The sequence below is a fragment of the Lampris incognitus genome, chromosome 20, assembly GCF_029633865.1.
Source record: "Lampris incognitus isolate fLamInc1 chromosome 20, fLamInc1.hap2, whole genome shotgun sequence".
In the NCBI taxonomy this organism is placed as follows: Eukaryota; Metazoa; Chordata; class Actinopteri; order Lampriformes; family Lampridae; genus Lampris; species Lampris incognitus.
Window position 1 is genome coordinate 32,328,033 of NC_079230.1, and position 144,179 is coordinate 32,472,211.

Sequence of the window (144,179 nt, forward strand, 5' to 3'; positions counted from 1 at the left end):
GGTGGCAGTAGCGCCTAGCACTACAGACTGTACGTGTTGATATGTGCATGTCCCTGAAGAAGAGTTCCGAGAAAAAGAAGTTGAAACTACACCTTGCGTTGTCCGTCTGCTCTTCTCATGCTAACGGTACTACTCAACATATTGGCGACGAGGATGGGATAATTATGGCCCTACTAGGTATTTCGCCACCTCCGGCATTTTTACACAGCCCGGGTGTGCCCACTGTCCACTTTGATACGTGGATTCGTATGTTTGATAACTATGTGATGGCTCTTGCTGACAAGATGGAAGACAAGAGGAAGCGCGCCCTGCTAATTCATACAATCGGTGCGGAGGCACAACGCATTTTTTATACACTGCCAGTCGATAGTGACTTTTATGCAGATGCTTTGAAAGCATTGAAAACTTATTTTGTCCTGAAGTTGAATGTCGTGGCAGAGAGAAATAAGTTTCGACAGAGATCTCAGAGGACTGGTGAGTCTACTGCAGAGTTTGCTGCTGCCCTGCGTGAACTAGTTGCCACATGTGAGCTTGGCGGGCTTGCTGACGATATGATGAGAGATCAGATTGTTGAAAAGATGAACAATGCTAGGATTAGAGAACGTCTGCTGCTTGAGGGAAATCTGACTCTGGAGAAAGCCATTACAATTTCATGCCAGATAGAACATGCAGTAGCTGGGGCTAAAGCGATGACCACTACACACCATGGAGCGTCAGCAGAAGTCGGCATGGTGCGTGGGGGGTCTACGTTCCGAGGCGGGAAACACAGACGTCCACAGAAGCCTTCACCCTCCGCTTCCCGCCCTCCTTCCAACGCGGCTGCTGCTGGTAAGAGTTGCTACCGGTGTGGCTCCACAAACCACCTAGCAAATGACCCCAAGTGCCCAGCTAAATCAGCCATTTGTAGACAATGTAACAAGAATGGACATTATGCCAAAGTCTGTAAAAGCAAGTCTGCGTCACAAAATGTGGGGGAAGTGTCCACTGCTTCCACTGAGTGTTGACACTGTGACAGTGCTACACACTGATGAGAATGACGTGACACGGTGCAATAAGCTGATGTGCTGTGTCTCCCTGGAGGCTTCCAGCGGCCCCACAATTACTACTGATTTGATAGTAGATACTGGGTCTGGCGTTTCCATCCTTCCTGAGCACATATACAGAAATCACTTCAGTCATGTGACCCTCTCAAAGCCCGAAAAAAGACTTACCACTTACACAAAGAAACCCATATAGGTGTTTGGTTGCATGGAGCTGAAAGTGACTTACGAGACAAACAGTGCGTCTACACACATTCATGTGGTGCCAGCGGGAACGCCCATATTGGGCATGGACCTTTTCAATACGCTACGGCTACAAATTTCAGATGGTAAAGTGACTGTTAGTAAAACCCTACCTGTTACAAATCCTACTGTTCCCGTACACTACACTACTGTCAACATGGAGCCAACTGTCAATGCAGAGAGTACAGGGACAGTTAGAGGCTTCGTCCACAAAGTGAACTTGAGATCTGACGTGCAGCCTATGCAGATGAAGCTACGCCGTCCGCCCTTCGCCGTGCGTGACCAAGTTTCAGAAGCGCTGCAGAGATTGGAGAAGGATGGAGTGATTGAGCGCAGCGACTCCTCACCGTGGGTTTCACCCATTGTGGTGGTGAAACGGAAGTCAGGCCGGCTCAGGATATGTGCAGATCTCCGTGAGCCTAACAAGGCGGTGGTCATCGATAGCCACCCCTTACCACACATTGAGGAGGTGTTCCATGAGCTGCGAGGAGCACACATGTTTTCATCCATCAATCTACAAAATGCGTATTATCAGGTTCCACTCCACCCTGAGAGCAGAGACCTTACCAGCTTTATTACACATGATGGACTTTTCCGCTTCACAAAGGTTCCATTCGGTCTCGCCTCAGCTCCAAGTGCGTTTCAGCGCATGATATCACAGATCCTGTCAGGCCGGGATGGCGTACAGTGTTACTTAGATGACATTGTGGTGTATGCCGACACCCCAGAGCTACATGAGAGAAGGCTAAAGGCCGTGCTGCACCGCCTGAACAGCAGTGGCCTGAAGCTAAATATGGAGAAGTGCCTTTTCAGACAAACCAAACTGTTCTACTTGGGGCACGTCGTTTCTGCATCGGGTATCCGCCCCAACCCAGAGCACGTTGTTGCTATCAAGAAGGCCCCTGCTCCTGAGGATGCTACTGCCCTCCAATCCTTCCTGGGCCTCACAGGGTGGTATTCTAAGTTCATCCCCGGTTACACTTCTGTGGTGGAGCCCCTCCGTGCTCTCCTGAGAGGGGACGCACAGTTTCAGTGGACTGATGCTGCACAACGAGCTTTCACCCGACTCAAGGAACTGATTGCTACAAGCCCAGCGCTCACATTATTCGACCCCACTCTCCCAACGATAGTCGCTACAGATGCCTGTGACTACGGCATAGGCGCTGTGCTCACCCAAATGCACGGGGACACTGAATTGACTGTTGCCTTTGCGTCCAGAGCTCTTTCTTCCAGTGAACGAAACTACTCCATCATCGAGAAAGAGGCTCTCGCCTGTGTGTGGGCGGCTGAGCGGTGGCACACATACCTGTGGGGGAGACACTTTACCCTGCGCACGGATCACAGCCCGCTTACAACTCTCCTATCTACAAAAGGTTTCGGGAGAGAAGGGATGAGGATAGCGAGGTGGTCTGCCCGCCTCATGTGGTTCAACTACAGTGTGGAATACAAACCTGGCCGTGACAATGTTGTAGCGGACTGCCTGTCGCGCCTGCCCCTGCCTGTCCTTGACCAAGTGGAGTTGGAGGAGGACACTATAGCACTAGTGACTGCTGATCTTAAGCCTGGGATCACAAAAAAGGACACTTCATGTTCACACAGCCCTTCCAGGTGGTGGCTCAGAGAGGCCCTGCAACCTATGAATTGTCTGACGGTAGAGTGTGGAATGCCATGCACCTGTCACCTGCCTCTGTCCCAGCCTCTGCTGCACACTCACAGCCCACTGTCCAGCCAGAGGATGTTTACATGCCCCCTCCTGCTGCCCCGCCTCCTCGAGCATCTCCTGTTCCCCAGCGAGGCCGCAGGCAAGTTCGCCCTCCTGCTTGGTTGGAGGACTATGTACCCTAAGCTTTTCAGAGGGGCAGGTTGGGTGTGTAATGGACTGTGTTATGGACTGTTACACTTAATACGTTTTCACCTTAAAAAAGGACTGTTGCACTTTCATATGTTTGTAATATCAGCAACAAAAGAAGAAAAAGTAATTGGTATTGAAAAGGGAAAGTAAGCAAATATTACTGTTTTGTATAAGGTGAATTTGAAAAAAAAAGAAGAAAGGACACCTGTCTTGTCTGTTTCTTGGTTGGTAAGTACACTGTTCATGTGTTATCACGAAGTAATCTATGGCAAATGCACTGACATTCTGATAAGATGTTTTAGTTACAGTGATGACTGCACTTTCAGTTTAAAATTGGTATGCAATATTTTTGACATATATTTAATATGCTATATAAGCTACTTTCAGTTAAAAATGGTTGACAAGTCAGAGTCGTTTACTTAAAGTGTTCATTCAAAACATGGTTTATTGCAGGAACATTATTCTTAAAAGAGAGGGATATGTGGTATTGTCTTACATGCCTTATCATTCCAGTAGGTGGAAGTAGCGCCGAGCACTACAGACTGTACGTATTGACATGTGCATGTCCCTGAAGAAGAGTTCCGAGTAAAAGAAGTTGAAACTACACCTTGCGGTGTCCGTCTGCTCTTTTCATGCTAACGGTACTACTCAACAACAGGTTCAACAAACTGATCCACAAGGCCGGTGACGTTGTGGGGGTGGAACTGGATTCTCTAGTGGCGGTTTCTGAGAGTTGGACGCTGTCAGGGGTTAAAGTGGGATTTGGTAAGTGGGGGATCTCTTTGGCTAACCATTAGCCAAAGTGAGCCAATGTTGGCTAACGTTAGCTAGCTAGCTATCGCGATTAGTTGTTTGAATGCTAGCTAACGTTAGGCTAGCTAACCACTGGTCCAGTAGTCCCGACGTTAGCATTTTTAGCTAATAATAGCTACCGGTAGCTAACGTTTGCTAGCTAGTTAGTTATTTGAATTAAAATATTGCATGGCCAGAGCTAAGGTTGGACAAACATAACTAGCTAACTACCGGTAACGTTACCGGACGCTACCGATAGTTAGCTTGCCTAGCAGCGTTCAAACAACTAGCCAGCAACGTCAGCAACTAGCTAGCAACGTTACCGGGTGGAAGATAGTTAGTTAGCTAGCTAGCTAACGTTACGTTCGCTAACGTTAGTTGCTTGAATGAAAACCACAGCAGAGCTAGACAAAACTATTGGAAATACTATTGGAAATACACTGAAAATACTCACTCTTTATGCCCCCCAATCCAGGATAATAGTGCAGGTAGCAGGTTGACGCTCTCTCGAGTCTTGTCTGCCTGGTGCGGTGAACTGACCCTGACCCGTGAGTGTGAAGCCAGTCTCTTCTGACGTCATGTCTGGTAAAGCCACACAGCAGGCAGGTGCGGGTCACGTGAGGACACGACGTCATTCAAACTTTTAGAAAAAGTAAAGCAGTATAAAAATAGAAGAACGACTTTATTGGCCATTTATTTTGTAATGCTTGTGAATTGGCTGCATCATGTTTTTTTGTTTTAAATTTTACTGTGACAAAAAGGTTGAAATTACTCCTGTCTACAGAGTGCCGGATCTCAGCTCCGGTTGACTTGGGGGAGGAGGGGAAGTGCCGGTGTCGGGATCCGGGGAGCTCCGGCCCACTTTAATCACTGGACGCTGTTGAAGTTATGTGCCATCATGGACAATGTCTCCCACCCACTCCATGACGTGCTGGTTGGGCACAGGAGTACTTTTAGTAAGAGACTCATTCTGGCGAAATACACTACAGAGCGCCACAGGAGGTCATTCCTCCCTTTGGCCATCAGACTTTACACCTCCTCCCTCAGACTCAGACCGTCAGACACTCTGAGTTCATGGTCATTGGACTGGCCCTTCCAGGTTTTGTTTGTGCTGCTTGTTGTGTGCTGCGCTAGTGCAGTATAGGTAGGGTGTTATGCATAGGCATTTCTAGCCCAATTTTGGGGGTGCTGCAGCACCCCTAAATTGAACCCCAGCACCCCTAAAATTTGAGATTTTTTATTTTTTACTGTATTTCCATGTTTAATAAGCTGAAGAAATGTCAAAACCATATCCAGTATATGGTTTAAACGTAATATTTTAACAACAAAAATACAGCACCCCCATGCTTCGAAAATGGTTTGATCCACCCCACCCCTCCCACCTTTCCTTTTTTGCCAGCTCCGTCTGAGCGCTTCATCTGCAGAGAGCGATGTGCATGCGAGTATGAGGTGTAACATACAGTAGAGAAATCTGCAGCAGATTCCCAGACGCAGCACACAAACCATTCAGACTAATTAAGCCAAAACAGCTCCGTGCTGTCATACATCCAATTTAAGAAACATCAAACGTGTGCCTTTATTTAGCACGTCAAACTGGCTCGCCTTAGCTATGTATTTCTGGATATTAACTGCAAAATATGAATAGATTAACGTAATGTTAGCGAGGTAACATTAAACAAAGTGGCTAGAAAGGTAGCTAACGCTAGTTGCCAGTGGGGATGGCTAGAAAGGTAGCTAACGCTAGGTGCCAGTGGGGATGGCTAGAAAGGTAGCTAACGCTAGTTGCCAGTGGGGATGGCTAGAAAGGTAGCTAACGCTAGGTGCCAGTGGGGATGGCTAGAAAGGTAGCTAACGCTAGTGGCCAGTGGGGATGGCTAGAAAGGTAGCTAACGCTAGGTGCCAGTGGGGATGGCTAGAAAGGTAGCTAACGCTAGTTGCCAGTGGGGATGGCTAGAAAGGTAGCTAACGCTAGTTGCCAGTGGGGATGGCTAGAAAGGTAGCTAACACTAGGTGCCAGTGGGTATGGCTAGAAAGGTAGCTAACGCTAGTGGCCAGTGGGGATGGCTAGAAAGGTAGCTAACGCTAGGTGCCAGTGGGGATGGCTAGAAAGGTAGCTAACGCTAGGTGCCAGTGGGGATGGCTAGAAAGGTAGCTAACGCTAGGTGCCAGTGGGGATGGCTAGAAAGGTAGCTAACGCTAGTGGTCAGTGGGGATGGCTAGAAAGGTAGCTAACGCTAGTTGCCAGTGGGGATGGCTAGAAAGGTAGCTCACGCTAGTTGCCAGTGGGGATGGTTAGAAAGGTAGCTCACGCTAGTTGCCAGTGGGGATGGCTAGAAAGGTAGCTAACGCTAGTTGCCAGTGGGGATGGCTAGAAAGGTAGCTAACGCTAGTTGCCAGTGGGGATGGCTAGAAAGGTAGCTAACGCTAGTTGCCAGTGGGGATGGCTAGAAAGGTAGCTAACGCTAGGTGCCAGTGGGGATGGCTAGAAAGGTAGCTAACGCTAGGTGCCAGTAGGGATGGCTAGAAAGGTAGCTAACGCTAGGTGCCAGTGGGGGTGTAACTTTGAGAGTATTTCCACAGAGAATTGTAACGTAACCGCTTTGCTGACACGACGTCACAGTCCCACAACCCTTGCCTTACCTGCTTCTATGGAGCCAATCCTGAAATGTATTCCGGCGGAAAGTGTCCGTGTTTACTGAAACTCCACAAAGTATAATCCGCTGCGTGACATATTTACTAGAGTCCACATGTTGGAGGATAAAGGTGGTAAAAAATGAACAGTGGTGAGGTTATTCCTTATACATCTTATTTTAAGTGCTTGGTCTGACCCGGCCGTGTCCAACAGGCGTGTTCATACCACAGGCATAGCTTCGAGCGCCACACGACAAAGGTAGGCAGGTAGGGTGCATCTCTGAGGAATATAAGGGCTAACGTACAAAACACGATAAACTCACTTGTAATTGGCAGCCTCCATAAGTACCTGGCCTAAACCAGGATATGTGACATATTTCTTTACTTCTACCACTCAATACCGACACATTATTATCACCACCAGTCCTTATTTCTGCTGCACTGAATCGTAGATCACTGTTTATGTTGTTAGCTATGAGTTAGCTGACGTTCTCTTCTCGCTAGCAAACGTTACAGGTGGTCAATCAACCACTGTCCTCTGTTGGTATGATTAGCTAAGCTAACTGATGCCCAATTGCCCATTAACGTTATATAACTCCTAGTGTGTGTGTGTGTGTGTGTGTGTGTGTGTGTGCGCGTGCAGACAGACAGACAGCCTCATCATGGACATACGATTGTTTTTTTTAGAAAAAAAGAGCCAGGTTCAGGTAAGAGTGTATGATCACATGGTGTGACTTCATAAATATTCTATTAGAATGATGTTGTAAGTTGGATCACTTTATATCAATTATTAGATATAAAAAACATTGTTTGGTTGTTATTTTATATTTGCTTTACAGTACAAAGAGAGAGAGAGAGGAGCAGAGAGAGGACTTTATTTATTAGTATTTTTTCATATTTATGTAATTTTTCATCTAACCCAGCCACTGAGGATGCAAAGGCCAGTGCATCCTTAGTGCCGGTCCCAAGCCCGGACAAATGGGGAGGGTTGCGTCAGGAAGGGCATCCGGCGTAAAATCTTTGCCAAATAAAATATGCGGATCATAAATAAGACTTACATACCGGATCGGTCGAGGCCCAGGTTACCAACGACCGCCACCGGTACTGTTAACCAGCAGGGTGTCAGTGGAAACTATGCTACTGTTGGGCGAAGGAGAAGGAGAGGGGGAAAGCGTGTCCAGAGGCAGCTAGAGAGGAGGAAGGGTAGGCATGTGGAGGTGAGAGTTGGAACTTTGAATGTTGGCACTATGACTGGTAAAGGGAGAGAGCTGGCTGACATGATGGAAAGAAGAAAGGTAGGCATACTGTGTGTGCAAGAGACCAGGTGGAAGGGGAGTAAGGCCAGGAGTATCGGAGGTGGGTTCAAACTCTTCTACCATGGTGTGAATGGGAGGAGTAATGGGGTAGGGGTAATTCTGAAGGAAGAGTATGTCAAGAGCGTGCTGGAGGTGAAGAGAGTGTCAGACAGAGTGATGAGTATGAAGCTGGAAATTTAAGGTTTATTGCTGAATGTTATCAGCGCATATGCCCGGCAAGTTGGGTGTGAGATGGATGAAAAAGAAGAATTCTGGAGTGAGTTGGACGACATGGTGGAGAAGGTACCCAAGGAGGAGAGAGTGGTGATTGGAGCGGACTTCAATGGACATGTTGCTGAAGGGAACAGAGGTGATGAGGAGGTGATGGGAAGGTATGGAGTCAAGAAGAGAAGTGTGGAAGGACAGATGGTGGTCGATTTTGCGAAAAGGATGGAAATGGCTGTGGTGAATACATATTTCAAGAAGAGGGAGGAACACAGGGTGACGTACAAGAGTGGAGGAAAGTGCACACAGGTGGACTATATCTTATGTAGAAGGTGCCATCTAAAAGGGATTGGAGACTGCAAGGTGGTGACAGGGGAGAACGTAGCTAGGCAGCATCGGATGGTGGTCTGTAGGATGACTTTGGAGACAAAGAAGAGGAAGCGAGTGAAGACACAGCCGAAGATCAAATGGTGGAAGTTGAAGAAGGAAGACTGTTGTGTGGAGTTCAGGCAGGAGTTAAGACAGGCACTGGGTGGTAGTGAAGAGTTGCCAGATGGCTGGAAAACCACTGCAGAAATAGTGAGGGAGACAGCTAGGAAGGTACTTGGTATGTCATCAGGACAGAGGAAGGAAGACAAGGAGACTTGGTGGTGGAATGAGGAAGTACAGCAAATTATACAGAGGAAAAGGTTGGCAAAGAAGAAGTGGGATAGTAAGAGAGATGAAGAAAGTAGACAGGAGTACAAGGAGATGCCGCGTAAAGCAAAGAGAGAGGTGGCAAAGGCAAAGGAAAAGGCGTATGGTGAGTTGTATAACAGATTAGACACTAAGGAAGGAGAAAAGGACTTGGACCGATTGGCTAGACAGAGAGACCAAGCTGCAAAGGATGTGCAGCAAGTTAGGGCGATCAAGGATAGAGATGGAAATGTGCTGACAAGCGAGGAGAGTGTGCTAAGAAGGTGGAAGGAATACTTTGAGGGGCTGATGAATGAAGAAAATGAGAGAGAGAGAAGGTTGGATGATGTAGGGATAGTGAATCAGGAAGTTCAGCGGATTAGCAAGGAGGAAGTGAGGGCAGCTATGAAGAGGATGAAGATTGGAAAGGCAGTTGGTCCTGATGACATACCTGTGGAGGCATGGAGATGTTTAGGAGAGATGGCAGTGGAGTTTTTAACTAGATTGTTTAACACAATCCTGGAAAGTGAGAGGATGCCTGAGGAGTGGAGAAGAAGCGTACTGGTACCGATTTTCAAGAACAAGGGCGATGTGCAGAACTGTAACAACTACAGAGGTATAAAGTTGATCAGCCACAGCATGAAGATTTGGGAAAGAGTAATAGAAGCTAGGTTAAGGGGAGAGGTGACGATCAGCGAGCAGCAGTATGGTTTCATGCCACGAAAGAGCACCACAGATGCGATGTTTGCTTTGAGAATGTTGATGGAGAAGTATAGAGAAGGCCAGTAAGAGTTGCATTGCGTCTTTGTAGATTTAGAGAAAGCTTATGACAGAGTGCCGAGAGAGGAGGTGTGGTATTGTATGAGGAAGTCAGGAGTTGCAGAGAAGTATGTAGGAGTGGTGCAGGATACGTATGAGGGCAGTGTGACAGTGGTGAGGTGTGCGGTTGGAATGACAGATGGGTTCAAGGTGGAGGTGGGATTACATCAAGGATCGGCTCTGAGCCCTTTCTTGTTTGCAGTGGTGATGGACAGGTTGACGGACAAGATCAGGCAGGAGTCTCCATGGACAATGATGTTCGCGGATGACATTGTGATCTGTAGCAAGAGTAGGGTGCAGGTTGAGGACAGCCTGGAGAGGTGGAGGTATGCACTGGAGAGAAGAGGAATGAAAGTCAGTAGGAGCAAGACGGAATACCTATGCGTGAATGAGAGAGAGGACAGTGGAATGGTTAGGATGCAAGGAGTGGAGGTGACAAAGGCATTTGAGTTTAAATACTTGGGGTCAACTGTCCAAAGTAATGGGGAGTGCAGTAGAGAGGTGAAAAAGAGAGTGCAGGCAGGGTGGAGTGGGTGGAGAAGAGTGTCAGGAGTGATTTGCGACAGAAGGGTATCAGCAAGAATTAAAGGGAAAGTTTACAAGATGGTTGTGAGACCAGCTATGTTATATGGTTTGGAGACAGTGGCACTGACGAAAAGACAGGAGGCGGAGCTGGAGGTGGCAGAGTTGAAGATGCTAAGATTTTCACTGGGAGTAACGAAGAAGGACAGGATTAGGAACGATTATATTAGAGGGACCGCTCAGGTTGGACGGTTTGGAGACAAAGCAAGAGAGGCAAGATTGAGATGGCTTGGACATGTGGGGAGGAGAGATGCTGAGTATATTGGGAGAAGGATGCTGAATATGGAGCTGCCAGGGAAGAGGAGAAGAGGAAGGCCAAAGAGGAGGTTTGTGGATGTGGTGAGGGAAGACATGCAGGTGGCTGGTGTGACAGAGGAAGACGCAGAAGACAGGAAGAGATGGAAACGGATGATCCGCTGTGGCGACCCCTAACGGGAGCAGCCGAAAGTAGTAGTAGTATGTAATTTTTCATCTAGTTGAAGACAATATATTTGTGTATGATTGTCAGTGCAAAGAGGGAGAGACGAAAGAGGGGAAGGAGAGGAGAGAGGGCAGGATCAGGAAGAACCAGGTAAGAAAATGGACAGAGAATAATGGCAAGCAAAACAGTAACGGTTAAGCTGAGAAAGAAAAACATTCCATTCACAATTTAATTTTACATATACACCATGGAAGTTATGTGTTCACCCCACATTTAATGCTTTCCATAAGCACACGTACACTGAACATATGTCAGTGGATTTCATTCTAAACAGGACATCATCATTACATTTTCCTAATTCATTATATATGCTTTACTATTTGCTTAATTTCACTGTACAAGGAGGAGAAGAACCGGGACAGTCTCTGGGAGATGAGAGAGAGCAGACCAGAGAAGGACACGAAGAGACAGAGAGAGAGCAGACCAGAGAAAGACATGAAGAGACAGAGAGAGAGCAGACCAGAGAAAGACATGAAGAGACAGAGAGAGAGCAGACCAGAGAAAGACATGAAGAGTCAGAGAGAGAGCAGACCAGAGAAGGACATGAAGAGACAGAGAGAGAGAGCAGACCAGAGAAAGACATGAAGAGACAGAGAGAGAGAGCAGACCAGAGAAAGACATGAAGAGACAGAGAGAGAGCAGACCAGAGAAAGACATGAAGAGACAGAGAGAGAGCAGACCAGAGAAAGACATGAAGAGACAGAGAGAGAGCAGATCAGAGAAAGACATGAAGAGACAGAGAGAGAGCAGACCAGAGAAAGACATGAAGAGTCAGAGAGAGAGCAGACCAGAGAAAGACATGAAGAGACAGAGAGAGAGCAGACCAGAGAAAGACATGAAGAGTCAGAGAGAGAGCAGACCAGAGAAAGACATGAAGAGACAGAGAGAGAGAGCAGACCAGAGAAAGACATGAAGAGACAGAGAGAGAGAGCAGACCAGAGAAAGACATGAAGAAACAGAGAGAGAGCAGATCAGAGAAAGACACGAAGAGACAGAGAGAGAGCAGACCAGAGAAAGACATGAAGAGACAGAGAGAGAGAGAGCAGACCAGAGAAAGACATGAAGAGACAGAGACAGAGCAGACCAGAGAAAGACATGAAGAGTCAGAGAGAGCAGACCAGAGAAAGACATGAAGAGACAGAGAGAGAGAGCAGACCAGAGAAAGACATGAAGAGACAGAGAGAGAGCAGACCAGAGAAAGACATGAAGAGACAGAGAGAGAGCAGATCAGAGAAAGACACGAAGAGACAGAGAGAGAGCAGACCAGAGAAAGACATGAAGAGACACAGAGAGAGAGAGCAGACCAGAGAAAGACATGAAGAGACAGAGAGAGAGCAGACCAGAGAAAGACATGAAGAGACAGAGAGAGAGCAGACCAGAGAAAGACATGAAGAGACAGAGAGAGAGCAGACCAGAGAAAGACATGAAGAGACAGAGAGAGAGCAGACCAGAGAAAGACATGAAGAGACAGAGAGAGAGCAGATCAGAGAAAGACATGAAGAGACAGAGAGAGAGCAGCATATCGGCCACCAAGCCAAAGCAGCAGGATCTCAAGTTATTTCTTTTGATTTAGGGGATAAGACTTCTGGTCCTAAACAGTTAAAACTGTCTCAGTACCCACTCACTCAATTTGGCACACAAGAAAGAGCCTTTCAAGAAAACTGGTTCAAAAGTTTTAAATGGTTGGAATATTCTTTTCGAAAAAATGCTGCTTTCTGCTTCGCTTGTCGGGTATTTGGAAAAAATCTCAGATATGATGCATTAGTGAATGATGGAGTCAGTAACTGGCAAAAGGCACTGAACAAGTTTCAGAAACATGAAACCACTCAGTCACACAAGGACAGTGAAGTTTGTTGGAACAGCTACAAAGCAGGTCTGTCACAAGGTCATGTTGTAGAGCAGATAGAGGCAAGTGCCACTGAAATTAGTGAAAGAAGGGAGTACCTGGAACGTATTGTGGCAGTGACCTGCTTCTTGGGGAAGCAAGGAATAGCATTTCGAGGTAATGATGAAACAGAAGAGAGCGACAATAAAGGGAATTTCCAAGAGTGCATGACACTTTTGAGAAAGTTTGATCCATTCTTGCAGCGGTATACACCCCCATCAAACACCACATACCTCTCGTGCAGCAGTCAGAATGAGATGATTGAATTTTGTTCACAAGAGGTAACTGCAACTATTGTTAGTAAGATGGGGGAATCAAAGATGTATGGCATTATGGCTGATGAGGCCAGAGATGGAAAGAAGGAACAGTTGGCACTCTGTGTGAGGTATGTGTCTGTGGAGCATGGCGTTAAAGAGAGGTTTCTAGCCCTTACAGAAATGCCACAGTTTGATGCTGCCTCAATAACCGGTGCAATTGAGAATCAATTGCAAGAGAAGGGAATTGATCAGTTGAAATGTGTAGCACAGACCTACGATGGGGCAGCTGTCATGAGCGGGGCAGTTGGGGGTGTGCAAGCCCATTTTCAAAAGCAGCACCCTGAGGCGATATAAGTGCATTGCTACGCACATGAGTTGAATCTCGTCTTATGTCACATATGCAGAGCTGTTTCTGAAGCCACAGAGCTCTTCAACATGCTGGAAAGTCTCCATTCTTTCTTTAGTGTTTCACTTGTGAACCATCATAAGTTTGTTGACACTCAAAAGAAGTTAGGATTGGAGCGAAGTGAACTTGTGCAGTTGTCAAACACACGCTGGGCATGCCAGCTTCGCTCAGTGACAGCAGCGCTCGACAATTTCCCTGCCATCATTGAGTGTCTCTCCACTATCAACACACCGATGGCAGTGGGATTGAAGGCAAAACTCAGTAAATTCTCCTCAGTGTATTTGCTGATTGTTTTCCAGGATCTCCTGTCTGTAACAGCAGGTTTATACAGATACCTACAGAAGGAGACCATTGATATTGCCCAAGCAGTGACATACAAAGATGCAGTGATTGACACTCTGAAGCAGAAACGCAGTGATGCCACTGCTGCAGATCTTCATGCAAGAACAAAGGCTATATGTGAGGCAAACCAGATACCAGTCTTGGAGCAGTCTTCTGGACAGAGGCGTAAGACAAAGAGAATGGATGGATTTGTTCTTGAGTCACCTTGTGGGGCAGGTAGTGAAGTCTGTGGTTCTTCCGAGTCAGAAGAACTCAAAAGGAAATTGTTGTTTCCTTGTCTGGGCAGAATGATATCTGAACTTGAGAAGCGTTTTTCTGGTGTGAATCAGGACTTGCTTAATGGAATCCAGGCGTGCAGTCCAACCTCAGATCACTTTTTGTCTGAGCCTCATTTGTCAGCACTGGCACTGCATTACCATATTGAACTTAAGTCAGAGGAAGTGATGGTTGCCAAAAACTTTCTGATGCGCAAGAGTGAGGGTGGTGCCATTCAAGACATGCTGACAGTGTACAATCTTTTAGTGGTCTTTTAGTGCCTTGCGTCGGCTCCATACCTGGCTGAGGAGGACCATGGGTCAAAGCAGACTCCAGCACCTGGCTGCGATGTCAATTGAGAAAGAGATGCTTGAGAGAGTCGAACACCAAACAGTGATCGACAGATTTGCCACCCTCAAGGTGAGGCGACACAGATTAAAGTAGAAGGAATCATCTGCAGAGTATCCATACAAAGATGATTACATACATTGTGCCTTAGGCAGGGTTGCCTCTCTTTTATTATTTTATTATTTATTATTATCATTATTATTAGTATCATTATTATTTGGTAGATTTAAAGCACTTTTCTTTTTTTGAGAAGTTGATTTTTATTTATGTATTTGTATTATATAATACAGACAAGAAGGAAAAAGGCAGAGACAAACATTGAAAAAGTCAATTTCTGTTAATGTGTTTTACATGTTATGCATTGCATTTCAAATAAAAGTCCAAAAATAAGACAAAGGTCTATTTTTGGTATTTTTGGTACTCACTATAGGGGGCTGTTTTACTCCAGAAACATACATATATACTGTTTATGTGTATGTGTATATGTATATGTTGAGGAGCTGCTGTATCAAAATGAGTTGTCTTCCTCCAGAACTTAGTAAATTTGTCCACACATAGGTTCAGGGATAAAGTCTGCTTTTCTATGTTATATATTTCTTTTATGATTCCAATCCATTCCTCTTTTGCTGTAGCTCAGCATTTAGATCATTTTCTTAGATTTGTTGGTTTAGTCAGTGTTTCCTCTACCCAAAATGTGTTATGCTATTCTTTCACAAATGTGGGAATGATGGTCAAAAATTGCGTTAAAATGTACAAAACAGTGAAATTTATCTTGCCTGGCCGGCCAACACTCTGGGTGCTCAACACCCCTAAAGCTCTGATCCTAGAATTGCCCCTGGTGTTATGTGCACCATGCTTGTTGATATATTTTGTTCTTATTTCTATTTCTTATTTATCTTTTATTTCTGTTTGTTTCTGTTTTCTTATCTTGTATCTTGGTAGATTTTAGTTATTAGAGCGTGAGTGTCTGTAATAGAACCCAATTTCCCCTTGGGGATGAATAAAGTATTCTGATTCTGAAACAGGGAGAAAGAGATGGAGTCAGAGAGATGGAGAAGGAAAGAGGGCAGTTTAAAAAAGAGGTGAAGTCAGACAGATGGAAAATTACGAGTCCAGACCAGAGTTGTGGAGGGATACTTCTCCTGGATCTCCACCTTGTCATGGTGGAGAAGCTTCCATGTAGTAATGATTTCAAGAGCTATGTCATCCAGCTCTTGGTTCCTGGTCGGGTCACCCAAGGCGGCTAGGTCAAGGGGGAGGAGGTTCCAGATGAAACGTGATCCAACAAAGACCTCAACGGCATTGAAGGTGGATGAAGGCTGCAACAGACGGTGGTCCCCAATTGTCTTGGTTCTCCATGCTGTTGGACTCTGGCCATCCCCTGCCAAGCACTGTGTGGTGGCTGCAGGCATAACAGCCACTCCACGTAAAAAGCTGTCACGCGCAGGCGTCCTCCCATTATGCGGCTCCAGGATCAGCCTCTACACCCACCTCAAGACCCAGAGGGACCCAGAGGGAAGACGGTCATACTCGACCCCGAGTGACCACCAATGATGATGATGAGGATGATGTGGAGGGAAAAGAAATGAGATGGAATGAAAATGGGGAAAGATTAAAAAAAGAAGATGGAGCAGTGGGATCAAACGATCAAACACCTAAACTCACAAACATTGTTCATCTGGTTTGTTGTGGCAACTTTGTAATGTGTGATATTGGGCTATACAAATAAAACTGATTTGACTTGTGAGGCAAAGTGAAAACACTTTATCAGTTTGACATGACTTAGAATTGTTATGCAGCTATTGCCTTGGATTTATTTGGTTTGTGGTATACTGCTGTATATTGTTGCTTAAAGGCCATCCATCCATCCATCATCCAAACCACTTATCCTGCTCTCAGGGTGGCGGAGATGCCGGAGTCTATCCCAGCAGTCATTGGGCGGCAGGCGGGGAGACACCCTGGACAGGCCGCCAGTCCATCACAGGGCCGACAGACTACCTTGTGATTTTGGGCTATAAAAATAAACTTGACTATCTGTCTTGTCCGTTGTGACATTCTGGGTGTCCTGTGGGAAATAAAAAACCCCTGAGCCACAGCACCAACCAAGCAGAATCCCTCAAACGCCTGAGACCAACAGACTGAATAAAAAGACTGTGAGGAAGCCTCATGTGTTGAAACAATGGCTCCCCCAGCCTGTGAACTGGAAACAGCTGCAGTATTGATACAGGGAGAGAGAACAGCCACGCCCTCTAGTGGTTACCCCAGACCAGTTCATCTGGACTTCACTGGGAGAAACGTGCCATCACTCGTTTGTGAACGTTCACAGACGAGTGTTCGTGTCATCACTCAACTCAGTGACTTCTTCAGTTCTCAGCACAGTTGCATAACAATCGGTTTCATATGCAAATTAGCATAACCATTAATTACAATGGCCATGTATACTGCTCCCAGAGGACTGGGGAGTCGCTGCAACCACAACGGTGTCATGTACATTATGTCCACTACTGTGTCCTCCTCTCTTAGACACTGGTGTCATCATGTCCACTGCTGTGTCCTCCTGCTACCCTCACGTCACTTCACATGATGTCTGCTAACAACATGTGGCTTTGTGTATGTACGTCGTAGTGTGCGTCTCTTACCTGGATGGTGTGAGGCACTATCGCTACATGCATGGGACATGGCGTGGACTCCTGGCTGTGACCACTATGTAGCGCTGTATAAAACCAGGTGCTGATGTTCACATCTCAGTTGAGTCTTGCAGGTCGCTATGGATTAAAATGTCTGCTAAATGTAAATTTCACATCAATTAATTATGACGTCCATCCATCCATCCATTAACCAAACCGCTTCACCTGCTCTCAGGGTCGCGGGACGCTGTAGCCTATCCCTGGAGCCTATATTATTATTAATTATGACATGTTGATTCTAAAACTCGAGCTCTTTATTTTGGGCTGTTTTGTTTCCAAGGCATCAAAAATGATCAAGAATTAAATATCGACTCAGCAGTTAAAATGAAGAGTAGAACAACTTCATGTGAGATTTCAAACCACTGCAGGCTTCATCATAAGGCAATTGGAAATGTTAAACTGTTAATCTGAATAAAGATCTCATCCTTTGTAGTTGCTAACGTCTTCAATCAGGGTCAGTATCCACAACACTGCTCATCTTTTCCTCAACAGGGGTAAGGCTGTTGAGAGGATGGAGCGATGAAGAGGAGGAGTTTTCTTTTATTATGTTGCAGGGCTCTCTAATGGTCCATCCAGGGTTTCAGAGCTTGGCACGGAGGGATCCCACCACAGGTTTGTCTGCACAGAACTCCTTCCACCAGGCCGCACGCTCCATCACGTTGCTGCTCTGCATCACCGTGGACCACAGGTTCTTATACAGCTGCAGCGTGGAGGGAGACATGACAAGGAGGGCATAGGTAACACCAATGATTCCTCTGAACTTTGGAAACAAGGCATACACAAGGCATAAGGAGGCCTTATGTCTCACCCATTTAGTCTGGCTCTGGAGGTCAGGACTGCCCACTAGACTGCTTACATGTGGCACCTCTTTGTACTCATGCTCTTTCTGTTTGTCTTTCACTCTTGAACTGAGTGCCCTCTACTTCTGCCTCGCCTGCATTATTCTGACCGCTTGTCACTTTTCCTGCTTGGAGCAGCCTCACAGCTGCTCAGACTGATGATGCAAAACAGCCTCACAGCTGCTCAGACTGATGATGCAAAACAGCCTCACAGCTGCTCAGACTGATGATGCAAAACAGCCTCACAGCTGCTCAGACTGATGATGCAAAACAGCCTCAGCTGTTCAGACTGATGATGCAAAACAGCCTCACAGCTGCTCAGACTGATGATGCAAAACAGCCTCAAGGCAGCTCACACTGTTGCAAAACAGCCTCACAGTTCAGGCTGATGATGCAAAACAGCCTCACAGCTGCTAAGACTGATGATGAAAAACAGCCTCACAGCTGCTCAGACTGATGATGCAAAACAGCCTCACAGCTGTTCAGACTGATGATGCAAAACAGCCTCACAGTTCAGACTGATGATGCAAAACAGCCTCACAGTTCAGACTAATGATCCAAAACAGCCTCACAGCTGCTCAGACTGATGATGCAAAACAGCCTCACAGCAGCTCAGACTGATGATGCAAAACAGCTGCACAGTTCAGACTGATGATGCAAAACAGCCTCACTGCTGCTCAGACTGATGATGCAAAACAGCCTCACAGTTCAGACTAATGATGCAAAACAGCCTCACAGCTGCTCAGACTGATGATGCAAAACAGCCTCACAGCAGCTCAGACTGATGATGCAAAATAGCCTCACAGCAGCTCAGACTGATGATGCAAAACAGCCACACAGTTCAGACTGATGATGCAAAACAGCCTCACTGCTGCTCAGACTGATGATGCAAAACAGCCTCACAGCTGCTCAGGCTGATGATGCAAAACAGCCTCACAGTTCAGACTAATGATGCAAAACAGCCTCACAGCTGCTCAGACTGATGATGCAAAACAGCCTCACAGCAGCTTAGACTGATGATGTAAAACAGCCTCACAACAGCTCAGACTGATGATGCAAAACAGCCGCACAGTTCAGACTGATGATGGAAAACAGCCTCACAGTGCAGACTGATGATGCAAAACAGCCTCAAAGCTCTGACTGATGATGCAAAACAGCCTCACAGCTCTGACTGATGATGCAAAACAGCCTCACAGTTCAGACTCTGTTTGTCTTTCACTCTTGAACTGAGTGCCCTCTACTTCTGCATCGCCTGCATTATTCTGACCACTTGTCACTTGTCTTGCTTGGAGCAGCCTCACAGCTGCTCAGACTGATGATGCAAAACAGCCTCACAGCTGCTCAGACTGATGATGCAAAACAGCCTCACAGTTCAGATTGATGATGCAAAGGATGTGATGTGTGGGGGGAGGATGTGTTTGGGATAGGCCGGCTGATAGGAGACCTCTTTTCCCTTCAGCTCTCTCCCTCTCGGTGTGAGGTCCTTACCTCGCCATCGGCCTTGCCAATTGGAGCGTTGAGAATGAAGTCAGGAGGAGCGATGACGTCCACCAGTGCCACGGCCTCGTCTTTCAGCTGGGATGGAGAGAAAAGGGGCAGACGTGAGGGAAGTGAAGGAGGCAGACGGGAACTGTGAAGAACAAGTCAGTGTTAGCGCCAGCCTGTGGACAAAGGAGTAGAAGCTCATAACGTCATCCTGGAGCAAGAAGACGGTCACTCAGACTGAAAGAGAGAAAGAGCACCAGGAAAAGGAACAGCAGAAAGACAGCGTCCATGAGACCCTCACACCCAGGTCAACAGACCACGGCCCTGTCTCACGGTTAAAAACGACAGATGCTGGGATGGGCAACCGGTATCAAACCACGGCCTGCAGGTTTCTCTACCTTGGGGAAAAGCTCAGTCTGCCCTGGACACCACTCGAGTCACCAGCACCCATGCAGGACACCAGAGCGCCACCTCTGTAGCTTACTATGTAGGAATCATGTACACAGCGAGCCGGTCATTAATGCCACATACACCCCTTCACTGTACAACATCCCACCTACTACACGACTGCTTACTAAAGAAATGGACGGCGCGTGGCCCAGTGGGTAGCGCTGTTGCCTCAGAGCAAGAAGGTCCTGGGTTCGAACCCCAGGCCGTCCCAGGTCCTTTCTGTGTGGCGTTTGCATGTTCTCCCCGTGTCTGCGTGGGTCTCCTCCCACCATCAAAAAGACATGCATGTTAGGGTTCATACTCCTGCCTGCGTCCCTGAGCAAGGCAGTGGAAAGAAGAAGTGGAGTCGGTCCCCGGGCGCTGCAGCTGCACTGCTGCTAGCTACACAGCTAGGATGCTGGGTCCCACGCAGAGAACACATTCCATTGTATGTATGTACAAAGTGATCAATAAGGACTGTTCTATTCTATTCTATTAAATCAACGACTTCACCCAAAATATTGATTTAACCAGGATTTTACTGATTTAACAAGGATTTTACTGCTTTAACCAGGATTTTACTGATTTAACCAGGATTTTATTGCTTCCGCTAAAGAAAAAAAATAGTCCATTAGATTTGTTAGTCCATGAGAACTGGATCCATACCAACGGTCTATTTTTCACAGCGGCGCTCTGCTACTCAGAAAAAACAGACCGGAGAACGCTGTAATTAACCAGTCTGACTCGAGTATTAAACAGAGCCATGTAATAAACTACTACATATAAAACTACCCGTCCGTCCATTGTCCCAGGTGACTAGCCCAGTCGAGGTCGCAGGATACTGGAACCAGTCCCACCCAGCAGTCAGTGGGCGACTCTACTATATATAAAACTACCCGTCTGTCCATTGTCCCAGCTGACTAGCCCAGTCGAGGTCGCAGAATGCTGGAACCAGTCCCACCCAGCAGTCAGTGGGCGACTCTACTATATATAAAACTACCCGTCCGTCCATTGTCCCAGCTGACTAGCCCAGTCGGGGTCATGGGATGCTGGAACCAGTCCCACCCAGCAGTCACTGGGCAACAGCTGGGGAGACACCCTAAAACTAGAAAAATCAAACAAAAACTATGTAAAAAAAAAACCCACTATCACATGAGAACTACTGGGGGCGTCCGGGTGGTGTGACGCTCTATTCCATTGCCTACCAACACAGGCATCACCGGTTCGAATCCCTGTGTTACCTCCAGCTTGGTGGGCATCCCTACAGACACAATAAGCCGTGTCTGTGGGTGGGAAGCAACATGTGGGTATGTGTCCTGGTCACTGCACTAGCGCCTCCTCTGGTCAGGGCACCTGTTCAGGGGGAGGGGGAACTGGGGGGGAATAGCGTGATCCTCCCACGTACTATGTCCTCCTGGTGAGACTCCTCACTGTCAGGTGAAAAGAAGCGGCTGGTGACTCCACATGTATGAAGTTGGGACGCTGTGTAAGACGTAAATAAAAACAGAATACAATGATTTGCAAATCCTTTCCCACCTATATTCAGCTGAATACACTACAAAGACAAGATATTTAATGTTCAAACTGATAAACTTTATTGTTTTTTGCAAATATTCTCTCATTTTGAATTTGATGCCTGCAACACGTTCCAGAGAAGCTGGGACAGGGGCATGTTCACCACTGTGTTACACCACCTTTCCTTTTAACACCACTCAATAAGCGTTTGGGAACTGAGGACACTACTTGTTGAAGCTTTGTAGGTGGAATTCTTTCCCATTCTTGCTTGATGTACGACTTCAGTTGCTCAACAGTCCGGGGTCTCCGTTGTCGTATTTTGCGCTTCATAATGCGCCACACATTTTCAGTGGGAGACAGGTCTGGACTGCAGGCAGGCCAGTCCAGTACCCGCACTCTTTTACTACGAAGCCCCGCTGTTGGAACACGTGCAGAATGTGGCTTGGCATTGTCTTGCTGACATAAGCAGGGACGTCCCTGGAAAAGACGTCGCTTGGATGGCAGCATATGTTGCTCCAAAACCTGTATGTACCTTTCAGTATTAATGGTGCCTTCACAGATGTGCAGGTTACCCATGATGCCATGGGCACTAACACACCCCCATACCATCACAGATGCTGGCTTTTGGACTTTGCGCTGATAACAATCTGTACGGTCCTTTTCCTCTTTAGCCCGGAGGACACGACGTCCATGATTTCCAAAAACAATTTGAAATGTTGACTCGTCAGACCACAGCACACTTTTCCCCTTTGCGTCAGCCCATCTCAGATGAGCTCGGGCCAGAGAAGCCGGCGGCGTTTCTGGGTGGTGTTGATACATGGCTTTGGCTTTGCATGGTAGAGTTTTAACTTGCACTTGTAGATGTAGCGACCAACTGTGTTAACTGATGATGGTTTTCCCAAGTGCTCCTGAGCCCACGTGGTAATATCCTTTACACAATCATGTCGGTTTTTAATGCAGTGCCGCCTGAGGGGTCGAAGGTCACGGGCATTCAGTGTTGGTTTTCGGCCTTGCTGCTTACGTGCAGAGATTTCTCCGGATTCTCTGAATCTTGTGATGATATTATGGACTGGAGATGATGAAATCCCTAAATTCCTTGCAGTTGTACGTTGAGAAACGTTGTTCTTAAACTGTTGGACTATTTGCTCACGCAGTTGTTCACAAAGTGGTGACCCTCGCCCCATCCTTGCTTGTGGACTGAGCCTTTCAGGGATGCTCCTTTTATACCCAATCATGACACTCACCCGTTTCCAGTTAACCTGTTCACCTGCGGAAGGTTCCAGACAGGTGCTTTTTGAGCATTCCTCAACTTTCCCAGTCTTTTGTTGCCCCTGTCCCAGCTTCTTTGGAACGTGTTGCAGGCATCAAATTCAAAATGAGTGAATATTTGCAAAAAATAAAGTTTATCAGTTTGAACATTAAATATCTTGTCTTTGTAGTGTATTCAATTGAATATAGGTGGAAAAGGATTTGCAAATCACTGTATTCTGTTTTTATTCACGTTTTACACAACGTCCCAACTTCATTGGAATTTGGGTTTGTAGTTCCAGAACTCACCAGGTCAAAGTTAAGGAGTAATCCACAACAAAACATCAGGTTGTTTGTTGTGGTGTGCGTCAAGATAAAGTCAGTAGTGATATTATAGGTGCTGAACGTGGCAACATTTAGCGTTGTATGCTGCACACACTTCCTTTGCTAAACCATCAGGCTGCAGTCAAAGTGCAGCACAGAATGTGTGCAGTGAGGATCTGTCAGGTGTGTGTCAAGTGTGAGTCAGGTGTGTATCAGGTGTGTGTCAGGTTTGTGTCAGGTGTATGTCAGGTGTGAGTCAGGTGTGTGTCAGGTGTGAGTCAGGTGTGAGTCGGCTGTGTGTCAGGTGAGTGTCAGGTGTCTGTCAGGTGTGAGGCAGGTGTGAGTCAGGTGTGTGTCAGGTGGTCCAGCTTTACCAGAGGAATTTATAGTGAGACTTGTTCACCCAGCATCACAACTAAGAAGCCATCCTGATGGATGGTGAAACATCTCCACACTGAACACTAACATCATGTATAGATCTAAAGCTCTCCTGGAGTCTTCCTCAGATGAAGCATGTGGCTGCAGGTCCACAGAGCAGAGAGGTGGGGCACAGAGACAGCAGCTGTGATGGGCAGAAATACAGCAGTATGAAAAACAAATCCGTCTTTCTGTACCTGGGAGCAGAGGTTGACAATGGCCCCCTGGACAAACTCCGCTGGCGTTCTTCCTGAGAAATAACCACCTGTGGGAGAGCATCACAGTGTTTAATAATAATAATAATAATAATAATAATAAATTGAGTTTGTATAGCACTTCTCATCTGCAGAGACAGATCTCGAAGCGCTTCAGAGATAAAAGACCATGGTAAAACCAGAACGACTTAGAAGAGCTACTGGGTGTTGTGGTAAAGGGGAACCCTTCCCTTTGTTTAAACCCAGTAAGATCCCCTCCCCTGGATGACTGGAAATACAACCAGCCACTGGATGGGGTGACTCAAGTGCTTTCTCTGTACATCTTCAAATGCATCAGGTTGTGTGTGCCACGGTCCCCTCCATCCTGGCTAAACTCCCGGGGCTTCTTAGCTCACTGCCATCCTCTACCAACCGAGTCCTAGTGCATGTGGGGCCCAACATCGCGGCCTGTCAGCAGTCTGAATTAACTAAAAAGGATTTTATCAGGGTCTTTAAGCTTTTAAGTTCTTCTGGAAAATCTGTCTTTATTTCCGGTCCTATTCCCACAGTGGCCCGTGGAGTAGGGCGCTTCAGCAGAATCCTCAGCCTCAACACTTGGCTCCAGTCCACCTGCAGGGCTCATATCTGGGCTTCATTGACAATTTTGATTTGTTCTGGGAACGCTTTTTCTTCTTTAGAAGAGACAGTATCCACCCCAACAATCTGGGTAGCCGCATGTTAGCGGCCAATTGTCGTTACACTGTGCAGTCTGGTATTCATGGATGACTATTTACACCCACTGTCACAGTCCGGCCGAACTAGCCTGCTAAATGCCGTGCACGCCAGGCCAGGTTTTCCCTTCTGCCCTGCCTCCTGGTTGATGGACGGATAAGACAGCCCACAAACAGCTCTACCACACCTGCTGCCACTCTCCTCGTCAGCCATGGCTTTTTAAGCCATGCCAGGAGCTACACTCCTTGCTAGATTGTTGCGTCGCTCAGAGAGAGATCTTGTTCATGCCTGCTACTTTTTGACTCCTGATTTTTGACCCACGCCTGTTTCTGGATTGTATTTTCGCCTGTTGTCTTGGACACTTTGCCCTGCCTTGTCTCTTGTCGCCAATCTCTGCCTATTTAGCCACGTGAGTCTGCCTGATCCCTGCCGGTACCTTTGCTGTGTTTCCATGCTCACCCGTGTACCGAACTCTGCCTGTTGTGACCTTTTGGATATCTGCCTGATCCCTGCTTGTACCATTGCTAAGGATTTTTTACATTTTGAGTTTGTCTGTTACTACCTCATCGGTGCCTTGATTCCATGTTTTGCTCTCCTGATTTTAAAGACACCGAAACCAATTTTGTGTCCCTGAGTCTGCTTTTGGGTCCACAGTCTTTACCCGGCCGCAATGGCCCTGACAGCACAATCTAGCCAACATGGACCCAGCAGACTTGGAACATGTGAGGGCTGCTGTGGAGAAACAGGGGACATTGCTGGGCACTCAACAACAGGAGCTCTACCAGGTGAATCACAACCTTCTGAGATTTTCTGAGGGTCTTAACACCCTCTCTGCCCAGGTGCAGCAGCTCCTGGCTAACGTCCCTCAGGGCCCTGCACAACCAAGCCCGTCCCCACAAGCCCCTTCTCCTTTTAGAGAACTAAGACTCCCTGCTCCCCAGCCATATGATGGTGGTCCAGGTACCTGTCGGTCTCTTCTCTCCAAATGCTCTCTATCTCTGGAACTCCAGTCTCTAGCTTTTCCAACAGAGCGCTCCCGTGTTAAATATGTCACGGCCTGTTACCTCCTCCGTTGCCCAATGCCCCACTTCCCGAACCCATGCAGGTGGATCGAGCTCAAGTCACCCCTGAGGAACGCCGACGAGACATGAAGGTATGCTTCTATTGTGGGCAGGTGGGTCATTTTTGCCAGTCATGCCCTTTAAAAGGAGGGGGGAGCCTGGTGGGTATGGTCCAGAATCACTCCCCTATCCAGTGTCTGCCGGTTGTGCTTTGTCATGAAAACCGGTCTCATGGTCTTCATGCCCTCATTGACTCAGGTGCAGACAGGAACTTGATATGCTCCGCCACTACTAAAGACCTTGGAATTCCTCTTGTAGCCCTTGATCAACCTCTCGCTGTTCAGACCCTTGATGGCAGTTGTTTGAGCTCGATCACCCACAGAACAGCTCCCGTCTCACTACAAATTTCAGGTTACCACTCTGAAGTGGTATTGTTCCACGTCATAGAGAGGTCCCATGTTCCCATTGTTCTTGGACTCCCCTGGCTGTCCATACATAATCCCAACGTTAACTGGTCAGATAACACCATCTTAGGATGGAGCCCCTTTTGTTTGTCCTCATGCCTCAAGTGTGTCTCCACGCCTGTCTCTCCCTCCCCAGACATTGAGGAGTTCCCTGACTTATCTAATGTGCCCCAGGAGTATTTGGACCTCAAGCCTGTGTTCAGCAAATCTCGTGCTGTCCGTCTACCCCCTCATAGGCCATATGACTGCACCATAGAGCTTCTCCCTGGTACCTCTCCACCTAAGGGCAGACTCTATTCCCTCTGTCCCTCAGAGAGAGAAGTCATGAACAAGTACATTTCCGACTCCCTAGCCGTTGGAATCATCCGGCCATCATCTCCTGCAGGTGCTGGCTTCTTTTTCGTGGGGAACAAGGATGGATCTCTGCGACCCTGTATCGATTACAGGGCCTTAAATGACATCACCATCAAGAATCGGTATCCTTTACCTCTTATGTCAACTGCTTTTGAGTTGCTCCAGGGAGCCCGTTTTTTCACCAAGCTCAACCTTGGAAATGCCTACCATCTTGTGAAGATCAGGGAGGGGGATGAATGGAAAACTGCCTTCAACACCCCTACAGGCCACTATAAATACCGCGTGGTCCCATTTGGTTTGACCAATGCTCCAGCTGTCTTCCAAGCCCTGGTCAATGATGTTCTACGAGATTTTTTGAATGTTTTTGTGTATCTTGATGACATTTTAATTTTCTCTCACTCACTTGAGGCTCACAGACTCCATGTCAGGCAGGTTCTCCACCGGCTGCTGGAGAACAAACTTTTTGTCAAAGCAGAGAAATGTGACTTTCACAAGGACTCGGTATCCTTTTTGGGCTTTATTATATCTCCCTCCCAGATCGAGATGAACCCCTTGAAACTGAAGGCAGTGCTTGACTGGCCCACCCCTTCCTCAAGGCGGGCACTCCAGCAGTTCCTGGGGTTCGCGAACTTTTACAGGCAGTTTATCAGGGACTACAGTTCCGTGGCTGGCCCGCTCACCGCACTCACCTCAACTGAGACCCCTTTCCATTGGAATAAAGGAGCAGAGAGGGCCTTTGCTGATCTCAAACACAGATTCAGCTCCACCCCGATACTCGCCATCCCTGACCCTTCTCTCCAGTTTGTCATTGAAGCTGATACCTCGGAGTCAGGGGTAGGGGCCATCCTGTCACAGAGATCAGCCACTGATAATAACCTGCACCCTTGCTCTTACTTCTCCCGTTCTCTCTCCAGCAGAGACTAACTATGACATAGGTGACCGGGAGCTGCTGGCAGTCAAACTGGCTCTGGAGGAGTGGAGGCATTGGCTGGAGGGGGCTGACCCTCTTGCGTTCGATTGATGCCTTCAAGAAACAGGCGGATAGGCATCGCTCGGCGGCTCCAGTGTACAAGGTGGGCCAGAGAGTAATGCTCTCTTCACGCGATCTACCTCTCAAGTCCCCATGCCGCAAACTGAACGCCAGATTCACTGGACCATTCACCATCTCCAAGGTTATCAACCCCTGTTCGGTCCAACTTACCTTGCCTCTGACCATGCGTCGTATTAATCCTACATTCCATGTTTCTCAAGTTAAACCCCTTGTCTTGAGTCCCCCTCCCAGGATTGTTGATGGTGGCGAGGTGTTTTCGGTGAGAAGGCTCCTGAAGGCCCGGCGGCGAGGCAGGGGACTGGGAGGGCTACGGCCCAGAGGAGCGCTGTTGGGTTCCGGCTAGGTTCGTTGTGGACCGCACCCTGATCTCCGACTTTCACCGACAGCACCCTGAGATCGCGGCTGGGACGCCTGCTGGCGTCCGTAGGAGAGGGGGTACTGCCACAGTCCGGCCGAACTAGCCTGCTACATGCCGTGCACGCCAGGTTTTCCCTTCTGCCCTGCCTCCTGGTTGATGGACGGATAAGACAGCCCACAAACAGCTCTACCACACCTGCTGCCACTCTCCTCGTCAGCCATGGCTTTTTAAGCCATGCCAGGAGCTACACTCCTTGCAAGATTGTTGCGTCGCTCAGAGAGAGATCTTGTTCATGCCTGCTACTTTTTGGCTCCTGATTTTTGACCCACGCCTGTTTCTGGATTGTATTTTCGCCTGTTGTCTTGGACACTTTGCCCTGCCTTGTCTCTTGTCGCCAATCTCTGCTTATTTAGCCACGTGAGTCTGCCTGATCCCTGCCGGTACCTTTGCTGTGTTTCCATGCTCACCCGTGTACCGAACTCTGCCTGTTGTGACCTTTTGGATATCTGCCTGTACCATTGCTAAGGATTTTTTACATTTTGAGTTTGTCTGTTACTACCTCATCGGTGCCTTGATTCCATGTTTTGCTCTCCTGATTTTAAAGACACCGAAACCAATTTTGTGTCCCTGAGTCTGCTTTTGGGTCCGCAGTCTTTACCAGGCTGCACCGGTCCTGACACCCTCACAGTCCCACAGGTATATATAAAAAATACCTTTGTTACATAGAACGTGATGTCTCCAGGTCATGATCACTGCTGCCCTGTGGAATCCAGCTCTTCTAAAGGAGTCCTCTCTCATGTCACGGCTCTTACAATATTCCTGCTAGGATTAGGCCACGATTTACTACCCACTACCCTCTGCACTGTGTGTCTTCAACTGTCAGGCCATTGATAAGTCTGCTGTAGTGGTTCCAGCCCCACTAAGCCACTTGTCCAAATTGTTTTGCTCTTTTAAATGCCCAGTCCATGTCAAATAAGTTTGTTATTCTCCAGGATTTAATTACTTCCTCAACCTTGACTTTCTATTTCTTACTGAGATCTGGATTAAACCTGGGGAGTGCTCCCCCTAGTGGGGCTCTGCCCACCCAGCTATAATTTTCTGAATGCACCCAGGTTAACAGGTCCTGGTGGGGGTATATTAGCTGCCTTTAAGAACCTTTACACTTGTGTTCCTTTTACTAGTTTTGAAGTCTTTTAAAATTGTGTGCGACAACCCCATTTGTTGTATAATTATTTATCATCCCACCCAAATTCATCTACAGGTTTTCTTAATGAGTTCTCTGAGCTGTTGTCCTCTCTTGTTCTTTCATTTGATAGGGCCATAATAGTTGGTGATTTTAACACCCATATTGATAATCCTTTTAACTCATTTGTCATCGATTTTTTTAAACATTTCTAAATCTTTTAACCTTGTGCAGCATGTCACTGGCCCCACACAGAACCGTGGGCACAGCCTTGATTTCGTTTTCACCCTGAACTTGTCTCTTAATTCCCTGTATACGATCGATTTTGTCTCTGACCATACATGTATTATATTTGATGCTTCTTTACTACCTACTACACTACCCCAGAAATGTATAATTAATTCTCACATCTTTAATAAGCTGTCAGCAGCCATGTTTTCTAGATATTTTTCCATTCTGATCAGCTGCCCTCCACTCTTCGCCAACATTAATGACCAAGTTAGTTGGTTTAATGATTGGTGCACATCTGCCCTTGATTTCTCGGCTCCATATACTTCCAGGGCTGTCCCAGTTATTAACACTACTCCTTGGATCAATGAAAACATCCGTCAAAAAAGAAGGCCGAATGCAGATGGAAAAAATCTGCTCTTGAAGTTCAACTCCACATGGAGTTATCTGATTTGAATCAAACTATTAAAGATGCATGAGCTAATTACTTCTCTGACTAGAGAGTAATGAACATAACCCTATGTTTCTGTTTAGTACTATCAATTAGCTTGTGAATCCCTCTTCCTACTATTTCTGCTAATGACTTTAGATTTCTTGTCTTTCTTTGTTGACAAGATCGATGGTCTAAGGTCCAATTTTACCCCCACTGTTTCCCCCTCCCCTGCCCCTTTCAGCTGTCAGAATTTTCTCCCGTATCTCTTCAGTTCCTTGTTAATACTGTAAACTTCATGCGTCCCTCCTGTATTCATTCATTTTTTTGTGTACGGAGTGTAAAGCGCTTTGTAACTATGTTTTTAAAAGTGCTATATAAATAAAATTTTGCTTGCTTGCTTCTGTCTAAGAGGGCACGCATGTTTATGTATGAGCTCATATAAGAGAATCTTAGCATCCTTAGGGAGGATGTATGAACTCTTATTCACGACTCGGCAGCCAAACAATTCACTTTCCCCAAATGCTGGTTTCTGACTGTCAGTCAAATGATTTGTTGGCTCCGGTTACAGAAATCAACCAAAAAAACCAACATGTGCTGCTCAGCTGAAGCAAAGAACTGTTTAAAGTAGTTCGTAGTCCGGATGGTGTAGCGGTCTATTCTGTTGCCTACCAACATGGGGATTGCCGGTTTGAGTCCCCGTGTTACCTCCGACTTGGTCGGGTGTCCCTATAGACATAATTGGCTGTGTCTGCGGGTGGGAAGCCGGATGTGTGTCCTGGTCACTGCACTAGTGCCTCCTCTGGTCGGTCAGGGCGCCTGTTCGGCGGGGGGGGGGGGGGGATAGCGTGATCCCCCACGCGCTATGTCCCCCTGGTGAAACTCCTCACTGTTCGGTGAAAAGAAGCGGCTGGTAACTCCACGTGTATGGGAGGAGACATGTTGTAGTCTGCAGAGGGGGTGGAGCAGTGACTGGGACAGCTTGGAAGAGTGGGGTAACTGGCCAAGTACAATTGGGGAGAAAAGGGGGGGGATTGTTTAAAGTAGTGCTTGTTTTCACATCAGGAGAAAATGATAATGGAGGTGACTGATTAGCCATGGATCACCGTCGGTTATTTTACTGGTTGTGGACGGTGACTTGAAGAAGCATCACACAGTGAAAAGCCTGTGCAGGTGCATTCACAGCATGTGGTGTTCAAGCCTGTTATGGCAGAATTCAATTCATGTCATTGTTTCCTCTGTAATACATCTGTTTAATAAAAGTGGTGGTTGGTGTTCATGTTTGGATTTGTTTCTATTTTTTAAAAGTCCTTAGTCCTTATCTGTAATTGTAAGCGTAGAAATTACAATACATGGATAACAAACACACACCTTCAAAGTAGAAGTACACACTCTCTGGGCATGGTGTTGTGAGTCTCACATGACAAGGAGTTGTGCTCTATGACCAGTAGGTTAAAAACACAACCCCAACACAATGTTGGACTAAAACCATTGCGTTACTGTATTTACTGTACTGAAGCAGCATGTAACTGAAGTGAGCCTTTAACACCACAAGCTGGCACACTAAAAGAACCACATTATTAGTAACACAAACACCAACAGTCAGTTGGGACAACGAGGTGCCCCGTCCTCTCATTATGTAGTTAGCTCTGTCCACTGACAGCCTATGTGTGTCTTTCAGCTTGTGTGTGTCTGCAGCTGATGCTATGGAAGCAGCCTGTGCAGTGTGTACAAGGAAAGGGGTCTTTGTGCACTACCAATACTGGCAGGCTGAAAGGCTTGAACAAAGCCTGCCATAAAGGAAGAAGTTTACCTTGGAAAGCCTGATGCCTTTGTGGTGAAATGTTGATTCCTGTGTTGTCTGCTCACCGCTGTGGTACCACAGATTCACTAGAACCAATACACTCATCGTCCTGGGTGTGAAACCTGAAAGTAGCACACTTCCACTGTCTGTCTGAATTTGATCTTTCCCTAGTTGATTATCTCCAATGTTTCTCTCAGATGTCTGTGAATGTTCTCATTCATCCAGGTCATGGTTATCCAAAGGAATTGAATCGAGTGCAACTGGACTTGGTATATATCCGTGAAGACGTTTCGCCTCTCATCCAAGAGGCTTCATCAGTTCGTGCCTTTCTGACTAGACCAAGCTAGTCTGACTGGCTGGTGATGAAACTCAAGATATTTATCCTCTTTGGAGTTGTTATCAGAGCTATAGATTTGAGTGGCTCTTTTGTGTTCCGATGTTTAGCAACGCCCGTCATTATCAGAGGTATTGATATGCGTGGCTCTTTGTGATCCGATGTTTAGCAGCGACGGTCGTTGGGGGTGTTAGTTTCAACTTCGTTAGTGCTCCATTCAGTGGTCATGAGTCGTTGGAGCCGTTAGTGAGCGACTGTTGTTCTTGGAGGCTAGGCTTCTTGAGTCTCCTGGGTAGAGATAAAAGGATGGCATTGTAAGTGGGAGATAGGTGGTGTCGCAGACCTCCTCTTCTCTTGAGGGGTGGCTTTTCCAGTTTCACATAGATGGCTTCCTTCACCCCTCTATCTTCCCTGTCCAAAATGTGTACGTTGCTGTCCTCGAAAGAGTGTGTCTTCTCCTTTAGGTGTAGATAGACTGCTGAGTCTTGTCCTGAGGAGTTTGGCCTTCTGTGTTGGGCCATCCGTTTGTGTAGTGGTTGTTTGGTTTCTCCTATGTATAGGTCAGTGCAATCCTCATTGCATTGTACAGCATACACCAGATTGCTTTTTTGGGTGTGTGGTACACGGTCTTTGGGATGAACCAGTCCTTGTCAGAGTGTGTTGCTGGGTTTGAAGTATACCGGGATGCGGCGTTTGTTAAAAATTCTCCTGAGTTTCTCGGAGACCCCAGAAGCATACAGGATGACTATGTTATTCCTTCTGTTCCTTTTCTCCTTGTCGCTCACCCGGTTGGTCTTTTTGGAACGTGTTGCAGTTTTCACAAAGGTCCAACTGGACAGACTGGTCAGCTGGACAGGAAGTTCCGCATTCTCCTCCTGGTGGGTTAATCACTGCTTGTTGGCACAATAAATGTCCACTGCCACCTTGTGTTAATTAGCTGTCTTCGTTGAAAAGAGAAAGTTCTGCCTGTCCTGTCTGCTGGACGCAACCACACAGCAGTAAAACCTGTCTGTTCCTGTCACGCTTCATGCACACAGCTTCAAGTTTAGTTTGCAGAAAGTGTCCACTAACACCGTTATTTTAAAGGTAGTCACTTCCGGAGGTTAAGGCTTTCATGAACTGAGTAAGACCTAAATCATTATTGTGTTCTCGGTGCATGCTCAATAATCCAGTAAACGTTCAACTTCTTTGACTAAATCATAATTGCTTTTCCACAGCTGGTGACAGACAGTAACGAGACAGACATTTGTTTATATGCTTCCGGTGTGGGAAGAAGTATCAGTTATGCAGTGTCTTTGTCCATGTCCACGTCTAAGTTTGTGTCATCATGTGAAGTTTTTATTTTGATAGTCGATTTCACTTGGCTGGGAGAGCTGGTGCTGGATCAGCTGAGAGAGCCTGGTCTGCAGTGTCCTGTGGGCCTGAGGAGGAAACACCGAAGGCGGTCTGACGGTACATGGATGCGGGGCAGGCTAAGCTAACTGCTAGCCCATGGTCCTGCCCAAGAGAAAACACAGAGGTGGTTTGGCGGCAGCCTCGCCTCGCCTGTGCAGTGTTATTGTCTGCGTCTGCATTTGTGTTGTCGTGTGGAGTGTGGGGAGGTGTGTCGAAGGTGTCTGGCTGGAGTTGGCTTGGCTGGGGGATCCTGGTCTGCTGCAGCCGATGGGCCCGGGGACCATGGTCCTGCCTGGAGCTGCGCCTGAGGAGGAAACACTGAGGGCAGTCTGATGGGACGCAGAAGTGGGGCAGGCTAGGCTCACTGCTAGCCCATGTAGACCGGCAGTTCCCACAGTCATCCTGGCTGGCGCTCGTTGTCTGGACGGTGCAGTTTTTGGACTGTGTTGCACTGGGTGGACTGTGTAGTTGGCTGGGTTTTTTTTGTTTTGTTTTTTGCTTTGTTCTCTCTGTTTTTGTATGTTTTTGGTGGTTTTTGGATGTGTTTTTGTCTTTTGTGTTGCACTGCTGTGGGTTTGGGAAACAGAATTTTTTTTCTTTTGTGTTCGTAGCACATGATATTAAATGACAAATACATTGTTCCTGATTCCTGATTCCTAAAAAAGTTCAAGATGATAACATCGTCACTATACTAATGCTTAGTTGTGTTATGTTACACAGAGTAAGAAGTGACTGACCCTGGTACAGTGTGGCCATGTGGTTGCTGAGGGTCCAGAGGCCGTAGAGGGAACAGAGCTTCTTTAGGACTGGTCTGAGGTCATCGGGTGTGTTCTGGTCACAGGTGAAGTCGTGGAACCTCTGCAGAACAGTGTGCTCTATGTAGGCAACAGACAGGGAACGGCAGTAGTACACCTGGGACAAACACACAGGTTCTCATTTAGGGACCCTCTGACTGAACAAAGTCACTTTCACCCCATCACACTGGCTCATTAAGATATGAACTCTAACGACAAGCTCCAGCTACATGGTTCTGCCAACACCAGCCCTCTTTTGGCGTTAACACTACACTGCTGAGATTTATCGCAAGTACAAGTTTGTTTGTTTTTTTTTGCATTGTTCCTGAATATTCATTAAACAACTGAAAGAACATATGTGCACATGTTCCTTTGGCACCTGTCACACTAAAATGAACAACATTTAGCACCTGTCACACTCTGATGAACAACATGTTCGTTTAGCACCTGTTACACTCAGATGAACAATATTTAGCACCTGTTACACTCAGATGAACAACATTTAGCACCTGTCACACTTAGATGAACATGCTCATTTAGCACCTGTCACACTCTGATGAACAACATGTTCATTTAGCACCTGTTACACTTAGATGAACAACATTTAGCACCTGTTACACTCAGACGAACAACATTTTGCAGCTGTTACACGCAGATGAACAACATATAGCACCTGTCACACTCAGATGAACAGCATTTAGCACTTGTTACACTCAGATGAACAACATTTAGCACCTGTTACACTGAGATGAACAACATTTAGCACCTGTCACAGTCAGATGAACAACATTTAGCACTTGTTACATTCAGATGAACAACGTTTAGCATCTGTCACACTCAGATGAACAACGTTTAGCACCTGTTACACTCAGATGAACAACATTTAGCAGCTGTTACACTCAGATGAACAACATTTAGCACCTGTCACACTCAGATGAACAACATGTTCATTTAGCACCTGTTACACTCAGACGAACAACATTTTGCAGCTGTTACACGCAGATGAACAACATATAGCACCTGTCACACTCAGATGAACAGCATTTAGCACTTGTTACACTCAGATGAACAACATTTAGCACCTGTTACACTGAGATGAACAACATTTAGCACCTGTCACAGTCAGATGAACAACATTTAGCACTTGTTACATTCAGATGAACAACGTTTAGCATCTGTCACACTCAGATGAACAACGTTTAGCACCTGTTACACTCAGATGAACAACATTTAGCAGCTGTTACACTCAGATGAACAACATTTAGCACCTGTCACACTCAGATGAACAACATGTTCATTTAGCAGCTGTTACACTAAGATGAACAACATTTAGCACCTGTCACACTCAGATGAACAACATGTTCATTTAGCAGCTGTTACACTAAGATGAACAACATTTAGCACCTGTCACACTCAAATGAACAACATGTTCATTTAGCACCCGTTACACTCAGATGAACAACATTTAGCACTTGTTACACTCAGATGAACAACATTTAGCACTTGTTACACTCAGATGAACAACATTTAGCGCCCGTTACACTCAGATGAACAACATTTAACACCTGTTACACTCAGATGAACAACATTTAGCACCTGTCACCCTCAGATGAACAACATTTAGCACCTGTCACACTCAGATGAACAACATTTAGCACCTGTTACACTCAGATGAACAACATTTAGCACCTGTTACACTCAGATGAACAACATTTAGCACCTGTCACCCTCAGATGAACAACATTTAGGACCTGTCACCCTCAGATGAACAACATTTAGCACTTGTCACACTCAGATGAACAACATTTAGCACCTGTCACACTCAGATAAACAACATGTTCATTTAGCACCTGTTACACTCAGATGAACAAGACAGCACCTGTGTGGTTATCCTGCCCAGTTCTAGTAGCGACCCTGGTGAAATGGGCTTCCCCATCGGCACGAATTGTCAGCAAGCTTGTTATGGCCCTGACACAACTGCCTCTAACACACTGAAATACAAAAATATGGTCAAAAACAGAATACATGAGGGGGCGCTGGTGAGCAGTAACATGTGAGGACGTCTTTAGACTGAGCTCCTGATCAGGGCGAACTTTTCATTAATATTTTAACTTTTCAGATCAAACACAGATAAATTAGGTTTACCACACACGATACTTAACCGCTAGCACACCGGACTCACAACCCTGTACTTGCATATCGATCATCTAGAAGACGCGATGGGCAAAAACAAACCCAGCAGTGACCAGGCCGCTAAAGCCTCGGGCTCTGTGAAAGCGCCGGGCGAGGAGTCTACAGACCTATCTGGGGTGATGGCTGCCATCGCGAGCAGTGAGAGCAAGATCTTGGCACGGATAGATTCATTCACAGAGGATCTGAATGCAAAAATAGACGCTATAAAGGCCGGCATGGCGAAACAAGAGACCCGTCTGAAAGACGTGGAGGATGGCCTGAACACATACTCAGACAAGACCACGAAAATGGAGGAGGACATCGGCCAGCTAACACCTGAAGCCGCTATGCTACACCAGAAGGTAGACGGTATGGAGGGGCGACAAAGCCGGTGTAATGCACGCATTGTCGGGATAAGGGAGGGATTCAAGACCAGCGGAGGCCAGCAGCCTACTATTACCATCGCTACACTACTGCAGGAGTTACTAGGTCTCAGCTTCACCCCGACCCCAGACTGGGCTCACCACGGCCTGCGGCACTCCACCAACGAAGGAGACCCCTCAGGATCATCGTGGTGAAGTTTCACTATTTCTCAGAGAGGGAGGAGGTTTTCCACAAAGCGGCCCGTTCAGCTCCGTTGAGCCTGCACGGCAAGAGAGGGAGCATCTTCCCGGATTACACCGTGGCGGTGGCGAAAAAGAGAGCAGCCTTCTCCGAAGGTAAGCGGCTCCTCCGGAGATGCCAGGGCGTCAAGTTCGGGATCCAGTTCCCGGCGGTGCTTCGTATCACTTCATCGTCCAGCCAAGAAAAGCAGTTCAAAGACCCATCTAAGGCGAGGGGTTATATCAGGGAGAATCTAAAGCCTCAGGACAATGTACAGTAAGATGTTGATAAACTCCAGTATATTTGTGGCTAACTGGTGTTGGCGGCTAATTGATATTAGCTGCTCAGTGCCAACAACTAGCCGAAGTAACTAGCTAAGACACCAAGACAACAGGTTAACGTTACAGTTTAACTTTATCTATTTACTTTAACTTTTGTAATTTGAGACTCACAGATAATGTTACATTTTTCATTTAATACGAATGTTTCATACCTGCTGCCCATTTAAAAAGCTATTTTTCTGTTTTATTATTATCGTGTGTGTGCATGTATATGTGTGTACAGATGCTAATTATTATGAGACCCGTAACAGTGCTTTGGTGACTTGCCAGAGCCTGCTTGAGTGACACAGAGCCTGCTAGGGCCACACAGAGACTGCTAGGGTGACACAGAGCCTGCTAGGGCCACACAGAGACTGCTAGGGTGACACAGAGCCTGCTAGGGTGACACAGAGCCTGCTAGGGTGACACAGAGCCTGCTAGGGCGACGCCCAGGTCAATGTATCTTACCTACAAAGGAACTGTATTATAAATGCTGTTATATGGGTGTTGATATATTTTCCTTCCTTTTTTTTAAAATTTTAATATGGGTGTTGATATACATAGTTCTTAAGTATATAAATACTTTTGATTTAATATAATCTTAACAAGACCACTGTTCACCCTGGCTGGGGCTTGTTATAGGGGTTTCTATATGATTATTTGCCATGTTATACTGGAAATGGGTGATGCGATCTCTAGGGACTTAGTAGATCAGCATGGGTTCTCAAGGCTCTGTTTTTGTTTTGTAGTTGGTAGGCAGGGACTTTTTGTTTTCTTTTCTCTTTTCATTTTTAGAAAAAATGTTTGACGCTTAAAGTACAGGTTATCTTCGTTTTTTGAGCTGGAATATAAAGGGAATTCACAATCCAGTAAAGCGTAGTAGGGTTTTTGTACATTTAAAACTTTGAGAGCTGATGTCATGTTCTTACAGGAAACTCACCTTCGGTCAAGTGAACACACAAAACTAAAGAAAGCTTGGATAGGACAAATTTTCTGTTCCAGAAATGAGAATAGAACGCGGAGCACGGCCATCTTGATCAGGAAGGGTATCCCATTCGCTCCACTGCTGAGTATTTCTGACCCCCACGGGAAGGTATGTGATAGTGACGGGTAACCTGTATGGTACACGTGTGGCACTAGCAAATGTATATGGACCAAACTGGGATGACCCACTTTTTTCTCTAGTTTCATAGCAGCCCTCCCAGACTTAAATAATTACCAATTAATATTGGGGGGAGATTTTAATTGTGTATTACATCCATATTTGGACAGATCAAACCCAAGACATAATCGTAAAATTTCGAAGGCAGGTGCTGTTATCCATTCATTTATGGAATCCTACTCTCTTTTTGATCCCTGGAGAAGAAACAACCCAACTACTAAACAATATTCCTTTTTTTCCCCAGTGCACCCTTCTTACTCAAGGATTGATTTTTTTCGCCTGGATAGTAGGGTCCTTCCTATGGTTAGGGGGAGCCAATATAATAGTATTGTTATTTCGGATCATAGTCCTGTACATCTAGATATAGGTTTCATAGACTGCCCTAAACCCCAACGCACCTGGCGATTTGATCCTCTATTACTGTCCAGGGACTCCTTTAAAAATGTTCTCTCCCAGCAGATAGATATCTTTATGGAATTCAACCATACTCCGGATATGCCACTAACTATTGTTTGGGAGGCTCTCAAAGCCTACCTTAGAGGCCAAATAATCTCATACACAGCACATGAGAGAAAGAAACATAAACAATGTCTAACAGAACTGTCCCATAGTATAGCGGAAGTGGACCGTTCATATGCTGATTCCCCAACACCTGAACTTTATAAGAAAAAATTATTATTAAAAACATAATTCGACAATCTCTCCATAAACAAACAGAACAATTATTCTTTAAATCAAAACAGACATTTTATGAGCATGGAGAGAAAGCTGGAAAACTATTAGCCCATCAGGTTAGACAGTCCACAGCCGTTAACACTATTTCTGAAATTTGCACAGCAGCTGGGGTAAAGACTACCGACCCTGACACCATCAATAACCAGTTTAAACAATTTTATATTACCCTTTATAGTTCAAAACCGCCCAGCGACTTGTCGCATATTTTCACTTTTTTAGACGGTCTGACCATACCAAAAATTGCCCTTGCAGACAGAGCACAGATAGACAGAGAGATATCAACAGAGGAAGTGATACAAGCAATTAAATCCACGCAGAGCAACAAAGCACCGGGTCCAGATGGTTTCACAATTGAGATGTATAAAGAATTTGCTACCAAGCTGGCACCAATACTTAACCTGTTGTATCAGGAAATTTTTAACCAACAGACATTGCCCAATACTATGATGCAGGCAATCATATCACTGTTACTTAAAAAAGAAAAAGATCCCCTAATGTGTGGCTCCTACCGCCCTGTAAGCTTGTTGAATTGCGACTACAAAATCCTTACAAGAATCTTGGCCACCTGTATTGAAACTGTTGTCCCAACGGTTGTTAACCCTGATGAAAGCGGACGGCATTCACCCTACTGGGGATGGCGCCACTCTTTTGTCTAGCAATATAGCTAGCTGTTTACGTTTACTTTGACACTAGGGACTTGACATTCAGCAGGTTGCATGTGATTAGAGAGCCTGCTAGGTTTAAATCTAGTGCGGATGTGGAGTCAAGTAGTTTAATTAATGTTAGTCAGGGAATTTCTCATAGTGTAGATTATCAGCCTGATAGCTTGGTCTATAACATTGAGACTGTCTCCCTACCCTGCTGTATTGCTCCCAAGCTCTCCTCTCCTAAATATGTGAATCACAATAATCTAGTAATTATTCCTACCACTGGTAGTGGTGAGATGTGCGACAAAGTACCTAATAATCTACAAAACCAAACAGCTAATGTTATCAAGAATGTGACCACATATCGTCCAAAGCATTGGTGGCCAAAACTCTCAACAAGGTGTCTAATTCCAATTAATCTTTCACCTATTACTGGCTCTAAAGCTCTGACTACTACTGATCACTTCCACAAGATGCTTAAATTTGGTTTCATAAATATCAGATCACTGTCTACCAAAGCCTTACTAATAAATGATCTGATTCTTCAACATAGTTTTGATATGATTGGGTTATCTGAAACATGGCTGAAAGCAAATGTTTTCCTTCCCTTAAATGAAGCTTCCCCACCTGACTATACTTATGCCTATGTAGCTCGGGCAAATAAACAAGGCGGGGGCGTTGCCTTAATATATAAATCTATTTTCAATCTGACTTCTAGACTTGAAACTAAATTCCAGTCTTTTGAGTCTCTTATTCTGGTCCATCTCCCTCAGCCATGAATAGACTCGGCTCAGTCCAAACTGTGATACTCTACCGGCCTCCTGGCTGTTACTCGCTATTTCTTGAAGAATTTGGAGAATTTGTCTCAGGCCTTGTTACTCACTCTGATGAGATTCTAATTCTAGGTGATTTCAATATTCATCTGAATAAGGCTGCTGATCCTCTAAGTAAAGCCTTTCTGGCACTAGTTGATACTTTTGGGTTCACTCAGTTTGTTCAAGAGTCGACTCGTTGCAGTGGTAACGCCCTTGATTTGGTTTTATCTAAAGGGATAGCTGTTTCTGATCTGAATCTCTTACCAACCACATCTGCTGTGTCTGATCATTTTCTCATCAAATTTGAATCATTATTGGCCTGTCCAGTTTCACTGTGGTAAATGACTCTGTTCAAAATTTCACTAGTGACTTAAATGTGGTCCTCTCTAGTCTCCTCAATTCAGTTGCACCTCTCACTACCAGAGCTAGGCGACTAAAGAGGCCTACACCCTGGTTTAATGATGAGACACGTGCTCTTAAGCGGACCTGCAGGAGACTGGAACGTAAATGGCAAAAATCAAAATTGGAAGCTTTTTACCTATTGTGGCACGAGTGTTTATTGAAATACAAGCGTGCTTTATCTATTGCAAAAACATCGTATCTCTCTCACTTAATCAATATTAATAAACATAACCCCAGATTTCTCTTTGACACTGTATCTAAACTTACTAAAAAGCAGTCGTCTATTAGCTGCTCACCATTCACAGCCCATGAATTTCTAGATTTTTTCTGCAATAAGGTTGATGAGATCTTAAACAAAATTAGTTCTTCAACTCCATCTACTCCTGCAGATCCTGTCTTAATAAATTCATATCTACACAATGAGTCACTGGTAGTTCCAGTTATTACAGCTTTTGAGACTATCTCACTTGATACTTTGACTAAGTTTGTGTCAGCTTCTAAACCAACTGCTTGCCTACTTGATCCCTTACCAGCAAAACTTTTCAAAGACCTCTGGCCTTTTCTTGGACCTACAATGCTAGACATCATTAATTTATCTCTTACTACTGGCATTGTTCCCAGCAGTTTTAAGACAGCTGTGGTTAAACCTCTACATAAAAAACCGCACCTTGATCCAGGGTCTCTTAATAACTATCGGCCAGTCTCTAATCTTCCATTCTTCTCTAAAGTACTAGAGAGAGTTGTGTATCAACAACTTTTGACCCATATAAAAGAAAACGATCTATATGAACCTTTTCAGTCGGCTTTCAGGCCCTGTCACTCCACTGAAACTGCTCTGACCAGAGTGGTGAATGAACTTCTACTGGCGATCGACTCTGATTCCACTTTTGTGCTTCTACTACTGGACCTCAATGCAGCCTTTGACACCATTGATCACTGTATACTTTTAGATAGATTAAATTGTAATTTTGGTGTCTCTGGCTTAGCTCTCTCTTGGCTTAAGTCCTACTTATCTGGAAGAACACATTGTGTCTGCTATAAAAATAATATATCAAAATTTTCTGACATTAAATATGGTTTGCCACAGGGCTCAGTACTTGGCCCTCTACTTTTCTCTCTTTACATTACACCTCTTGGCCAAATTATACGCAGTTACGGAATAAATTTCCATTGCTATGCTGATGATACTCAGCTGTATGTGCCTATAAGGGCTGATGATCATACTCAAATGACTAACTTAGAGGCCTGCTTGGCTACTGTGAAAAACTGGATGTCCCTTAACTTTCTGCTTTTAAATTCAGATAAAACCGAGATGCTAGTCATTGGCCGTGCTAGACAGACACCAATTTGATCAAGTAACGATAACAATCGACAACTCTGTGGTTTCATAAAGTGTGTCAGCCAAAAATCTTGGTGTTACGTTTGATCCCAGCCTTTCCTTTGATAAGCACATTAACGAAATCACCAAGACTGCCTTTTTTCATTTATGTAACATATCTAAAATTCGGTCTTTTTCCCTCCCTGACTGACGCAGAGATTCTAATACATGCATTTGTTTCATCCAGATTTGATTACTGTAATGTTCTGTTTTCAGGTCTGCCACATTCCAGTACTAAAAGTCTTCAGATGGTTCAGAATGCTGCTGCTAGAATCCTAACTAAAACTAGGAAATTTGACCAGATTACACCAATTCTTGCCTCCCTTCATTGGCTTCCTATCCATGTTAGATCAGAATACAAGGTGCTTCTGCTGACTTATAAAATCCTAAATGGGCTTGCTCCATCCTACCTGTCTGATCTCCTTAAACCGTACATGCCATCTCGAGCACTTCGTTCTCAAAATACAGGGCTCCTGTGTGTACCCAAAGTTAAAAAGAAGTCAGCTGGTGGCAGCAGGGCCTTTTCCTATCGGGCTCCGTTTTTGTGGAATAACCTGCCTGCTGCCATCAGACAATCGGAGTCTGTTGAGTCCTTTAAATCCAAACTTAAAACTCATCTTTTTGCCTTAGTTTACAATTAGTTGCCTTTAAGTTGAGTGCTTCACAACCTGTACTGGATGGCGGGTTGGTTTTCTGTCTCAATGAATTTACCAACGACTGTTCTGCTGACGAGATTATCGAGTATAGATTATGATGAATTGATGACTTAATTGATTATGGCTAATGACTATTGCAAACTCTTCTCTTCTCTAACATGTCTTTTCTCTCTCTCTGAATGATGTCTTCTCCTTTCTCTTTTTCTGTGTTTGAATGGTGTCATGCGAGTCTCTCTTGCATGCATGTGCAGTCGGTTCTCCTCCCAGGTCTCCGTGGTGATGGTGGCCGCCATTTGGATGCTGCCTGCCCTGCCTCTCCTCACATAAGTTTTTCTTATTACATGATGATGCTGGTCGCGTGGCTTGGGTCCTGGACTGCTCCGTTGGCATGTGGACACTGCTTGGCATCCTGTGTATCATGTTCTTCATACATTTTATGTCCATTATAATTCTGTTATCCTCTTTCAGTGTTGTATTATGTAAATTGTGTGAATACAACATCCATTGCACACTGTCCGTCTTGGGAGAGAGATCCTCCTCTGTTGCTCTCCCTGAGGTTTCTTCCTATTTTTTGTACCTGTTAACGGGTTTTTTAGGGAGTTTTTCCTTATCCGATGAGAGGGTCTAAGGACAGGATGTCGTGTTGCTGTTAAGCCCACTGAGGCAAATTTGTAATTTGTGACATTGGGCTATACAAATAAAATTGATTTGATTTGATTTGATTTGATCAAACTGGTTTTATACCAGGCAGGCAGTCATTCTATAACATGTGCCACCTATTTAATGTACTCTACACACCACATTCCTTTATGCAGATGACCTGTTGTTATATATATCCAACCCAATAGAATCTATACCAAGACTATTACTTACCCTGGATAACTTTGGTCACCTGTCAGGTTATAAGATAAACTATTCAAAGAGCTTGCTTTTTCCGATTAACCACACTGATAGAGACTACTCTAGCTTTCCATTTAAACTTGAACATAATGTATTTACATATTTAGGAATCAAAGTCACTCATACAATGGGGAGGTTATATAACCATAACTTTAAAACACTAATAGAACGAACAAAACAAGATTTTAAAAAGTGGTCAACGCTACCAATTTCATTAGCGGGCCGCATTAATATAGTTAAAATGACAGTCTTACCCAGATTTCTCTATCTTTTTCAAATGATTCCCATATTCATACCTAAGACAACTTTTCAACAATTAGATAGATTAATTTCATCATTCATCTGGAACAATTCAAACCCCAGGATGAAGAAAATATACTTGGAGGTCCCTAAACAGACAGGGGGATTAGGCTTGCCTAACTTTATTTGTTACTACTGGGCTGCGAACATTGTAAAACTTTTACATTGGGCATTTACATATGAGAATCAACAGGGCACAGATTGGGTTCACATGGAACTCTTATCCAATCATTTACCGATATTCACCTCTCCACTACCACATAATCCTAACATACAAATAACAAACCCGGTGGTTAAAGCTTCACTTAGGATATGGCTCCAGTTTAGGAGGCATTTTGGATTAAAGCATGCTAGCGGTCTTTTTCCAGTAGCAAATAATCAATTCTTCTTGTCATCTGTGTTAGATAACGCATTTCAACTTTAGCATAGAAATGGACTGGTGTTTTTCTGTTTAAAGATGGAACATTCACCTCATTTGAAACACTTACCAAAGACCATAACATACCCAGATCCCATTTTTTTTAGATACCTTCAAACCTGTAGTTTTGCCAAGAAAGTGTTTCCCTCATTTCCGTATCTGCCACCCAGGAGCCAATTAGATGTTATTCTAGAGATGGATCCCTTTGGGAAAAAACGGGTCTCTATAATTTACACACTGATACGGGGATTGAAACAGATATCCTGGGACAAAACAAAAACTGCATGGGAGAGAGATTTGGGTGTAACGCTTTCTGAAGAGGCATGGCGGGACAGTTTAACTCGTATACATACGTCCTCATTGTGTATACGACATGGGTTAATTCAGTTTAAGGTGCTTCACTGTCTTCACTACTCGGGGGACAAGCTTGCCAGAATCTTTCCCACCACAGACCCTGGCTGTCCGAGGTGCAGCCATAGTCCAGCCTCGGTGGGACACATGTTCTGGGCATGGCCCCCCCTCAGCCGTTATTGGGGACAGATATTTAATGTATTCTCACATATCTGTAAACAGACCATAAACTCTGATTTTCACACAGCCATCTTTGGCATACCACCCCCTAACTGTAAGGTCACAACTTTGCAGGCAAATGCTCTAGCATTTGCCTCATTACTAGCACGCAGACTTATCCTATTTAACTGGCAGTCGAATAAAGCGCCATCGTTTTTGCAGTGGTTGAGGGAGGTGCTGTCCTTTCTACCTTTAGAAAAGCTCCGATATAAAATATGTAAAACCCGCAAAAACTTTACTTTGACCTGGAGTCCTTTCATAGACTTTATTGAAGGTTTTCCCTTTTATTGAATGTACTTTTTATTTACCTGGTTGTAACGACAATACTTATAGATATATGTGTACAACTTTACATCGTCTTCAAAAATATGGTTATTATGTGGAATTGGAATAAGAAATCCCTGCATAGTCCTTTTTTTTTTCTTTCTTTTTTGAGCCTTGGGGGGGAGGGGGGATTCCTACATGTTTCTTTTTGTTGTTTTTGTTCGTGTGCTTTGTATACCTGTTCCATAAAAACTTGAAAATTGGAAAATAAAGTTGAAAAAAAAAACAGAATACATTTTCCAGAACATGTTTTTCTACCTTTATTCTAAGCCACTGTCTTGTCTACTGTCCTGAGCAAGTGTGCGTGTGTGTGTGTGTGTGTGTGTGTGTGTGTGTGTGTGTGTGTGTGTGTGTGTGTGTGTGTGTGTCTTTTACCTGGCTGTCATTGTTGGCCTCAAAGTTGGTCTTTCCAGAAGCCTTCTCCTGGGCAAGTTTCCTCTGGCTCTCCTTCAGGAGGAAACACACCAGCCACTTATAGGCCGCCAGCAGCACTGATGACAGAGAGGCAGGACACAAGGCCTTCCGTTTTTGTGACGTGAACAGAGTTTGTCGCAAACTAATATTGTAAAGAGCTAAAAAGTATTGAAGTAGTATTACAGGTGCATCCTGGTGCCTCAAGGGGGACCTACACAATATTAGGCAGATGGTTTTAATGTCTTGGCTGATGGATGTATACCCTCTCACCCAGATGTGCACTTGCAACAAGCGGTAAACTAGGAGGGATTTTTCAAAAGGCTCATAAGGAATCTTATCAATATTTATTTCATTCACAACAAAGCCCACTCTCAAGGTACCGAAATCTGACATCATCTGATCTAATTTTAATAGGTAATGGGTAGTATCAACATAACTGGGTCGCTACCCTTAAAAGTATTGAGTTCGGACCCAACCCTACCACCAACTGCTTGGTTATCTTAACAACCACCTAGCAACCATTTAGTTTACATTTGCAACCACCAATTAACATCCTGGCAACCACCTAGTACACTCTAGCAAACACCTATTACTTGGTTGGTTTACCCTAGCAACCACTTAGTACACCCTAGAAACTGTCAAGGTTACTAAAGTAAACTTACCTGTTTACACCCTAGCAAATAATTTGCACATCCTAGCAACCACTGCATGATACACCCTAGCAACCAACTACTAACTTCTTAGTGCACCCCAGCAACTACCCATTTGCAATCTAGTAACCATCTAGTACACCCCAGCAACTGCCAAGCTTACCCTATCAACAACATATTTACACCCTAGCAACCACCTAGCAACTTAGTTTATTCTAGTAACCACCTATAGTTAACACTAGCAACCACATTAACACTCTAGCAACTACCTTGTATACCCTAGCAACCTCTTTCTCTTACCTCTACCCCCTTTTCTCTCGCTTTCTCTAACTTCTACCTCCACCATTTTTCCTCTCTCTCCATTTTCTCTTTCTGAGAGTTTTTTTTAATCTTTATTTTTAAGAGTGTATGTGCACATGCTAGTCTAAATGGTGTATTAGTGTATTGTTGGTGCATTGGGTGTTGGTCCGTGGACATCACTGCCAGCTGTTTCCAGCCTCCGGCTTCACGAGATTGATAACTGCTGTTATTCTGCCCTAACCTCTTCATTTGTTCTGATTTAGCTATTTGCTGGGCTTAGTTCACTTATCGCTAGATTCTCTAGTTTCTTTCTCATACAACTCTTGTGTTTAGTAGGCAGCATCTCGTTCCTAATTTGTTACTAGCTTCAAGCTTAGCCTAACTTAGCAGTTAGCTCTATTACATTCACAGTCAAAGCAACCTCGTTAAAACGATGGTTTGTGGTGACTGCTCCGTAGTTACAGATAGGTTGTCTCTACTAGAGAGACATGTGCGTGAGTTAGAGGAGCTTCTTTCAGCTAGGATTACGTTAGCTGTGACGGGCACTCCAGATAGCCTTAGCCCCAGGCCTGGCAGCAGACCTGCTATTGTTAGCACTAGCTCAGCCATGTTGGCAGATGCGGCAGAATTTATCTGTTTACCGGCGTGGGAAGGCTCACAAGGGCAAGCCACCACTCACATGGTCGGTCTGCAGTCACCTCTCCCGACTGCAAACCGGTTTTCGCCCCGCACCAGCCCTGTTGGTAGTCCTATTGACCAGCGTCCTTCTCCCGCACCTGTCGACAGAGTAAAGCAACGCACGCTAGTGATAGGAGACTCCATTACCCGCAATATCAGATTAGCTTCGCCAGCCTTGGTTCACTGTTTACCCGGGGCCAGAGTCTCCGACATAGAGGCTAATCTTAGGGTGCTGGCATCACGGAGGGAGAGTCAGGGAACCCAGGCACACAGCACCACTACTTTCAGCAACATTGTTATTCATGTCGGCACCAATAATGCTAGGATGAAGCAATCAAAGATCACAAAAGCCAGCCTAGTCAGAATGCTTGAGTTTGCCAGAAAGATGTGTCAGCATCGATTAATTGTCTCTGATCACTTACCTGTGAGGGGTAATGATGAGATGTACAGTAGGCTCACCTCAATGAACCGCTGGCTGGCTCATTACTGTAATGAGCAGGGATTCGGCTTCGTTGATAAGTGGCCTTCTTTCTGGGGCCGCCCTTACCTGCTGAAAGTGGATGGCATTCAGCCTACTGGGGACGGCGCCGCTCTTTTGTCTAGCAATATAGATAGCTGTTTACGTTTACTTTATCATTCAGCAGGTTGCAGGTGATTAGAGAGCCTGCTAGGTTTAAATCTAGTGCGGATGTGGAGTCAAGTAGTTTAATTAATGTTAGTCAGGGAATTTCTCATAGTGTAGATTATCAGCCTGATAGCTTGGTCTATAACATTGAGACTGTCTCCCTACCCTGCTGTATTGCTCCCAAGCTCTCCTCTCCTAAATATGTGAATCACAATAATCTAGTAATTATTCATACCACTGGTAGTGGTGAGATGTGCGACAAAGTACCTAATAATCTACAAAACCAAACAGCTAATGTTATCAAGTATGTGACCACATATCGTCCAAAGCGTAGGTCATCAAAATTGTCAACAAGGTGTCTAAATCCAAATAATCTTTCACCTATTGGTAGCTCTAAAGTTCTGACTACTACTGAACACTTCCACAAGATGCTTAAATTTGGTTTTATAAATATCGGATCACTGTCTACCAAAGCCTTACTAATGAATGAAATGATTCTTGAACATAGTTTCAATATGATTGGGTTATGTGAAACATGGCTGAAACCAAATGTTTTCCTTCCCTTAAATGAAGCTTCCCAACCTGCCTATACTTATGCCCATGTATGCAGTTATGGAATAAATTTCCATTGTTATGCTGATGATACTCAGCTGTATGTGCCTATAAGGGCTGATGATCATACTCAAATGACTAACTTAGAGGCCTGCTTGGCTGCTGTGAAAAACTGGATGTCACTAAACTTTCTGTTTTTAAATTCAGATAAAACCAAGATGCTGGTCATTGGGTCTGCTAGACACAGACACCAGTTTGATCAAGTAACGATAACAATCGACAACTCTGTGGTTTCACAAATTGTAGCAGCAAAAATCTTGGTGTCACGTTTGATCCCAGCCTTTCCTTTGATAAGCACAAGACTGCCTTTTTCACTTACGTAACATAGCTAAAATTCGGTCTTTTCTCTCTGTAACCCACATGATTACATGTACCCTGTGACGTATGTAAGTTCCACGAGTAGCCTCTAGGAGGCACACGAGCTACAGAGTTTAAACCATGCAAACAACCGTCGACAATAGAGAAGAGAAATACGGATATTTAGAAATACGGACAACTTTGACTATGGATACCTGAATTATTGATATTTGAACTACGGATATTTGAGCTACAGGACATTTGAACTACGACAAAAAAGATCCCTCCCACGAAGCTTCCTTGGTGAGCCGCTAGCCAAAGCTAAAAAGTAAACAGCTTTCTGTGTTCCATGTAATCATAGCCATTTACGTAGGATATCTTGATTTTATCCAAAGACAGATGATCTCCCGTTGAAGGAAGAAGGAAGACTCTTTTCTCTTGTGTTTTGTACGCTGCTGGAATCCTGGTGAGATAAGAGTTTAAAATCTTGAAATCTAAAGACTGACAATTTTCCATTGGTTGCTAAGCTAAGCTAACCCAGCTAAAACGTATATCTATGATCCTTAGCAGTTCCCATATGATTCAGAGCTTTAAAACCAGTCAGGACACCCGGTCCATAGGGTTTATTTGATGTAGGAATATTAGACATTTTAATATAATAATATGCTTGTTGTTAAAAAAAACTGTAAGCTCCAGTCGCCACTAGCCACCGAGCCAACTCGGGCTACATGGCATGCATGGAACCCATAGCAGCCAGCTAGACGTGAATTCACGTTGATAGTGCCGCAGCCTGGCTGCGATGACATTGTTTTTAACTGTTCTTACAGCAATAGGCAGTTGTCATTCAGCCGCATATTAGTTATATGTAGGAAATGATTTAATTCTGAGAATTGACTCTAGATTTGGGTATTTTTATTTTGTTTGTAATTGTTTGATAGAGATTGCAATTAATAAGGAATCTGTACAATTTTGTGCAGACTGTTTTTTTAGTACCCCGAACAACCCCCCTTGCTACACCCTTTTGGAACCCTTGGATACCCCCTTTGGATTGCCCCCATCATCGCCCTGGATTTGGATTCATCATCATCGCCTCTACATTAACTTGCCCCTGTGATTGTGGTAGGATCTGGACATTGCACCTTGCACAGATTGGAAGACTGAATCATTCCCCCTTTTCTTTTCTTTATTATTTTCTTTGAGTGCACTCATACTTTATTTTGGATTATTTTCTTTAATTTGTTAGTGTAGAATATGGCTGCATGAGTAATATATTAGAAGGGTATAAAATAAAATATAGATAGATATAGACAATAAATAGAATATTAGGAAGAACTTTTAAAAAGTATAATAGAGTAAAATATATATATATATATATATATATATATATATATATATATATATATATATATATATATATATATATATATATATATATAACACATCTAATTTAGTATTGATATTGAAATAACTTTACTTTGAACTGTTGAAATAAATTGGTTTTTTTTATTGTAAACTATACCCACGAGTGTGTGTGTTGTCTTTGGGGTGAGTACTAGAATCCGGTCTAGAAAAAAACCTACACCAATCTCCACTGAACTTAGACATTAGACTGTAAACTGTCCCTGCGCAAGCATAGGCCCATTCCCCTGTCGTGCAGGTTACAGAAAGTTGGCGAGCCAGCCAGGAGATTGGTTAATTAGCGTTTCAGGCCATATACTACCCCACTGACCACACCTCTCTATAAAATACTTGATTATATATATTTTTATTTTGAAAATAACACAGTCAATATGGATCTTTGCAATCAGTATAAAGTCCATGGACAAAACTGCTTATTAGTTGAAGGTGTCAATGAAATGAGCTCTGCCGAAACGATAATAAGCTTCTTCGAACAACATGGGAAGATCTCATCCTGCATCAGAGTTGTGGATGAGCCCAACCAACCTAATGGTAGGGTAATAATAGAATTTGAGTGTGAAAAGTCAATCACCAGGATAACCCCAGATACCCTTGGCCTTATACCTAGCCCTGTTGATCCAACTACTCTATGGAATGTCAGAACAATTAGACAAATATGTCAAGAGGAAATAGGCAAAGACTTAGCCCAGCAATATCTCGAAGAACTCAGCGCTATTGGTGGTAGTGCCATGTCAGGCTATGCCTCCATCTTAAAAAATGAACTGAGGCGCATTCGGTCTACAGCATCACAGAAAACTGACAACACGTCTTTACCGGAACACAGCCCTATGCAAGACACTAAGCCTAGCATTGATGTTGAGCACACGCCTAGCATGACCCAAGAATGTAACAGACGGCCATCTATATCTGACATTCACCGTGCTCCAACCACACACTCATCCATGCGTAATTCAATGAGCCTTGAAGAAGACATCATTAATCCCCCGAGCATCCAGAACGTAGTAGTAGAACATGTTATTAAGAATGAGTCAACACAACCATACAGTAGCCCAAGTAAAATTCGAACCTTCTCAGGTAGGCTTCCAAAGCCAAATGGGGAAGTAGATTATGAAGCTTGGAGAACTCAAGTTGAGCTGCTTCTAAGTGACACCTATGTCACCGATTCACAAAAAATCAGAAAGGTTCTAGAGAGTTTGGTTGGTCCAGCTTCTGACATGGTGAAACCGCTTGGTGTCAATGCAAACCCTGTTGCGTACGTAAACCACATCGAATCAGCCTTTGGAGTCGTAGAAGATGGAGAAGAGCTTTTTGCTGCATTCTTGAGTGCAAACCAGAATTCTGGAGAGAAGCCATCTGATTATTTATTCAGACTTCAGACCCTCCTCACTAAAGTCATCTCTAGAGGGGGAGCTTCACTTGTAGATTCAGAAAAACACTTAATAAGACAGTTCTGCAGAGGATGCTGGGACCACTCGTTGATTTTAGGTCTTCAGCTTGAACAGAAAAAAAATAGCCCACCCTCATTTCCTGAATTGCTTCATCAGCTTAGGACAGAAGAAGGCCGTCGTTCAGCTAAACTAGATAGGATGAAGAAACATCTAGGGAGCTCAAAAGCTTCAGTGCATGCCCACACTGTTTATGGAATCGAAGGCCCAGCCGAAAACAAAAATGAAGACACACAGAAACTCCGCGATGAGGTAGCTGAGTTAAAGAAACAAATTGCAACCCTGTACATCAAGGAAGAACCACAGCCAAACAGAACTCAGATTGAAACCAGCTGCATGGTCATGAATGCCTCCACACCTCGAATTTACACGCGTCGTTTTCCCAAGCCATGGTTCTGCTTTAAATGTGGTGGAGATGGTCACATTGCTGCCCACTGTGTGAGTGCCCCCAACCCCGCTCTTGTCCATCAAAAGAACACCAAGCTGAGACAAAAACGTGAAGCTCACAGGAATACGCATACCCTCACCTCCATGCCTTTAAACTAGTAGCAGCTCCTGTTTCGGGACGTTCAGGAGCTAAGTACCAGCATAACAGTCCCAAACCCATTAATGATATAATGAATAGAACCCAGACAAGAAAAAATAGATACAGACAAAGATACCAAAATAGCCTATCCCTTCCCTGTGAACTTGTAGGGCCACGCTGCACTGCATCTGTCTCCATTGAAGGAATAGAATGTGAATCAATCCTTGACACCGGTTCCCAAGTAACAACCATTTCAGAGACATTCTACTTGAACCACTTATCGTTCCTCCCCATCCAGCCCATTCAGACTCTTTTCCAGATAGAAGGTGCAGGTGGCCAACATGTTCCTTACCAGGGTTATATCCAAGCCCTCATCTCCTTCCCCAGCAGCATCACTGGCGTAGCTGAACAGGTCTCTTCATTAGTTCTCATTGTGCCAAATTGCCATTTTAACACTCAGATTCCCCTATTGATTGGAACCAATGTCCTTGACAGATTATATGAAGGTGGCATAGAAAAGCATGGAAGAGAATTCTTACAAAGGCCCAATATCAATAGTGACTGTATCTTGCTGTTCCAGCATGTTGCCCTAAGTCATCAGGAAGAGATTTCAGCCAATCATGTTAAGTTGCATGGACGCCATCCTGTCACCATTCCACCAGGAAGAAAAGTGTCTGTCTTTGGAGATGTCAGAGTGAAGAAACATTTCCCACGTTCCCTTTTCGTGGTCGAATCCCCTGAAACCGTTTCCTTACCTGGTGGAGTGTTCGTTGAAAATTCCTTGATAGAAACTCCACTTCGATCTTTAAACAAGATTCCTGTCATTCTCAGAAATGTGACTGGTCGTAGTGTCACACTGCATCCAAGGCAGGTGATAGCTGAAATGATGGTAGCACAGTATGTGATGCCGTCTGAATCCCAAAATATGACTGTGCCTGACATCCCTCAGTCTCAGAGTAACACCACCAACTTTGATTTGGAAGATTCCCCCATTCCAGAAGAGTGGAAAAAACGGATCACACACCAGCTGAACAGCATGCCAGAGGTGTTTGCTGTTGATGACTTGTCTCATGATCATACGACTGCAGTAAAACATCGCATCCGACTCCAGGATGAGGCCCCTTTTAGAGAGCGACCCAGACCCATTCATCCCTCTGACAGAGAAGCTGTCAAACAACACCTAAGAGAGCTGCTAGACGCTGGAATTATTCGCGAGTCAGAGTCTCCATTTGCTTCCCCCATTGTAGTTGTCAAGAAGAAGAATGGTGCAATAAGACTCTGCATAGATTTCAGGAAGCTGAACATGAGAACGATCAAAGATGCCTATGCTCTCCCCAACATCGAAGACACCTTCTCTGCTCTTAGTGGAGCCAAATGGTTTTCTGTCATGGATCTGAAGTCAGGCTACTATCAAGTAGAAGTTGCAGAGGAAGATAAGCACAAGACCGCTTTTGTCTGCCCTCTAGGCTTCTATGAGTTTAATCGTATGCCCCAAGGTGTGACAAATGCACCAAGCACCTTTCAGAGACTGATGGAGAAATGTGTTGGAGACCTGCATCTCAATGAAGTACTAGTATTTCTGGATGACCTGATTGTCTTCTCTGACACACTAGAAGAGCACGAGGCCAGATTGATGAAAGTGTTGAACCGGCTCAAAGACTATGGCCTAAAGTTGTCCCCTGAAAAATGCCATTTTTTCCAGACTTCTGTTAAATACCTTGGCCATGTTGTAGATGCCAATGGAGTCCACACAGATCCAAGCAAAGTCTCTGCTTTGAGAGAATGGCCTCAACCCACCAACAGAAAAGAGCTCAAATGCTTCCTAGGATTTGCTGGATATTACCGACGTTTTGTGGAAGGGTACTCTAAAATAGCAAAGCCATTGAATGCTCTAACTGCTGGCTATGTTGCTCAAAGGAAAAGAGGGAAGATTTACAAGAAGGACAGGGTCAAGACTTCCATCAATCCCACCTTACCTTTTGGAAATGAGTGGACTGAAGAGTGTGACGTTGCTTTTAGAACTCTCATAGATAAACTGACTTCGGCCCCTGTTCTTGCCTTCGCCAATCCCAATCTTCCTTACGTCCTGCATACTGATGCCAGCCGCGATGGTCTCGGTGCTGCGCTCTATCAGGAACACGATGGGAAGCTGAGGGTTGTAGCTTATGCCAGCAGAGGACTATCCAGAAGTGAACAAAACTATCCTGCCCACAAGCAAGAGTACCTCGCCTTGAAATGGGCCATCTGTGAGAAATTCCATGATTACCTCTATGGAACAGAATTTCAGGTTTTAACAGACAATAACCCCCTAACTTATGTGTTGACCACAGCAAAGCTTGATGCAGCAGGACATCGCTGGTTAGCCGCTCTGTCAACCTACAGATTCACCATAAAGTATAGGGCTGGGATCAGCAATCAAGATGCCGATGGGTTGTCCAGAAGACCCCAGAGTCCGTCAGAAGAAGATGAGGAGTTCAAGCAGGAGAAAGCGAGGATAGAAGAGCTGAAGCAAAGGGTTTTGGATGGAGAAAGCAAAACTGTTTCTGGTGACATGCTGTCTGCTTTATGTCAACGCCACTCTGTGACCACTTTGGCTGACTATTTGCAGCCAGAACTCCCCATTCTTGCCGAATCCTTAGCTTTAGATGCTTCTGCCATCCCTGATGACTTTGTGTTCTCTGGACAAGGCACCCTCCCTGGAACGACTCACAATGACTGGTATCCGTCTCAAAGACAGGATCCATCTATCAGACGTGTGATCAGTTTCATTCAAGGAAACCGAAGACCCACTTTTCAAGAGATGTCCTCTGAACTGTCAGAAGTCAAGCTGCTCCTTAGAGAATGGAATAGACTTGAGCTTATAGATGGAGTACTGTTCAGGAAATGTCTTGATCGTGGGAATCAGATCTATCAGCTGGTGCTGCCTAGTAGCCACAGAGAAAGAGCATTGCAAGGCCTTCATGATGAAGTCGGTCATCTTGGCGCTCAGCGTGTCCTTCATCTTGTTCGTTCCAGATTTTTCTGGCCAAAGATGTTTCAGTCTGTTGAACAGAAGTGTAGGACTTGTGAAAGATGCGTGAGGCGGAAAGCCAATTCCCAGCATGCTGCTCATATGGAGAATATACAGACCAGTTATCCCCTTGAACTGGTGTGTATGGATTACCTCTGTATTGAGCCTGATAGTAAGGACACTAGAAACATCCTCGTCATCACGGATCACTTCACCAAGTTTGCCGTTGCCATCCCCACGAAAGACCAAAAGGCGAATACGGTTGCCAAAACACTGTGGGAAAACTTCATTGTACAGTATGGTTTTCCAAGTCGCCTTCTCAGTGACCAGGGGAGAGATTTTGAATCCAACACCATCAAGGAGTTGTGCTGTCTGATTGGAACCGAAAAGATCAGAACCACGCCATACCATCCACGTGGAAACCCTGTCGAGAGATTTAACAGGACCCTTCTCAGCATGCTCGGGACACTAGAAGACAAGGATAAATATCATTGGAGGGACTTTGTCAAACCGCTAGTCCATGCATACAATTGCACGAAAAATGACACCACAGGCTACTCTCCATATGAATTGTTGTTTGGTAGACAGCCAAGACTACCCATTGATCTGGTTCTAGGCCTTACACCAGACCAAATTGGATTCAAGTCGCATTCAGAGTATGTTAAACATCTTCGACAGCGCCTCCAAGACAGCTATGCACTTGCTTCTGAAAGCTCTAAGAAGATGGGAGAGAAGAATAAAGCCAGGTTTGATAAAAAGATCAGAGCCGCAGAACTTGTTAGCGGAGATAGAGTCCTGGTGAAGAATGTCAATTTAAGAGGAAAACATAAACTTGCGGACAGATGGGAAAAGGAAGTCCATACTGTGGTGAAGAGGATGGGAGATGGCCCAGTGTATGTCGTCAAGCAAGAACAGGGTGAAGGTCCACACCGTACCCTTCACAGAGACCTTCTTCTGCCCTGCGGCTTTCTACCTGTTACAGATAAAGTCTCAGAACCTGACACAAACTTACCAACAAGGAGGCTGAGACGCAGGGAAACAGTCTCGCAGCAGACCAGGCACGACAATATTGTTGACCCAGATATGCCCAGCAGTGACGAGGATGAGGATTGCTATCCACAGATCTCCACAAGGTTTCCCCAAAGCATTAGGACAACCACACAGGCCACCCCTCTAGCACGTGCCACGGAACTGTTGAACCCAGTCGGGTTGAATCCAAGTCCGTCGGAGTTCTCCCAATCTGATAGTCCCCTCCTTAGTGAAGTACCCCATACCCCTGAGTCTGTTCACAATCAGTTACTTGAAAAGAAACCAATTGGGCGTGAGACAGAAGTAGTCACAGATGAATTCTCTCAACCTGTTCGAAGACACTTACCTGAGGGAGACCCCGCATCATCCACTACTGTTGTACCTCAATTTGGACCTATTGAAGGACGTTCACCTGAAAACAACCCACTTGAACCCGAGAGTGCACCGCCCACTGGTGTGACAGGCCAGGCTGACCTGTCTGACGGAAACCCGTCTGAGAGCGAACCGATCAGAAGATCTATCAGAGAAAGACATCCCCCTGAGAGACTCTGTTATGGTGAACTAGGAAGACCTTTAGTCCAAGCCATGGCCTCATTTTTCGAAAGTTTGGGCAGAAATGTCCCTGATTCTTCTAGAGTGCCCTCTGCAAGACCATACAGTGTTTAGACGCATGCAGAGACTGATGCGGTTTAGAGGGGGAGAATGTAACCCACATGATTACATGTACCCTGTGACGTATGTAAGTTCCACGAGTAGCCTCTAGGAGGCACACGAGCTACAGAGTTTAAACCATGCAAACGACCGTCGACAATAGAGAAGAGAAATACGGATATTTAGAAATACGGACAACTTTGACTATGGATACCTGAATTATTGATATTTGAACTACGGATATTTGAGCTACAGGACATTTGAACTACGACAAAAAAGATCCCTCCCACGAAGCTTCCTTGGTGAGCCGCTAGCCAAAGCTAAAAAGTAAACAGCTTTCTGTGTTCCATGTAATCATAGCCATTTACGTAGGATATCTTGATTTTATCCAAAGACAGATGATCTCCCGTTGAAGGAAGAAGGAAGACTCTTTTCTCTTGTGTTTTGTACGCTGCTGGAATCCTGGTGAGATAAGAGTTTAAAATCTTGAAATCTAAAGACTGACAATTTTCCATTGGTTGCTAAGCTAAGCTAACCCAGCTAAAACGTATATCTATGATCCTTAGCAGTTCCCATATGATTCAGAGCTTTAAAACCAGTCAGGACACCCGGTCCATAGGGTTTATTTGATGTAGGAATATTAGACATTTTAATATAATAATATGCTTGTCGTTAAAAAAAACTGTAAGCTCCAGTCGCCACTAGCCACCGAGCCAACTCGGGCTACATGGCATGCATGGAACCCATAGCAGCCAGCTAGACGTGAATTCACGTTGATAGTGCCGCAGCCTGGCTGCGATGACATTGTTTTTAACTGTTCTTACAGCAATAGGCAGTTGTCATTCAGCCGCATATTAGTTATATGTAGGAAATGATTTAATTCTGAGAATTGACTCTAGATTTGGGTATTTTTATTTTGTTTGTAATTGTTTGATAGAGATTGCAATTAATAAGGAATCTGTACAATTTTGTGCAGACTGTTTTTTTAGTACCCCGAACAACCCCCCTTGCTACACCCTTTTGGAACCCTTGGATACCCCCTTTGGATTGCCCCCAACATCGCCCTGGATTTGGATTCATCATCATCGCCTCTACATTAACTTGCCCCTGTGATTGTGGTAGGATCTGGACATTGCACCTTGCACAGATTGGAAGACTGAATCATTCCCCCTTTTCTTTTCTTTATTATTTTCTTTGAGTGCACTCATACTTTATTTTGGATTATTTTCTTTAATTTGTTAGTGTAGAATATGGCTGCATGAGTAATATATTAAAAGGGTATACAATAAAATATAGATAGATATAGACAATAAATAGAATATTAGGAAGAACTTTTAAAAAGTATAATAGAGTAAAATATATATATATATATATATATATATATATATATAACACATCTAATTTAGTATTGATATTGAAATAACTTTACTTTGAACTGTTGAAATAAATTGGTTTTTTTATTGTAAACTATACCCACGAGTGTGTGTGTTGTCTTTGGGGTGAGTACTAGAATCCGGTCTAGAAAAAAACCTACACCAATCTCCACTGAACTTAGACATTAGACTGTAAACTGTCCCTGCGCAAGCATAGGCCCATTCCCCTGTCGTGCAGGTTACATCTCCATGGCTGACGCAGAGACTCTAACACATGCATTTGTTTCATCCAGACTTGATTACTGTAATGTTCTGTTCTCAGGTCTGCCACATTCTAGCACTAAAAGTCTTCAGATGGTTCAGAATGCTGCTGCTAGAATCCTAACTAAAACTAGGAAATTTGACCATATTACACCAATTCTTGCCTCCCTTCATTGGCTTCCTATCCGTGTTAGATCAGAATACAAGGTGCTTCTGCTGACTTATAAAATCCTAAATGGGCTTGCTCCATCCTACCTGTCTGGTCTCCTTAAACCGTACATTCCATCTCGAGCTCTCCGCTCTCAAAATACAGGGCTCCTGTGTGTACCCAAAGTTAAAAAGAAGTCAGCTGGTGGCAGCAGGGCCTTTTCCTATTGGGCCCCGTTCTTGTGGGGTAACCTGCCTGCTCCCATCAGACCATCAGAGTCTGGTGAGTCCTTTAAATCCAAACTTAAAACTCATCTTTTTGCCTTAACCTACAATTAGTTGTCTTTAAGTTGAGTGCTTCACAACCTGTACTGCATGGCGGGTCGGTTTCTGTCTCAATTAATTTACCAACCACTGTTCTGCCGACAGGATTATAGAGTATAGATTACAGTGTAGATTATAGAGTATAGATTATTGACTACTGCAAACTGTTCTCTTCTCTTACATCTTTTCTCGCTCTCTCTCTGAATGTTTTCTCCTTTCTCTTCTTCTTTGTGTGAATGGTGTGATGCGAGTCTCCCTTTTGTGTGCACATGCAGTCTGTCCTCCTTCCAGGTCTCAATGGTGCTGGTGGTTACCGCCTGGACACTGCTTGGCATCCCCCTCATCACATTTTCTTTTTATATATTTTATAAATCCATATAATTTTGTCATCCTGTTTTAATGTTATATGCTTCTCTCCCCAAGATGTGTGACCAATTGTTTTTTTTTTTTACTTGGTGACGCTGGTCGTGTGGCTCGGGTCCTGGGCTGTTCCGGTGGCATCTGGACACTGCTTGGCATCCTCCTCATCATGTTCTTCATAAATTTTATAATTCCATTACAACTGTGCTATCCTCTTTCAATGGTGTATTGTGTAAATTGTGTAAACACAACGTCACTGCGTGTTGTGCGTCTTGGGAGAGAGATCCTCCTCTGTTGCTCTCCCTGAGCTTTCTTCCTATTGTTTCTCCCTCTTAGAGGTTTTTTTAGGGAGTTGTTTCTTATCCGATGTGAGGGTCTAAGGACAGGATGTTGTGTTGCTGTACAGCCCACTGAGGCAAATTTGTAATTTGTGATATTGAGCTATACAAATAAAACTGACTTGACTTGTATAAGAAACAGGAATCCAGTGTGTATCAGTCCTTGTGTGAAGCCTACCTGAAGAGTCCACACACTCCTCCATGGTCGTTGCGGTAAACTTTGTCTCAAGGATCTTGTTAAAATCATGTAAGAACTTGACAGACTCCAGAGGAGACTCAGTCCCCACACCGTCTGTAACCAGATGAAACACAGCAGACATAGGGGTTAAGCCAGGATGTGCTAAGAGGTCTGGGTTACCAGCCAAGCTCAAGTTGTGATGCCTTAGTTAAGGTGGACATCTCAGCTGAGTGTCCCTTGATGGCATGTCAGGTACCCATAACAAAGCTAGAGTAGCAGTGTAGCACGGTATGGGACACTGGGTTCCTACGTTACATCTATGTTGTGGCCTGACAGGAAATCAAAAGCACAAAAGCAAAACTAGAGAAAGAATATAAAGACAGAAGAGTTAAAGGTGCAGCACGAGTATCATCCATCCAGCCATTATCCAAGCTGCTTATCCCAGTCGGGATCACAGGGATGCTGGGGCCTATCCCAGCAGTCATTGGGTGGCAGGTAGGGAGACACTGTGGACAGGCCGCCAGGCCATCACAGGGCCGACACACACACACACACGCACGCACGCACGCACGCACGCACGCACACACCTAGGGACAATTCAGTACGGCTGATTCAGCTGACCTACATGTCTTTGGACTGTGGGAGGAAACCGGAGCACTTGCAGGAAACCCACACAGACACGGGGAGAACATGCAAACTCCACACAGAGGACGACCTGGGACGACCCCCAAGGCTTGACTACCCCGGGCTTCGAACCCATTAACTAGGTGGGAATGGATCCCTAAGGGAGCAGTTCAGCAAGTCTAGCAGTGAGCTAGAGAGATCATGTGGGGCAAGAGGAACAGGCTAATGGAGGCTCTTCTCTTGGGGCAGTACATTAAACAAAGCAGCTCAATCAGAAAAAAGGAAGATGGTGGTGGAAGCAGCACTTCACTGGAGTCGAGGGAAAGGGTGTGCGTAAGCATTACGTTGCTGAACCAGGAGAATGCAGAGAAGTACTGAGGAGAACATTCTACAGCTTTAACCTTAGTTAAAAATAACTACAGAATAGATAGATAGCTGTCTATTAGTTAAACCAAGGACAGTAACTGGGGCTGGCAGGGTGCAACACCAACAGGAACTTACCTCGCCTGACTTCTCTACAGTGTAACATGACAGCAAGTTAATGATGGTGACTTCATTGATAGCACTCTTTGTGCTACAAAGAAAAGAAGCCTGCTGAATTTCTCAACTAATGAGAAAATCTGGATTAGCTAAATTAGCTGTTGCTGTCCCCTCCCTCAACTATTACAATTAAGCTGCCTTTAAGCAAGGCACATAACCCCATTCCCGCCAGGTAAACTAAGAAGCCATCAGAAGACTGGGGTTTCACTGGGCTGCTTTCAAGTTTAAAGCCTCCTACAGACCGTGTGATGGGGTGTCTCAGATGAAAGATGACTACACGTGGCGATGTCTTTGGTCATGGCTCCAAAACGGTGGTCCTATGTGGCACTGTGAGACAGGTTCCTTGTGAGACAGGTTCTTTGTGAAACAGGTTCACTGTGAGACAGGTTCTGTGAGACAGGTTCCTTGTGAGACAGGTTCACAGTGAGACAGGTTCACTGTGAGACGGGTTCCCTTTGAGGCAGGTTCAAAGATGGCCGTTATGACGGTCTTGTGACCAAAGACAACCTGGGACAAAAGTCAGACAGGGTCAGAAATGTAGGACGACCGTCTCACAACGTGACTGCTGCTACCACCTGCATCTACTAACAACCAATAGAAATGCAGCATGAAGTGACACGCTGATCAACGCCACACACAATCTCTGCTGGCGCTAAACACAAACAAGCACACTGTCAGCATCTGTGACCCAAATGCCCTGGATTCAATACAACGAGCAACAAAACCAGCCATGGTGACTACTGAAAGGACTGGGTTCCTGCTTGGCGTCATGTTGCTCTACCAGCGGCGTAGATTGATGACACGCTGATGCGGCGCGCTCGCTGATGACGTTTTTATGGACTTGTGTGGTAGGCTGTGATTCAGTAGTTTTGTCATGGTACAGTCTACACACATCACACTTGATGTGGTACCAGGTGTATTAGACCCACATCACACAGTGTGGCCTGCAGTAAACCGACAGGACTGCTGACACCACACAGTCTGTAGGAGGCATAAAAGAAGACAGATTGTAGAGGAGAGTCAAAGTGAACACAGTCCCTGACACGTAAGTTGGTAAGTGAAGCGGCTACTGACCGGAGTGCTTGGTATGGAGCCAGCTGAGCAGGTAGTTGCTGGTCTGTTGCAGTAGTACATTGTTGTCTCCCTCGTATGTGCAGTTGGGGTCGTTGTCATCACGGATATCACCCAAGCGGTTCACTGAGGGGAAGCAGAGAGACGCGGTTACAGATGAGCAGGTGCATGTGTGAGTGTGGTGTGAGTGTTTGGGGTCAGACTGAGTGGTATTAGTGAGGTGAGCAGGGCAACAGGCAGCTCTTGGTCTGAGAGCCAAGAGCAGTTCATTGGAACAGTGAGGAAAAGCTGCACATGGATTAACCAATACCAAACCTGTGTCCTGCTGGCTCAGAGGACAGACGTATCACTGCATTAAGTGAAGTAGAGTGAGGAAAGTGAGGAAGCCACGCTGTTGGCACCAGTGTTGTGTCTTTGTGTAGACCTTCCCTACAAGTACTAACAACTGTAACCTCAAGCCAACACATGTAATGGACAATCTTTGAGAAGCTCCTTTCTGTCCTTGCAAATTAAAGTTCAAAAGCAACACCCCTTATAAGACCAGGGTATTTATAAGACCAGGATATTTATGAGACCAGGGTATTTCTAAGACCAGGGTATTTATAAGACCAGGGTATTTCTTAGACCAGGGTATTTATGAGACCAGGGTATTTATAAGACCAGGGTATTTATAAGACCAGGGTATTTATGAGACCAGGATATTTATGAGACCAGGGTATTTATGAGACCAGGGTATTTATAAGACCAGGGTATTTCTTAGACCAGGGTATTTATGAGACCAGGGTATTTATAAGACCAGGGTATTTATAAGACCAGGGTATTTATGAGACCAGGGTATTTATAAGACCAGGGTATTTATGAGACCGGGGTATTTATGAGACCGGGGTATTTATAAGACCAGGGTATTTACGAGACCGGGGTATTTATGAGACCAGGGTATTGGGGCATCCAGGTAGCGTAGCGGTCTATGCCATTGCCCACCAACATGGGGGTCCTGGTTCGAATCCCCGTGTTACCTCCGGTTTGGTCGAGTGTCCCTAGACACAATTGGCCGTGTCTGCAGTGGGGAGCCGGATGTGGGTATGTGTCCTGGTCACTGCACTAGCGCCTCCTCTCGTCAGTCGGGGCGCGTGGTAAGGGGGGAGGACTGGGGGGAATAGCGTGATCCTCCCACGTGCTTTGTCCCCCTGGTGAAACTCCTCACTGTCAGGTGTAAAGGAGCGGCTGATGACTCCACATGTATGGGAGGAGGCATGTGGTAGTCTGCAGCCCCTCCCCGGATCAGCAGAGGGGGTGGAGCAGAGACCGGGAAGGCTCGGAAGAGTGGGGTAATTGGCCGGATACAATTAGGGAGAAAAAGGGAGGAAAAAAAACCCCAAAAAATAAATAAATAAGAGCAGGGTATTGTGTATTGTCATAGCAGCTTTAAAGTGTGTGTGTGTGTGTGTGTGTGGGGGGGGGGTGATGAAGAGAAAGAGAGTCTGGAAGTGGGAGAGGGTAAGACACTAACTGGCCAGGTATCCATGTCCACCACAGGCCTCCCTGCACTCCTGAATTCCTCTCTGAGCTGTCCAGGAGCCCAGGGGCTTCATGGAGCAGGCTATAGCATGAAGCTCTCGGCCTAGCTCCACCTGCACACACACACACACACAGACACAGACACACACACACACACACACACACACACACACACACACACACATCATCTCTTACATGCATAATCACAAACCATGTTGGAGACACACTCAAGAGCTGAACAGAGTAATAACACAACAACCACACACATTTACCTTTAATAAGGACACACTGGTGTGTAACACACAACAACCACACACATTTACCTTTAATAAGGACACACTGGTGTGTAACACACAACAACCACACATATTTACCTTTTAAGCTTCAACTTTCCTCACCTGTCGGTTGCTTTTGTCCTTCATCATCTGTCCAACCTGAAACTCCACAAAATTCATGAAGACAGACTTGGAGAAGTGGTCCAGAGCGTACGCTGCTGCCAGGAAGGGGAGGAGACGCCATTGCTGTCAGGACGAATGGAAGACAATAACACACTACCGTCAGACGCTGACAAGGTCACACAAAACAGAGGTAGTTTCACACAGCAGCCATGCTGCCCTGACTGCTACACACTTCCTGGAATGAGAGAGTTGTTTTTTTTTCCTTTTTCTCCCCAACTGTACCTGACCAATCACCCTGCTCACTGAGCCGCTCTGGCCGCTGCTCCACCCTCTCTGCGCCACCCCCGCTGCTCCACTCCCTCTGCTGATCCAGGAGGGCTGCAGACTACCACATGCCTCCTCCCATACAAGTGGAGTCACCAGCCGCTTCTTTTCACCTGACAGTGAGGAGTTTCACCAGGGGGACATAGCACATGGGAGGATCACGCTATTCCCCCCAGTTCCCCCTCTCCCCTGAACAGGCGCCCCAACCGACCAGAGGAGGTGCCAGTGCAGTGACCAGGACACATACCCACATCTGGCTTCCCACCTGCAGACACAGACAATTGTGTCTGTAGCTGCGGAGTAAGTTTCACTTGAACAATGGGGGGGGAACACATATAGCGGGGGGTCAGGGGGTCCTCCCCCTGGAAATTTTGAGCATCACACATTTAATTTCCTGCATTCTGGTGAGTTTGTATGCACCAATTTGCTCTTTTTCTACATCAATTTATTGTGGAAATGTAGATGCATTTGAACTAATACAATACCCTTGGCACAAATTGGTTTGTAGATGTACCTATTATGTTATCTCATGTGCCCGAAATTATCAGATCAAGTTCATTTAAGCTAACATAAACGTCTAGGGGCTACTGTTAGCAAGCGCTAGCTAGCTAGCTAGGTAGCTAGTTCGTGAGGGGGTCTGAACTGACAACCCCAAACACAAGTTATAAACTAGATAAGGCTATAATTCATCTGGAAATACATAAGAAAATCTAACTCGGAAACCCCAAAAGTAAGAAAGGGTGGTGTACTGGGCTAGACAAGCAAGCTGGCTAGCTACGTTACTTACACTTGCTTACACGATCATTCATGCTCCGGTCTCCTGGTTGTCAGGAGCAACTGCAAGATAGCAACGAGGTCGGCAGTCCCAGTGGCAAGGTTAACATGCTATGGTCCAAGCATAGGGGTGTAGGACATCGTTGGAAAACAAGTATGAATGACATTTTAAGTAGTTCGACTGTCTGTGTTGTTATTTTACCTTTTTTGGCGAGGGAGTTAACATTATCATTCATGATATATTTTTTGGGGGGGGACAAATTCACCTCTTCTAAATATTGAGGGGAACATGTCCCCCCTGACCCCCCATAAGTTACGCCCATGGTCTGTAGGGACGCCCGACCAAGCCGGAGGCAACGCGGGGATTTGAACCGGTGATCCCCGTGTTGGTAGGCAACAGAATAGACCGCCACACTACCCAGACGCCCTGGGAATGAACGAGTTTTAAAGAACACAATGACAAAGGTGAATCAGCTCATGTGGACACAACCTTTTCTGACAGAAACGTTTCATCATCATCTTGTCTGTTTTCCACAACATGGTACCGGCTCCACTTGACTGGACTCACGTCTGTGTCGTCTTCCATGACCGTAACAGCACCCCTCAGTGTAGTGGCATCTTTGGCTCTCCATTTTTTTTCAATTTCAAAATGTACTTGAAGATAACTCCGCTTCCACCGCTTCGGTATTTAAAAATGCCGGGTGATATCCCATGCACGTATTGATGACGCAGGGACTCTAAATGCCACAGCGTTTCTCTGACCAATCAGAGGTCTGCATTGATTTTGGTACCTGCTCCAGTTTTTTTTTTTAATCCTTGACGAAGGTGGCACCAGAAAAGTGGTAACAGTTACCAAAATGTCGGTACTTTCCAGTAATGGAAAACGAAAAAACGGTGGGTCGAGTCAAGTCGAGCTGGTACCACATACTGGAAAAGGAGCTAAGTGACCTCTTCAGTCTCAACTGACTGCAGGTGTCCCACCCTCACAAACAATACAGTGACTGCAGGTGTCCCACCCTCACAAACAATACAGTGACTGCAGGTGTCCCACCCTCACAAACAATACAGTGACTGCAGGTGTCCCACCCTCACAAACAATACAGTGACTCCAGGTGCCCCACCCTTATAAACAATACAGTGACTGCAGGTGTCCCCACCCTTATAAACAATACAGTGACTACAGGTGCCCCACCCTTATAAACAATACAGTGACTGCAGGTGTCCCCACCCTTATAAACAATACAGTGACTGCAGGTGTCCCCAGCCTCATAAACAATACAGTGACTGCAGGTGTCCCCACCCTTATAAACAACACAGTGACTGCAGGTGCCCCACCCTTATAAACAATACAGTGACTGCAGGTGTCCCCAGCCTCATAAACAATACAGTGACTGCAGGTGCCCCACCCTTATAAATAATACAGTGACTGCAGGTAACCCACCCTTATAAACACCATCATTCGGTGGGGATGCTACAGTAAGAGCTTGACCTGCACCTGCTACATCACGCTGCCTATGTAATCCAAGGATGGCAGTCACACAAAGCGCAGTGACTTCCAGTACGTTGTGTGATGGTCAAGGGAGAAGGTAAGGACAGCATACAGCTACACGCACAATGGATGACAGCACGGAACAGATAAATAAGCTACAAACGGAAATACAAGAAAGTAGATGTTTACTGCACCAAGGGAAATGTGAAGACATGTTTGGGCAGAAATTAAAGGAGATAAATGAAAATAAGGAAAACCGACTAGGTGAGCCTCAGCATGAAATGGATAATGATGAGTTAACTTTACCACGATGTTCAGAACGTCCTCCCAGGCCCACGGAGAAAATGCTAGCTTACCAAAGGGAGGAACTAAGTAAAAAAGAAAAAAGACTGCTTAGCCTGTATGAACAATGGAAAATTCAAATCAGAGCATCCAAAGAAAATTTAAAGAAAGACATCTCAGAATGTGAATTGGCAACTATGGCAGATACCATCGAAAAAGGAATGAAGTCATGAAAATTTATGATGAAATAAGACAGCGAGTTACACCATACACTGAACTTATACGCAAAATTGATGCATGCAAGGCTGTAAGTAAAGACATTGGAATGCCTATTAGCAATAGATGGCGAGTTTGATGAGAGTTCAAAAGGCGCCGTCTTCGTCAGCTACGAGCCCATGACTATGCTTACTCCATATATGGTACTGCCTCTTAGTCAGAAGCTAGTCAGTTCTCTGAATCCACAAGCATAGCTGCAAAAAGGACTGAGGCAGATGCAGAGCTTGCTGCAAAAGAAGCACAATACAAAATAATGCAAGAGGAAAAAGCAGGAAGAAAAAATAAGAATGATGGAAGAACAACACAGAAAGGAGCTAGACATACCGTGATCTGACTTAGCGCATCTACAAGCAGAAAAGGACATGGAGGCTGTTCGTGCTAGACTGGAGATCTATAACTGAGAAATCAAGCAGGAAAGTGTTGGTCAACCCATACAACAGAATAACAGACAGCTTACTTTCAATGCACTCATAGACCACCAAAATCCTCACATTGATAGGCAATCTCCCCCTACTGATGTATCCTACCTGGCCCAAGCAATTCAAGAAAGCATGGCCACAAATAGACTCCCAATTCCAACACCCAAAGTGTTTAGTGGCGATCCAATTCACTACATCGAATGGAAAGCCTCATTCAAGTCTTGTTGACCAAAACAGTGTTTCCTCGGCCGATAAGTTCTATCACTTAAAGAAATACATCAGTGGCCCTGCTCATAAATGCCTGGAAGGCACTTTTTATAGAGATGATGATGAAGCATACAAAGATGCATGGAATAAGCTCAACCAACGCTATGGTCAGCCTTTTATCATACAACAAGCTTTCAGAGACAAGCTGTCAAAATGGCCAAAAATAAAGCCCAAAGATGCAGAAGGCTTAAGAACATTTGCTGATTTCCTGAATGCCTGTCTACAAGCCATGCCTCATGTGAAGGGCCTAGAAATATTAAATGACTGTGAAGAAAACCGAAAGCTGATGCATAAAGTTCCAGATTGGCTGGCATCCCGTTGGAATCGTGAGGTCACAGTAGCACTTATGGACGGTAAAGAGTTCCCCAACTTCAAAGACTTTCCTAACTTTGTCACCCTCAAAGCAGAGATAGCATGCAACCCGGTTACTTCCCTACATGCTCTTCACTCATCTAATTCATCCCATGACAGAAGAAGCACAAAGGAATCAAAGGGAAACAAAGCCAATGACTTCAGCATCCACACTGCTGTAAATGGTGACAAATCAATGTCAAGCGATGGAAAATCAAGACCTCCATGCATGTGGTGCAAAAATGTCAAATGATCAACGAAAGTATGTGAAAGAAAATAATCTTTGTTATGGGTTTCTAAAACCAGGTCACAGTGCCAAAGAATGTTGTCACTGCCACACTTGTGATGTATGCAAGGGAAGACACCCCACCTGTCTCCATGATAAGAACTACAGAGGGCGTGGAGGTAGAGAAGGTCCTGTATCCACTGTGAACTCAGCTTCAAGCACTCCAGATGAAACCACGGCAGCAATGGCACTCAACGTCACCAGAGGGGGTCAGTCATGCAGCACTTCTAGGATCATTCCTGTGTGGGTGTCCATGGCCACTGACCCATCAAAAGAACAGCTTGTTTATGCATTATTGGACACTCAAAGTAACAGCACATTCAACAACAATGAGGTGAGCAATCAATTACAAGCAAATACCCAAGCTGTGAAGCTGAAACTTACCACTATGCTTGGAGAGAGCATGATCATGAAGTGTGAAAGGATATCTGGACTCAGGGTGAGAGGCTACAATTCATTCATCCACACTGATATTCCTTCTGCATATACAAAAGACTGCATTCCTGGGAACCATGATCATGTACCCACTCATGAAACTGTAAGAAGATGGCCTCATTTAACAGCAATCGCCAATAAAGTGCCAACCCCTCCTCACCTGTGATGTTGAGCTCTTAATTGGGTTCAACTGTCCCAGAGCATTAACACCCAGACAGGTATTAGCCGGAAAAGACAACAAGCACTATGCCATCCTTACAGATTTAGGATGGAGCATTGTGGGCTGTTCAACACCAAGCTTAGATGGAACAGACACCTGCCCATGTCACAAAGTCTCAGTAAAGGAACTGCCTCCAGTAACACCAATGGATGTGATCAGTGCCCTGGAGTCAGACTTTAAGGACATCAAAGGAGATGACAAAATGGTCTCGCAAGGGGATCTATTTTTTCTGAGCAAACTAAAAGAAGGCATAAAACTAAATGAGGGACATTATGAGATGCCTTTAAGCAATGGCCACACTTACCTGATAACAGAAAACTTGCTGAAATCAGACTCGCCGAAAGTTTTACAGAGATAAGAAATATAAGAAGGACTACACAACATACATGAAGGAAATCATAGAGAGGTGATCTTGAAGAAGTGCAAGAAGATGGAATAACAGGTGAACGATCGTACATCCCTCATCACGGCATATACCACCCTAAAAAGCCTGACAAGCTGCATATTGTATTCGACTGCTCTGCGAAGTGTGGCGGCACAAGCCTCAATGAACATCTTCTTACAGGGCCAGACATGATAAAGAACCTCACCGGTGTCCTTCTATGGTTCAGATGGCATCCTATAGCTCTTATGTGTGATATAGAAAAAATGTTTCATCAGTTCCATGTGCCAGACCAAGATCACAATTACTTACGTTTCCTGTGGTGGAAAGATGAAGATGCAAGCACACAACCTCAGGATTAATGAAAGTCCATCTTTTCGGTGCAGTGTCGTCCCCTGGCTACACGAATTATGGGCTGAAGTACCTAGCCAATGAAAACAGACTCTCATATCCAGTAGGATCACAGTTTATGGCAAGAGACTTTTACGTGGACGACGGAGTCACAAGTACGGATACCGTGGAAAAGGCCATTCAGTTGGCACAGGAGGCAAGAGAAATATGCACCAGGGGTGGTATCTGTCTTCACAAATTTGTGTAAAACAACCATGCTGTCCTACAGAGTATACTCCCATCAGAGCGGGCGACAGGTGCCAAGACAAAGAATTTGACTTTCTCTGACACACCAGTAGAGTGATCTCTAGGGATTCACTGGAGCATAGACAGGGATAGTTTCAGAGTCAACAAAACTATGACAAACCAACCAGGGACACGTAGAGGCATACTGGCTACTGTCGCATCTCTTGGCTTCCTTGCGCCATATGTCCTTACTGGGAAGAAGATCCTGCAAGAAACGTGCCGTCAAGGTGTTAGCTGGGATGACCCCCTACCAGAAATGTCGAGGCCACGGTGGGAGAGCTGGCGACATGACTTTGCCAACCTAGAGAAGATATATATAGCTCGATGTTACATACCTGTCGATTTTGGAGAGGTCATTGAAACAGAGTTGCACCACTTTTCTGATGCAAGCACAAGCAGATATGGGCAGTGTTCTTATCTGAGAGTCAAGAACCAGAGAGGGGAGATTCACTGTTGTCTGGTGATTGGAAAGGCCTGTGTTTCTCCCATAGAATTAACTACAATACCAAGGCTGGAATTAACCGCAGCAGTGGTTTCAGTTACTGTCAGCAATATGCTCAGAGAGAAGCTTAGTTGTGCTAATGTGAAAGAGTACTTCTGGACAGACTCCAAGGTAGTGTTGAGCTATATAAATAACAACTCAAGGCGCTTTCATACCTTTGTCGCCAACAGGGTCCAGAAGATCCATAATAGCAAAACCCCCAAGCTATGGCGTTATGTGCCCACGGATAAGAATCCAGCAGATGATGCATCCCGGGGAAGAACAGTGAATGAGCTGCTCAGATCCAACTGGTTCAGAGGTCCCATGTTCCTATGGGAAAGTGAGATATCTACACAAGAGGATGTGGTACCAGATCTGGCTGTAGGAGATCCAGAGATCAGAAAAGCTCAAGCACTGCAGACAAAGGCATCAGAACCATTCAGCATTGCGGATCATCTGTCCAAGTTCTCATCATGGTCCCGAGCCACCGCAGCTGTGACCCGCCTTGTGCGATGGGCTAAGGGTTTGGAGTTTTTAAATAAATGAAAAATCATCAGTTGAAGTGTTGACCATCATTCGGTGAGGATGCTACAATACCTGCAACTTACAATACTCCACAGAATATATAAGACAATCTCTGTTACCAGTGCCAGGGCTGAAAGGAGTTTCAGCCGACTAAAACTCATCGAGAGTTATTTACGTTCGTGCATGAACGAGGGCCGACTCTCCAACCTAACTCTCCTTTGCACTGAACGGAATATCGAGATCGACAGAGACAAGGTCATTGGCAGGTTTACCCATATGAAAGATAGAAAAATGAAACTTTTATAATGAAAAAAAGGGACTGGACATTAACTTGTATATAGTTTATTCAATGTTTCGAGTTAATGGATTACTTATTATAAATGCTTTGGAGTTTAACCAGCTATGGGCAGGCCCGCTTGGTGAGTAAATGTTGTGTTTGCATTTCGCAGCGTGCGAGAGAGAAGAGAGACTGAAGTTTGGTGTTGTCAATATGCCGCCTCAGTGCTGTGCTCTGTCTGTCTGTATAATCTTCGCATTGGGGACTATTGTAATTAATGCTGTTGTAATTATTGCTTTAAATGATGGCTGTGCTAACTGTACAGTGTGGTGATGTGAACGTGTGCTCTCCTTGGTACTGAAATGAAGGCGGTCAGAACCGTGCATTTTTGTTTGTTTACTTAGGCTGTTGTATCTGAGGCCAGGTGGACTAATATGTATGGCAGATTACTGTGTTATGTCTTAGGCTGGCAACGAGATGGCGTTTTCTGTCTTAAAAGACTCATGACTGGTGAAACCTTTTTCCTCTTCTTACATAAGCTGAATGCCAATTGACGAGCATTTGTTCTATGTGTCACAGGACACATTTAAGCATAGTTGTCTCTGTTTCATTGTGCTTTTGCGTGTGTTTGTGTGTGTGGGGGGGGCCCTAAAGAGAGCTCCATGCCCTTGTGTCAGTGTCCAGGACCCGCCCCTGGTGACAGACGCTCACCGACAGCCCAACACTGGCCAACAGCCTGGTGTGTCAGGGCCTTTAGATGAGTGATGAAACGTATCTGTCAGTAAACGTGTCCAGATGAACCGAGTCACCGTTCTGATTTCCTTACCTGCATTACTGAGGATGCATCAAGACACTTAAAGAAAACGAGTTCCACTTCTTTAATGCAGACCACTAAGGTATCAGATTTCTTCCAAATTTAAATAAATGCAGAGAAGAGATCAGAAATGCTGAAAACATTTTTACACATGTCCATCATGTCTTAAAACATGTGTTTTCCTAGACACAAACAAAAACCTTGCAATTTGTAACTAAAGAAAATACTTTCACAATGTTTCTAAATTTAAAATTCGTATTCTACAAATTATATTGTTAAATTGTATTTAAGTCCCCTTCTTCTGCATCTTTTATTATTAGTATTATTGTTGTTGTTGTTATTATTATTCTTATTATCATTAATGTTACGATCATTCTATCTGGCTCTGCATACACAGGCCAGCCAGGCCCTCATCATATCACCTGTAACTGGTACTCCAAAACAGGGATCTCCTCAGAGTCTCTGGGCCCAAACTGCCGTCTGGTGGCAGAGAAACGTATGGCCACAGTCAAGGCTAGCTTCAGATTATCCTGTGCCAACCTACAAATGGAAATACGGCCACCGGACAAGGCCCCCAGAGCTGCCCCAAAACGCTTGTTGGGATCCTAGAAAGAGTGGTGTAAAAAACAAAACAACAAAACACAGAACAGTGAAGAGAAAAGATGGGGGGGAGAGAGAGAGAGAGAGAGATGGGGGGATATATAGTTTCAGTTTACTTACTTAAATCTCTTTTTACTGCATATTTTCACAAAATAAAGATATTGATGTTAACAGCTGGCAAATTAAAAAAGACACTTCTTAGGACAGATTTAATTTTTTAAAAGCTAATATTTAGCAACAGTCAAAATGTTTAAAGGCTACTACCCACTAACGTTTCTAAAAGCTGCCAGCTAGCAACTCCTAGTAAACACCTGGCAAACAACTAAACAAATCTCTTTTTTTCCACTTTTATTTATTGGATTTTGCATTTTACAAATCATGGAATCAACATATGAAATAAATCCAGTATTATTCCCATCCCCCCCCTACTCCCTAACATGCCTCCACCCCCTCCCGACACCCTCCGAAATGACATCAAGTACAAATAAATATACGACAGATATACAACGACCTCATTCACATAAACACAGACAAGGGAGGAAGAAAAATACACTCATTCTTATCTTTTAAAACTAATTCTTAATTAGACTGCTACAGTTCCGCTCCAACCAAGAAATGGCTAGGTTATGACCTGTGACAGTCTGGTATTTGGGTTAGGTTATCATAACCCTATAATATCTCATCTCATCTTCAGCCACTTTTCCAGGGTCGGATCGCAGTGGCAGCAAGCTAAATAGGGCACTCCAGATGTCCCTCTCCCCAGCAACGCCCTCCAGCTACTCCTGGGGGATCCCAAGGCGTTCCCAGGTCAGATTGGACACGTAGTGACTCCAGCGAGTTCTGGGTCTACCCCGGGGTTTCCTCCCAGTTGAACGTGCCCGGTAAACCTCCAAAGGAAGGTGCCCAAGAGGCATCCTAATCAGATGCCCGAACCACCTCAACTGGCTCCTTTCGATGCGAAGGAGCAGTGGCTCTACTCCAAGCTCCCTCCGGATGTCCGAGCTCCTCACCCTATCGCTAAGGCTGAGCCCAGACACCCTACGGAGGAAACTAATTTCAGCCACTTGTATCTGCGATCTCACCCTTTCGGTCACTACCCAAAGCTCATGACCTTAGGTGAGGATTGGAATGAAGACTGACTGGTAAATTGAGAGCTTTACCTTCCGGCTCAGCTCCTTCTTCACCACAACGGTCCGGCACAACATCCGCATTACTGCTGATGCTGCACCAATCCGTCTGTCAATCTCCCACTCCATCCTATCCTCACTCGTGAACAAGACCCCGAGATACTTGAACTCCTTCACTAGGGGCAGCAACTCATCCCCAACCCGGAGGGAGCAATCCATCATTTTCTGGTAGAGAACCATGGCCTCAAACTTGGAGGTGATGACTCTCGTCCCGGCCATTTCACACTCAGCTGCAAACCGCCCAAGTGCGCGCCGGAGGTCGCGTTCTGATGAAGCTAACAAAACCACATCATCTGCGAAGAGCAGAGATGCAATTCTGAGGTTCCCAATACGGACACACTCTTCACCTTGGCTGCACCTTGAGATCCTGTCCATGAATATCACAAACAGAATTTGAGACGAGGGACAACCTTGGCGGAGTCTGACATCCACCAAAAACATGTCCGATTTTGTGCCAAGAATGCGGACACAGCTCTCACTTTGGTTCTACAAGGACCGGATGGCTTGTAACAACTGCCCCGGTACCCCATACTCCCGCAGTACCCCCCCCCCACAGAGTGCCCCAGGGTACACGGTCGTAAGACTTCTCCAAGTCCACAAAACACATGTAGACTGGCTGGTCAAGCTCCCATGCCCCCCTCAGCACTTCTGCAAGGGTAAAGAGTTGGTCCATCGTTCCACGGCCAGGACGGAATCCGCATTGTTCCTCCTGGATCTGAGGTTCGACAATCGGTTGGAGCCTCCTTTCAAGCACCCTAGAGTAGACTTTCCCAGGGAAGCTGAGCAATGTAATGCCCCGATAATTGGAGCACACCCTCCGGTCCCCTTTTTTGAATATGGGAACCACCACCCCAGTCTGCCACGCCACAGGTACTGTCCCCGACCTCCACGCAACACTGAAGAGGTGTGTCAACCAAGACAGCCCAACAATGTCCAGAACTTCCTTGAAGCCAACCAAAAATCCTCCTCTATAACCTCGCCGAACTCTTCCCACACCCGAGTTTTTGCTTTCGCGACCGCCGAAGCGGCAGCCCTTCTGGCCTCCCTGTACCTGTCTGCTAGTTCAGGAGACCCCTGGGCCAACCAAGTCCAAAAGGCCTCCTTTTTCAGCCTGACGGCTTCCCTAACCACCGGTGCCCCCAGCGGTTGCCGCCTCGATAGGCACAGATGACCTTTTGACCACAGCTCCTGCCTGCCGCATCTACAATAGAGGCTTTGAACATTGCCCACTCAGACTCCATGTCCTCAGCCTCCCTCAGGATACACAAGAACTTCTTCCGGAGGTGGGAGTTGAAGACCTCATGGACGGGGGCCTCCGCCAGACGTTCCCAGTTCACCCTCACTACACGTTTGGGTTTGCCAGCTCTGTCCGGCAGCCTTCCCTGCCATCTGATCCAACTCACCACCAGGTGGTGATCAGTTGACAGTTCTGCTCCTCTCTTCACCTTAGTGTCCAAACCATACGGCCGCAGATCTGATGATACGACCACAAAGTCTATCATCGATCTTCAGCCTAAGGTGTTCTGGTACCAAGTACACTTATGAACTACTTTATGTTCGACCATGGTGTTTGTTATTACCAATCCATGACTCGCACAGACGTCCAATAACAAGGCACCACTGGGGTTCAGATCGGGGAGGTTGTTCCTCCCAATCATGCCCCTCCAGGTTTCTCCATCGTTGCCCATGTGAGCGTTGAAGTCCCCCAGCAGAACTATAGAGTCCTGAGGCAGAGCCCTATCCAGGTCACCAACCAGAGACTCCAAGAGGGCTGGATACTCCGAACTGCTATTCGGTGCATAAACACACACAACACTCAGAGCCTTTTCCCCAGCAACTCGCAGTCGTATAGAGGCAACCCTCTCATTCCCCGAAAGCCTCTTGGATGAGAGGCGAAACGTCTTCGCGGATATATACCAAGTTCAGTTGCACTCGATTCAATTCCTTTGGATAACCATGACCTGGATGAATGAGAACATTCACAGACATGTTGCGGAACAATTTGGGTCTGACACCCTTAAAATGGTGAGGGAATATGAAAGGATGGCTCGGAAGATTGCAGACTACAAAAACCACTTGCGATTCAATCTGAGATGCAGACAACACAGGCTCATACCCACTAGCCTGCGCCTGTGTACCACAATGAAAGAACATAGAGCAGACAGAATCATAGAGAAGGCACAAAATCAACTCCTGAATGAAAGAGTGAGACAGGTCCATTTCACTATTGAAGGGCTGAAGGAGAAATCTGACCAACTACTCCAGCAACTAACATCCCACATGCCTGGTGCAGTCTTGGAGAGGGTCACTGATTTTACCAAGAAAGCCCAACTATCTCAACACCACAAAACCAAACAAAGGCAGACAAGGAAGTTTCAAAACGTACAGCGACGAACCAACAACACTAGCCAAGCAGATATACTTACCTGGAGACAAAAGACAGAACATCCCACACAAAACGGAACGCAGAACAGATGGATCAAGAATCTCTCGGACAAGGTACTTTCCCAATCAGAGAAGGAGGTCTTAGCCAAAGGACGGAACTTCGCCATGACACCCAAACAACTACCTATAGTTGACCTCATCACATCCACAGAATCAGCGATAAGGAAAAACAATCTAACGGAAACCGAGGCGGAACAGCTTAGGTTAAAGGTATCAGCAGCTCCGTCCAATGCGAAACTCCCTCCTTCCAATCTAACCATGGAAGAAAGGAAAGCCGTGACAGCCCTGAGCATGGATGAAAACATCACTATCCTTCTAGCAGATAAGGGGAGATGCACGGTTATCCTCAACACAACAGACTACCACGCCAAGATCACGTCATTACTCAGCGACACCGACACCTATGAACCTCTGAGACGTGATCCAACTAGTGGTTACAAGAGGAGAAATAGAGTACGTACAGAAACTACAGAAAGGAGGAACCATTGATCGGATACAATACCACCGTCTCTACCCACAAGATAACATTCCATGCATATATGGACTCCCTAAGGTCCATAAAGATGGAACCCACCTCAGGCCCATCATCAGCAGCATAAACTCAGTCACGTACAACATTGCCAAACATATAGCCAACATCTTGACCCCTTTAGTGGGTGAAACACCTCACCATATCCAAAACTCCATTGACTTTGTGAACAAGGTCCAAGGTGTAAAACTGGAACCGAATGAAACCATGGTATCCTACGACGTGACCTCGTTATTCACCTGCATCCCAACAATGGAGGCTTTGGAAACTGTGAGGCAACGTTTGCTATGGGACGACACCATCCACAATAGGACCAAACTCAGCCCAGACCAGATTTGCCAACTACTTGACCTTTGCCTGAACACTACATATTTCCAATTCAGGGGCCAGTTTTACAGACAGAAACATGGCTGTGCAATGGGCTCACCAGTATCTCCCATTGTGGCCAACTTATATATGGAAGAGGTAGAACACAGGGCCCTGAACTCCTTCAGAGGAACACCTCAAAATCCAAACAAAAGAGGTGCAAGTGTTTACCACATCAACTCAGTGGACAAGAACATTAAGTTCACAAGGGAAGACGTAAAGAACAACTGTTTACCCTTCTTGGACTGTGATGTTCACATTGGGGAAGACAGGAGCCTCCACACTGGGGTTTACAGGAAACCTACACACAGACCAATATCTACTTTTCGACTCACACCACCCTCTGGAACACAAACTGAGCGTCATCAGAACTCTGCAACACAGAGCTGACAATGTGCCCAGCAGAACTCAGGCCCAACAGGAAGAACACAAACACCTGAAGGGAGCTTTAAAAACCTGCGGCTACCCCAGTTGGACCTTTGTGAAAACTGCAAAACGTTCCAAAAAGACCAACCAGGTGAGCGATGAGGAGAAAAGGAACAGAAGGAATAACATAGTCATCCCGTATGTTTCTGGGGTCTCCGAGAAACTCAGGAGAACTTTTAACAAACATCGCATCCCAGTATACTTCAAACCCAGCAACACACTCCGACAAAGACTGGTTCATCTCAAAGACCGTGTACCACACACCCAAAAAAGCAATCTGGTGTATGCTGTACAATGCAATGAGGATTGCACTGACTTATACATAGGAGAAACCAAACAACAACTACACAAACGGATGGCCCAACACAGAAGGCCAAACTCCTCAGGACAAGACTCAGCAGTTTATCTACACCTAAAGGAGAAGACGCACTCCTTCGACGACAGCAATGTACACATTTTGGACAGAGAAGATTGATGGTTTGAAAGAGGGGTGAAGGAAGCCATCTATGCGAAACTGGAAAAACCATCCATCAACAGAGGAGGAGGTCTGCAATACCACCTATCTCCCACTTACAATGCCGTCCTTTCATCTCTACCTAGGAGACTCAAGAAGCTTAGCCTCCAAGAACAACAGTCGGTCACTAATGGCTCCAACGACTCATGACCACTGAATGGAGCACTAACGAAGTCAAAACTAACACCCCCAACGACCGTCACTGCTTAACATCGGATCACAAAGAGCCATGCACATCAATACCTCTGATAACGACGGGCGTTGCTAAACATCGGAACACAAAGAGCCATGGACATCAAAAGCTCCGATAACGACTCCAAAGAGTATAAATATCTGAGTTTCATCACCAGCCAGTCAGACTAGCTTGGTCTAGCCAGAAAGCCACAAACTGATGAAGCCTCTTGGATGAGAGGCAAAACGTCTTCACGGATATATACCAAGTCCAGTTGCACTCGATTCAATTCCTTTGGCTCCCCAAACCCGCCCGGCGCCTGTCACCTTGGCCAACTCTGGAAAAGTAATGAGTCCAGCCCCTCTCCAGCTGTTTGGTACCAGAACCTGTGCTATGTTTGGAGGTGAGCCCAACTATATCTAGTTGGTACCGCTCCACCTCCCACACCAGCTAAGGCTCCTTTCCTGCCAGAGAGGTGACATTCCACAGCCCGAGGACAAATCTGCGATGCCGGAAGTCAGCACGCCCCGGTCCCCACCTTTGCCTGCCACCCGGCCTGCATTGCACCCTACCCTAATGCTCATCCCCGTGTGTGGTGGGTCCACGGGGTGGTGGCTACATGTTGTTTTTACGGGCTGGGCCCGACTGGGCCCCATGAGCCAAGGCCCAGCCACCAGACGCTCACCGGCGAGCTCCCCTCCCAGGTCTGGCTCCAGGAGGGGGCCCCGGTTTCCCTTTTCCAGGTGAGGTGCTGTAACTCTGCTGGTGTAAATTCATTGGGTTTTTTGGGACTCGGCTCTTAGTCTGGCCCCTCCCCTGGGACCAATTTGCCTTGGGAGACCCTACCAGGGGCTATGGCCCCCGACAACACAGCTCCCAGGATCATCAGGACACACAAACCCCTCCACCATGTTAAGGTGACGATTCTCGGAGGAGAACCCTATAATAACCTAACCCAAATAATAGACTGTCCCAGTACAGTATTTGGGTTAGGTTATTATAGAAGGTAAGAAAGGGCCTCCATTTGCATTCCCCTTCAGTGTAAATGTGATGTTTTTCAGGCTTCAGGTAAAACATCGTGTCTTTAAGCCATCTTGTGTAGGATGGTGGCACCACTCTCTTCCAGCTGAGGAGGATGAGACGTCAAGCTAGCACAGTAGTAACCACACTGCACCCTCTGGCCTCAGTCCAAACAGGGCAGTAATGGGTTGAGATACAACTGTCATATTATACATGTCACTCAGTACGTTTTCACGATGTTAGAAAAAGTGGATTTATTGTGTTAATGCGACTAAAACTGGACTTTTAAAACACATGTAAATGTGTCAGTCCGACTGAAGTCGTACTAAACGGAATTTCTGGAAGTGGAACTAACACACCTAGATAATAATAATTTTATTTATATAGCACCTTTCTAAAACAATGTTACAAAGTACTTCACAAAAAAAAACCACAAAAAAAAAACCCTAGATAAAACCAGACGAGGCAGGAATAAGAGTAAGATCAAATAAGAGTAAAATTAAAAACCGTAAAAATAAAAACAAATATCAAACATTTGTAAAAGCTTTCATGAAAAGAAAAGCTTTAAGATGAGATTTAAAAAAAGCTAAAGACTTAGTTCGTCTTAGCTCAGCAGGAAGACCGTTCCACGGTGTGGGGGCTCTAAAAGCAAAAGCCCGATCACCCTTTGTAACCAACCGAGACCTGGGAATAATGTGGTTGGGGATGGATTGATTCTGGCATGTATATGCTTCAATCGGCCCTGAACTGGCCTAGGCGTTCTGCGCATGATCCATAGTTCCTGCGGCGGTCTTTCACCCGGAAGTTGAACAGCATAGTATCAACAGTATCAACATGGCAAGTGCTAGAGCAAGTACCATGCATGTCTGGACAGACGAGGAGACAATGTCAGCTGAAGGAGGTGACTATCCTTAAGTACATGGATGCTAACTTGTTTGTTTTTTCCCCTTTTTCTCCCCAATTGTATTTGGCCAACTATCGTACTCTCCACATCCGGCTTCCCACAGACACAGCCAATTGTGTCTGTAGAAATGCCCGACCAAGCCGGAGGCAACATGGGGACTCGAACTGCCGACCCCCATGTTGGTAGGCAACGGAATACACAGCTATGCTACCCGGACACACACGGCTGGCTTGCTAACTTGTTTGTCACTTGTTTGGTATGTGATGCAATACATCAAACAGAAGAAGGTCCAATAGCAACCAGCTATTGGTGTAACACAGTGTATTTGGACCCAATTGCAGAGAAGAGGCAGTTCGTAAAGTAACAAGTCTTTTACTGGACTTCAGAACAACACAAAATAACAAAAGACCGCTGCCCAACAGGGCAGGCAATAACGCAAACTAGAATAAACATACAAAACTAAAGTACATAAAAACACTCTCTCACACAGAGGAGGCAGACGAGACTCTCTCACACTGAGGAGTTAGACGGGAGTTCGGGGTCCAAGCACTTCCGCAGACTAACGTGAAGCCTTTCCAAGACTCGAATGGAAATGTCTGCAAAACACCCAGTCAAATAGTCCCCAGCACAGGTGATCCCCATCACCGGCCCATCAAGGAGACTGGGCGCAGGTGAACCAAAGCACCTATCAGGAGATGGCGAGCCCAGATCACAGACCATGACAGGTGCACCTAATCACAGGCCAACCAGTACACAGGTGCCACTCATACTAGCTAATTGTAGGCCGATAGGGAAATGTCACCTGTTGGCTGCTGATCCTCTGGCCAGTGACCGTGTCAGTACCCCCCTCCCAGGGACGGATTCCAGATGTCCCAAAACCAAAGGACCCAGCAGGATGGACAGAGGGGACCAGGGGGAGGACGAATGGGGCCAGGGATCCCAGGTGGGCGGCCCGGGGGCTGGGACCGATCGGGAGGGCGACCAGGATGCAGGAGGCAGAGCATCTCTAGCGGACAGGTAGATGGATGACGCCGATAGTACCGCCATGGCTGGAGGGCTGCAGGGTAACCAGACCTCGGAGGCGGCATGGCTGCCGCGGCGGAACTGGACCTCTGAGGCCGCGGCAGCCACGGACTTTGGAGCTGGCGGGGCGGCCGCTGGGCAACCTGAACTCGCAGGCAGCGGGACGGCTGTGGGGCCACCTGAACTCGCAGGTGGCGGGACGCCCTTGGGGCAACCTGAACTCGCAGGCGGCGGGACGGCCGCAGGGCAAACTGTACTCAGAGGCAGCGGGGAAACTGTACATGGGAGGTGACTGGACGGCCGTGGGGCAAACTGTACTCGGAGGTGGCGGGACAGCCGCAGGGGAAACTGTATTCGGAGATGGTGGGACGGTCGCGAGTCAAACTGAACTCGTAGGCGGTGGGATGGCCGCGGGGCAAACAGATCTCGGAGGCAGCGGCACGGCCACGGGGGAAAAGGACCCCGAAGGTGGCTTGGCAGCCACGGGGGAAGCGGACCTTCGGAGGCGGCGTGGCAGCCGCGGGGCAAGCTGAACTTGGACGCGGCGTGGCAGCCGTGGGGGGAACGGACCTCGGAGGCGGCATGGCAGCCGCGGGGCAGACAGACCTTGGAGGTGGCCCAGCAGTCGCGGGGCAAGCTGAACTCGGAGGCATCCCGGCAGCCGCTCATGGAGCAGGTTTCAGAAGCGCCCCAGGGATGTTGGGCAGCTGAGGCTCAGGGACGCTGGGCAGCTGAAGCTCGGGGATGCTGGGCAGACGAGGCTCGGGGACGTTGAGCAGCCGAGGCTCGGGGATGCTGAGCAGCCAAGCCCAACTGGTTGTCGGGAGCGGCCAGCCGAACAGGAACCTGTAGACGGAGTCGGCCGGTGTGGCTGGCGACTGGTAGTCAGACAGGACGTTGGCCGGCTGCTGAGGAACATAGGAGTGGCAGAGACTTTGGGGACCTCCCCTGGCCAGGCGGATTCCCTAGAATGGGTCCTGGGCTGGAGCCGGCTCGGCACCACCCCTCAATCGACGGTTTACTGGGCGGTAGGCAGGATGGTGGCTAGCGGTTTCAGTGCCAGCAGACCAGGAGGCAGGCTGCTGGTTATCCAACCGAACAACCCCTCGCTAGAGGCCATTCACCTCAGACACCGGCCTCGGCCTACGTTGTCTCCGGTACCCCGACCCCACTGCCGGGTCCATACTGGTCGAGGTGGGTGTTGCGGATACAGGAGGCGCTGTCTGGGCAGCGACAACAACAACAACAACACGGGGGTCGGCGGTTCGAGTCTCCGTGTTACCTCCGGCTTGGTCGGGCGTCTCTACAGACACAATTGGCCGTGTCTGCGGGTGGGAAGTCGGATGTGGGTATTTGTCCTGGTCGTTGCACTAGCACCTCCTCTGATCAGTTGGGGCGCTCCCCGGTTCGGCAGAGAGGGGATGGAGCAGCGACCAGGATGGCTCAAAAAAGGCGGGGTAACTGGCCAGATATAATTGGGAAGAAAAAGGGGGAAAATTGGAAAAAAAATAGCAACCAGCTGAAAGGGGCATATCGCCACCTACCATACCGGGGTCGGACATACTTCCATCAATAAATCGATTCTCCTCTGGTTCTTGTCTACTGGGACAGCAACAGTAGTCCAATTACATGACCTAATCAAGCTACAACCATAGCTCGACTTAACTGTGCAGGTAAACGCAGTGAGTGCCTAAGGGATTCAAACACTTTTTCCCAGAGTCTGAAGGCTTGAGCATGACCAGAACATGTGCAACCAATCTGCAGTGGTGGTCTTACATGGATCACAGGTGGGATCCATGTTTGGGTATATCCTTGCCAGCTTCTCCTTAGTGAGATGAAGACGATGAACTATATTAAGAGTTGCCATTGAAAAGATGTGTTTTAACACGATGGTGTCATGCTGAGTCTGTATTTCAAATCCATGAGCCAGTCTACTCAACTTCTGCAGGCCACAGCACTGCATCACTCTGTTCCTTAATGTGATGGGTCAACAGGACCATTTTGAGGAATAAAGTCGCCAATTCAGTAAGTAGAGCAACCGATGCAAACCGCTCATAGGAGGAACATGGACCGATCTGAGGGGGCTCTGGAGAGACCTGATTGTTGAACGGTTTTCATAATTTGTGACTTCATTTTAAAGCACATTTTGGACTTTAGAACTGCTATTTTCTTTTTCCATAGAAGAACGTATGCTTTGCTGTGGAGAGATGTATTTCACCGTGACCGTGTGTGTGATCTGTGAATGACACAATACAACGTGAGATGAAAAAATGTTGTGCAGGCTCAGCAATACAGGGTAGAGACACAGCCACCAGGTCTGCTCCTCTTATACCTACACCCCAGTACCAACGTGTCCCAGGGTTAACGTCTCCTTCTGCAAACACTGACCCTGGGTCAGTGTCTCTGTGCCAGAGAGACATGTGTTTGTGTCTACCTACCTTGAACGGTGTTACGTACTGCCCATCAGGTGTCACATCGCCTGTCTTACTCAGCATATTCGCTCGGGGGACCCTCACGTTGCAGAACAATGCAAACCTTTTAAAAACAGACAGTAAGAATCATCTCTGGTCTTTGTTACATGTGCTGAGTGGAAAGACTCATGGCACAATCAAGTAAAATACTACACACACAACAGGTGAGAGCAAACTGACCTGAACTACATTTACATAATAACATCAGGTGGATTATAAAATTATTTTCAGTCCACCCTCAGAATTTCCAGTCAACAAGGGGCATCCGGGTGGCATAGTGGTCTATTCCATTGGCGGTGTCTGTGGGTAGGAAGCCAGCTGTGAGTATGTGTCCTGGTCGCTGCACTAGCGCTTCCTCTGGTCGGCTGTTGTGCCTGTTCAGGGGGGAGGGGTAACTGGGGGGAATAGCGTGAACCTCCCACGCGCTACATCCCCCTGGTGAAACTCCTCACTGCCAGGTGAAAAGAAGTGGCTGGTGACTCCACATGTATGGGAGGAGGCTTGTGGTAGTCTGCAGCCCTCCCCAGATCAGCAGAGGGGGTGGAGCAGAGACCGGGACGGCTCAGAAGAGCGGGGTAATTGGCCAAGTATAATTGGGGAGAAAAAAAAAAGGGGGGGGGAATAAAAAAAAATATCCAGTCAACTCTCATAAGTCACCACCAGATTTTGAGAGAAACTCAAGTAAGTCCGCGGTGGTGTAGCGGTCTAAGCATCAGCTTTGTGTCGATGCAGTTGCCCACTGGGGACTGGGGTTCGCGCCCCGGTCTCGTCAGATCCGACTATGGCCGGACTCGATGAAGCAGCAATATTGGCAACGCTGTCTTCGGGAGGGGGGTGGAGTCGGCTTGTGTTCGTCACATGAATGCGTCTCTGGGTGTGTCGGAAAAAACAGTGGTTCGGCCTGGAGTCGCCTTGTCATGAAAGTGGCGAGGCGTCTCCTTCGAGACTGCCGGCCGGAGAGATGCAGTTGGCGAACGCACGCAGTACTTATCTGGTCTTATCGAGAGCTACATATCTATGCTTATCTATAGCTACTTATCTAGAGTTGCTTATCTACTTATCTATATCTACAGTGGCTTGCAAAAGTATTCATACCCCTTGAACTTTTCCATATTTTGTCACGTTACGACCACAAACATAAATATATTTTATTGGAATTTCATGTGAAAGACCAACACAAAGTGGCACACAATTGTGAAGTACAAAGAAAATTATACATGATTTTAAAAAAAAATTACAAATAAAAAACTGAAAAGTGCGGTGTGCAAAAGTATTCAGCCCCCTTTTCTCTGAGTGCAACCAATTGCCTTCAGAAGTTGCCTGATGATTGCTGAATGATCGAATGTTGTCCTAATGACTAAATAGAGTCAACCTGTGTGTAATCTAATCTCAGTACAAATACAGCTGTTCTGTGACGGCCTCAGAGGTTTGTTAAGTGACTATTGGGGAGCAAACAGCATCATGAAGTCCAAGGAACACACCAGACAGATCAGGGATAAAGTTGTGGAGAAGTTTAAAGCAGGGTTAGGCTATAAAAAGATTTCCCAAGCTTTGAACATCTCACGGAGCACTGTTCATTCCATCATCCGGAAATGGAAAGAGTATGGCACAACTGCAAACCTACCAAGACACGGCAGTCCACCTAAACTTACAGGCCGAACAAGGAGAGCACTGATCAGAGATGCAGCCAAGAGTCCCATGGTGACTCTGGACGAACTGCAGAGATCCACAGCTCAGGTGGGGGAATCTGTCCACAGGACAACTATTGGTCGTGCACTGCACAAATCTGGCCTTTATGGAAGAGTGGCAAGAAGGAAGCCATTGTTAAAAGAAAACCATAAGAAGTCCCGTCTGCAGTTTTCCAGAAGCCACGTGTGGGACACAGCAAACATGTGGAAGAAGGTGCTCTGGTCAGATGAGACCAAAATTGAACTTTTTGGCCTAAATGCAAAACGCTATGTGTGGCGGAAAACTAACACTGCACATCACTCTGAACACACCATCCCCACTGTCAAACATGGTGGTGGCAGCATCATGCTCTGGGGGTGCTTCTCTTCAGCAGGGACAGGGAAGATGGTCAGTTGATGGGAAGATGGATGGAGCCAAATACAGGGCAATCTTGGAAGAAAACCTGTTGGAGTCTGCAAAAGACTTGAGACTGGGGCGGAGGTTCACCTTCCAGCAGGACAACGACCCTAAACATAAAGCCCGGGCTACAATGGACTGGTTTAAAACAACACATATTCATGTGTTAGAATGGCCCAGTCAAAGTCCAGACCTAAATCCAATTGAGAATCTGTGGCAAGATCTGACAACTGCCGTTCACAAACGCTCTCCATCTAATCTGACTGCAAAGAAGAATGGGCAAAAATTTCAGTCTCTAGATGTGCAAAGCTGGTAGAGACATACCCCAAAAGACTTGCAGCTGTAATTGCAGCAAAAGGCGGTTCCACAAAGTATTGACTCAGGAGGGCTGAATACTTTTGCACACCGCACTTTTCAGTTTTTTATTTTTAAAATTTTTTTAAAATCATGTATAATTTTCTTTGTACTTCACAATTGTGTGCCACTTTGTGTTGGTCTTTCACATAAAATTCCAATAAAATATATTTATGTTTGTGGTCGAAATGTGACAAAATGTGGAAAAGTTCAAGGGGTATGAATACATTTGCAAGCCACTGTACTTATCTATGCTTATCTAGAGCTACTTATCTTTAGCGATACTTATCTAGAGCTACTTATCTGTACTTATCTAGAGCTACTTAACTATATTTATCTAGAGCGACTTATCTATAGCTACTTGCGTATCTATACTTATCTAGAGCTACTTATCGCTACTTATCTATACTTATCTAGAGCTACTTATCTACTCTTATCTAGAGCTACTTATCTACACTTATCTATACTTATCTATAGCTACTTCATCCAACTCAGGGTTATGGGGGAACACGCCTGAACACAAGGTCAAACTATGATTTAAAGGTCTATCTTCTGCTGTCACTGCTATTTCAACTTAGAGATCCCTTTTCTGGAACCTCATTCTCTGATAAAATCAAGTCCATATCTGCATATACCATAAACTCCGCAGAGGTCACCTACCCATTATCCAATCCGTTTTGGCCCAGTTTCTTTCCCATATCACCAACCATTACACCAGGCATGGCCATCAGGGTTTTAGGATCTCTTATCTGCAGAACATTAACCAAAAATGATGTCTCTGAACCAAGGCTGGTACACCTGCTCCAGTGTCACATCATATAGTGCATAAAATAAGCATACTTAATGATACTATTTCACTGGCTTTATCTCTGATCAAGTCCCTTGGTTACTATTTTATCTGTTCCATTGACATAATTCATTTTTCTTGCATTTTGATACATGTTGGTATTTTCCTGGCTGATTACACAATAAGGTTTAAAAAGTATTATTGTTTTAATCAGCACAATGTCACTGATTAAAACTTTGGCATTTTAGTCAAGTTCATTTATATAGCACATTTAAAACAACCACAGTTGAACTAAAGTGCTGCACAAGCTTAAAATATAAAATTTTAAACTTTTGAAATTATGCAACAAAAACTTTCCTTACTACCAATTTTTAGTAAATGGAAGAATATTCACTAATTCTTCATGTGATATTCAAGCATGTATTAAGGAATACTCTACTACTACTAGGCAACAGATTTGTGATGATGTTCTAACACAGCATATTATACGGTAATCATGAAATCATCTGACAATGCTTTCAGTAAGCATAAATTCTTTTCATATTTACCTTTTGTTCAGTTTATTAATGAGTAAATCATCATTGAACTAGGCTTTAATCATCACAATGGCATCTTCCATGCCATGTCATAACAACAGGTTCATACCTGCACGATGAAGGAGTGCAGGCCATGGCAGACTCCATCAGGTGTGTAAAGCTGAGCAAACACCACAGCATGCGTGGCCGTCTTCCCCATGTTGCCCACCCAGAACTTGGCAGCCTCAAAGTCAGGGGTGTCGACCACAAACTCCTATGGAGTAGATAATTCATTGTAGGAATGTGATATCGGCGCATGGTAGAAAATAATGGCGCTTTTCGATAGCAAGGTGAAATGGTTGACTATTCCAATGCCAGTTCCATCAGTGCAGTTTGGCATCAAATGCTTCCAAAACATACTCAATTTCTGATTTACGGCACCACTTGCTAGCCATGCTCAACATGGCCAGATCATGCTGGTGGGAGGGCTTAATGACAACTGTATTCAGTAACTGGTTTTACATCCATGTCACATCTAGTGACACCACATCTGATATTTTGCACACCCCCCTTTTCTCCCCAATTGTATCCGGCCAATTACCCCACTCTTCCGAGCCGTCCCGGTCACTGCTCCACCCCCTCTGCCGATCCGGGGAAGGCTGCAGACTACCACATGCCTCCTTCAATACATGGGGGCTCACCAGCCGCTTCTTTTCACCTGACAGTGAGGAGTTTCACCAGGGGGACGTAGCGCGTGGAAGGATCACGCTACTCCCCCCAGTTCCGTCGCCCAACAGGTGCCCTGACCAACCAGAGTAGGCGCTAGTGCAGCAACCAAGACACACACCCACGTCCGGCTTCCCACCCGCAGACATGGCCATTTGTCTCTGTAGGGATGCCCAACCAAGCTGGAGGTAACACAGGGATTCGAACCGGCGAGCCCCATGTTGGTAGGCAACAGAATAGAACGCTACGGTACCTGGATGCAAACCTGACATTTTGTTGAGGTGTTGATGTGCTATGGTGCTTTTATTATATACTGCACGATTCCTGCACTGTGTATTTAAATCACAGTGCGCATGCGTCCTGCCTTTTTCCATCAGAATATAAAGCAACAATGTCTTAATTTGTGTTGTGGTTAGTGGATGTGTGTTGTGGACATGTTGGTGCTAGCGTTGCATGTGCATTATGTAGACAGACGTTGTTGCATGGTGCCATTTGTTGTCATCACTGCAGCTTTTCTGTGAGATTTCTAGTCGCGATTTCAGCTCCAATGCCAGTGAAAATGCAAAAGACAATGAAGCACACAACTGCTTGCTGGCACAGCTGGACATGCAGTGGCCTCATTACAACCTCAGCATGATAACTGAAAAAAGACTTACTTCTTGGGAAAACCAGTGATATATTAAAAACTGACCTCAAGCAAATATGCATGCTATGGTAGTGTTCCCTTTCCCATCTCACCTACATTGCCCACAGGTATCAGGGAGTTTCATGTACACAAGAAGCTGTGTAACTTGTCCTGCTCACCTGTGTGCTGGGATCGTATGTGGCTGTCGTCCTCATGCCTCTTGTGTTGCTGCCATGGCTCAGCTCAGTCAGGGCAAAGCACCCAAATATCTGCAGATGTATGGAAGAAGATGCGAGGAAGAAAATCAAAGGGCAGAGACGACTGTTTTAAGACTGTACGGGAAGCACGGCTTCCCCTAAAATTTGATTTGGGAAAAAAAATTATGTCAATGAACCGTTTCACAATGTGTCAATATTACTCATCACTTATGGTACAATTCAATATTTTAGCGAACATAAGGTGTTAAGTATTTGCACTCTATCATTGCACTATGACACTGACGCAGTCCGTTTTCGGTGGACAGCGTAGTTGAGATGAATGTGTCCATGGAAGCGCTGCATTAGCCAAGGGCTAGCAAGTGTAGTCATCCATAGTCGTTACACTACCCCCCTCCTTCGGGAAGCGCGTCAGCATATCAGCCCCCTCACGCCTCTGGGCGCCCACGCTTCTGATGGCATCACTGTCTCATCATCCCACTTCTGACACCAATGTAGCGAATTCAGGAGGCAGCCAGGGACCGCCGCCGGACTCAGGAAGTGAACCCGGGTCGCCCGCACCACAGGTGACTGCTAAAGGACCCAACCCATTAGCCTACAGCTAGTGAGTCTACATATTCGTGGTTGTTACACTATCATAAATATCTAACTGGTTAAACAGTTCAACATTTTCCAGAATTGTGGTCGCATTCTATAACTTTCCATGGTTTTCCAGGTGTATTAGACTCAAAATACCATAGATTATTCCCAAAGTCCCCTTTCATCACCATGATTTAATCAGAGGTGTAGAATATGACATCTAAATAGGCCCTACTTTGTCTGATTCATACAAAAAGAAAGGACTTAATTTACATACTAGATGAAGCTATATAGTATATATGAGCTAGCTAGATATAGTTGCATATATATACGTATATATATATGAGCTAGCTATAGTTATATAGAGTATATATGAGCTACATATATATATATATATAGTATATATGAGCTACATATATATGAGCTACACACACATATACATACATATATATATATATATACATACACACACACACACACACACATATATATATATATATATATATATATATGATCTAGCTAGATATAGTTGCATATATATATGAGCTAGCTATAGTTATATATAGTATATATGAGATATACATATATATATGTCTGGCCTTTGTTTTACTCAGAACTCTCCTCACTACTCAATTTAAGGCCAGTTTATAGTTATTTACGATAGTTGCCATTGACAATCACACACCTACTTTTGAAGTCCAATTGATAGTTTGCTGGTCATTGATCAACATCGCTGCGTTGTTTGCAACATATCATCACCACTTGATGTTGAACATGTTGCTTATGAAGAGTATAAATACAAGTCATAAGGCTCATAGACTGCCCTTTTTGGGCATTTTTACGCTTCATTACAATAACTTTTGATAATGATCAAAAGTGTAATGATTACATTTTGGGAATTCATTCTATTATTGCTCATGTGTTTAAAATTTATCAGCAACAGCTGCCAAAAACTAAAGTTGAGAGGCGATGAGATCTAGGTGTTGTCTTCTTCATGGGACCAGAGATGAACCAACTTTATCAGCTGACAACAATTTATTTTGTGGAGGAAATGGGCAGAACCAATTCAAGACAATGCTCCGGCCCAGCACTGGCACCATGCTGGTTGAAAAGGGTATTGTGTTTCCCTTGTGTTAAAAAGCACCTGCTGCCACTGGTTTGCTCTCATGAACTGATATGAAGAAGTCTGTCCTTTATTACGAAGTGGTCGACAGTATCGAATGTCAAGGCTAATCTACAAACAGAGTTGGAAAACATACCTACTACTACTGTGTGTGTGACATTGTTGTGTAAGAAGTGGGGTTGCTGTGAAGTGTCTAGTGTGTTGGTGTAGTGTTGTGTATCTGTCACATCTCACTCTCAACCGTCACCGCTGGCTAGCAGAAATGCGAACAGGAGAGCAGAACACCTAAGTCTCTCCCTGCTAGTACACAGCCTCTCCAACAGCAAGCCCTATGTAGCGCCTCCTCGTGGCGACACACGGTAACTGGGTACACCTTGGACCCTGGCTGAACTACAAGGGACTCGGAGGAGGTCTGGCCCCTAGAGGTGCGGTACGCAGGCCCACTGGTGTGTGGATATTCCCTGATACCCATGAACCAGCCCCCAGCTATGGGTTAAATAGTGCCACCTAGTGGATACCTCAACATCCACAGTGCTGTTTTCTTGTTTTTCTTGCCCTTTTGTATGCGTTTAAGTGGGAGAGTACTGCTGGCGTCGTGTGTGGCTGCCGCTTCTCCCTCTCGTAGCCCGCCTTCCCATCCACCCCCGTATGTCTGCCCCCCTTTCCATCCACCCCTGTATGTCTGTATTGTGTTTATCTGTTGTCTTGCTTCACCCCGTTTATTGTAAAGCCACTTTGAGTGTTAGAAAAGCGCTATATAAGTTTAATTCATTATTATTATTACTGCTACTACTACTACGACTTCTACTAGTACTACTTCTACTTCCGGCTCCTCCCGTTAGGGGGCGCCACAGCGGATCATCCGTTTCCATCTCTTCCTGTCTTCTGCATCTTCCTCTGTCACACCAGCCACCTGCATGTCCTCCCTCACCACATCCATAAACCTCCTCTTTGGCCTTCCTCTACTCCTCTTCTCTGGCAGCTCCATATTCAGCATCCTTCTCCCAATATACCCAGCATCTCTCCTCCACACATATCCAAAACATCTCAATCTCGTCTCTCTTGCTTTTTCGCCAAACCGTCCAACCTGAGCTGTCCCTCTAGTATACTTGTTCCTTATCCTGTCCTTCTTCATCACTCCCAATGAAAATCTTATCTTCAACTCTGCCACCTCCAGCTCCACCTCCTGTCTTTTCATCAGTGCCACCGTCTCCAAACCATACAACATAGCTGCTCTCACAAATATCTTGTAAACCTTCCCTTTAACTCTTGCTGGTACCCTTCTGTCACACATCACTCCTGACACTCTTCTCCACCCACTCCACCCTGCCTGCACTCTCTTCTTCACCTCTCTCCTGCACTCCCCATTACTTTGGGCAGTTGACCCCAAGTATTTAAACCAGGGGTGTCAAACTCCCGGCCTCGAGGGCCGCAGTGTCTGCAGGTATTTGTTGCAACCGTGCACTACACCACCTGATTTAACTAATTAGCTCACCCCCTGGATCAAGGAGGGAAAGGAACTAGTTTAATCAGGTGGTGTAGTGCATGGTTGCAACAAATACCTGCAGACACTGCGGCCCTCGAGGCCTGGAGTTTGACACCCCTGATTTAAACTCATACACCTTCATCACCTCCACTCCTTGCATCCTCACTATTCCACTGTCCTCCCTCTCATTCATGCATAGGTGTTCCGTCTTGCTCCTACTGACTTTCATTCCTCTTCTCTCCAGTGCATACCTCCACCTTTCCAGGCTCTCCTCCACCTGCACCCTACTCTTGCCGCAGTTGGAAAATATATTTATACTATTAATTTTTTACTATCTTCTGTTGGAAATGGACAGTGAAAACGGATGAGTGGTGTTTCCCTACCTAGACCCCCTAGTGCTGAGGTTTCCTTCAGTCTTAATCATTACATTACATCTGAAGAGGGAACAAACTTACTCAAAGTAATACTGATGAAGCCTGGAAAAGCTACTTTATCCTGACTGAACTCAAAGGTTGCAGAGTAAAAACAAAGTTTCAAGCTACACCATAAAAATGCTTGTCAGTGAGCGTTGTCAGACAGTTACATGTTGGCTATCCGTTTCAGACAAACTGGATGATGTAACTGCCATAAATGGGGTCGAACTGGACTGTTGGTCAAAGGGCAGGTTTCCATACGACACTGAGGGGTATAACCGAGTTAAACGCTTTGCTACCATATTTACACACACTAGCAAGCGCTTTTTAAAACATGAAGGAGGTGAAATGTGGAGATTTGAAGTTTCCCACAAAGCACAGTGTGAAGTACGACGGGCAGAAGAGGAAGAGGAAGGTGAAGAGTGGATCCAACCCATCCAGGGTTCAGTACGTAGCAGCCAGGACTACATGGATCATGACTGCTATGTGGGATGTGGGGCGGGACAGTGTGCACTGTGATGAACTATTACCGTCATGTCCTCGGTATCCTGGACAAACTTGATGTGTCTTTCTGATCCCGAGTTGGCAACAGTCCCCCCAAACATCTGGAAGACAACAGATGAAACCAAGCCTTTCTGAGTGCCGTGGACTTACCTGCACAATCTGATCAATACAGAATTTAACATACGAGTAGTGTCAGTTCTACATCAAACTACCTTTTTTTTGTGGATTTTTTTGCCCCAATTGTGCCTTGGCCAATTACCCCACTCTTCCGAGCTGTCCCGGTCTCTGCTCCACCCCCTCTGTTGATCTGGGGAGGGCTGCAGACTACCACATGCCTCCTCCCATACATGTAGAGTCACCAGCCGCTTCTTTTCACCTGACAGTGAGGAGTTTCACCAGGGGGTCGTAGTACGTGGGAGGACCACACTGTTCCCCCCAGTTCCCCCTCCCCCCTGAACAGGCGCCCCGACCGACCAGAGGAGACGCTAGTGCAGTGACCAGGAAACATACCCACATCCCACCCACAGACACAGCCAATTGTGTCTGTAGGAACGCCTGACCAAGCTGGAGGTAACACAGGGATTCGAACCAGCGATCCCCATGCTGGCAGGAAACGGAATAGACCACCACGCCACCCGGACGACTCCCAAACTTTACAATTTGGAGAAGTGTTGGAGTGTCTCATGTAAACAAGACATCGGTGGGAAAAGTTACTTTTTAGAAACAAAGGAATGAAACAGCTTCATCATGTGATCATGGATTTGGAGCTGTTGAAACAGGCTTCACAAAATGACATTTTAGCAGCCTTAAGAGCTAGCACTGAGCACCGGCCTTGAGAAATGAGATACGCAACAAGGCAGTTGATAAGGACGTGGCTATACTCTGATCCAGCATGGATGGCCTAACGAGATATGGTGTCGCCTAGTCACCTACACATACACAGTGTAACAGCACACATACACACACACACACACACACACACACACACACACACACACACACACACACTCATACATACACTCACCGCCTTGTTTAAGAAGAACTTCGCAGAAAGAGACAAGTCATACATGCTCAGACAGTCATTGAAGACTACAAACTTCCATGGGTTCGCTTCGATGTCGTCTTGTGCGAGGAAGTTGTACCGGAACAGCTGTTTGACTCTGGAATATTCATTTAAACATTCCATTTACTTCCTACTTCACATCATTATCTACTGAGAAGAAGAGAGAAACACAAGTGGTCATAGCAACATGACTGAAGGTTGAGGTGTGTGTTCATACGCCAACAGTACGTGTCTTGTCACCCAAAACCTCACACACATGAACCTCACACACATGACCATCCACATCACACACATGACCATCCATATCAAACACATGATCATCCACATCACACACATGACCATCCACATCACACACATGACCATTCACATCACACACATGACCATTCACATCACACACATGACCATCCATATCGAACACATGATCATCCACATCACACACGACCATCCATATCACACAAATGAAAATCCATATGACACACAACCATTCACGTCACTACACGACCATCCACGTCACACACATGAACATCCACATCACATACGACCATCCATATCACACACGACCATCCACATCACTACACATGACCATCCACATCACACACGACCATCCATATCACACACATGAACATACACATCACTACACATGACCATCCATACCACACACATGATCATCCACATCACAAACAACCATCCACATCACACACATGAACATCCACATCACTACACAACCATCTGTACCACACACAACCATCCACATCACACACGTGCCCATCCACATCACACACGACTATCCACATCACACACATGAACATCCACATCACACACATGAACATCCACAACACATATGACCATCCAAATCACACACATGACCATCCACATCACATCACATACATGACCATCCACATCTCACACAACCATCCGAATCACACACATGAACATCCGCATCACACACATGATCATGAACATCACACACATGACCATGCACATCACTACACATGACCATACACATCACACACATGACCATCCACACCACACACATGAAAATCCACATCACACCTGACCATCCATGTTACTACATATGACCATCCACATCACACACATGACCATCCACATCACACACATGACCGTCCACATTACTACAAATGAACGTTCACATCACTACACATGACCATCCACATCACACACATGACCATCCACATCACACACGACCATCCACATCACTACACATGACCATCCACATCACTACACATGACCATCCACATCACACACATGACCATCCACATCACACACATGAACATCCACATCACTACACATGACCATCCACATCACACACGACCATCCACATAACTACACATGAACATCCACATCACACACATGACCATCCACATAACTACACATGACCATCCACATCACACACATGAACATCCACATCACTACACATGACCATCCACATCACTACACATGACCATCCACATCACTACACATGACCATCCACATTACTACACATGACCATCCACATCACTACACATGAACATCCACATTACTACACATGAACATCCACATTACTACACATGAACATCCACATTACTACACATGACCATCCACATCACTACACATGAACATCCACATCACTACACATGACCATCCACATCACTACACATGAACATCCACATCACTACACATGAACATCCACATCACTACACATGACCATCCACATCACTACACATGACCATCCACATCACTACACATGAACATCCACATCACTACACATGACCAACCACATCACTACACATGACCATCCACATCACTACACATGAACATCCACATCACTACACATGACCATCCACATCACTACACATGACCATCCACATCACTACACATGACCATCCACATCACTACACATGAACATCCACATCACTACACATGAACATCCACATCACTACACATGAACATCCACATCACACACATGAACATCCACATTACTACACATGACCATCCACATCACTACACATGAACATCCACATCACTACACATGACCATCCACATCACTACACATGACCATCCACATCACTACACATGACCATCCACATCACTACACATGACCATCCACATCACTACACATGAACATCCACATCACTACACATGACCATCCACATCACTACACATGAACATCCACATCACTACACATGACCATCCACATCACTACACATGACCATCCACATCACTACACATGAACATCCACATCACTACACATGAACATCCACATCACTACACATGACCAACCACATCACTACACATGACCATCCACATCACACACATGAACATCCACATCACTACACATGACCATCCACATCACTACACATGAACATCCACATCACTACACATGACCATCCACATCACTACACATGACCATCCACATCACTACACATGAACATCCACATCACACACATGAACATCCACATCACTACACATGACCATCCACATCACTACACATGACCATCCACATCACTACACATGACCATCCACATCACTACACATGACCATCCACATCACTACACATGACCATCCACATCACTACACATGAACATCCACATCACTACACATGACCATCCACATCACTACACATGAACATCCACATCACACACATGAACATCCACATCACTACACATGACCATCCACATCACTACACATGAACATCCACATCACTACACATGAACATCCACATCACTACACATGACCATCCACATCACTACACATGACCATCCACATCACTACACATGAACATCCACATCACACACATGAACATCCACATTACTACACATGACCATCCACATCACTACACATGAACATCCACATCACTACACATGACCATCCACATCACTACACATGACCATCCACATCACTACACATGACCATCCACATCACTACACATGACCATCCACATCACTACACATGAACATCCACATCACTACACATGACCATCCACATCACTACACATGAACATCCACATCACTACACATGACCATCCACATCACTACACATGACCATCCACATCACTACACATGAACATCCACATCACTACACATGACCATCCACATCACTACACATGACCAACCACATCACTACACATGACCATCCACATCACACACATGAACATCCACATCACTACACATGACCATCCACATCACTACACATGAACATCCACATCACTACACATGACCATCCACATCACTACACATGACCATCCACATCACTACACATGAACATCCACATCACACACATGAACATCCACATCACTACACATGACCATCCACATCACTACACATGAACATCCACATCACTACACATGACCATCCACATCACTACACATGACCATCCACATCACTACACATGCGAGAGAGAATGAGAAAGGTAGAGTGAGAGGAGGGAAACATGAGAGAAAGAAAGAGGGAGTGTAAAAAGCACAGAAACAACAGCAGAAATGAACAATCATGGAATAACAGAAGTGTATATACATATTTACAACTTCCTCAAGGGCTGTGTGTGTATGTGTGTGTGTGTGTGTGTGTGTGTGTGTGTGTGTGTGTGTATTGCCTGAGGAAGGTGAGCTCTCTCCTCTTCTCGATGGAGAGGTCTTCGCCGGGTTGACGGGAGAAAAGCGGGTCATTCTCCAGCGTGCTGAACACATGTTGCTTGAATGACAGGGAAGAGGGTGAGACAACACTACAGCAGCCCTGCCGGTGCTTCATCTAGCCACTGACCACAGTAACACCTGCTGCTGCACTACCTGAGGCGCACAAAGTGACAGCATCAGCTACGAGGAGCCTTGACGAGTGGGGAAATAACACAGAACTAACAACCCATCTCCATCCATCCATCCATCCATCCATCCATCATCCAAACCACTCATCCTGCTCTCCGGGATGCTGGAGCCTATCCCAGCAGTCACTGGGCGGCAGCCGGGGAGACACCCTGGACAGGCCGCCAGGCCGTCACAGGGCCGGCCCACACACACACACCTAGGGACAATTTAGTACGGCTAATTCACCTGACCTACATGTCTTTGGACTGTGGGAGGAAACTGGAGCCCCCAGAGGAAACCCATGCAGACACGGGGAGAACATGCAAACTCCACACAGAGGACGACCCAGGACGACCCCCAAGGTTGGACTACCCCGGGGCTCGAACCCAGGACCTTCCTGCTGTGAGGCGACCGCGCTAACCACTGCGCCACCGTGCCGCCTGCAACCCGACTCATTAGACACAAACTTACCCTGTTTGAAAGTCAGTCAGCGTTGAGAGCACCGCAGGGCATCCCACATACATGCTGATTATTAATCCTTTATCACAACACGAGCTTATACAAGCACACTAACCGGTTCTGTGTTCACCAGTTATCTTAGCCATCCAGAAAGAGCCTTTTCTGCCTTGTGTTAAAATTACAGAAGTTAAACAACTCCCACAAGCAGCTTCGCTTTAACGCCAGACACGTCATACCGTGAAGAAGAGCTTGTGTTAGAGAGAAAACTCCAGCTGGGAGACAGCAGAGTTGTCTTTACCTTGAATGTGTACACGTCCTCTCCCTCTAAGAAAAGGACCATGTCCTTCCAGTTGAACGAGGCCTTCGTCCTGTACACGTCCAGAGGCCCGCTGGGGAGATCTGGGACAACAGCAGCCATCTTCCCACACTGGGGACCAGTGCTGCTGGAGGAGCTCATGCTGTATGAATAAGGCACTCGGTTCTTTCTGGAAAGAAACAAAACAGCAAATTATTTTGGGCTATGCATTTATGGTTTATTGTTACATGGGCAGGCCCCAGAGAGTGTCCCACAGCAGCCCTGCAGCTGCTGACGATGCTGTGACACCAGACTCAACATCACCTGGCAGCCGTGTCATTGTTCCATTATTACATGTTGTGTTTTCCTGGTCTTAAAAGCTGTGTTACAGTAAAACTACACATATTTCCTAACTTATTAGACTGTCTCTATGTTTATTTTATTAACTTAATTCATTTTATTTTATTTTTTGTCGCTTCTCTTTTTTTAACAAATCTTAATTAAAGCAACAGATTCAGTATACAGAGGGCGGTATACAAAACGAACATAGAGCCAGGGGTACAGTATACTCCATTACATAACGACATTAAAAGACATAGTGCATAAATTAACAGTTCTGACAGCCTGTTTGTTCGCAGAAGAAATGAGTTACATACTGTTCAATTTCTTCTGAGAAAACTACAAAAAAAGGTTTTTTTGTTTGTGAATAAAATTTTTTGCCAATATTATTACCAGATTTATTATTTATTCAAAATATTTTTTACCTTTGTTTGGGGTTTTTTGTGGAAAGCAAATACTACATTGTCCCATGATCTTAGTTGTTGTCTCTTATCTTTCATCAGTGGAGTGATGAAGCGTATGGGTCAGTGAAGGCTGTGTCCACATGACCAGATTCAGCCTGCTGTGATGCTGCTGCCTGCATTACTGCGCTGCAACACGTTGGTATGGAGCATTCAGTGTATTCACGCCAACACAACGGACCAACAGCACGCAGCAGTTTGATCGGAACTTAAGTGAAACGTTAACGTGTGGTGAAGTTAAGTGAAACGTTACCGTGTGGTGAAGTTAAGTGAAACGTTAAGGTGTAGTGAAGTTAAGTGAAACGTTAAGGTGTAGTGAAGTTAAATGAAACGTTAACGTGTGGTGAAGTTAAGTGAAACGTTAAGGTGTGGTGAAGTTAAGTGAATCGTTAACGTGTGGTGAAGTTAAGTGAAACGTTAAGGTGTGGTGAAGTTAAGTGAAACGTGAACGTGTGGTGAAGTTAAATGAAACTTTAACGTGTGGTGAAGTTAAGTAAAACGTTAAGGTGTAGTGAGGTTAAGTGAAACGTTAACGTGTGAAGTTAAGTGAAACGTTAAGGTGTAGTGAAGTTAAGTGAAACGTTAAGGTGTAGTGAAGTTAAATGAAACGTTAACGTGTGGTGAAGTTAAGTGAAACGTTGACGTGTAGTGAAGTTAAATGAAACGTTAACGTGTGGTTAAGTTAAGTGAAACGTTAAGGTGTGGTGAAGTTAAGTGAAACGTTAAGGTGTAGTGAAGTTAAGTGAAACGTTAAGGTGTAGTGAAGTTAAGTGAAACGTTACCGTGTAGTGAAGTTGAGTGAAACGTTACCGTGTGGTGAAGTTAAGTGAAACGTTAAGGTGTAGTGAAGTTAAGTGAAACGTTAAGGTGTAGTGAAGTTAAGTGAAACGTTAAGGTGTAGTGAAGTTAAGTGAAACGTTACCGTGTAGTGAAGTTAAATGAAACTTTAACGTGTGGTGAAGTTAAGTAAAACGTTAAGGTGTAGTGAAGTTAAGTGAAACGTTAACGTGTGGTGAAGTTAAGTGAAACGTTTAGGTGTAGTGAAGTTAAGTGAAACGTTAAGGTGTTGGGAAGTTAAATGAAACGTTAACGTGTGGTGAAGTTAAGTGAAACGTTGACGTGTAGTGAAGTTAAATGAAACGTTAACGTGTGGTGAAGTTAAGTGAAACGTTAAGGTGTAGTGAAGTTAAGTGAAACGTTAGGTGTAGTGAAGTTAAGTGAAACGTTAGGTGTAGTGAAGTTAAGTGAAACGTTAACGTGTGAAGTTAAGTGAAACGTTAACGTGTAGTGAAATTAAGTGAAACGTTAAGGTGTAGTGAAGTTAAGTGAAACGTTACCGTGTGGTGAAGTTAAGTGAAACGTTAAGGTGTGGTGAAGTTAAGTGAAACGTTAAAGTGTAGTGAAGTTAAGTGAAACGTTAAGGTGCAGTGAAGTTAAGTGAAACGTTAACGTGTGGTGAAGTTAAGTGAAACGTTAAGGTGTGGTGAAGTTAAGTGAAACGTTAAGGTGTAGTGAAGTTAAGTGAAACGTTACCGTGTGGTGAAGTTAAGTGAGAAACGTTAAGGTGCAGTGAAGTTAAGTGAAACGTTAAGGTGTAGTGAAGTTAAGTGAAACGTTACCGTGTGGTGAAGTTAAGTGAAACGTTAAGGTGTGGTGAAGTTAAGTGAAACGTTAAGGTGTAGTGAAGTTAAGTGAGAAACGTTAAGGTGTAGTGAAGTTAAGTGAGAAACGTTAAGGTGCGGTGAAGTTAAGTGAGAAACGTTGTGTGAAGTCACACACGCACCTTTCTGAGCAGGAGGTTCTTGTCTGAGTCAAGAGACCGACGCTGCAAGACAGACTGACGCTCCGGCAAGACGAGCAGCTGCTCCACACTCACGACCCTGCGGACGACCGGAGTCCAGCCCCTCTCTCTCAGTCCTCCCCCACGGAGCACTTTCAAACGACGGACCGCGCAGGACCGGGTGTGACGTCACACTCTTCCCCCCCCCGACACGGGAAGTGTGCTCCCTCTGAAGGTTTTTATATATATATATATATATATATATATTTTGACACATTAAAAAAAACATACAATAACTCGCAGAGGAAACATAAGCCATATAACACATCACAATATTTCCACCATCAAACCCAATGTTGGTCAAAGGTGATTAATTACCTATAAGTAGAAAATAAAAAGAGTAATGTGTCTGAAAACAAACTTATTCCAACTTTATGGGCGACCGTGTGTATATATATATATATGTACTGGTGTCATGCTAGTCTGTTAAATATTTCTATCAAATATGAAGCTTGCTAATTTAGCTTACACTGGCTGATCTTGTGACAACCTGAGAGGTTTCAGTCAGACAGCAGAACGGTTGAGCTAAGAGCTGCTAGCTGATAGTCTTTTCCTCCAGATTAAAGAACAATCATAACTAATACAAAAGTAGGCGTCAAGGATCGAAGAACTACGATTGTGGTGAAAAGCTTGTCAGCGAAATTGGTGAATATCTTCTATTTTCTTGATTTGAGCTGTGTTCAGGCATGGCATCACATTCTCCTACGATATTCTTTTTAATATATGTATTTCTTATTTTAATCAATCACTTATAATAGGGCTGTAATACAATGCATAAACAAAATTGTTCCCCTGGGCTCCTTAGAGACAAAAATGTCCCCATTGAAACCCATTATAACTACACGTTTTAGTGCCACGCAGCCGGAATCTGGGAAAATCGATATATTTTCATGCGTTTTTACCTTTCATCCACAGAGAAACGCCGTTTTAGGTCAATGACAACGGTTATTTCTGAAAACTCCGGCCACAGTGGAGAAAACAGAGATTCCCGCACTATGCTGTTGCCATGGGCACAACCCAGTAGAGTTGTGAGGGGCAGTCTGCTTGGATGCTAAACAGCCAATCAGAAAAGGATAGCAACAGCATAGCAACCTAGCCGTTCAGCTATCTTGACGTCTATGTATCCTTAGTGCTAGTAATGCTAATTGGTCTGTTAACACAATTCATTAAAAGGCGCCGCAAATAAAAACCAAACACAAAAATCACTACTCACCGGAGACTGTGGCGGAGTGTTTATATCATTATTTTCTGTGATTGGCTGCTTCCTCGCCTCCCAGTCTGCAGCCTGGTTGGCTGTTGAGCTAGCCGAAGTGTTAAGTTGCTATGCAGCCCAGAATCGAGTCTGAAGTTCAACTCCTTTTCTGATTGGCTGTTTAGCATCCAATCAGACTGCTTCCTCAAGAGGCAAGGGCAGGGGGTTAAAAAATGTAGTTATAATGGGTTTCAATGGGGACATTTTTGTCCTTAAGGATCTAGTGAGAGTTTTCTTTTTTAATCTGACACTGCACAAAAAATTATAGGGCATAATAATCAATGTTGTTGCTAATCACGGACAGGTCCCAGACTGTGATAACCCCACCTCCCCCCCCCAAAAAATAAATAAAATAAAAAATAACTATGCATTTAGTATATGGAGGAAATTCTTTTTTACATTTTTTTTGGTGTTTTTTCATTTTTTTAAAAACTGGTGTTATATGTAAACAAACTGATATTTAAAGGGTTAAAATTCTGAAGATTAATGAATATTTGATATTTATTATCAGGACTGATGTTGACAAAAATAAATACTTAATTGAAATTAGAAAATAATATTTATAATATTTTTATGGCAGCCCTTTTACGTGGACATTTTTGTCCCTAAGGAACTCTAAGGAACACTTTTTTAAGGGAGGCACAAGGGTTATTTTTTCAGTTTCTCACTTTTCATTCATTTCATTCCATGATTGACAAAATCAAATTCTAAATGTAATTGAAGTTTTGCAGCAGGGTGAAGCAGTGAAAAAGTACTACAACCATAGCATACACTGTAGCAGTTTTTTAGGTGATTCTTTTTTGAGTAGCTAAAAAGGAATGTCTCCTATGTCTCTGTACTGTGCCCCTTAGGTTTTGTCCCCAGTCCTTGTGGTGTTTCTTGTTAAGTTGGGGTCAAGCCGCCCATCATCTCCTGCAGGTAACACACCAACTATATCACATACATACAACTCACATTTTGAGACACAGAACGCACCAGTACCCTGTTTTTGAAACTTATTGCTTGACCTTTACTTCCATGTAATTTTTTGAAGCACAGTCAAATAACACATTAAGATTTAGAAATTACACTCTATAAGACATCACCAGCATCATCCAGCAAAAATGTTGAACTAATTATTGCTCCTATAATTTTCTTGCAAATTGAACAGCTTGCGAGAGATGGAGTCGATGGTAACTGAGGCCACCATTAGATGGAGACCACGTAAAGATGTTGAGAGACAACTTCAACAAATTTGGGAAATGCAAAGAGAAAGCGTAGAGGAAGAAAAGGCTGGATGTAGGGAAGGGGTAGCTGAGGCAGTCTTAGAGAGTAGGGAGAGTGACATGGAAGAGATGGAGGAGATTGAGAATGAAAGGCTGTTAGAGGAGGTCATTGTTGAATTGGACACATCGCATTTTGACCAGCAGTCCTTTAGGATAGATCTGCCTGAGGAAGAGTCTGACTCTGACCAGGATTCAGATGAGACAGTGGATCAGTCCTGTAACCTAGGTGACAGTCTCCGTAATTGGGCATTGACATTTGGAGTTTCCCTAGTGGCTCTCACAGCTCTTCTCAGCCTGTTGAGGCTTTACCATCCTGATCTCCCCAAGGATGCAAGAACCCTCCTTAAGACTAAGATCACTTACAACATAGAGAAAAGATGTGAAGGACTTTATTATTACATTGGCATCCTGTCCTCCTTTAAGCAGAAACTGTACCAGGCATTTGAATCAGTTACAAATAAGTGTACATTAAAACTTCAAATCAACATTGATGGATTACCTTTATTCAAGAGTAGTGGGATTCAGCTGTGGCCCATTTTAGGACACTTACTAAATGTTCCAATTAAGCAACCTGTTGTAATTGCATTGTTCTGCGGACCACATAAACCAAAGCCAGCTGAAGTCTTTATGGAAGATTCTGTTTCTGAGTTGAAAGAATTGGAGAGCGGTATTGACTTTGAGGGCAAAAATGTTTTTGTTAAGTTAGATTCGGTTATATGTGATACACCTGCCCGGGCTTTTATAACAAACATAAAGTCTCACAATGTATATTATGGATGTGACAAATGTTCACAGCAAGGAGAATATCTTAACAGAATGACCCTTCCTTTAGTCACTTGCCCACTTAGGACAGATGAATCATTTGCACAAAAACATAATGAAGAGCATCACCACAGTGGCCCTAACCCTTTCCATGGGTTGAGAATAGGGATGATGTCTCAGTTCCCAGGTGATTATTTGCATTCTGTTTGCTTAGGTGTTGTTAGGAAACTTCTGAACATTTGGCTTAGGGGAGATCTCAGATTCCGTTTACCTGCTTCCACTGTTAACCGTATGTCTGACTGTTTGACAGAGTTGCGCAACCATATTCCTTTGGAATTTGCAAGAAAACCCAGAACATTGAGGGGCCTTGATAGATGGAAAGCGACAGAATTTAGGATGTTTTTACTGTACATTGGGCCTGTCATTCTGCCTTCATACCTGGACACAAATATTTATAAAAACTTTATGCTGCTGTTTTCCGGCATTGTCATTTTAATCAATCCAACTTTGTCCTCGTTGCACTGGCAGTATGCTGACACATTGCTTCGTATGTTTGTGACCCATTTTGGTCAAATATATGGCAAGGATGCACTTGTATATAATGTACATTCATTAGTACATTTGGCTCAGGATGTAAGACAGCATGGTTGTCTGGATAATATTTCAGCGTTCCCTTTTGAGAATCACCTTCAAACCCAGCCACTGAGGATGCATAAGCCAGTGCATCCTTAGTGCCGGTCCCAAGCCCGGACAAATGGGGAGGGTTGCGTCAGGAAGGGCATCCGGCATAAAATCTTTGCCAAATCAAATATGCGGATCATAAATAAGACTTACATACCGGATCGGTCGAGGCCCGGGTTACCAACGACCGCCACCGATACTGTTAACCAGCAGGGTGTTGGTGGAAACTATGCTACTGTTGGGCGAAGGAGAAGGAGAGGGGGAAAGCATGTCCAGAGGCAGCTAGAGAGGAGGAAGGGTATGCATGTGGAGGTGAGAGTTGGAACTTTGAATGTTGGCACTATGACTGGTAAAGGGAGAGAGCTGGCTGACATGATGGAAAGAAGAAAGGTAGGCATACTGTGTGTGCAAGAGACCAGGTGGAAGGGGAGTAAGGCCAAGAGTATCGGAGGTGGGTTCAAACTCTTCTACCATGGTGTGAATGGGAGGAGTAATGGGGTAGGGGTAATTCTGAAGGAAGAGTATGTCAAGAGCGTGCTGGAGGTGAAGAGAGTGTCAGACAGAGTGATGAGTATGAAGCTGGAAATTTAAGGTTTATTGCTGAATGTTATCAACTGAATGTTATCAGCACATATGCCCCGCAAGAGATGGATGAAAAAGAAGAATTCTGGAGTGAGTTGGACGACATGGTGGAGAGGGTACCCAAGGAAGAGAGAGTGGTGATTGGAGCGGACTTCAATGGACATGTTGCTGAAGGGAACAGAGGTGATGAGGAGGTGATGGGAAGGTATGGAGTCAAGAAGAGAAATGTGGAAGGACAGATGGTGGTCGATTTTGCGAAAAGGATGGAAATGGCTGTGGTGAATACATATTTCAAGAAGAGGGAGGAACACAGGGTGACATACAAGAGTGGAGGAAAGTGCACACAGGTGGACTATATCTTATGTAGAAGGCGCCATCTAAAAGGGATTGGAGACTGCAAGGTGGTGACAGGGGAGAACGTAGCTAGGCAGCATCGGATGGTGGTCTGTAGGATGACTTTGGAGACCAAGAAGAGGAAGCGAGTGAAGACACAGCCGAAGATCAAATGGTGGAAGTTGAAGAAGGAAGACTGTTGTGTGGAGTTCAGGCAGGAGGTAAGACAGGCACTGGGTGGTAGTGAAGAGTTGCCAGATGGCTGGACAACCACTGCAGAAATAGTGAGGGAGACAGCTAGGAAGGTACTTGGTGTGTCATCAGGACAGAGGAAGGAAGACAAGGAGACTTGGTGGTGGAATGAGGAAGTACAGCAAAGTATACAGAGGAAAAGGTTGGCAAAGAAGAAGTGGGATAGTAAGAGAGATGAAGAAAGTAGACAGGAGTACAAGGAGATGCAGCATAAAGCAAAGAGAGAGGTGGCAAAGGCAAAGGAAAAGGCGTATGGTGAGTGGTATGACAGATTAGACACTAAGGAAGGAGAAAAGGACTTGTACCGATTGGCTAGACAGAGGGACCAAGCTGCAAAGGATGTGCAGCAAGTTAGGGCGATCAAGGATAGAGATGGAAATGTGCTGACAAGCGAGGAGAGTGTGCTAAGAAGGTGGAAGGAATACTTTGAGGGGCTGATGAATGAAGAAAATGAGAGAGAGAGAAGGTTGGATGATGTAGGGATAGTGAATCAGGAATTTCAGCGGATTAGCAAGGAGGAAGTGAGGGCAGCTATGAAGAGGATGAAGAGTGGAAAGGTGGTTGGTCCTGATGACATACCTGTGGAGGCATGGAGATGTTTAGGAGAGATGGCAGTGGAGTTTTTAACTAGATTGTTTAACACAATCCTGGAAAGTGAGAGGATGCCTGAGGAGTGGAGAAGAAGCATACTGGTACCTATTTTCAAGAACAAGGGCGATGTGCAGAACTGTAGCAACTACAGAGGTATAAAGTTGATCAGCTACAGCATGAAGATTTGGGAAAGAGTAATAGAAGCTAGGTTAAGAGGAGAGGTGATGATCAGCGAGCAGCAGTATGGTTTCATGCCAGGAAAGAGCACCACAGATGCGATGTTTGCTTTGAGAATGTTGATTGAGAAGTATAGAGAAGGCCAGAAAGAGTTGCATTGTGTCTTTGTAGATTTAGAGAAAGCTTATGACAGAGTGCCGAGAGAGGAGGTGTGGTATTGTATGAGGAAGTCAGGAGTTGCAGAGAAGTATGTAGGAGTGGTGCAGGATACGTATGAGGGCAGTGTGACAATGGTGAGGTGTGCGGTTGGAATGACAGATGGGTTCAAGGTGGAGGTCGGATTACATCAAGGATCGGCTCTGAGCCCTTTCTTGTTTGCAATGGTGATGGACAGGTTGACGGACAAGATCAGGCAGGAGTCTCCATGGACGATGATGTTCGCGGATGACATTGTGATCTGTAGCGAGAGTAGGGTGCAGGTTGAGGAGAGCCTGGAGAGGTGGAGGTATGCACTGGGGAGAAGAGGAATGAAAGTCAGTAGGAGCAAGACGGAATACCTATGCGTGAATGAGAGACAGGACAGTGGAATGGTCAGGATGCAAGGAGTGGAGGTGACAAAGGCATTTGAGTTTAAATACTTGGGGTCAACTGTCCAAAGTAACGGGGAGTGCAGAAGAGAGGTGACGAAGAGAGTGCAGGCAGGGTGGAGTGGGTGGAGAAGTGTGTCAGGAGTGATTTGTGACAGAAGGGTATCACCAAGAGTTAAAGGGAAAGTTTACAAGATGGTTGTGAGACCAGCTATGTTATATGGTTTGGAGACAGTGGCACTGACGAAAAGACAGGAGGAGGAGCTGGAGGTGGCAGAGGTGAAGATGCTAAGATTTTCATTGGGAGTGACAAAGAAGGACAGGATTAGGAACGATTATATTAGAGGGACCGCTCAGGTTGGACGGTTTGGAGACAAAGCAAGAGAGACAAGACTGAGATGGCTTGGACATGTGTGGAGGAGAGATGCTCAGTATATATTAGGAGAAGGATGCTGAATATGGAGCTGCCAGGGAAGAGGAGAAGAGGAAGGCCAAAGAGGAGGTTTATGGATGTGGTGAGGGAAGACATGCAGGTGGCTGGTGTGACAGAGGAAGACGCAGAAGACAGGAAGAAATGGAAACGGATGATCCGCTGTGGCGACCCCTAACGGGAGCAGCCGAAAGTAGTAGTAGTAGTAGTTTTGAGAATCACCTTCAAAAACTTCAAAAACTAGTTAGAAAACCCAAACGTCCCCTTGCACAAATGTTACATCGATTGTCTAAGCAAAATACTCATCAAATTATTGATACAATATCAAACACTTTGAAAAAGCCCCACTTTGTTGGACCAGTACCAACTGAGCTTGCCTCTAAAGGGGTTAAAGGGCAGTACAGCCAAATGATTACTGACCAGTGGGCTATCAAGGTCTCAACAGGAGACAATGTATTTGTCATTGCAGATGACATTTGTATGATTGACAATATTGTTGAGTGCCATGATGGAATCTATGTTGTGTATAGAACCTTTTCAGATAAGTCCATCTTCTTTACGTATCTATTTAGCTCAGACTTTCTGAATATCTAGAGTGTCTCACAACTATCAGAGGAATACATGTATGCCAAAGTGTGTGCAGTTGCCCATAAATGTGTATTACTCCCTCATAGGAGAGGTTTTGCCTCCATACCAATTCTGCATTCCCTGAAACACTAGATGAAGTGGTTTTCCCTCTTTGAAATTGCATATATCATTTGATCAGTTCTTTGATAGTTTCTAATATTCAGTTTAGGGTGGTACTTCAGCTGATAATCTGTACTTAGTTGTGGTTAGGGTTTAGCGTCTCAAGCATCATCATTCTACGTTCTACATCAATGTTTTATGCACATGTAAGTACATTTTCATGATACCAGTAAAATTTATTTTGTACATGTTTTGAATATTTTTGTACATGTCTAATGCTGTTTTCTTTATCTCGCTCTCTCTCTCTTTTTTTTACAGAATGTTTTATGTTATGCAGTATTTTGATGACAGGAGATCAGTATCTGTGGTACCTCAATCATGGTACAGCGATGGTTTCATGTTCTGGCCAAATTACACAAGCGATGAACGCAACATTAAAGCTGTGCGGTGTGCCGAGGCACCAGGCCAGAACTGGACGAGGCATCGTGTCATAATTTTGAAGAAATGTGGTATATATACACACTTTTGAATCACCTAGTTGTTGTTAGTATCTTGTATCTCCCAATAGTCAGCAGTAAGTATTTGTGATAATATCTCAAGTTAAGATTAAGGTCTGTGATTTACCTGTGTAAATGTTGTTTTAGATGACTACATGTCAGCATGGCATGTCATGAAGAAGTCTCTGACCTGTGACACATCAGAGTTGGACTCATGCGATGAAGATGAGGCACCGGTTGGTCGTGTCAAGAGGAAACCTAAACCTATGTAAGAGTGAATCATGTTTATGCTATTTTTTACGTTGAAATCGATGTAATGTGAACATACTGTGAAGTGTGTCTTTCTCTGTTTTAAAAAAAATAAAATCATTTTTATAAAAACAGCCACCATTATGGTGATACTGATGACAGTGACAGCTGTGTGACACTGTATAAACAAAATTGTTCCTCTGGGCTCCTTAGCGACAAAAATGTCCCCATTGAAACCCATTATAACTACATGTTTTGATGTCATTTTAGAGCCAGGTCATTAAAACTTTATTATTTTCAGTTTTTCACCAGATATAAACATAATTTTCCTGTATTTTACCTATGGGAGAATATAATGCAGTGTTCCCCAGTCCTGCTCATCCTGTATTGTGAAGCACGGCAGACAAAAATGACCTGGATGTGTTGGTATGGGTGTCGGAGTGTGGCGTGTATGTGTATATTGAAAAATTAATGTGTGTGTGAGAGTGTGTGTATGTAAATTTGTGTAAGTGCAGCCGAGAATTTGTATTGTCTTACAAGTCTGCATTATAGCATTATGTCTAAATCTCTCTCTCACACACACACAACCACTTTCACTCATGCATCCACTCACACACACATGCACCCACATGCACGTGCGCATGCACAGGTCGTCAAACTCAATAGAATATAATAAACAACACTTCAAATGTGCTGCAAATTTGCTGTATAAGTTTTTGAGCTTTGAAGGGGTGTGTGTGTGTGTGTGTGTGTGTGTGTACATACACACAGGGTGTTGTGATGCATCTAGTGCAGCAGTGTGTAGTTGGAGGGAAGGTGCATGTGTTCTTCCAACCCGCTTGTGTCCTTCCTGCCCTTAGCTTGCTGCCGCTAGCTAGCCTTTGTGGCGAATAGGGCAGCATGCTAGCGTGTAAGCCTTCCCTTGCCAGTACACAGCCTCTCCTTCACCAAGACTCCTGCCAGGCCTCCCCGTGGCCACACATGGTAACTGGGGTCTTGCGGCCCCAGGCTAACTTGGCAGGGGATCTCGGAGCAGCAGTGGGCCCCAGAGATATGGTGTGCAGGCCCACCCTGGTGGACACGCCCTGGCACCTATCAACCACTGCCCCGCTGCCTTGTGGGTGAGTCTGGAAGACATAAGGCTAAGGGAGCTTACCCCAACACAAAAGCAAGCTGTGGCGGCACGCTTCGAGGCGGTTTCCGAAAAACTTGATTTCCGGCAGCTCCCTGCAGTTGTGTGGAGGTGCCGGTCGTCTAGGGATCCCCCTTGCCATCGGAACCATCTCCTCTACAATCAGGTCATGTGGCGTTGGGAGAAGCGCACCCCCCATGCCACTTTAAAACCCATATCTGCTGCGCAGGTATCTTCTGCTATCTGAGTCCTCAAAGGACCCACAAAGAGAAGAAGATGGTTATCATCGGGCACGATGGACAACCAGCAAGCAAGCAAAACTGTATATTACTCATAAACACTGCACAGGTCTTGACATTAAGGCAATTTTGTCACTGGCAATTTGTGTCTTTTACTGTTTTGGATTGGTGTATTCCCTGCATGCCTACTGGCCCTGCAGGTCACTGAACAATTTAATCAGCTGGCCCGAGGTGGCCCAGAGTGTTTGAACTGGTGATGTCAAGCCCTTCTGCACAATACTCACTTGCAAGGGATGGAGTTTCCTCAAAGATTTCCTCCCTTTCAAACTCCAGACCCATAAACCAGTTGTCTGGTATGTTGAGCTTTCCTTTTTGGGCAGACAAGGCGAGAGCAGAGGTGGAAAACCCGGCTTCAGAACGTAGAAGTACTAACAATGTATTTGCTCCACCCATGGACTAAACCAGCTGATTTCACTAATCAGTTCTCCTACCTGGCTGAAGTGTTGTGCTCATTAGAATCAGCTGGTTAGGGCATGGGTGGGGCAAATACATGCTTAGTACTTCTACTTTCTGAAGCGGAGTTTTCCACCTCTGGGTGAGAGGTACACAGAAGTCATGAAGTAAGCAATACCGTTTTTTTTGTTTTTTTTTGTGTAAGGTATCGGACACTAATGAGACTGTGGTCTCATAACAAAAGGTTTAACACCCCTATAGCTCTGACAACGACTCCAAGAGGATACATTGTGAGTCTCATCAGCAGCCAGTCAGACTAGCTTGGTCTAGTCAGAAAGGCACGAACTGAGGAAGCCTCTTGGATGAGAGGCGAAACGTCTTCACGGATATATACCAAGTCCAGTTGCACTTGATTCAACTCCTTTGGATAACCATGACCTGGACGAATGAGAACATTCACAGACTTCCCTCTGTTGAGTGCAAAAATAGGTTTGAACTTGGAAAATGCTGCTTGTGACAATATTTTTACTTCTTATTTCGGAAAAACTGCTTTTAGAACAGCGACACACCAGCGTTACAAGTTCATTAACCGTTGTTAGACATGTTTTGACTAATGGTGATGTGTGTAACTGGGTGATTCTTCAATTAAGGGGAGTTTTTCTGTCCCCAGGGTAGATTTTCAAGAAAAAAACTGTTATAGTATTTGTTAGGTTGTGTTAGCTATAAAAAAAAAAGATTTGTGTCTCAGTGATGACATTTTAATACTTTTTCAGTATGTTGAAAATGTAAATGTGGCAGAATTTCACTGTTTTGGGCTAGTCTCCTCCTACCCAGACTTTTCACTTCCCCTCTATAATAAAGTAATCAAAATGGTTAAGTTCATTAAAGCTTTAGTTTGCATAATTTAAAAAGACATATTTCAAATTCATTTGGGTTATGTGCACTTTGCAGATTTTTTTATCGTTAAATATGGCTGTCCCTCATACATCTGAGAAGTGCCAGAGGCACATGAGCGGTCTTGGCAGAAACATGACTTTTCCATGTCCACAAATGTCATGTGGAGATTTCTGTGTCCTGATCTGAGAGGATGTTTATTAGTCCATCTATCCATCCATTGTCTTAACCGCTTATCCTGCTGTCAGAGTGGCGGGGATGCTGCAGCCTGGTCCAGCAGTAAGGTGACCTGGCGCTACTAAATTATCCCTAGCAATGTTTATTGGTCGTCGTTACCAAACAAGTTACTAATTGAGTATCTTAGTTCAGAAACAAGAAATCTCACTTTATTCACGTATATTCACTGTACATTGTATGCTAGCTAACAAGTTAGCTTAGCAAGTCTAAGACTCAGCCAACGTTTTCTCCAAAAAGTGAACATTGTCATTACCATCACTTGTCATTACGTCACATTTTGCTGTTACAACTTTGAAAAGAAAATCATCATAATATCAAAGTTATTATGTAGGACGATCAAAGCTATGCTAAGATTCTTGTTTAAGACCACTTAATAGAGGTTTGGGGGAAAAAAACTGATTTTAAAGATCCTTTTAAAAGCCAAAAGTGTCCCAAATTGAAGAATGAGCCAAGTGTGTTGTGTTGGTAGTTGTTTAACTACTACGGGAGGGAAATGTGTCCCCGGCAGGTGGACATGTAGCTACGCCATCTTTTCATGTAATGCTGGCAGCACTCAGTGCTCCGCTCATTACACCGCCGTCCATCTTCTTCTCTGAAGACATTTCTTCTCTTCAGTGTTGCACATCCTGCTGAAGACAAACAGGGGAGCCGTTTGTACGGCCTGCTGTGTTTATATAGACGGGTGGCGGACGTAAGTGGGGCCCACAGGTAGGTGAACGTTGACTTAAACGTTTCAGTGCTGCACGCATGCGCGAAGGGATAAACCCACTAGCGATAGCCTTAGAGGGCGGTGCCTGTACGAAATAGAACGTGACAGAAGCCGCCAATCATAAAACCCCGCCCATGATTCCAACAAGTCTCGTCCAATCACGGAGCCCCACGTGGAAGGCAAGTAATAAAATCGGAGCGGCCGCCGCGCAGCTTCACACGGACACGATGGACGCAAGTGAGAAGAGAAGCAGCAGACACAGAGGTGGACGGGGAGAGAAGAAGAGCGAAGACCTTTCTCAGCGGCAACCGCGGCAAACCCAGAGAAGAAGAGCGGGTCCGCCCGGTGAGTCGCCGCAGGCTGAATGCCGCAGACGAGAAACAGGAGTCCGGCAGGGGGCGCTAGAGCGAGGAGGCCCAGCCAGACAGGTAAGAAACGAGCGGAACCAAGCGAACCAAGTGTTATTGTGAGTGACAGGCGCAGTATTTAGTGTGGTAACACTGTGTGTGCCGCACAGCTGGTTCACATCTGCTGACTAGAACCAGCAAGACGCTCATTAGGGCCGTTTACATTCTCACTTTAGTTTGTGTTGCCGAGGCAACGCTGGCCAGTCATTTTCCCGCCTCAAACACGTTACGACAAAATCTACCCAAAACGACCATAGACGGTCAAAATGACGGCTGGTAATTTGCGCGCGATCGCCCGCGTCATGCCACTATTCATTAGGTGTGTTGGTTGGTCGCATCGTTTCCTTCGTGAAGTTCACTGCTCTGTCCTACCCACTAGCGCCCTCCAGTGGACACAAATAGTCTAAACTTTTGATCATTTCCAACACGTCTGGTTACAGACGCCGTTTCAGACGCACCATGACAACCACCGACGCGCTGCAGCATTTACAGGCGTTGGACAGCGGCCATTTTAAATAGTTTGGAAAACAGTATTAAAGTTGTTAAACTGTTAATTTTGGTGCCAGTTAGTTTCAAAACAGACATACTAACATATGTACTGCATTAATATGTCAACTGGGTATTTATCTTGACAGAATATAGAGTTTAAAAACTGCGGCGGTCGAAAGGACTGCCCACGGTCGTTCTAGTAGTTTTAAGTCCCGCTCGTTGTCTAGGACTGTTTCAATAGTTATTTTCTATTGTTTTGTTTTGACATTTCACCTTTTATAGGCCTTGTTACCTTTGTTAGAATAGCAGTGTGTTTTCCCTTTTGTATTTCAGGTGATATTTTCACTTTTTCAGCTTTGCTATTCAAGTTCGACTATGTCTCTCTGAAGTTTAAATGGTTTAAAAATGGAAATAGTATTATAGTTGTTAACATGTTAATTTCGGTGTCAGTTAGTTTAATAACAGACATGCTAACATGCAATGCATTTCTATCTTAACTTGGTACTTATCTTGACAGAATAGAGTTTAGAAACCGTGGGCGGTCATTGTGGACCACTCATGGTGGTTTTAGGTAGGAGTGACGTCCCGGTGGTTCTGGTGTTAAATGACTTCTCTGGTGTCTCTGGTTTGGATCAAACACTTGACTGACATTTCTGTCAAAGTCCTGCTACACAGTGTTTCCACACTACATACAAGACACATGGATTTACACACATTTCAACAGATTCCACAGAAAATGTGACTTTGTACAGATTGTCAGCAGACATTTGGCAGTCACGTTCAGTTGGTTCTTCTTGCTGATTCCACACACACACACACACACACACACACTGGTACAATGTAAAAAAAAATCAAACCATCTGTTTCATGATACACTTCATCTGTGTGATATTAATATAAAGAAATTCCATTTACAAAGTTTCAAGGTATTTCAGTTCTACTTCCAGCTTTGGCAGTATATAATTTTTTCATTTCATATACAATTTAGTTTCAGATTTTCATATACGTTTTTTTTCAACTCTGATCCTTCAGCTGATACGCTCCAGCTTTTCTTTTAGTAATGCACTTCAGCTCCCAATTCTGCCTGTAGGCGACTATGTTCCAGCTTCCAGTTAAGATTACAGCATATTCAGCTTCATTAGATACTGACTTCAGCTTCCAACTGCCACTACTACACTTCAGCGTGCATGGTTTTTTTCCCCAGCAATTTTCAGCATTATTTCAGCAATTTCCTTCAGCTTTCAGCGTCCTTGTTTTACTTTTACAATTCAGCTGTTTTTGCAGCAATTGTCAGCATTGCTTCAGCAATTTCTTTCAGCTATCAGCATTCACATGCATTTTCTGCAGGATCTGCATTTTCTGGTTTTATATGAGCTGTTAAGAAATGGACTCCACATAAATCAAAATTCAGTTTTTATTATTGGAACAAGTTGTGGAACATAGAAAATATAAATGTTGAAAATAATCCCCAATCTTAAAGCTGTATAAAGTAATTAAGATAATGGAGGTAATTAAAAGCAAGTGCAGCGTTTCTATTATAGTTATAGGGTGGGTTACATAGAATTACCGGATGTCTTCCGTAGGGGTTTGGATTCATGTGATCTCAGTGTCATATTGACATGTCAGAAACTGCCATTCAAAGGAATGAGCTAATTATATATGAACTAACTCATTTGAGTTAACTCTTTCGAGTCTTACAAGTACCCAAAAAGTAACTCTTTAATGTTGACAAGTTTGTATTCTGAAGCAATGCGCACTCAATAAATTTAGATTCCTTCAGTTGGCTGAAATCAGATTCCAGAAAAGTTTTAAGTAACCTCAACTTTTGTTTTACTCTATTTTGCAGTATGTTTATAGAGGGGAGCATGAAGACAACAGGAGGGACAGATCCTCAGTTACGGAGGCAGACAAGAGGAGGAGCAACGATGTCAGGAAACCAGATGAAGTCGCTCTTCTGAAAAGCCGGGTGGAGGACTTGTCTACGCTCCTGAAGGAGCTCCAAAACAAGACCTTGCACTTGCAGAGGACTCTCAAGGAGAGGGAGGTCAGCCACAACAATTGGCAGAAGGAGAGGGAGTCTCTCCTCCAAGACAATGAGGAACTTGAGAAAATGAACAAGATTCTCAAAGAAGAGTCTCTTGTCAATGCTAAAATGTTGAAGGAAGCACTCTATGATAAGGAGACATGCCTTAAGACCTGTGAGAAAGAAAAAGAAGTTCTCCTCAAGGACCAAGACTCACTTCTGCAGCAGTTAAACTTCCTGCAAACAGAAGGGCTCCGTAAAGAGAAGGACTTTGAAAGAAGGCTCGCTGAAGAGAATGTGGAAGTGCAGATAGCGCTGAACAAGCTCTTCACCTTGGAGCTTTCACAACAGATGGAGGAAAGTGAGCAAAGGATTACGGCCGCCCTCAGTCAAGTCGAGCAGGAGTTTAGGTGTAATCTTGAGCAGTGGCAGAAGGAGAAAGCTTGTATCCTAGAAGAGAACAAAGAGACTAAGCTGCTCCTGCTTCAGGCTCAAGAAGAAGTTCAGCTGCTAAAACAGAGCAAGGAGGAGGCAGAGCTGAAATGGACTGCTCTTAGCCTGAAGGAGGAGCCCTCGCAGGTCCCAGGTACCGACTCGCTGGCCTCAACAACAAAGGCACACAAGAGTCGGGAGGACAAGGAGTCAGCAAAGAGAGAGAAGAAGGGGCAGAAACTGTTGGCCAAGAGAGAGAAGCAGGAGAAGAAAAGGCTGTTTGAGAAGAAGACAGAAGGCAAGAAGATGCCCAAGAAACCGAAGAACTTCTTTCTTTCTTTCTTTACCAAGAAAATAAGGGTTTTTTCAAATAGTTAATTCGTATGTAGTTAAAATCTGTTAAGATTTTTTCATGTTAAGAGTTTTAGTGTAAATAGTTCTAATGTTAAAAGCTCTAGTGTTGGGCGTTGTTACTGTTAAGGGTTCTAGTGTTAATATTTTTTCATGTTAAGAGTTCTAGTGTTAAGATTTACCGTGTTGAGTTTTCGTGTTAATAGCGTAGTAAACCTGCGGCGGGAGGTGATTGACATGAGACGTGGCTCCTTAATGAACTGATTGCTTGCAGCCGCGCAACTAGACTGGAGGAGACGCAAGTTAGAAGAGGGCTAAGCAGTCCCTCGGGGTTGCTGGAGAGAGCTGACTTGGTTGGTTTGTGAATACACTCGTTGGGGGGAGGCGGCGTTCGCAGTTTATAGTATTGCCGGCGCTGAAGAGAGAAAGGTAGGGGAGCTGTTCCAGATCAGGAGGGGAAGCTAGTTGCCTCCTTTAGTTAGAGAGGGCCGGGAACGCTTAGGAGTGTTTTCGCGGACCTCCGCTCTCCAGCCCGGGTTCCAGTGGTCGGCACGCCGCCGCCCGCTGCCTGTACCGCCGACTGAACGCGATTGTTTCCCCGGCTGTCGGACGGTGCCAATAAAGCTCAGACTCTGGGGGAGGGTCTCGCCAGCCGAGCGAGCTAAGTTTTAACTCTTGCTATTTCCCTATTCCTGTTGTACTAGGTTTTATATATGTATTCACTGGTGAGTTTTATTGTGCCGGCTTTTTACAGAGGAGCAGAGGGCTAGTGGGCGGCTCAAGTTACCCGGGTGGTGGGGACGTTTACTGTCTTATTTGCAGTGTCTGAGCAGGCGTTATAGCCCCCGTTTGCTCCTTGGGTGGAGGTGTAGCCTAGTGTTTCATCCCCCGTGTGCAGTGTCTCCAGCGGGCGGAGCGTAAAGGGTGGGGTGTTTGCATCCATGCGTGCCGTGCCTGATCTTAGTGTGCCCTATTCCATGTGCGTGGTTTGTACTACAGTGAACAGACTTTACTTACCTGTGAGTAGTCGCCGGTCCTCAGGCCTATCTGTTCAACTCTGTAGGCCTTTTAATATAATTTGTGATGAAATAAAGGTTTACCTACTTTTCCATATTCCTCGACTGGGGTTGTGTGTCTTTTAGGTCTCTGACAAAGCCCATATCGGGCTTGTTTATGACAATAGTTTCTAGCCTTGGGTATTGAATGTATTTGCAATAAAATAAGTGAAAGAAGGATTGTGGGTGAAAGAGTGACACGGGGAGTGATAACAGGAATTCCTCTGGATGAAGACTTGGAAAGACTCAAACGGAGTATTTGTGGGGGGTGAGGTGAGCAGAATAAAGAGATTGCTGAAAACAGTTAATGGCGAAAGAATTGGCAGCTTGTCTGTGCTTCTGGAGTTTCAGGAGTCTGTAATTCCTGAAAAAGTTAAAATTGGGTATATGAGCTTTCCAGTTAGGCCCTATATCCCTCCTCTGCTTCGCTGTTACAAGTGACAGAGATATGGGCATATAGCAGCAGTTTGCAAAGGAGAGCAGAGGTGTCCCAAATGTGGACGTGAGCACAGAATTGAGGATTGCAAAGATAATGTGCGGGAAAAGTGTGATTGTGGTGGGTAACACAGGGTAACATAAGGTGGTTGTGAAGTCAGAAAGAGGGCTGTGGAAATTGGGCAAGTGAAGGTTATGAACAACATAAGCTTTGCAGAAGCAGTGAAGTGGGTACAAGGACAAAGGAGAAGGGATGAAATGGACAAAATGAATCAACCTTTGAGAACAGAAGTCGGTCAAACAGAGACATCTAACACAGCACTGACAGGGGATGAACTGATTCTGTTCACTGCCTATGTTATCAATTGTTCTGATCAAGTCAAACACAAAACAGAAAATTAAAATAATCGTGAAAGGAGCTGAGAAGGTTTTGGGTATAAACGATGTGTCCTGGGAGCACATTACTAAAACACTTGAAGCAGATGGAAAGCCGGGAGGACCAGGTGACAGGACAGTCTGGTTATTTTGCAACGGAATGCAAGAAGTTTGATATGGAATGGCCAAGAATTTAAAGGATTCATTAAAGAACTTAAAGAGAAACCAGAAATCATATGTGTTAAGGAAATCCGGCTTAAACCAGAATTAGAACTTATTATCAAGGGATTTGATAGTTTCCGCAGAGATGGGGCGAGGGGGGGGGGCAACGGAGGAGGGTGTATTATATTTTTGAAGAAACGGATGCAATATAGAGTTTTGGGGAAAGGAACAGAGTTGGAATATTTGGTAATTGAAGTTTGGACAAGAGAGGGAAATGTTAAAGTTGTAAACTTTTACAATCCATGCAAGAAGCTTTCGATAGAATGACTGGAGGAGCTCGCTGTACATTTAGGAGGGAAAGTGATATGCTGTGGTGATTTTAATGTCCATAGCACGTTATGAGGTAATGGTAATGACAATGGAATGGTGATTGAAGAGTTCATGGAGAATACAAACCTACTACTCTAAAACTAGAATACAAACCTAGAAATGACGGAAGTGGTACAAGAATTGATATCAGAACAGGCACAGAATCGGCATTAGATCATACACTAGTGTCAGATTCATTGGCAGGTGTTTGCTCGTGGGAAGTAATTAGAGGAACGACTGTAAGAAGTGACCACTATCCTATAGTGAGTGAAGTAGGGTTGAGTTTGGAAGAACATGATCCTGAAGGCTTACAAAAATTGGCTTTTATTGGTGCTGATTGGGAGAATTTTACAAATATCATTGAGCAAGAAATGCAAAAAAATGGATATTAATGAAGATCTTGATAGTTTAAATGTTTCTGTTTGTAAAGCTATTCTGTATGCTGCAAAGCAGTCCATTCAGATGAAGGGTGGTAAGCACAAAAGGAAGATTGTACCATGGTGGACAAAGAATGTGATAAAGCAATTAAATCTAAACATAAAGCTTTTAAAATGTTGAAAAAGAATCACAATTTTTCAGAATCTTATTGAATATAAAGAAGAAAGATAGAGGTAGTAAGAAGAAAGATAAAAAATGCAGAAGGACTTTTGGAGGTCATTTTGTAACTCAGTGGGAAGGGAAACAGAAAATGCTAAAATTTGGAGAATGATAAAAAGAATTAATGAGATCAAAAGAGAATATGGGTATCCGGTATTAAATGTTGGTGAAGTAACAGCAGTGAGAGTTGAAGATGCTGGCAAAATCTTTTGTTAAAATTCACAGTTCCAACAATATTATTGATGAAGGGAAAAGAGGAAGGGAAAATGCAATAGCAGAGAGTGAAGAGCTATTACAGCTAGAAGAAGACTCCAATGAGCTATTGAACAAGCCATTTACAAAGACAGAACTGGACCGCTTTCTCAAGAAAACCAAGGTGTCAGCAGCAGGAAAAGATAAGATCTGTTATTTAATCATGAACCGTCTTAGCGAACCATCAAAGGGTATTTTATTTGAATTATATGATCAAGTTTGGGAGGGTGGGAAATTGCCACAAAGCTGAAAGGAGGCTGTTGTACTTCCAATACGTAAACCAGGAAAGGATTGTACAAACCCAGAGAATTATAGACCAAATGCTTTAACATCAAACATATGCAAAATAATGGAGTAAATGATAAATGAAAGGTTAACATATTATATAGAAAATGAAGGTTATATATCTAAATACCAGAGTGGCTTCAGGAGAGGAAGAAATACCATGGATCCAGCTGTATGTTTAGAACATGAAATTAAAAAAGCACAGATAAACAGAGAAAGTGTAGTGGCTGTCGTTTTTTATATAGAGAAGGCATACGATATGATGTGGGGAGAAGGATTATTATCAGACTTTGTAAATTAGGTATCAAAGGTAGAATACATAGATGGAGTAAGGACTTTTTGCAAGGAAGATCAATACAAGTTAGAATAGGAAAGAATTATTTAGCATATTTTGTTGTTGAAAATGGAATACCACAAGGAAGCATAGTAAGCCCTTTGCTATTTTCCGTAATGGTAAATGAGGTATTTATGGGAATGGAGAATGAGATGGGCCTTTGGCTTTTTGCAGATGGTGGAGCAATTTGCAAGAGGGGAAGAAATGTGGAATTCATTATAAAGAAACTGCAGGGGGCTATTATGAGAGAAGAAGAATGGTCATATAAATGGGGTTTTAAATTTTCAGTTGATAAGACAAAGACAATGTTCTTTACAAAGAAAAGGATTGATAATGAAAAAGAACTAAAAGTATATAATCAAGAATTGGAAAGAGTGAAACACTAAGTATTTTCGGTATATGGTTTGATGAAAGACTTACATGGCTTATACAGACTGAGAAAATAGTGGACAAATGTAAGAAGGTACTAAATGTAATGAGGTGTTTAGTTGGAAGTGAATGGGGGGCAGATTGAACTGCGTTGAAGGTCATATACAGTGGTTTAATTGGGTCAGTATTAGATTATGGTTGTGTGGTGTATGGGTCAGCAGCAAACACTTCTCTAAAGAAACGAGATAAAATACAGTATCAGGCTTTGAGACGAGCACAGGAGCATTTAAGACAACTCCAACAGCAGCATTACAGGTGGAAATGGGAGTCGTGCCACTAGAAATGAGAAGAGCACCGTTATCCTTGAACTACTGGGTTAATTTACGGGGCCATAGTCAGGATTATCCAACACTAAACACTTTAACCCCTTGTTGGGAAAAGGAGGGGAGGGAAACAAAAAGCTTTGGATGAACAATGACACAGAAAGCAACAGAACTTGAAGTAGATCATTAAACATTAGTCCAACAGTGCCTTTGCCAGCAACACCACCTTGGATACTTCCAGATGCCACCGTAGATTTCACACTATTAGAAAAGAATAAAGATAAAGAGTTTAAGTATGATTCTCGTACCATACAGACTTATATTGATAATCACTACAGTTAGGTCCAGATTTATACGGATGCATCAAAGAGTTCAGTAAATATAGTAGGTGTAGCATTTTTTTCCTTGAGAATTTCATATTAAAGTAGGGAAAAGGACCGATGAGGAAATATCAGTATACACAGCAGAAATACTTGGAGTATTGTTAGCAGTGCGGTGGATAGAGGACACAAGACCATTGAGAACGATTATTTGTTCAGACTCAAGTTCATCGCTAGACAGTCTACAATACAGTCACTCAGAAAGCAGACCAGACATTTTAATAGAGGTACCACAAACATTATATAGGACTCAAATGATGGGTCTTACGGTATCAGTTTTATGGGTACCGGCACACATTGGCATTGAGGGAAATGAAATAGCAGAAAAGGTTGCAAAGAAGGCTACAAAACATAATCACATTGATTTGGTAGTTACTTTAAGCAAGACAGAAATAAAGAGCATTATTAAGCACAGACTGAAGGAAAGGTGGCAAAAGCAATGGGAGGAAGAGAGGAAAGGACGGTGGTTTTACACAGGTCAAAGGAAAGTGGGAGAAATGAGGTGTGCAGAAGGGAATAGGAGAGATGAGACGATAGTTTCAAGACTCAGATTTGGACACAATGGACAAAACAATACACTTTTCAAAATAGGCAAACACAATACAGGCAGATGTGACTACTGTGGACAAGAAGAAACATTAGAGCATGTTATGATACCTTGTCAGAAATATGAGGCAGAAAGAAGGCATCTGACTCAAAATCTCAGAAAAATAAAAATACAATTTGATTCAGTTGATATTCAATAGAAGAACTAAACCGAGTGTTAACGTCTTGTCTCAGTTTCTTAGAGTAACTAATTTTTGGGGGGGATAACGTAAATAATAGACACTGATCCACACGACATACCAGCTGGTGGCGGTAATGCACCATTTCGTTGTTTGCCGACCGCCAATAAACACCAAACGAAGAAGAAGAAGTAAAAGAAGCAGAAGAAGACTATCGTCAAAATGGCTGCCATCTCAGTAAGCGCGTTTTATGGAAAAAAGAAAGGTAAGCATGATATTCATGAATTAAAATTGTTATCTTTCGATTGTTTCGAGTAAGTAAACATCTCAGGAATATCCGCGTGAGTTTTCAGAGCTGAGCTTATTTATTTTCATTTGAAAAACGTTAGTTTATAATTCTCCTCTGTAGTGGACATCAGGACTTGGTGCTTAGTTTGTTTCTCATTGTTTTCAGTAGACAGCTCTATGACGGAGGCATAGAGGATTCTTAACAGAACCACTGAGGGAGATTCTGACATCGATTTATCAGAGGGTGAGAGTCCAGAGAGAGTACGAGACAGAAGAGGGTGAGAGCTCGGATGAGGAGGACCCAGATCAGCTGGGCCAAAACCAACACGTAAGGTTCTGAGGTTTTTAATCAGTATAAATATGGAAGTTTAACCTACAGAGATGTGTTCCAGGAAATAGATCCCAACATTTTATTTTTGAACCTAATGAAACAACTGTCAGTCTCCGTGACAGTAAAAGACAATACAGCTAAAATTCAAACAGAATGGGAGAATGACTGTGGTGTTGAAGAGTGGGATGATATGTGGTCAACGTATCCAGCTGTTTTGCCACTAATAGAGCAAAAGAACTGCAATTTAAGATAAATCATAGACTACATATTACCCCTGTGAGACGCAATAAAATGAATCCAGATCTATCAAAGTTTAGTAATAAGTGCAAGACTACAGAGGGCACATACTATGTTTTCAATTTCTTGTCCCAGCGCTGGCAGGTGTCTTCAGGCTGTGTACCATGAACAACAGACATCATCAGTACTGGTTTGTTGTCATACCACTTCACTACACACAACTTTCCATCTGCAGTGGAAACTTCTGTTGAGGTACCTCTTCCTGCGTTTTTCATGGTTTTGTCAGTGGGTAACTTCTGCACTGCTGCAGCGACTCGGTTCTTCATTACTGTACCAGTCATGTACAGCTCCTTCTTCATCATTTGTTCTGCACCTTGGATGCTTGTGAAGAACTGGTCACAATACACTTTTGTGCCACGATGCAGAGTTTGACACAGACGAGCCATGACTAAGCTTCCCAGGTTCTTCGACCTGCTCAAGCAGTGCACCTGTACCTTGATACAGATCAAAGTCCAGCACAATGCCATCTGTTGTAGCACAAACAAAGTTCTTTATGCCAACTGGGTTTGGCTTTATTGGCAGATACTGTCTGCACGGACAGGCTCCTGTGAAAGGAATCATCTGCTCATCAACAGATACGCATTCTGGTCTACTCTGAGACCTGCAGCCTTGCAGAATCCGATCCAGAAAAGGCCTCACATTCTAGTACTTGTCACTCTTCCTCAGGTCTTCTGGGACATCATCATCAATTAGCACTTTTAGTAATTGCCTCAGTCTGAAGAATCTGTCACGCGTGAATCTGTCAGTGATGGCAGTGAATGTCAAGGCTTTGGACCAGTACATCCTGATTTTTGGGTATCAGACACAGGACATCAAAATACACGCACCAAAAAAACGGTAAACCTCATCTACTGATGTGTTGAGTGGGTCCCCACTCCTAGACAGTGACATAGCATTAGAGCAATCTGAAATATTTTTCATCAAACCTTTATCTATATACTGTTCAAAATAGTTTAGTGGGGTCCAGCCATTTCTGTCATGCTCAGTTTCGTCCTCATGCTCAAACTCGGCGAGGTTTGGCGTCAACGGAGTAGCCCTCCAGCGCGTTCCACGTCCTGCACAAGCAGAATCGGAATAAAAATAGTACTTATTGCAAAGTAAGTTACACATTTACCCATGCAAGCAATTCACTGAGGTGTATTGGTGCATAATATAGTTGAATCTGAGTGGACATTTATATGAAATTTGAAGATTTACCCTCAAGGCGTGCCAAAATAAGAACAATTACCTTTATTGGACTGTCCCTGAGGGCTCTTTCCTGGTGTTGGCACTTCCGGGCCATCATTTGAGCCATCAGCCTCAATCGGCTGAGTTTGACGGCGACGTCTGGGAGTGTGGGATCTGGCAACGTCATAGCCTGGACGACCTGTACCTGTCCCTGACTCTGTCAACAAGTGTTGTAAATTAGCATTTTGCTACAAACATTCAATGGTGCCATGTCTATACGTGTTCCTCCCAATCCTTCACCTAGCCCTGAAGCCCTAACTGCCTAAAATAAACAAATACCTACTGGGTCTTGGCTAACCTTTATTTTCACCACGGAGACGTTTACATCCCCTGCTGTGCTCAGTGGGCTGAGGAATGGGGTCCTCGTCGTCACTACTGTCATCCCCACCGCTGCTTTGCTCCCGTGGTGGGGGTTGGCAAGCAGCATCCAGGATGGCGTCATCGTTATCAGACAAGTTTTCCAAATCTGACTTGTCTCCATCAAGAGACTCAAGTAGCTCCATTGCTCTTTGCATAGAAAAACGCTCTGGAAAGAAAATCATGAAAAAAATCAAATACAAATCACTGTAATTTATGTATGCATGTATTTATCTAAATGTTATTTATGTCACAGGGACAATGTACAGCTTTGTAGCTGCACCAGAGTTAGCTATAAGCTAATTTACATGTGCACATTTTTACTGACATATTAACATTTTCATCCAAACTAAGTCCATCTGTACACATACGTGTACATCATGTTTAGCGGCATACTGAATCGTTACTTTTACTAATTTTTGTCAAATTTGCATGTCATGGCAAATTTACAATGCTTTTATGCATATCTAAATTAGAATAAGCCGTGAAATATGATTGTCCTTCTTACCATGTCGACGTTTGTGTTTTGAGTGGCCACGCGAAACTTCGCTTGTTGTACTCTTCTAACACCACTAGATGGCAGTGTAAGTGTCCACATACGTGGACACAAGGCCCCAGTTAAGCAGAATCAACGACTGTGGTAATATGACCCAACATGTGATGTCCACGCATGTGGACGCCAGGTCTGACGAGTTAAAGATCGTTTTAAAAGCCAAAAGTGTCCCAAATTGAAGAATGAGCCAAGTGTGTTGTGTTGGTAGTTGTTTAACTACTACGGGAGGGAAATGTGTCCCCGGCAGGTGGACATGTAGCTACGCCATCTTTTCATGTAATGCTGGCAGCACTCAGTGCTCCGCTCATTACACCGCCGTCCATCTTCTTCTCTGAAGACATTTCTTCTCTTCAGTGTTGCACATACTGCTGAAGACAAACAGGGGAGCCGTTTGTACGGCCTGCTGTGTTTATATAGACGGGTGGCGGACGTAAGTGGGGCCCACAGGTAGGTGAACGTTGATATTGTATTTAGAAATCACGTCAGGACACAGCGCTGTCGCTCGACACAACCTCTCCGTGGCATTCTTTATTTAGACTGACACAGCATCAAAGGCAGACCCGATCAAACAACCCAGAGCCCGCAGGCATCACCAATCGATCCCAGCACAATAGAACAGCACCAAATCAAATGCAGCACTGTCGATGTGTGCATACATAACATTTCCCCCCCCCCCCCGGCAGGATTTCAAACATGAAAGGTTGACACAAAGTCCTCTAGGTGGCCAGGGCGTAAACGTGTGCAAACAGGTCGCGGGGCGGCCTGAGGCTGGGCAGGCCGAGGTGGGGAGGGAGATGGCAGGGGGAGCTGAGGCCCAGAAATGTCTGGGGCCCGTGTAGGAGCTGCATGAAGCCCCGGGGCGTCTCGCCATGCTGAGGGAATGGCTATGGTTGTGTCACCAGCTGTGTGTGGCGGAGCTGACACCTTCCGTAGACGACTGGAGTGCCACCGAGTGCCATCGCTGAGGAGGTAAGTGGCTGGGCCCAGCTGACGGGTGACTTGGAGAGGAGATGACCAGTATGAAGCCATTTTATTGTCCCTGTGGGGCCTGCGGACCCTGACCCAGTCTGACACATTGATGTCTGGCACCCTGGTTCGTTTTGACTGGTCAAACCGTTGCTTCATCCGCGTCTGCTGACGAGTGACTGAGGCTCTGACCCCAGAGGGAGGTGCCTGAGGTGTGGAGGGGCGGAGCCTGTCAAGGGGCATGCACAGTTCCCGGCCTAGCATGAGAGAGGCTGGGGAGACGCCTGTGGTCGAGTGCTGTGTGGCCCGATAGTGTAGCAGAGTGTGACGGATGGCCTGCGTGAAAGAGCACCCTTGGGCCATGTGTGCTCTGAGGCCGTTCTTCAGTGACTGGTGAAAACGTTCAACGCCGCCATTGGCCTGGGGGTGGTAGTACGCAGTGCGTATATGACGGATGCCCTTGCTTTCGAGATAAGCAGTGAACTCAGCAGAGACCAGCTGAGGGCCGTTGTCAGTGGTGATGGCCTTTGGGAGGCCCCAGCGAGAGAAAAGAGAGTCCAGGAAGTCGATGATGATCTGTGAGGTCACAGTGCCGGAAGTGGTGAGTTCAGGCCATTTTGAGTGTAGATCGTAGGCGACCACCATGAAGCGTTGGTGGTGGGGAACTCCATGGATCTCACCACAAATGTCCAACTGCAGGTGTTCCCAGGGCTGAGAGGGCCAGGCGAGAGGTTGCAGGGGTGGGGGAGCCTGGTGGCCAGTCTTGCCACTCACAAGGCAGGCAGAACAGTCCTTCACCAGAGCCTCAATATCTCTGTCTATCCCCGGCCACCACACCAGGTCTCGGCAGCGCTGTTTCAGTTTCACAATGCCCAGGTGGCCTTCATGCGCCGTATTCAAAACACGTGCACGGAGAGCAGCTGGGACCACTGTGCAAAACCCACGTGCCACGCAGGTGTCGTTCCAGCAGGAGAGCTCCTGTCTGACTCGGGCGAACGCAGCCAGCTCCTCTGGGACCTTGTGAGGCCAGCCGTTCTGGATGTAGGTGCGGAGCTGGGAGAGGACAGGGTCCTGTTCGGAGGCTGCCCTCAGCTCCTGCAGAGAGACAGTGGCCTGGAGGGGTGTGTGTAGCATTTGGACAATGTCCTTTTCCACACAGTCAGTGTCCGTCTGTGGAGCTGGGGTGGAGACAGAGCGAGAGAGCAGGTCGGCGACAACATTGTCTCTGCCTGGGGTGAACTGCAGGCTGAAGTTGTACTGGCGGAGGCGGTCAGACCAGCGGTGCAGCCTCAGGGGTTTGTGGCCTGTCCCAGATGTGGACAGCAGCGCTGTCAGGGCCTGGTGATCTGTCCTGAGGGTGAAGGAGCGGCCATAGAGGTAGAGGTGCCACCTTTCACAAGCCCAGATACAGGCTAACGCCTCACGCTCACCCACGGAGTACCGCTGCTCGGTCAGGTTGAGGGCACGGGAGGCGAAGGCAATGGGCTTCTCCACACCGTTCTGGGTTTGAGACAGCACGGCCCCTATCGCTGTGGCTGATGCGTCACAGGTCACAAAGGTGGAGCTGAAGATGTTGAAGTGAGCCAACGCTGGTGGTGAAGTCAGTTGAGTCTTGAGATCACGCACAGCGTCACTGCATGCCTTTGACCACACCCATGGCTCGTCCTTACGCAGCAGCTGGCGCAGGGGGGCTGTGGTCGCAGAGTACTGGGGAAGAAACCTCAGGTAGTAACTTGTCATACCCAGGAAGGAGGCGACCTGGGCGGCCGAGCTGGGCTCAGGGATGGCCTGAATGGCGTCCACGTTGGATTGTAGTGGAGTTACACCGCTCGCTGACAGCCGGAACCCCACGAAGTCGATGGCTGGCACAGAGAGGACACATTTCTCAGCATTGAGAGTTAGCTTGTGCTTGGACAGGGCTGCGAAGACCATGTTAAGGCGCTTGTCGTGGATTTCACTGGTGGGCCCGTGTACCACTATATCGTCCAGATAAATGGCCACGCCCAGTATGCCAGCCAGCACGGAGACCATGATTTTCTGGAAGCAGCTAGGGGCGGAGCTGAGACCGAAAGGCATCCTGGTGTAGCGAAACACTCCTGCATGTGTCACAAAGGCTGTGAGGTTTCGGCTGCTGGGGTGGAGGGGCACCTGTAAGTACCCCTGTCTGAGGTCGAGCTTGGAGAACACCTCAGAGCCATAGAACTGAGCAGTGAGTTCTTCTGAGGTGGGCAGTGGATACTTATCAGGGACCACTGCCTTATTTACTGCACGTAGATCGACGCAGACACGCAGGCCCCCCGACTTCTTCTTAGCCACCACGAGGTTTGAGACCCAAGGTGACACGTCCACCGGTTCAATGATGCCAGCTTCCAGCAGTTGTTGCAGCTCGGCGGAGACCCCATCACGGAGAGCCAACGGGATGCGGCGCAGTGGTTGGATGACAGATTTCACAGCAGGGTTGAGGAGAGGTTGATGGGTGAAGGCGGAGAGGCAGCCCAGCCCCATAAACAGCGATGGCCACTTCTGCTGCCAAGGTGTGGCGACAGTCAGGATTGCTGCCCCCCTTGTGTCTAAGAGGGAGAACCCCAGAGCGGAGAACAGGTCCAGGCCCATCAGGTTGGCCCCACGGCGTGCCACATGAAAAACTGCATTAGGCACCAGCTTGGTTCCATAGCGGACAGTCAGTTGGAGAGAGCCAACCAGATCGATTTTGGAGTCACCATACCCACAGAGGACAGCTGAGGGTGCGGACAGTGGCAGTGAACCGAAAAATTGACTGTAGGTATCAACATTCAGGAGAGACACACTTGCACCGGTGTCCAACAGCAGGGGAATGTACACATCATTAATGTTGACCGTGCATGATTTGAATGACACTGGCGCAGAGCTCACCTTGTGAATGACGGCGGTTGAAGACTGGGGGGTGTGGCCCTCTGACCCAGCCGGGGAAGATCGACAGACGTTGGCAAAGTGATTGTGCTTACCGCAGCTACGGCATGTCTGGCCACGGGCAGGGCAGTTCTGAGCCCTTGAAACATGAGACCGAGACCCACAGTTACCACAGGACTGTTGAGGGCGGGGCCGAGAACGCCGTCGTTGCAGTTGCAAGACGTCCCCAGTGGAGTCGGCGCCCGCCTTGCTCTGGCTGGGTTGCGTCCCGAGGGGCAGCCGTGAGTAGAGGGAGGAGTCGTTGGCAGCTTGACTGGAGGTGGCCACTTGCTGTGTATTTAGCATAGCAGCACACTCAGCTGCTCCCTCAACCTGTAGTGCGATGGTAATTGCTCTGGACAGCAGCAGATCGTCTTTTTCCAGCAGGAGAGTCTCACGCACCTTTGCGTTGTTGGTGTGTTCGATTAGCTGGTCGCGAACCATCTCGTCCTGAAGCGCGCCAAACTTGCATGAGCTAGCTAGCCCTCGCAAATTAGCTACGTACTGCCGCACAGACTCACCAGGCAGTTGGTGTCGCTGACGGAATATAAATCGCCGAAGGAGGGCACTCTGTGGAGCAGCGAAATGGGTGCTCATAAGTCCCACAGCTTCGTCAAAGTTTGTGACGTTCCCCAGAGACCCGAGCACACGATAACCCTCTGCTCCCAAGCAGTGTAGCAACAGAGCCGTCTTCCTAGCCTGGCTCACGTCGTCGAGCCCTGAGGCGATGATGTAATTTTCAAAACTATGTAGCCAGCGAGTCCATGGTACCGGAGGCTCGCCAGGTAATGCCAGGGAGGGGGCAGGTGGTGGGAGAGAGATATCGGCCATCCTCGTCGCCAATATTGTATTTAGAAATCACGTCAGGACACAGCGCTGTCGCTCGACACAACCTCTCCGTGGCATTCTTTATTTAGACTGACACAGCATCAAAGGCAGACCCGATCAAACAACCCAGAGCCCGCAGGCATCACCAATCGATCCCAGCACAATAGAACAGCACCAAATCAAATGCAGCACTGTCGATGTGTGCATACATAACAGTTGACTTAAACGTTTCAGTGCTGCACGCATGCGCGAAGGGATAAACCCACTAGCGATAGCCTTAGAGGGCGGCGCCTGTACGAAATAGAACGTGACAGAAGCCGCCAATCATAAAACCCCGCCCATGATTCCACACACATTCCAGACACAGAGGAGGACGGGGTGAGAAGAAGAGCGAAGACCTTTCTCAGCGGCCACCGCGGCAAACCCAGAGAAGAAGAGCGGGTCCGCCCGGTGAGTCGCCGCAGGCTGGATGCCGCAGACGAGAAACAGGAGTCCGGCAGGGGGCGCTAGAGCGAGGAGGCCCAGCCAGACAGGTAAGAAACGAGCGGAACCAAGCGAACCAAGTGTTATTGTGAGTGACGGGCGCAGTATTTAGTGTGGTAACACTGTGTGTGCCGCACAGCTGGTTCACATCTGCTGACTAGAACCAGCAAGACGCTCATTAGGGCCGTTTAGATTCTCACTTTAGTTTGTGTTGCCGAGGCAACGCTGGCCACTCATTTTCCCGCCTCACACACGTTACGACAAAATCTACCCAAAACGACCGTAGACGGTCAAAATGACGGCTAGTAATTTGCGCGTGATCGCGCGCGTCATGCCACTATTCATTAGGTGTGTTGGTTGGTCGCATCGTTTCCTTCGTGAAGTTCACTGCTCTGTCCTACCCACTAGCGCCCTCCAGTGGACACAAATAGTCTAAACTTTTGATCATGTCCAACACGCCTGGTTACAGACGCCGTTTCAGACGCACCATGACAACCACCGACGCGCTGCAGCATTTACAGGCGTTGGACAGCGGCCATTTTAAATAGTTTGGAAAACAGTATTAAAGTTGTTAAACTGTTAATTTTGGTGCCAGTTAGTTTCAAAACAGACATACTAACATATGTACTGCATTAATATGTCAACTGGGTATTTATCTTGACAGAATATAGAGTTTAAAAACTGCGGCGGTCGAAAGGACTGCCCACGGTCGTTCTAGTAGTTTTAAGTCCCGCTCGTTGTCTAGGACTGTTTCAATAGTTATTTTCTATTGTTTTGTTTTGACATTTCACCTTTTATAGGCCTTGTTACCTTTGTTAGAATAGCAGTGTGTTTTCCCTTTTGTATTTCAGGTAATATTTTCACTTTCTCAGCTTTGCTATTCAAGTTCGACTATGTCTCTCTGAAGTTTAAATGGTTTAAAAATGGAAATAGTATTATAGTTGTTAAAATGTTAATTTTGGTGTCAGTTAGTTTAATAACAGACATGCTAACATGCAATGCATTTCTATCTTAACTTGGTACTTACCTTGACAGAATAGAGTTTAGAAACCGTGGGCGGTCATTGTGGACCACTCATGGTGGTTTTAGGTAGGAGTGACGTCCCGGTGGTTCTGGTGTTAAATGACTTCTCTGGTGTCTCTGGTTTGGATCAAACACTTGACTGACATTTCTGTCAAAGTCCTGCTACACAGTGTTTCCACACTACATACAAGACACATGGATTTACACACATTTCAACACATTTCACAGAAAATGTGACTTTGTACAGATTGTCAGCAGACATTTGGCAGTCACGTTGTTCAGTTGGTTCTTCTTGCTGATTCCACACACACACACACACACACACACACACACACACACACACACACACACACACACACACACACACACACACACACACAGACAACACACACACACACACAGGTACAATGTAAAAAAAATCAAACCATCTGTTTCATGATACACTTCATCTGTGTGATATTAATATAAAGAAATTCCATTTACAAAGTTTCAAGGTATTTCAATTCTACTTCCAGCTTTGGCAGTATATAATTTTTTCATTTCATATACAATTTAGTTTCAGATTTTCATATACGTGTTTTTCAACTCTGATCCTTCAGCTGATACGCTCCAGCTTTTCTTTTAGTAATGCACTTCGGCTCTCAATTCTGCCGGTAGGCGACTATGTTCCAGCTTCCAGTTAAGATTACAGCATATTCAGCTTCATTAGATACTGACTTCAGCTTCCAACTGCCACTAATACACTTCAGCGTGCATGGTTTTTTCCCAGCAATTTTCAGCATTATTTCAGCAATTTCTTTCAGCAATCAGCATTCACATGCATTTTCTGCAGGATCTGCATTTTCTGGTTTTATATGAGCTGTCAAGAAATGGACTCCACATAAATCAAAATTCAGTTTTTATTATTGGAACAAGTTGTGGAACATAAAAAATATAAATGTTGAAAATAATCCCCAATCTTAAAGCTGTATAAAGTAATTAAAATAATGGAGGTAATTAAAAGCAAATGCAGCGTTTCTATTATAGTTATAGGGTGGGTTACATAGAATTACCTGATGTCTTCCGTAGGGGTTTGGATTCATGTGATCTCAGTGTCATATTGACATTTCAGAAACTGCCATTCAAAGGAATGAGCTAATTATATATGAACTAACTCATTTGAGTTAACTCTTTGGAGTCTTACAAGTACCCAAAAAGTAACTCTTTAATGTTGACAAGTTTGTATTCTGAAGCAATGCGCACTCAATAAATTTAGATTCCTTCAGTTGGCTGAAATCAGATTCCAGAAAAGTTTTAAGTAACCTCAAATTTTGTTTTACTCTATTTTGCAGTATGTTTATAGAGGGGAGCATGAAGACAACAGGAGGGACAGATCCTCAACTGTTACGGAGGCAGACAAGAGGAGGAGCAACGATGTCAGGAAACCAGATGAAGTCGCCCTTCTGAAAAGCCGGGTGGAGGACTTGTCTACGCTCCTGAAGGAGCTCCAAAACAAGACCTTGCACTTGCAGAGGACTCTCAAAGAGAGGGAGGTCAGCCACAACAATTGGCAGAAGGAGAGGGAGTCTCTCCTCCAAGACAATGAGGAACTTGAGAAAATGAACAAGATTCTCAAAGAAGAGTCTCTTGTCAATGCTAAAATGTTGAAGGAAGCACTCTATGATAAGGAGACATGCCTTAAGACCTGTGAGAAGGAAAAAGTTCTCCTCAAGGACCAAGACTCACTTCTGCAGCAGTTAAACTTCCTGCAAACAGAAGCGCTCCGTAAAGAGAAGGACTTTGAAAGAAGGCTCGCTGAAGAGAATGTGGAAGTGCAGATAGCGCTGAACAAGCTCTTCACCTTGGAGCTTTCACAACAGATGGAGGAAAGTGAGCAAAGGATTACGGCCGCCCTCAGTCAAGTCGAGCAGGAGTTTAGGTGTAATCTTGAGCAGTGGCAGAATGAGAAAGCTTGTATCCTAGAAGAGAACAAAGAGACTAAGCTGCTCCTGCTTCAGGCTCAAGAAGAAGTTCAGCTGCTAAAACAGAGCAAGGAGGAGGCAGAGCTGAAATGGACTGCTCTTCTTAGCCTGAAGGAGGAGCCCTCGCAGGTCCCAGGTACCGACTCGCTGGCCTCAACAACAAAGGCAAACAAGAGTCGGGAGGACAAGGAGTCAGCAAAGAAAGAGAAGAAGGAGCAGAAACTGTTGGCCAAGAGAGAGAAGCAGGAGAAGAAAAGGCTGTTTGAGAAGGAGACAGAAGGCAAGATGATGCCCAAGACACCGAAGAACTTCTTTCTTTCTTTCTTTACCAAGAAAATAAGGGTTTTTTCAAATAGTTAATTCGTTTGTAGTTTCAAACTGTTAAGATTTTTCATGATAAGAGTTCTAATGTAAATAGTTCTAGTGTTAAAAGCTCTAGTGTTGAGCATTGTTACTGTTAAGGGTTCTAGCGTCAAGATTTTTTCATGTTAAGAGTTTTAGTGTAAATAGTTCTAGTGTTAAAAGCTCTAGTGTTGAATATTGTTACTGTTAAGGGTTCTAGCGTCAAGATTTTTTCATGTTAAGAGTTTTAGTGTAAATAGTTGTAATGTTAAAAGCTCTAGTGTTGAGCATTGTTACTGTTAAGAGTTCTACTGTTAAGATTTTTTCATGTTAAGAGTTTTAGTGTAAATAGTTCTAGTGTTAAAAGCTCTAGTGTTGAGCGTTGTTACTGTTAAGGGTTCTAGCGTTAAGATTTTTTCATGTTAAGAGTTTTAGTGTAAATAATTCTAATGTTAAAAGCTCTAGTGTTGAGCATTGTTACTGTTAAGAGTTCTACTGTTAAGATTTTTTCATGTTAAGAGTTTTAGTATAAATAGTTCTAGTGTTAAAAGCTCTAGTGTTGAGCGTTGTTACTGTTAAGGGTTCTAGCGTTAAGATTTTTTCATGTTAAGAGTTCTAGTGTTAAGATTTTCCGTGTTGAGTTTTCGTGTTAATAGCGTAGTAAACCTGCGGCGGGAGGTGATTGACATGAGACGTGGCTCCTTAATGAAGTGATTGCTTGCAGCCGCGCAACTAGACTGGAGGAGGCGCAAGTTAAAAGAGAGGGCTAAGCAGTCCCTCGGGGTTGCTGGAGAGAGCTGACTTGTTTGGTTTGCGAATACACTCATTGGGGGGGGGGGCGTTCGCAGTTTATAGTATTGCCGGCGCTGAAGACAGAAAGGTAGGGGAGCTGTTCCAGATCAGGAGGGGAGGCTAGTTGCCTCCTTTAGTTAGAGAGGGCCGGGAACGCTTAGGAGTGTTTTCGCGGACCTCCGCTCTGCAGCCCGGGTTCCAGTGGTCGGCACGCCGCCGCCCGCTGCCTGTACCGCCGACTGAACGCGATTGTTTCCCCGGCTGTCGGACGGTGCCAACAAAGCTCAGACCCTGGGGGAGGGTCTCGCCAGCCGAGCGAGCTAAGTTTTAACTCTTGCTATTTCCCTATTCCTGTTGTACTAGTGTAGCCCGTGGAATTAGATACCACACAGGACACAATTACTTCCGGGGTTCTTGTAGCTTTAATTTTATTGTTTGAACCTTCGAATGCAGATCGTTTTACTGAGTGCATAAATTCCTGTGTCTTTCGAGCAAACAGCTCATAAATGTTCACAGATGTGGCAAGTTTAACAGAAAAGATTTTAAAAAGGGAAATAATAAATACAACATACGGTGCAAAATACGGCAGTGGACTATATATGTTAAACAGGGTTTAACAAAGATATGTGGAACTTCCTGAAGATCGCGCAACTTCTCACTCTGTCAGTTACCTTTAAACAGAATTAAAATGCATATAAAACCTTTACATCCCAAATACAATGGCATGGTGTGGCTTTATTCATGCCAACATTACCTTGTCATGCCTGCAATGGCGAACAGCGGTCGACGGCTCGCGCCCAAAATCACCGAACATCAACTCCAGTAGCGTCTAAATCAAACCATCTTGTCAAATTACCAACATACAATATTGTTTGGAATAATGTTACAGGTATATTTCACAAGATATTTACCCTTACTTACTACGGAGTCAGAGCCTCGTCACACCGCAATCTTCAGGCGCTCCACACAAGAAAAAAAGAAAGAATACCCAAGATGCACTTGGATAACTTGCACGGAGTTACATAAAAGTCCGCCACTGCCACTTACTGGTCAAAACATGCAATGACAACCAAAACTATAAAAATACACTCACAATCTGCTTCACAATTTAAATACATCAAATGACATTTTACATGGCTTGACAGTGTAACAATTACATATATTAACAGTTAAACTATACTAAATTTAAGTGGAAAATCATTTAACATATTTAACAGATTTACCACCCGGCTACATACTCCCCTGCAAATATAGTCAACGTCCTCGGTGACTACGAAACATGAACTGACTCAAATACTCCCTGCAAGGCCTTTTCAAAGAGAGCAGCACCCAGGCTTGTCAAAACCTTAGAGACCATGTCTGTGCTGACTGAGACTGCATTACAGGCTGACTTCGGCAGATGAAATGGGTTTGAATGAGATCCAGCCATTTCCCGCTTGCTTTTCCTAATGGCAGGTTTAGGTGCATAGGTTCTACGTCCTGCTCCACCAGCATCATCTGTTAGTGCGGGCCTGTCCCTGTTTTCAATAATGGGCAAGTCACTGTCGCTAACGTTTGGATGCACATCATTAACACATTCTGTTTCTGTGCCACAATTTCTCATATCTGAATAACCTTCCTCAGGTCCTTCACCGTCACTCTCATCTGTGGGTGCTGTCACATGTAACCTAACACTTTCTGCTGCAAGAGGCAGGTTAGGTACTTGCACAAGCCGGCGAGGGATGACTTCCTCAACAATAACAAAATCAGCCTCAGGTGCCTCAGGCTCATCCTCAGCTACAGGCTGTGTAGTGGTCTGTAACCTAGTTCTAGTTCTTGGTTTGGGAACTGGTTTCGCACAAGGTCGCAACTCTGACCTCTGAACTCTTTTAATGGGACCTCCCTCAAAAGGTTCAACAGTGTGTGTGGTACCCTGGATGTCAACTACCTTGTAGACTGTTGAGGTCCATGTGTCCTGAATCTTATGTCTACCTGGGGGTCTGTGACGTAGGAAAACCAACTGACCAATGTCCACAGGAGGACAATACACCTTCTCATTTTGCAGTGAGATCCTCTCAGCTGCCTTCTGCTCTGAGTACTCTCTGGCTCGCTCATGTGCCTGTCGGAGTCTCTCCTGATGAACAGACAACCAATCCTGTTTCCTGTCTGACACACACTCACGCCCTAATAAAGCATCTACTGGGAGATGTGGCTGTACCCCGAAAAGCAAATAATAAGGCGAGTACCCTGTGGTGGAATGAGGAGTGACATTATAGGCATATACTACTTCAGACAGATGCTCTGGCCAACGCTTTTTTTCTCTGGTGGGAGTGTCCTTAACAAGTCATGGAGTGTGCGATTGTATCTTTCACACTGACCGTTTCCCTGTGGCCTGTAGGGAGTTGTCCGTGTCTTTTTAACCCCATAGAGTTTGCACAGATCTGCTATAATTTCACTCTCGAAATTTCGACCTTGGTCTGAGTGCAGTCTCTCTGGGACCCCATATTTCATGAACCACTCCCTGAGCAAAACTTTAGCTGTAGTGTCAGCCTTCTGGTCTTTGGTAGCATACGCTTGTGTGAACTTTGTAAACACATCGGTCACAACAAGGACATTTTCACGGCCATCTGAAGCTGCCTCCAACACTGTAAAATCAACAGCCACCACTTCTAGAGGTCGGGAGGCCAGGAATGCCTGAACTGGAGCATGGATTTTTGGCTGAGGCATCTTGGTCAAAATGCACCGCTCGCAGTTTTTAACCCAGCTTTCAACATCCTCGCATAGCCCTACCCAAAAACACCTCCCTCTTAGCAAGTTTACAGTGCGCTCTATGCCCTGATGTCCCATGTTGTTATGTACATTTTCTAGAACTTGGTCCCTCAAACAACTAGGCACGAGTAACTGCCACACTTCTCCATGACGTGGGTCTGTGATAACCCTGTACAACAACCCTTCTCGTTGTTGTATGCATCTCCATTGTTTCAACAATCTTTTCACTTGACTAGACAGGGCTGCTCTCTCTCTGGGACATGGCCTCCTCCCCCGATCCCAAAATGCCCTAAACTCTTTTAGGGTGGGGTCACCGGCCTGAAAACCTACCAGCTCCTCTCTGGTATAACCTGGCAGTGTGGGGGTGTTGCCCTGTTTAGTACCTGTCTCACCAGACCTCGACTCCCCAGCACGGATCTGTCTCACTTTGTAACACTCCAGACCTCTAGAGACAAGACCAGGATCCAGAACTGTTCCTCGCTCAATCAGGTTACACACAGTGATACAGTCGTCAAAATCCGAGTCAGGGTCTGTTTCAGGCTCCCCTGCAAACTCCTGCCTAGAGAGAGCATCTGCGGCGGCATTACTGCAACCAGGACGGTACTTAACCTCGAAATCAAAAACAGACAGTTGCGCTACCCACCTCTGCTCTATAGCACCTAACTTGGCTGTCTTGAGGTGGCAGAGGGGATTGTTATCAGTCAGGACAACAAACTTTGAACCAAGCAAGTAACCCCTGAATTTTTCAGCAACTGCCCATTTTAAGGCAAGCAACTCCAACTTCATGCTACTATAATTTCGGTCATTCTTCTCAGCCTGCCGTAGTCTGCGGCTAGCATATGCTAGGACACGTCTGGTGTCACCTTGCTGCTGACACAATACAGCGCCTAATCCATGCTGACTAGCATCTGTCTCAACTACAAATGGTTGTGTGAAATCGGCAAAACCCAAAATGGGAGCAGAGGTAAGTTTTTCCTTTAACTGCTCAAAGGAAGAGTCACACTCTGGTGTCCACATATTACAAAACTGGTGACCTACTTTCCCTGTTTTTTTCACACCTGAACATTTTGTTGACTAGGTCATGCAGTGGCCCGGCAATCTGTGAGAAGCCTCGAATGAATCTCCTGTAGTAACTACAGAAACCCAAGAACGACTGCAGCTCTTTGGCAGCGATTGGGACCTTCCAGTTCTTAACAGCAGAGACCTTGGAGGGGTCAGTTCCTATACCTTCTGCTGACACCTGATGACCCAAAAAATTTACTGACTGTTGTAGAAAAGCACACTTCTGCAACTTCACCTTAAGGCCCGTCTCTGCCAGTCTCTTAAACACAGTCTCAAGTCTCTCCAAATGCTGCTCAAATGTCTCTGAAAAAACCAAGATGTCATCTAGGTAGACCAGGAGTATCTGAAAAATGAGATCATTCATAGTAACTTGCATAAGTCTCTGAAATGTAGCTGGACCGTTACAAACACCAAAAGGCATTCTCACGTACTCATACAGACCAAACGGTGTGGTAAATGCAGTCTTAGTCTGATCTCTCTCATGCATAGCTACCTGGTGGTATCCGCTCGCCAGATCTATGGTCGAAAAGAACTTTGCCCCTCTCAGCGCATCAAAACTCTCATCAATTCTCGGGAGCGGGAATGCATCACGTCTTGTCTTTGAGTTGAGTTTCCTGTAATCGACACATAGCCTCAGACTACCATCTGCCTTTCTCACTAGTACTATGGGCGAAGCATAAGCACTAGAGCTTTCTTGAATGACCCCTTTTTTAAGCAGCTTGCCAATATGTTCCCTGACTTCACTGTACTGTGTGGGTGGGATTCGTCTGTATGGCTGTGTTACAGGTATGTCATCTGTCAGATGGATCTCATGTTGTACTTTGTCAGTGTGGCCTAGATCTTCATCTTCTGTTGCAAACACAAAAGAGTACTTCTCCAGTAACAAAGTCAGCTGTGCTTGCTGTTCTGGGCTACCACAAAAATTGAGCTTGCCGAGAATTTCCTGCACATCTGTCGGTGTTTCGGGGTGTTCACTGATACTCACTTTTTCAGTGTCTGCTGAGATTCTCTGGAACTGTACCTCACAAAGCTCATCACTTTTCACACAGTCTACCTGAGTCAAAACCCCTAGCCTAGTCCGTGGCCCTAGCCAGATATCTTCATCAGACATGTTCATGACTCGGACTGGAAAAATGTGATTGCCCGATGAAACCAAAGTAGGCACAACAACCAAACTTCCAGGAACGGGGACACCCACAGACTCCAGCAACAAAAAAGAACCATCCTCACTCACGGTCCTGAGTCCCTAGCCATAACTGTAGCAGCAGATGAAGCAGGTATATGGACTACATCCTTACCAGCTACCCTAGCGAAAGAGAGTCTGTCTGTTGCATGTACTGCATGAAGATGATTAAAAGCCTCTCTCCAGTTTGAGTCAAACCTCTCCTGCAGTGTGGTGTCAAACTCAGTGTGTACTAGCTCTCTGCATTTTTTGACAATGTTCATCCCTATTAGAGCTGGAACAGAGGAAGAGTGTTCAGAATCTTTAACTATCAGAAAACCTCGCTCTGGGATAGTCAGACCCATGGCTTCTACATCAAGCTCCACATAGCCCATACAGGGTATGTCTAATCCATTAGCTGCAGTGATCTTTAACCACTCAAATGCCGGGTGAATGTCTTCGCCTTTCACTGACAGGTGTTCCCTGAAAAAACTCTCAGAAATTGTACTGACCTGGCTACCAGTGTCAAGTAAGCAGGACACTGTAACACCTCGTAGTTTCACCTCAACAGTTTTACATTCTCCGACTGCACGCTCTAAGATCCTGCTTCTGTCTGGAGTCTCTTTTGGTGAACCAGCTTCCTCCCCTCGAGTTGTGTGGCTCATGACAACTGAGGGTGCGAGTTTTCCTGCACTACATAAGAACTAGGTGTTGCGTCCCCTTGACCCCCTCTGGCCTGTGAGCATTTTCTTGCAATGTGACCTATGCCTCTACACTTGAAACAGATAGGCTGACCATCTGGTGTGAACTTTGGCTGGGGTCTAGGTCGTGGCTTGGGCTCTAGGAATGTCTGTTGAGTGCTGCGCTTACTCAGTTCACCTACAGCAAAGGCTAGATCAGCGAGTGTTTTGCCTAACTCTGCTAGCTGTTTTTCCTGATGGGCTACTGCTCTCCGAACATCATTTAATGCAATAACTTGGTCATTGTTTGTTTTAATAATAGAGCACTGGGTTTCCGGAACCTCTGATGTAACTTGGTTGCTCTTTATGACCCTGGGACGATGAGACCTGCTGTCCTCCATCTCCCACAGGAGGGCCTCGTTCCTCACATCTAGAAGACTGCTCTCTGGTTTGTCCCTAACCATTTTCCTGAGTTCACGCCTGAGTGCTGCTTCTCTTAAACCCTCAATAAACCGGTCTCTGAGCACAGTTTTCTCATTAGGTATTACATCTGTGGACTGTTTCACTACAGAGCTCAAAATCTGGGATAGTGCATGGGAGTAGTCACGGAGGTCTTCTCCATCAGTTTGGTTACGGTTGTAAAAGGTCTGCAAAAGCTGTGTGGGACTGCGCTTTTCCCCAAATGCATTGCTCAGGTAAGAGTATAAATCACTGGGCCCCACTGACTGACCCCTCATGCATAGTCGCACCTCTTCCAATGCAGGGCCACGCAATAGAGATAGTATATAGTCACATTGTTCTTCTGTTGTTTGCTCTCTGTATCTTAAAACCCTTTCAACCTCTTCAATAAACTCTTCGACAGATCTCCTGTCTGTACCACACTCCCCACTAAATGCTTGGATCTGGTGTTCTCTCGGAACGTAGATGTATGAACGTGTGGGTGCACTGTTATCACTTGCTCTCTGAGCCCTTGCTTCACCATTTAACCTGGTGAGCTCATCTCGCAGTCTGGTGAGCTCTTGCATGGTGGTCTGCATTTCTTTTGTAGCACCTTCACCTATACCCGTTATGCCAACTGAGGTGTGGCCGTTATCATTACGTGAACTCCCTTCATCACCAGAATCACTAGACATAATGATATATTAATCTTTACTCAGTCCAGTATAAATGAGGATATTTAGTTCAAAACCTGGTTCAAGGATACTACAAGGACAGTCTTTAACTTGGAGCCTTGCTGGATCTTGGTCTTTGTAGCTGAAGTTAGCGCTGGAGTACTCTGCGCTGGTACGGCTGAGTCGTGTGAAACAGGAAGCACCAGAACCTCTTAGAGGCCCTCACGTCGTCTCTCGCTGGTCACCACCTCCACAGCAGGACGGCTTCAGACTCAACACCAACGGACGTCACCAGCAATCTTCACCACTGCCGTATTTTTTTTTAAGTAAAAATAAGCCACTCTGTTGCCAATTTAAAAAAAAATGTTTTAGCTACACCCCACTCCTGGTACCAAAATTATGTAGCCCGTGGAATTAGATACCACACAGGACACAATTACTTCCGGGGTTCTTGTAGCTTTAATTTTATTGTTTGAATCTTCGAATGCAGATCGTTTTACTGAGTGCATACATTCCTGTGTCTTTCGAGCAAACAGCTCATAAATGTTCACAGATGTGGCAAGTTTAACAGAAAAGATTTTAAAAAGGGAAATAATAAATACAAAATACGGTGCAAAATACGGCAGTGAACTATGTACGTTAAACAGGGTTTAACAAAGACACGTGGAACTTCCTGAAGATCGCGCAACTTCTCACTCTGTCAGTTACCTTTAAACAGAATTAAAATGCATATAAAACCTTTACATCCCAAATACAATGGCATGGTGTGGCTTTATTCACGCCAACATTACCTTGTCATGCCTGCAATGGCGAACAGCGGTCGACGGCTCGCGCCCAAAATCACCGAACATCAACTCCAGTAGCGTCTAAATCAAACCATCTTGTCAAATTACCGACATACAATATTGTTTGGAATAATGTTACAGGTATATTTCACAAGATATTTACCCTTACTACTTACTACGGAGTCAGAGCCTCGTCACACCGCAATCTTCAGGCGCTCCACACAAGAAAAAAAGAAAGAATACCCAAGATGCACTTGGATAACTTGCACGGAGTTACATAAAAGTCCGCCACTGCCACTTACTGGTCAAAACATGCAATGACAACCAAAACTATAAAAATACACTCACAATCTGCTTCACAATTTAAATACATCAAATGACATTTTACATGGCTTGACAGTGTAACAATTACATATATTAACAGTTAAACTATACGAAATTTAAGTGGAAAATCATTTAACATATTTAACAGATTTACCACCCGGCTACACTAGGTTTTATATATGTATTCACTGGTGAGTTTTATTGTGCCGGCTTTTTACAGAGGAGCAGAGGGCTAGTGGGCGGCTCAAGTTACCCGGGTGGTGGGGACGTTTACTGTCTTATTTGCAGTGTCTGAGCAGGCGTTATAGCCCCAGTTTGCTCCTTGGGTGGAGGTGTAGCCTAGTGTTTCATCCCCCGTGTGCAGTGTCTCCAGCGGGCGGAGCGTAAAGGGTGGGGTGTTTGCATCCATGCGTGCCGTGCCTGATCTTAAAGTGTGCCCTATTCCATGTGCGTGGTTTGTACTACAGTGAACAGACTTTACTTACCTGTGAGTAGTCGCCGGTCCTAAGGCCTATCTGTTCAACTCTGTAGGCCTTTTAATATAATTTGTGATGAAATAAAGGTTTACCTACTTTTCCATATTCCTCGACTGGGGTTGTGTGTCTTTTAGGTCTCTGACAAAGCCCATACCGGGCTTGTTTATTACAATATATTGTCAGAAATATGAGGCAGAAAGAAGGCATCTGACTCAAAATCTCAGAAAAATAAAAATACAATTTGATTCAGTAGATATTCAATAGAAGAACTAAACCGAGTGTTATAACGTCTTGTTTCAGTTTCTTAGAGTAACTAATTTAAGTAAGAAGATTTGAGGGTTTTTTTGGGGGGGGGGATAACGTAAATATTAGACACTGATCCACACGACATACCAGCTGGTGGCGGATTGTTGCAGCTGCCATCAGGACCGTGTAGGTAACACATAGCTAGCAGAAAGCACTATTAACGGGGACAAACTGATACACGGTAGCCATCGGATCTCTGGTCTCACCGGAATGCCAAACAAGGGCAACCGGCCGTTTATTTATTGAAAAGCATAATTAGCAGCACCTGTAGAGTAATCACCCGCCCCCCTCTGTACAGTGACGTCAGCATAAGGGCATTCAAGGCAGACAGTGTTCATCGGTGTTCAACACCCCCACTTGCTCTTAGGCTGATTACAGTATGCAGTTGTCAGGTACATCTAGCAAAGAAAATAAAAACATCTTGCATACCAAAAACAAAAGAAACAAACTTGTCAAGCAGAGCTTTAGTTACAGGTTTAGTCAAAATATCTGCAACCATGTCTGATGTGGGGCAATACTCAATAGTTATCCTTCCATCACTAAGTGCAGACCGAACAAAATGATATTTG

The 144,179-nt window shown here is 45.2% G+C and overlaps 1 protein-coding gene across 1 annotated transcript; it reads right to left on the bottom strand.

Annotated features, from left to right (window-relative positions):
* Window positions 1–16,908: 16,908 nt before the first annotated feature.
* Window positions 16,909–101,298, bottom strand: LOC130130641 (peroxisomal acyl-coenzyme A oxidase 3-like). The gene is made up of 19 exons (XM_056300398.1): window positions 101,151–101,298; window positions 98,571–98,753; window positions 97,606–97,703; window positions 93,976–94,111; window positions 92,978–93,052; window positions 88,811–88,900; window positions 87,411–87,554; window positions 86,639–86,727; window positions 83,507–83,603; window positions 72,305–72,487; window positions 63,645–63,767; window positions 63,239–63,359; window positions 61,732–61,854; window positions 59,494–59,607; window positions 45,232–45,347; window positions 33,398–33,572; window positions 23,270–23,337; window positions 19,143–19,229; window positions 16,909–17,515 (listed from the first exon to the last, which is right to left on the bottom strand). The coding sequence occupies exons 2-19, from the start codon at window positions 98,727–98,729 to the stop codon at window positions 17,396–17,398; spliced, it is 2,118 nt and encodes a 705-aa protein (XP_056156373.1). The 5' UTR covers window positions 98,730–98,753; window positions 101,151–101,298; the 3' UTR covers window positions 16,909–17,395.
* Between the last annotated feature and the right edge of the window lie 42,881 nt (window positions 101,299–144,179).

Coding starts and splice junctions, on each gene's coding strand:
- LOC130130641 (XM_056300398.1), bottom strand. CDS start 98,729: ATGAGCTCCTCCAGCAGCACTGGTCCCCAGTGTGGGAAGATGGCTGCT. Junction 97,704..98,570: donor AGGACGTGTACACATTCAAG/GTAAAGACAACT, acceptor CTGTCATTCAAG/CAACATGTGTTCAGCACGCT. Junction 88,901..92,977: donor AGGATACCGAGGACATGACG/GTAATAGTTCAT, acceptor ATACATCTGCAG/ATATTTGGGTGCTTTGCCCT.